Source organism: Labeo rohita, chromosome 23 (assembly GCF_022985175.1).
Source record: "Labeo rohita strain BAU-BD-2019 chromosome 23, IGBB_LRoh.1.0, whole genome shotgun sequence".
Classification (NCBI taxonomy): domain Eukaryota; kingdom Metazoa; phylum Chordata; class Actinopteri; order Cypriniformes; family Cyprinidae; genus Labeo; species Labeo rohita.
In genome coordinates, this window is record NC_066891.1 from 19,017,219 (window position 1) to 19,159,424 (window position 142,206).

At 36.1% G+C, this 142,206-nt stretch overlaps 11 protein-coding genes and 2 non-coding genes across 18 annotated transcripts; 6 read left to right on the forward strand and 7 right to left on the reverse strand.

Moving 5' to 3' along the window:
* The first annotated feature begins 8,229 nt into the window (after positions 1-8,229).
* rpl10 (ribosomal protein L10) lies at positions 8,230-10,744 on the forward strand. Its single transcript, XM_051096696.1, has 6 exons — positions 8,230-8,383; positions 8,800-8,858; positions 9,680-9,787; positions 9,880-10,018; positions 10,264-10,426; positions 10,517-10,744. The coding sequence occupies exons 1-6, from the start codon at positions 8,361-8,363 to the stop codon at positions 10,670-10,672; spliced, it is 648 nt and encodes a 215-aa protein (XP_050952653.1). The 5' UTR covers positions 8,230-8,360; the 3' UTR covers positions 10,673-10,744.
* LOC127155334 (small nucleolar RNA SNORA70) lies at positions 9,213-9,347 on the forward strand. Its single transcript, XR_007825581.1, has one exon. It is a non-coding gene; the product is annotated as a small nucleolar RNA SNORA70 (small nucleolar RNA).
* LOC127155341 (small nucleolar RNA SNORA70) lies at positions 10,051-10,185 on the forward strand. Its single transcript, XR_007825587.1, has one exon. It is a non-coding gene; the product is annotated as a small nucleolar RNA SNORA70 (small nucleolar RNA).
* A 944-nt stretch (positions 10,745-11,688) lies between the features above and the next one.
* Positions 11,689-17,959, reverse strand: dnase1l1 (deoxyribonuclease I-like 1). Its single transcript, XM_051096693.1, has 9 exons — positions 17,611-17,959; positions 16,612-16,756; positions 16,427-16,515; positions 13,969-14,055; positions 13,550-13,662; positions 13,341-13,453; positions 13,104-13,261; positions 12,886-12,982; positions 11,689-12,810 (listed from the first exon to the last, which is right to left on the reverse strand). The coding sequence occupies exons 2-9, from the start codon at positions 16,753-16,755 to the stop codon at positions 12,664-12,666; spliced, it is 948 nt and encodes a 315-aa protein (XP_050952650.1). The 5' UTR covers position 16,756; positions 17,611-17,959; the 3' UTR covers positions 11,689-12,663.
* Positions 17,960-19,560: 1,601 nt separating this feature from the next.
* Positions 19,561-20,925, forward strand: LOC127154846 (protein BTG1). Its single transcript, XM_051096698.1, has 3 exons — positions 19,561-19,786; positions 19,866-20,044; positions 20,307-20,925. The coding sequence occupies exons 2-3, from the start codon at positions 19,909-19,911 to the stop codon at positions 20,660-20,662; spliced, it is 492 nt and encodes a 163-aa protein (XP_050952655.1). The 5' UTR covers positions 19,561-19,786; positions 19,866-19,908; the 3' UTR covers positions 20,663-20,925.
* A 2,414-nt stretch (positions 20,926-23,339) lies between these two features.
* ognb (osteoglycin, paralog b) lies at positions 23,340-27,663 on the forward strand. Its single transcript, XM_051096694.1, has 6 exons — positions 23,340-23,853; positions 24,146-24,230; positions 24,312-24,476; positions 26,670-26,872; positions 26,950-27,042; positions 27,120-27,663. The coding sequence occupies exons 1-6, from the start codon at positions 23,686-23,688 to the stop codon at positions 27,288-27,290; spliced, it is 885 nt and encodes a 294-aa protein (XP_050952651.1). The 5' UTR covers positions 23,340-23,685; the 3' UTR covers positions 27,291-27,663.
* A 650-nt stretch (positions 27,664-28,313) lies between these two features.
* Positions 28,314-29,334, reverse strand: LOC127154847 (small integral membrane protein 4). Its single transcript, XM_051096699.1, has 2 exons — positions 29,024-29,334; positions 28,314-28,669 (listed from the first exon to the last, which is right to left on the reverse strand). The coding sequence occupies exons 1-2, from the start codon at positions 29,175-29,177 to the stop codon at positions 28,578-28,580; spliced, it is 246 nt and encodes an 81-aa protein (XP_050952656.1). The 5' UTR covers positions 29,178-29,334; the 3' UTR covers positions 28,314-28,577.
* Positions 29,335-30,310: 976 nt separating this feature from the next.
* kctd6b (potassium channel tetramerization domain containing 6b) lies at positions 30,311-35,276 on the reverse strand. The gene is made up of 4 exons (XM_051096695.1): positions 35,142-35,276; positions 34,915-34,965; positions 34,633-34,723; positions 30,311-31,420 (listed from the first exon to the last, which is right to left on the reverse strand). The coding sequence occupies exons 3-4, from the start codon at positions 34,657-34,659 to the stop codon at positions 30,734-30,736; spliced, it is 714 nt and encodes a 237-aa protein (XP_050952652.1). The 5' UTR covers positions 34,660-34,723; positions 34,915-34,965; positions 35,142-35,276; the 3' UTR covers positions 30,311-30,733.
* Positions 35,277-35,423: 147 nt separating this feature from the next.
* abhd6b (abhydrolase domain containing 6, acylglycerol lipase b) lies at positions 35,424-42,504 on the reverse strand. 2 transcript variants are annotated; one of them, XM_051096692.1, is made up of 9 exons: positions 42,223-42,504; positions 41,596-41,743; positions 41,211-41,367; positions 40,993-41,106; positions 38,419-38,551; positions 37,669-37,826; positions 37,533-37,587; positions 37,323-37,423; positions 35,424-37,212 (listed from the first exon to the last, which is right to left on the reverse strand). In XM_051096692.1, exons 2-9 carry the CDS (start codon positions 41,712-41,714, stop codon positions 37,030-37,032), a joined length of 1,020 nt encoding a protein of 339 aa, XP_050952649.1. In that variant the 5' UTR covers positions 41,715-41,743; positions 42,223-42,504; the 3' UTR covers positions 35,424-37,029. The 2 variants fall into 2 exon arrangements, with proteins under 2 accessions (XP_050952649.1, XP_050952648.1); XM_051096691.1 differs by having other exon boundaries at positions 41,596-42,504.
* Positions 42,505-43,632: 1,128 nt separating this feature from the next.
* flnb (filamin B, beta (actin binding protein 278)) lies at positions 43,633-66,940 on the reverse strand. 4 transcript variants are annotated; one of them, XM_051096689.1, is made up of 43 exons: positions 66,460-66,940; positions 64,037-64,285; positions 63,828-63,925; positions 63,597-63,714; positions 60,538-60,675; positions 60,317-60,443; positions 60,092-60,228; positions 58,736-58,929; positions 58,473-58,586; positions 58,248-58,391; positions 57,657-57,735; positions 56,343-56,455; positions 55,689-56,265; positions 55,489-55,597; positions 55,242-55,402; positions 54,685-54,786; positions 54,492-54,609; positions 54,199-54,392; positions 53,987-54,110; positions 53,676-53,839; positions 53,458-53,581; positions 53,169-53,365; positions 52,970-53,093; positions 52,727-52,890; positions 52,536-52,647; positions 52,287-52,420; positions 52,082-52,205; positions 51,078-51,244; positions 50,867-50,987; positions 50,695-50,740; positions 50,476-50,578; positions 50,263-50,403; positions 49,574-49,702; positions 47,046-47,219; positions 46,791-46,949; positions 46,405-46,608; positions 46,113-46,265; positions 45,744-45,866; positions 45,379-45,645; positions 45,117-45,254; positions 44,525-44,638; positions 44,240-44,434; positions 43,633-44,162 (listed from the first exon to the last, which is right to left on the reverse strand). In XM_051096689.1, exons 1-43 carry the CDS (start codon positions 66,770-66,772, stop codon positions 43,975-43,977), a joined length of 6,774 nt encoding a protein of 2,257 aa, XP_050952646.1. In that variant the 5' UTR covers positions 66,773-66,940; the 3' UTR covers positions 43,633-43,974. The 4 variants fall into 4 exon arrangements, with proteins under 4 accessions (XP_050952646.1, XP_050952645.1, XP_050952644.1 ...); XM_051096688.1 differs by having other exon boundaries at positions 52,727-52,899; positions 55,242-55,399; positions 66,460-66,939; XM_051096687.1 differs by having other exon boundaries at positions 52,727-52,899; positions 66,460-66,939.
* Positions 66,941-70,874: 3,934 nt separating this feature from the next.
* On the reverse strand, positions 70,875-82,913 carry slmapb (sarcolemma associated protein b). 2 transcript variants are annotated; one of them, XM_051097083.1, is made up of 10 exons: positions 82,686-82,913; positions 82,247-82,309; positions 80,649-80,774; positions 79,420-79,494; positions 79,026-79,331; positions 77,238-77,433; positions 74,029-74,188; positions 73,681-73,815; positions 72,109-72,196; positions 70,875-71,672 (listed from the first exon to the last, which is right to left on the reverse strand). In XM_051097083.1, exons 2-9 carry the CDS (start codon positions 82,296-82,298, stop codon positions 72,113-72,115), a joined length of 1,134 nt encoding a protein of 377 aa, XP_050953040.1. In that variant the 5' UTR covers positions 82,299-82,309; positions 82,686-82,913; the 3' UTR covers positions 70,875-71,672; positions 72,109-72,112. The 2 variants fall into 2 exon arrangements, with proteins under 2 accessions (XP_050953040.1, XP_050953039.1); XM_051097082.1 differs by lacking the exons at positions 72,109-72,196; positions 82,686-82,913 and adding an exon at positions 82,571-82,604.
* Positions 82,914-88,338: 5,425 nt separating this feature from the next.
* atp6ap1lb (ATPase H+ transporting accessory protein 1 like b) lies at positions 88,339-99,570 on the reverse strand. The gene is made up of 7 exons (XM_051097476.1): positions 99,387-99,570; positions 95,279-95,319; positions 93,622-93,707; positions 93,094-93,335; positions 91,431-91,481; positions 91,065-91,308; positions 88,339-90,492 (listed from the first exon to the last, which is right to left on the reverse strand). Exons 1-7 carry the CDS (start codon positions 99,485-99,487, stop codon positions 90,256-90,258), a joined length of 1,002 nt encoding a protein of 333 aa, XP_050953433.1. The 5' UTR covers positions 99,488-99,570; the 3' UTR covers positions 88,339-90,255.
* A 4,222-nt stretch (positions 99,571-103,792) lies between these two features.
* dnah12 (dynein, axonemal, heavy chain 12) lies at positions 103,793-140,874 on the forward strand. Its single transcript, XM_051096933.1, is given in 75 exon segments — positions 103,793-103,887; positions 104,052-104,253; positions 105,530-105,617; positions 105,708-105,734; positions 105,840-106,029; positions 106,164-106,230; positions 106,342-106,500; positions 107,872-108,067; positions 108,205-108,393; positions 108,539-108,692; positions 108,838-108,929; positions 109,416-109,594; positions 110,531-110,666; positions 110,756-110,881; positions 110,959-111,093; positions 111,474-111,563; positions 111,566-111,669; positions 112,484-112,721; positions 112,802-112,987; positions 113,080-113,280; positions 113,450-113,644; positions 113,782-113,903; positions 114,661-114,943; positions 115,026-115,145; positions 115,229-115,385; positions 116,031-116,203; positions 116,383-116,535; positions 117,134-117,373; positions 117,469-117,714; positions 117,798-117,917; positions 118,015-118,124; positions 119,388-119,571; positions 119,645-119,785; positions 119,867-119,950; positions 120,056-120,244; positions 120,349-120,468; positions 120,543-120,731; positions 120,815-120,966; positions 121,988-122,126; positions 122,231-122,397; positions 122,524-122,779; positions 123,113-123,412; positions 123,679-123,857; positions 125,155-125,347; positions 126,191-126,352; positions 126,462-126,656; positions 126,811-126,944; positions 127,122-127,284; positions 128,221-128,301; positions 128,517-128,693; positions 128,827-128,958; positions 129,044-129,133; positions 129,220-129,360; positions 129,871-130,112; positions 130,200-130,347; positions 131,306-131,451; positions 131,562-131,776; positions 132,149-132,341; positions 132,419-132,611; positions 132,703-132,875; positions 134,026-134,166; positions 134,317-134,475; positions 134,584-134,728; positions 134,857-135,007; positions 135,288-135,541; positions 135,616-135,756; positions 135,846-135,983; positions 136,651-136,884; positions 136,982-137,170; positions 137,258-137,361; positions 137,459-137,663; positions 138,870-139,007; positions 139,104-139,195; positions 140,096-140,163; positions 140,268-140,874. Coding segments are annotated over 74 exon segments (11,901 nt in total). The 5' UTR covers positions 103,793-103,887; positions 104,052-104,059; the 3' UTR covers positions 140,462-140,874.
* The last annotated feature ends 1,332 nt before the right edge of the window (positions 140,875-142,206 follow it).

The following is a 142,206-nucleotide window of genomic DNA, read 5'->3' on the forward strand; positions in this document are numbered from 1 at the left end:
CAACAATTGTAAGAAATATAATTAAAATTAAAAATGAATAACTAATAGGCTATATGCATATCTGTGCATATCACTATTATGATATAATACTTACAGAACACATATGTGCACACATTGCATGAAACAGGGACACCCTTTTTATACCTGCATCTGGATTCGATAACCAAAGCAGATGTTTGAGGCAGATAAATAATGATGTCATTTTTGAGTGGAAGATGGCAGTGCTGGCAGTGTTTGTTTATCTGGTTCCCCACATGTGGAGCTCAGGCCGTCTACCCCCCATCGGCAAGCTCTACTCATGTGTGTATGAAAGCCTACGAGGCTGAGAAACTGCAATTTAGAAATTAGACTGCAAGTTAAACTGTCTGAACATGCATCCAGACAGTTCATCTTCCAAGGCTGCAAATTATCCAAAACAGGAGGATGACGTGTTTAAAAATTCATATGCGCATCATGAAGAATTCAGCTGTGTCCTCACTAAACAGTAAAGCTGCTTCACAAAGGGAATCTTGATTGCGAGACAGCGCAGAATAGACATGCCTGTTACGTGTCAAATCATTGTGCAATGAGCAGTAACACTTGGCACAGCTGTCTAAATTTCACAATGTCAATTCCAAACACCATGAACCAGGTTACAAAGGAAAGCAATGGCTGTTCGTATTGCACTTTTTAGGCGCTTACATTCTTTCTTTTACTCACGATAAACCACCCGTGACACATTTACACACCTCTTTACACACATACATACGCACATCTGCAAATCACAATGTACATTTGTGTGTACTTTCTATATACATTTGATCAGTTTAATTCATCTTTGATGAATAAAGGTATTCATTTATAAAAGATAAAATTTATACAAAATAATTTATCGAAATAAAAGGAATTTGAAAACAGAAAATGACCAGACGGGGGCAAAATTGAAGTAACTCCCACCATTTATGTTTATTTCCCTGCTATTAACAGCATGGTAACTTACTGATATTTTTCACTGCCATCCCTGTTGAACTAAAAGCATAAAACCTGAAGACAGGGCCCCTTCATACACCCCGTTATGACATGTGCTTTTAAGTGACCCGGGATGACATCACATGATCTCATGACTATGGTAGTTGACATGTCAGCACAGGTTTGAGCTGAGCAGCTCTCCACACATCAGTATACTAGAGATGGTGAGTGAGAGGGGAATGTAGGGAATTCTTCTGTCTTTGCTGATTTCTGCAGAACTGCTGACAGGAAAGTTATGATGTGTCATACTGTAACTGTGGGCTTTTCTGGCTTTTGTTACTTATAAACTAGTGGTCATCCCCATAGTAACGGTTATATTTTTACTTCCTGTTTAAGGTGAAGCCATGGTGCAGTATGCCAGCTCATCAAGTTTCTCAATGGCATCACGAAATCTATTTTGTCTTTCTAAGGAAATAGAAACAGTCTTGAAGGATGTGTAGATATATATTCACTCGATATATATATATATATATATATATATATGTATGTATATATATATATATATGTATATCTCGAATGAATGAATGACTTCAAAAACCCGCCACCTACTGTCAGTTTTAGAATTTTATTTAGAGTATCATTTCATTTGAAAAAAAAAATAATAATAAAAAATATAGCAATTACTGGGTTTCAAGTGCTTAAGGCATTTAAGCATATATGGAAAAAGACATGACATATTATTTAGCAAGGCTGTACCCACCTACAGTGGCATGCAAAAGTTTGGGAACCCCTTGCAGAATCTGTGAAAATGTGAATAATTTTAACAAAAGAAGAGAGATCACACAAAATGCATGTTATTCTTTATGTAGTACTGTTTAGTAAGTAAACACAATGCATTAAGAGCCAGGGTGAAAACTTTTTGAATTTGAAGATCAAGGTAAATTGTACTGTAATTTGTCCTCCCTCCGGTAAACATGCAAGTGGCTTCTGTTGCTTCTGAAGGGCAGTTTTAAATGGAAAAAAAATCAATTTCAACAAAATAAGATCAATTTGGACATCCTTATCTAAACAAGGGACTAATGAACAACTGTCACAAAAAAAAAAAAAAAAAAAAAACAGTCGGAGATCATCCAGGTAACCACACACATTAAAGGGGTCATCTGATGCAAAGTTCACTTTTTCATGTTGTTTGAACATTAATGTGTGTTGGCAGTGTATGTACAAATGTACCCATTAATGATAAAAATCTATGCAGTGGTTTTTAATTAATCTGTAAAAATAATATCCCCTTTTTTAAATTGAGCCATTCTCAGATGCCTGTCGTTGTGGTGTCACACCCACAGAGGCCACTCCCACGACAGTTAATTGACATGAGCCTCTTTCCTCAGATCAGCTGTCACAGTCCAAAAACTATAAACTGTTTTTTAAAATCTGATTGGTTAATCACAATGTTGTTCCAGGGTCAACAAAGATGTTGATCCAGGAACATGTCGTACTTGGTAAAATCAGGTTCTGCGTTGTTTTACACAACCATTGAGAATTTTTAACCAATATATTATATACATTATAGACTTTTCATTAAGACCCTAAAGAATCATACCAACTTGTGGAAAATGGGCATCCGATGACCCCTTTAAGAACCAAGGGTTCCCAAACTTTTGAAGAGGTTATTTTAATAATTTCAGCTTTTTTTTTTTTTTTGTCTTGTGGACTACATGTAAACATCTTATATGTGAAATATCTTACTCAGGACAATAAAAAGTAACATGCATTTTGTGTGATCTCTCTTCTTTTGTTAAAATTATTCACATTTTCACAGATTCTGCAAGGGGTTCCCAAACCTTCGCATGCCACTGTAAATCAATGATTAAAAAGCATTTTTGGCAAATCCAGGTAGTATACCATAGAATAGCGTGACCAGATGTGCCCCTTTCCGGGGACACGTTCAGCAAAGGATTTCTAAATTGCCTAAAATAACCAGGTGTTGGTTGTTTGTGCTGCACCAATCGATCATTTTACGACATCAAAATACTGCAAGAGCTATAGAGAGCAGAGCAGACAGCTCCATGATATTGAATCCCTCTCGCGGTACTTTGATGTCATACAGTGATCGATCGGTGCAGCACAAACAGCCAACACCTGGTTATTTTAGGCAATTTAGAAACCCTGTGCTGAATGTGTCCCCAGGAAGTAGCACGTCTGTTTCACCCTACCATTTTTTAATGTTCATGACTGCTATTGCTCCAACTGCGGTCTGATCCCCTTAAAACTTTGAATGCTTGTTTAGGATCACCTGTTGCATGTACTTAGCAGGTTTCATGAAGTTTTGAGTTTTCCTTTAGGCTTTATAGGATTTTGGGTAAATTTGGACAGGCCCCTTTTCTAAACGACCCTGTTACAGCTTCCCAAATGTTAAATTTCAACTTTTTTTTTTTTTTTTTTTGTTTGATAATTATTGACCTAGAGAGTCCAGAGAATTGTACTGCAAAATCTAGGACTAGTTCACAAAAGTAGGTATTTTACATATTCTCAATAATTTAACAAACAAATTGACAGCAGTGATTGTAGAGTTGTCCGGAATAAGGAGTTCTACTGTATGACACGAATATTGTGCGTAAAAAATGCAAGACATACAATCATTTTAATAAATGAACAGTACATAGTGTGTCTTCTTTCCAATAAATAGCAATAGGCTTTGTGGTACTTTGTGGTACTTTTAGGAAATTCAAGCAATAAATACTGTTTTGGCGCTCTTTAATGTGGCGTGATAGTTCGTTGTAGCTTCTGTGTACTACTCGTCTGTGCATAATCAAACTCATAGGAAAACATTCGTGACAGTTTCATTTTTGTTCTGGATCCGAGTTTTGCTGCTACGCTGAAGCGCACTCGCCACCAACTGGACAGGGGTGGGAATTGTAGCTACAATTTTACAACCGATTACCCTCAGTGTAATCTGTCAAAATGACTGATGGCCTTCAGATTTTTCGGTCAGTTATAAAACAAAAATCCATCAATGATGGACAATTTTCAGTTAACGCAACCTCTGGTTGAAACTGATGCATCAACTAAAAATGACTTATCACAGTAACTCCACTATTAACAGGTTGAATAAAATATTTAAAAAAACAGTCAGCGAATAGGTAACTATATCAGCCAGCACAACATTAACAAAATGACATGTATTTCTTCAAACTTAATTTTTTTGGAATATAAATGGATAAATATAAAACTAGCCTATGTAACTTTTCCACACAGCCGAATGGAAAATTATCCAAGAGATCATCAAATGATTAATTATCTTCAAAAGAAAAACAAGCAATGATATTTTAAGAATCCTTCTGGGAAAAAAAGCTCACTTGGTTCATTTCAGTGCTGCTTTGCAGCTGGCCGATCAGTTAAACCAGCTAAACACCAGCACGGTCAGGCTGAGAGACCAGTTTAAACCATCTAAGACTAGTAAACCATAAATACCTGTTGTTTTAAAGAGGGATGTAATGAGTAACACCCAACCCAGCCATTTTTTATACCATTTAGTTCCCCTTTCCTCAAGTTTTTAATTCCTCTTAAACTACATGAATCATGATTCACACTCTTCTTCATTTTCTTTTTCTTCATACATTTTTCTCTCCTGAAATTACACCATGTACCCCACCACACACATACATGTACACATGAAACACTGTTGCACAACAGCCTGCATATGCAAACTGCGCAGGACCTGTGCAAAGCCAAGACACGATGGCATGTGAAAACTCATTCTACTTGTGAGCAAAAGCTGATGCTGTGCATTATGTGAGTCCGTGCAACTCTTCTAAACTGATGTGTGAAGGCTTCGGGTGTGGTAACTGAAGCCCCACACCTAGTTGTGGTTCGATAAAAGGAAACAAGACCCGTTATAATGTGTGAGTTCACCATCACTAAAAACCATCACTATAACACATTCTTGACATCTCTTACTGTCATATGTATCATATGCAAATAAAGAGAATCACAAGAGCAACAAAAAACATTCCAAACAATTGTCATGTTTTGTGTAACTATAAACCAAATTTGGTTTAAACAATGAACGAAATTATTACAATAGATAATAAGGAAATACTGTGGCGGTTCTGTTGCATATTTGCATCATGAGTCCATAAAAGAGCTGTTTAGTCATGGCCTCAGTTTGGAAGCCAATGTGGATTACTTGGGAATTTCAGATAGATTTTTAGAATAGCAGTTTATGATTTATGAACAAAAACATATCTGTGGTTAATTCCGATTCATTTAATAAACTAATATAAAATAATACAAAATCTTACAAAAATTTGTTTGTGACATATTAATTTCGAAATCAGTCAATCAGTCACTCTGTATGTCAAGAGAAAATCAATGGAAATGGCTCAATCTTTTTCATTTCTTATATGCCAAAGCCTTAGACCTAAATTCTTTGCGTATCTCCAGGCTTTGTTGCTGTGGGAGTTGACCAGTCTAGACTGACTCTGGAACAGTTGTGAGATCAAATGAATGAGGAGGCAAATTTGACTTGGCCTGACCTGTGCACAGCCCCATCTAAGGTAAGAATGTGTGCTTGCCCCAGTTAGTTGAAGAACACAAGAGGAATATTTCAGATTGTTTACAGAGCTTTGGCCTCCGCTTCGGATAGAGTGGATGTTTCCTTATTATAAATTATCGTTGTCAAGGCCTGAATTAAATCGCTCTCTCGGACATTCTTACATGATGGCTGCTTTAGCTATCTACATCTGAACTGTTGTCCTACATTTTTATCAGATGTTAGGGGCATGGCGGATTTTTGTAATGTCAAGTCATTTTTACACTGAATATGAGCAAACATTTGTGATTTCCAATGACCACCCGAGCATTTGGTCCTCATTATCCACAGTTCAGAGATATGAGGTCATTCCCCTCTAAAAATTAAGAGTGTGCAGGAGGGATTTCATTACCACATCCGAGCTGGAGGACAAAGCAACAGCGCTCCCTCGAGACAATGTGGAACGAGCAACCAGTTGATCCATTTGAAGGCCTTTGTCTCCATCTTGTGTTTTCAAATAGACTGCTTTGTCGTGATTTGTGTCGATTCCAGGATTGACTAAAAGTGAGAACAATCATACAAATGATTTTCACAGCTTGCTAAAACGGTGATTACATGTCTGCATAACGTAAACTTATCTTTACGAGCACCCTAACGGAACGATAACTTAGTTTCCAGTTTCTACACGATACCTACCTTTCAAAAGTAGCCTGCCGTGACGGTACCATGGTACAATGACGTTACCATATGTGACCTTGGACCACAAAACCAGTCATAAGGTTATACATCATCTGAAAGCTGAATAATTGCTTTCAATTGATGGTTGCCCTGGTGAAAAAAACAGCATATGCTGGTAGGTATGTTTTGATGCTGGAATGCTGGTTAGGTAGGTTTTGATGCTGGTTTAAGCTGGTCCTTTGCTGGTTTATGCTGGTCCTTTGCTGGTTCATGCTGGTCCTTGACCAGCAACATGACCAGCAAAAACCAGAAAAGGACCAGCTTAAACCAGCATCAAAACCTACCTAACCAGCATTCCAGCATCAAAACATACCTACCAGCATATGCTGGTTTTTTCACCAGGGTGGTTTGTTAGGATAGGACAATATTTGGCCAAGATACAACTATTTGAATATGGAATCTGAGGGTGCAAAAAATCAAAATATTGAGAAAATCACCTTTAAAGTTGTACAAATAAAGTTTTTAGCAATGCATATTAGTAAACAAAAATTAAAACTTGCAAAATTTTGCTCAGTTGTTTTCAACATAATAATAATAATAATAATAAATATTTTTTGAGCAGTAAATCATAATATTAGAGTGGTTTCTGAAGGATCATGTGACTGGAGTAATGATGCTAAAAATTCAGCTTTGAAATCACAGGAATAAATTACATTTTAAAATATATTCAGATAGAAAACATATATATTTCAAACAAAATATTTCTACATTTTACTGTTTTTGCTGTACTTTGGATCAAATAAATGCAGGCTTGGTGAGCAGAAGAGACTTCTTTTTAAAAAATCTAAAAATCTTACTGTTCAAAAACTTTTGACTGGTAGTGTATATTTTAAAATATACAAAAATGTTTGGAAAATGTATTTAAATTTTGCAAATTTTAATATATATATATATGAAGAGTTCAGAGGCAAAATCAGCTAAAAGCCATCTCGGTCAAAAATGAGATAATGATACTGAGCGAATGCTCTTGACACATATTATATGTCCATCAAATACTTTTTCTTCAAACTCGCAAAAATACCAACCTCAGCCCAATCAGAAGTACCGGTACTTACATAGAAACCTATACATCTGAGCCTGATAAAAATGCATTTTTTAAAGAAAGACGTCAGATGGATTTAGCTGGTTCTGCATCTGAACTCTTCATATATATATATGTATACATTTAAAAGCATTTAAATGTATATTTTGATCTCTATATATTTCAGTCCAATGCATTCACATATGTCACATTTGAGTAACAACTTGTTGTCTATAACGTGTGAACATAACACATTTGAATAAACTTCAGCAAGGAGCATAATTTAAAATGCACCAAAAACTGTAATATTGCATTTCATAAAAAATATTATTAAATCATTATAAATCGACTTTTGATCTCTAGAAGGACATCCACATTTGTATTTAGCCTAAATGTAGGCTACTGATATGTCAACATTTACATATTTTGGCCTCTCTCTCTCTCTCTCTCTCTCTCTCTCTCTCTCTCTCTCTCTCTCTCTCTATTTCTTAGAGCGCCGATAAAAACAGTAAATCGACGCCCCTCCAACCGGAAACTAACAATGAAATGAATTGTTTTACCTACTGGATTGTGTTTTTGAACGTCTACACCTACCCCAACCCTAGCCCTTACTATAATACAAAAACAGTATTATTGTTGTACAGTGTGACAAAAATAACGTTAGATTGATGTACACATGCCCAGTAGCTAGAGCTGTATCCCTTCTAGCCTTAACCCTGGTACAACCCTAGTTCCCTCTCATGGACTACAAATACCAGCAGCATGTGGAGCGCAGAACTACACAGTCCACTTTGGAATCAGAGCGCAGAAAATTAATAAATATAATTGTCTGCTACACGCGTTTATTAATATGAATTACTCGACTGAATTACTCGATTATTCGATCTGTTTAATAACAGCATAAATGTAGCACGAAAATGTAACCGGAAGTAGTTTCACTCGGAGCATTATGACGCAGCGGAAATTCAGTGTTCTTCCTTTCCTCCATTAGGTGAGTGCGTGGTAAGAGCGCGCTTCGTCGTTCTCTTCGGTTTTGTCGAAAAAATACTTTATTTACTTACTTACGAATACACATTTTCTTCTTTAAAACAATTGTTATTGTCTACGTTACAGATTGCAACCATGGGCCGCCGTCCAGCCCGTTGGTAAGTTGTGAATTTGGTGTTTTAAAAACCTGCCGTAGTGAAAATGGCAGGGCCCGCTAACCATGTGCGGCACACCGGCCTCATTCAGCAGTGACAGACAGTATACTAACGTACGCTGCGCTCTACTGCAAACGCAGACAAATTTGGCTTCTAATAAAGTGCATTATTTTTAGCCCTTTGTTGTTTAGTTATTTAAAGCCCTTTGTTGTTAAATGTTAAAGTCTGAAATTAGCGCCCAGTTAGACACTGGACGTAGTCTGACGTTTAGCAATTTGTAATAATTGTAGTTGCTGGGCAATTTAAGTATTTTAAAAAGTAACATCTTATATTGAGGGTCAAGCATTGTGTGCCTCACGTTTTTTACGTACATTGACTAGTTGTTTTCAGTTTTGCTAACTGTCAGTCGTCTTTTGCAGCTACAGATACTGTAAGAACAAGCCTTACCCGAAGTCCCGTTTCTGTCGAGGTGTTCCTGGTAAGTTATGGAAAATGTTCAATACTTTTGTTATGGAAGTGTAGACATAAATATCCAATGGTTATGGACATATCCCAACCTGGAAATATCCTAATTTTCAAAATGCCATATACAGGGCTTTAAAAAGTCATTAAATCATTGAAATTGAGAATTTCTAAAGTATACTTTATTAGAACTTGTTGAATCAGTTTTTTACTTTTTATGGAAAGTTAAACTCACAAGACAGTGATCATTTAATGAGATTCATCAATTGATTTTGTCCAATAGGGAATTTGAAATATTTTTAAGTGCTTGTAGTGTAATCACAAACTAGAAAATTCGTTGGTCAAAATGTGTGGGCACCTTGAGTCTTATTTGCAGCTTATTAAGCCGACTAGACAGGTTGTATGTACTTGTGTAGTGTGCCAAGGCTGCAGACAGTAAGTCTTTGGTTTGTGTATGAGCCTAGCTGTACAGTGCTGGGCTGTTAAAGGGACCTTTGAGACATAACATTGCCTATTTAAGTAGAGTTTCAATTTGACCACTTTTGAGTGAGTTTATCATCTTTCCAGGCTTTAAAAAGTCATTAAATAATTGAAGTTATTAGAACTTCTAAAGTATACTAGAGCTTGTTGAATCAGCTTATTGCTTTTTATGTAAAGTTAACCTCACAACATATAGCGATCATTTAAAGTGATTCATAAATTAATTTTGATGTCCAATAGGGAATCAAAATATGTTGGTACATTGACTGCATGGATCATAATGGTTAAAATTATCCATTAGTGAGTCAAATAATTCAAGAATTGTTCTGATTGAGCACATCCTTCTCCCAAACTCAGATCCCAAGATCAGGATCTTCGACTTGGGCAGGAAGAAGGCCAAGGTGGATGAGTTCCCCCTGTGTGCTCACATGGTATCTGATGAATATGAGCAGCTGTCCAGTGAAGGTGAGTTGTCTTCATACAGTACTGTTCTTAATTGTGTAATGCATGAAATGTATATATTTGTTTTCCCTTCTAATCTGTCAATTGTTTTCTAGCTCTTGAGGCCGCCCGTATTTGCGCCAACAAGTACATGGTGAAGACCTGCGGTAAAGATGGTTTCCACATCCGCGTGCGCCTGCACCCCTTCCACGTTATCCGTATCAACAAAATGTTATCCTGTGCCGGAGCTGATAGGTGAGCGTGTGTGTGTGGTCTGTAACTCTTACCTGCAGCTTATTAAGCCGACTAGACAGGTTGTATGTACTTGTGTGGTGTGCAAAGGCTGCAGACAGTAAATCTTTGGTTTGTGTATGAGCCTAGCTGTGCAGTGTTGGGCTGTTAAAGGGACCTTTGAGACATAACATTGCTAATTTTTCTTCAAATAGAATTTCCATTTGATCCCTTTTGCGTGAGTTCATCTTTATCTCCTTTATCTTCAGGCTCCAGACTGGTATGCGTGGTGCTTTCGGTAAGCCTCAGGGCACAGTGGCCCGTGTGCACATCGGACAGGTGATCATGTCCGTGCGCACAAAGGCCCAGAACAAGGAGCATGTGATCGAGGCTCTGAGGAGAGCCAAGTTCAAGTTCCCTGGCCGTCAGAAGGTACGTAACACTACGTTGAAACTAAAGGTGATAATTGTGTGAAGATGTGTTGACTGTTGGCTATTATTTATTTATTTATTTTTTTCTTAGATCCACATCTCCAAGAAGTATGGATTCACAAAGTTCAACGCCACCGACTTTGATAGCATGCTGGCAGAGAAGCGTCTGATTCCTGACGGCTGTGGGGTGAAATACATCCCCAGCCATGGACCCCTGAGCCGCTGGAAGGCCCTGCACGCCAACTAAGCACTCACACTTATTCATCTGTGTGAGCCAAGGCTCTAATGACCACAAATAAAGTCCATTCTTTGATTTACAGTCTTGGTGTTTTTTTTATAATCGCATTTTATAAATCTTTGCAACGTTGTAAATTATGACTCAAACGCTTGGGAGCGTTGTTAAAAGACAGTCACATTAACATTATCATTAAAGGAAGAATGAGAAGGTTTTTTTGGGGGGGGGCAGTCTAAAGAAATCCAGTTTATCACATTGAATTTAAGCTCTTTCATATTCAAGTTTTTTTTGTTTGTTTTGTTTTTAGTTCCTCCTGATGGCTTTGGTTGGGCTTTTTGTCATTTTGCCTTCAGTGCAAAGCTCGACTTCATTCTTATCAGACCATACATTCTGCTGGATCCTTTCCTGTTTTGCACACGGCTTTGAGCATGACTTTGCTAAATTGAGCAGTGGTGTACATTCTTGAAGTAAATGTTCCATATTAAAATATAATGGTAATTCTGAATATATTTTTTGGTAATGAAAATCTAAATATATAGAATGCAATTCTACAGAATTGGTCAAAAGTCAGAGCTGGGGGGAACGCCCATACCCCCCCCCCCATTATAGTTTGTATGCAAACTATAATATTCAAGGTACACATTTCTAGTAATTATATAGTTAATTCTCATATTGTGTTTTCAGAAAGTTTTGGAATATTTGTCTATTCAAATTTGTCACTGCTGAAACACAGTAATATATAATTTAATAAGAAGGGCTATACTGACCTATTAAGATTCTTTAAATAATATATATATATATATATGTATATATTCTAATATAATATATGTAGATTTTTTTCTTTTTTTATTATTTTCAGAGGTAAATCAATAATTTCAGTTTTAACAATATTTTAAGTGTAATTTCTGAGATTTGTTCTATTTTAAATCCAAACTTTATTTGTAAAAGGCACAAAGTTGATCATAATACTTTCAAACAAAGAATTCAACTGAATATACATTGAACCAAACACTATCATAACATCTACCTGATAATTTAATATACTTTATTTTTATATATTATTACTGCACATTTTCGGTAGTGACAGTGACATCACATTACAGCATTGTAACTCACCTACAAAAACACTACTAAAACATAAAAAGAATTTAAATAACTGTACTAAACTTTTGATTATTTCCCCCAAATAAAGGATTTTGTGTTCCCTTTTGTCACTACCGAAACGATGACAAGTTTCGGTCGTGATGGGTGTAGTTAAAAATCAGTCTCAGCCAATAGACTAAAACATACACTGTTTCAGAAGTGACATGAAAATACACAACACATTTTTTGTACAAAGTAAATATAAAATAAATATTTTTTGAACTTCACTTTAAAAAAAAAAATCAAAAATCAAAAAGATATTTTCAAAAACAACAATGGAATAAAATGTACAAGTTGAAATTTAGGGGTTAGCATTTGGGACAGCCACCTCCCAATTGAAAGTACCAAATAAATGATGATTTTTATATATTTTAAGATTACTAATATTTTAAATATTTTTGTGGGTTTCAAAAGATAATGGAAAGATCTTAGCAAACATCTAAGATTTGAATACTTAAATGCTTTTTAAATGTTTTTTTGTTTTTTTTGGCACAGTGGTTTGCACCAATTCTGTAGAATGGTCCATATATAAAACATTTCATGAATGTTTCCACAGTAAAAAGGATGAGAATTTATTACAATGATAAAATATATAGTTCTCCAAAAAGCTCCAAAAGGTATCAACATAATCACAAAAGTCAAAATCATACAGTAATTAATTATCAAAAAGAAATTCTCAATAATTATCAATTTTTAAAAGCTATTAAACATAATATTCAGTCACATCCACTATTCAGCACATTCTGTAGATGTGGTTGTGGATCTGTATGAGCTCGAGTACGTAGCAGCTGTGTAACAGCGAAGTAAAGTCTTCACTTCATCTAGTTGAGATGAATAATCCACTTCTAGTTCATTTGTGTTCATACGATCACCTGCAGTAGCAGTAAGATGTTCAGGACAAACGCTGTAGGCAGAACACACAAAGCTTTGCTGCTTCCTGCGAAGGACCTTGACTTCTGAGTTTTGAAGACCACCTCGATGGGATAATGATCACTCACTTCTAAAGCCTATAACAGACAACCTAAAGTTAAATAACATGAAAATGTGCAAAATAAAAACATTGAATACCTATTTTGTCTTACCTCAGTCTCTGTAAGACGGAATTCCTTAGGAAAATTGAATGGCTGTGCTGAAAGCGGTTCGATTGTTCGAAGAAATTGCTCTCCATGTACAACAATTCTGTAGATTAACCATAAAAATGACAGTTAAACATAGAGCAAGCATATGAGTTTGGCCTTACGTAATATGTATATTTATGTATATATGCAAATCATAAGGTTTTAGTACTTTAATAGCGTACCTGTCATATGCACAGTCAGTCGACTGTTTCACCGTGGTGTCAACGTTATCCTGAATCAGCCAGATGAAAGACGGGTCAGAGAAGAGCCTGATGTTCTTACGGTTCTTTTTTGCCACATAACCACAAGCTGCATTGAAGTCCCCAAGGAACATCACATTCTGGCAAGACCACAAAGAAGCTGTTTACAATTTAATCTCAAGATATATTCTATATAACATAAGAAATCTGTCATCACACCTCAATTTTCCACCGTTCTTTAATGTCCACAAACACATCATAGAGTTCGTCGATCTCTTTGGTGGCGTTTGAAGGAGTGGTGTGCTGCGGGATCAAGACAAACTCCTTGGCCACTTTTAACAGGAACATTATGAGATCAAATCATTAAGCTTATAATGACTTATTTTGGAATGAATTCAGCACATAAGGTTTCCTTGCTTTATTTGTACCTGTTTTAGGGGCTTGAAAGCGTACCACAAAGGGTTCTCTGGAAAAAGCATCTACATCCCCTTTCTGTGTATCTGGATACTGATACTGGTTTATCAGCTTTGCTGTGCTTTTCCTGTGTGAGGGAAAAAAACATATCTTCTATTATCTTTTTGAAAACCAATTATGGTGATCAAGAATATTTTAAAGACTCATTTTAAATGCAACGAATGAACTTAGTCATCACAACATTATAATATACGCTATACATATCCATTTTGTGATTTAAAGAACTTTACATGAGTGCTAAATGACAGAAAATTAAATCTAAATACTGATGAATTAAAATGTCTCTAATATCAGACAATAATACAGTCCCAATATCTTGTGCATCCCTAGTCTTTACATATTGTCCTAATGTACAGAAGTGCTGAACACATACCTGTAAACAAAAACGTATTGCTCCTGATAGATCTGTGTTCTCCCAAGACGTTGACTTGCCACATAGTCATAATCATTATCATTAAGCCTGAAACCAAAATATAACATAACAGCATTTACAGCACTGCACATTTGTTTATCACTTAAAGGGATAGTTTAGCAACCATAGTTTAACCATGGTATTTGTAGAAAAACTATGGTTATACAAATGGTCATCAATGCGCCACAAAACATGGTTACTACACTTTTACTATAATAAAACCATGGTTCATTTTCGTAAGGGTTAATATGGTTTTCTTGTATTTAACCCTCAGGTATTGCTTACTTATAATGTGACCATACAGTTTAGCTATTTTAAATAAATGTTCTATATTTTAGTTCAGTAATATTCATTTAATATTTTAAGGAGATCATTTAGTACTAAATACTATTTGTCCAATAATTATGGTCCATTAATGGCTTAATATATGTTACTTATATTAAAATTAGTGTAGTAGTTAAGGTCAAATAGACGGTTATAAATTCCAATGCAAAGAGGCAAATTAGTCATTTTGTGGTTGGAAAAAAAATAATTTTAATTTGTAATGCCATGGTTTACCCACTAGGCACCTGTATGGCTCTTTACTAAATATACATGTATCTAGAATATTGTATCTATTACCTGCTTGCTTATTTTTAAATGTGAAATTTAAAAAGTTAATAACTTACATCCTTTTTTTAATGATACTTGTATAAGTACACTAATAGTTAATTTTGTATAAGTACAATGAATGCAAGCAAATACTGAATTTAAACCAAGTTTAAAATGGTGCTAAAAAGGCATTCATCTGCATTTTTATCCCCTTATATGTACAGTATATACATATAAATAAATATGGAATCGAGAACCCCCCCCCTTTTTTTTTTAATATATGTGATGCAGGTTTATATGTGCTTTTATTATTATTTACATGCATGAAGGTTACGCACGTTCATGTCAAAGCGGCTCCGTTCACAGTAAATAAAAGCTCAAACCCTCACTCTTTAGTTACGTGTTTTGATGACCACATATTAATTAAATTACAGTGGCTATAGCATTTCTGTCGTACGGAAATGGCCAAATATTAAAGATTAGTTGGACATTTGAATTAAATAATGCCTGGTCAATATTAAACAAGGATTAGATTGTGCTGTAAAATGTGAAAACAATCGTCAGGCTGTTGGCGCCCTCTGCAGGCATTTGTTGTGCTGCATAATGTACATTAGCTCTGTTGTTGATAATAATTATGTATTTTAACAGTTTTGTTAAATAAATCCATATGATTTACCATATGATATACTTGCTTTTGATACTTTATTTGAATTAATTATTATTGCCGCATTGCTATTAGATATGTATTTTAAGTCATTTAAAGGCTATTGTTTATTTACATGTATTTTTATTACCACAAAACCTTAATTATAATTATAGGGTCTTATGAAATCCGTTTAATATCCAAATTCATTTTTTTCTGTTTACATTTTTCTATACTCTGTTTTAAATTTTATGAATCAAAAAGCCTGTGTAAACTGTGTAAAGCCTGAGTTTTACAGTTTTATTTATTTATTTATTTATTTATTTATTTTTTACCAAATTCTGTTTTCCATTTCTTTTCTGGATTCTATTTTAATAGTTTCATTAAATTGTAATGATCAAAAGCATCTCCAAGTAATTGATTTTATTTAAAAAATACTGTTTATTAAATTTTTTCTGCTAAATAAATTTTGGTAAATAACATTTCTGGTCATTTTTTCCTTTGTAGTTGCACTCACAGCTGTAATATACTGACATTTAGAACATGCTGACTTTCTCAGACTTTGTTACTATTTTTATTTTATTTCATTTCATTTTTATTAGGTTTGTTTACATTTTTACTCTTTTAGTTTTACATTTCATCAATGGCTTGTTTACATTTATACTTTTTTATTATTTTATTTTACTACTGAATGGAAATGTTGCAAGTTCAATAAAATGTTCTTGAGTAAAATTGTTGATTTTTTTTGTGGGCATTCAGACCCTGCATAGACAGCAATGCAACTAACATGTTCAAGACCCAGAAAGGTAGTAAGGACACTGTGAAAATTGTCCATGTGACATCAGTGGTTCAACCTCAGTTTTATGAAGCTATGAGAATACTTTTTGTATGCAAAGAAAACAAAAAAAAGAACTTCCTTCAACAATTTCTTCTTTTCCGTGTCAGTCTTCGACTATACCTATCTGGGCCTTGAACGTGGTAGTTGTGTTGCTGTCTGTTTCATCAAAAATATCTTATTTATCAAAAATTTCTGTACCGAAGATAAACAAATGTCTTACAGGTTTGGAACGACGTGAGGGTGAGTAATTAATGACAGAATGTTCATTTTGAGGTGAACTATCCCTTCTGGTCTGACTGGTTACAGTGATTTAAGAATTGGTTGTTTAATATTTGCATATTGTCTACCTATTGACTGCAGCAAGCAGGCGTGGGATGGCTTTGTTTTTCTGATCTCTGACCTCCTGGAGCAAACATATGTCACAGCGAGATACAATCTGCAAAACAGAACATCACAGAATTACCACATGTTGAGACATGTTTTTAAATATTACAAAAATAAATAAAAAGCATGGCACTGTTAATCATCTTACCTTTGATACAGAATTCATGATTTTGGCATCAGCTGATTTTGAATCACCAAAACTCTTAACATTAAAAGCACAAATTCTGAAGCCATAGCAGCTCAACAGGCCAGAGAGAATAGAGAGAGTGAGGAGAAACAGTCTGACGGACATCCTGCATGTGAACAGTCAGAAAAAAACACTTCTGTAGTTTAAACTTTACAATTCAATGGGAAAGAACAGCTTCAAATGTTATATTAATGAGAATGTGTGATTTGCATGCTGGCAGACACTCAGAAGTCGTAAAATCATCTAAAAAATGACCAGAATTAAATCATATAACAGTCAAATAAACTAATTTGACTGTATCCAGTTATTGCAAAAATATGATCCTGAAACTGATAAGTAACACTAAAACATGTGATTGTGGTTTGTGGCATGAAATGTTCTCGTTTTTAGAACTTCTAGAAGACCTTTAGAGGATTTTGTTTTGTCAGTCATTAACTAATTTCCCCATTCTTATCCTCAAAAAGGTAACTTATCTGAACTGTAACAAGTAAAAACAAAACACACACTCAAGAGCAATTCATCAGAACACATTTTGAAGACCTAAAATCCTTTCAATTTACCATTGAATAATGGTAATAAACTTAATCATGTTCTGATCAAAGCTTTTACTACTTTTCATGTGAGACCTGTGATCAGAAAGTGACAGATAACACCTAATGACAGATTCTGTCAAGGATCAGGATGTGTTTGCTATAAGTCTAGTGACCTATTGTTAAGTTAATAGCCTGTGCTGTTGTTGGCAGTAATCCAGTCAGCAGATAACATGTTGAAACATGGTCTTTAACACAGCCTGCAACAGGTTAGTTTCCACACATTTTTCTTAAGAACTTCTCTATATAAAAATTGTTTGCCTAGTAGCAACAACATATGGAACTCAAAACTGAGAAAGCACAAAAGGCACACAAGCTGTGGCAGAACTGCATATAAAGATTAATACACTGAAAGGGGGAACCTTCTTACCTCTTTTGAAATGTGAGAATTTCACTTCAACAACGCTGTTCTCTCTTTGTTTCCCTTCCGCAGTGAAGAGTTTCCCCTGGTGTTATACTCAGAAAGCTGGAGGACACACCTTCTGCTTTGCTATTTGTGGATAAGAGGAGGAGCGTGTCTTTCAAATGTTTGGAGTGCGGGGCTTTCCACACCCTGCACTAGAATTACAATACATACAGTACGTATGTATTCCGTAAAATTAACGGAATTATGTAGTATAATCCCTTTAGTCTTCCCTCATCTTTCAGGTTTTTCTAGTTTAGGGCGCTTCTTTAACTCAGCCCCATATGACAACATCATACAGTGGCTTAAGGATGGTTGCATAACTGTCTGCGGCTACTTAGACAACAAAAATGGTTTTAAATCAGTACGTTTAAAGGTCAATACTATTGAGTAATCGAGAAGACTAACGAGAAGACTAATATTGTTTTTCCCTATGAAATATGTAGTTCCCCATCAGGACCTTACCAATTGTGAAAGACAGCTATATCCACAGTATTTATTGATGCTTAATATTCAGTTAACTCCTTAATAAAAAGGTACGAGTCCGTGTAAAGACAATTTGAACTGTTTTTTAGAAATGTATTGCTACATAAAAAAGACGCTACATATAGACTGTGAACTATCATATGTAGTACTGAATTGTGGAGTTATACAGTTTATACAGTTTTTTCCACAATTTTTGTGTTCAAGATTTTTTTGGGCGGGGCTGAAATGATGTCTCGATGACGCACAGAGCATGGCCCCTCCCCAAACACTATAATAACAGAGGTTCGGCCGCTCAGTCGCGAGTGTTACTGTTAGTTATTACAGCCGATAGTTTGCTAACTAGCTATGCCTTCGTCACGTAGGTTGTGATAATTTACAAAACAGCTGAATGTCTTTATTTAAATGTATTTGTATTTAACAGTTCAGAGAGGCGGCAGGTTTCCCGCGAGTGGGCGTGGTTTCAGCGCCGACAGCGGACACGCCCCCAGCGTTTGAGAGCAGAAAACACTAATGTTTTTAAGATTTTGGTAACATATTTTATTTATTTGGCAGTTCATTTAAATTTGGCTGGGTGCTAACTCATTTTTCTGTGGTGTGACAAACTCTATGTTAATACATAGACGAACAATACATATTTAATATTGCTTTACACAAAGCAATAACGAAATTAACAAATCCATTAGCTGAAATCATATGATTGTCACTAGATCCACACTCAGAATCTGCACGCTCAGAATCACTCTGAAAACCACAGATTTCCACAGAAATGAGTGCTTGTTCTTCACAGTATCACACCTACAACCTTTGCGAGTTTGTTGAAAAATATTTTGTCATCAGACCATGCACCAGTAACCATGAATATTTACTTTGGGGGGCTTGATGGTACACATCCATTATGGCGGCTGAATACTCGTATGCTATTAGACCAAAGCTTTGTGGAGTTTGTCTCTAATAAAATAGATTTTTTCATATCTACAAATAGCAGTCCAGAGATATCTGCATCTCTCTTTTTTTTTGGGAGGCTTTGGAGGCATTCCTTAGGGGGGAAATCATTTCATATATTAGTCACAAGACAAAGTTAAAAATATTTTGTCTAATTTGACTATGCGCTCAATAATTACTAAATGCCCTACCCTGGTGAAAAAAAACAGCATATGCTGGTAGGTATGTTTTGATGCTGGTTTATGCTGTTCTTAGCTGGTCATGATGCTGGTCAAAGACCAGGGCAGTTCCATGTAATATGTTTTAAATAAATTCTACAGATTTCCACTCAAAATCATCCTAAAAACTCAAAACAGTGCTGATCTAGGGGAAAAAAAAATCTTTAAAATCTCTTCATTTTACCATAAATAAGCGTAGTTTTAGAAAGAAAAAAAAATCTGTATCACACATTAAAATTATTAGGCCTACTACTAAAATTAAAACCTCTGCTTGTCTGCACACGTGACTGCTGATTCGTCAGGCGATGGCGCTAGAGAAGCGCGCTGCTTCTCCTCTATGACGTACTTGTTTTAGAACTTCTGTTTCATTCTCTGTTCTTCAAAGAGTTCATGCAGCTAATTTTCCAGTTGCAGTGAGTGTAATATTTGTTGTAGCCAGTTGGTTTGTTATTAAAATAAGGGAGTTTTTAGCTGTGTCTTTGAGAAACAAATTACAGGTAGGTTATACACCATCTTTAGAATAAATTACTGTCTTCACTTGTGGAATTTCATGTAATTTTCCTTCATTTGGTTCAGCGTTATCAGGGTCTTTTCAGCACATGTCTTTTTGATTAACAACATGGCTGCTGGAAACATGATGAAAACTGAGGTGTCAGTCGCTGCTTCTTTCATCAGTGGTTTACTGAGTAGCAACTACTCTCTGACTGAAGAACAGCTACAGATCTTCACTCACACACTCACTGATGCTCTGCTAGGTGAGATGAGATGATGCTCTGGGCTGGCCTGCTCTTCTTTTCTAACTGAGTAGCAATTCATATCATTAAAATGACACCTAATGTTTTGTTTCATATTAGTTTCTCCTAGAAAAGCTGATTTTCTTGACATCATCTTTTGTATTATTATTATTAGTAGTATTAAAGATACTATTTTTATCAGTGACATTCTTCTTTCATTTTTGTATGATAAAAATGCTTTAAAATTTAGTATGCAAGCTACTCTATGCGTTTTTCTCTTCAGAGCACTATCAGCACCATTGGTTTCCTCATGCTCCCTGCAGAGGCTCTGGCTACAGATGTCTACGGATCAACCATAAAATGGACCCGCTTATAGGAAAAGCAGCAGCTGCCGTTGGATTTACACAAGAGCAGCTTTTCTCATCACTTCCAGTAGAGCTGACACTGTGGGTGGACCCTTATGAGGTGTCCTATCGGATCGGTGAGGATGGGTCCACTTGTGTTCTCTACAAGTCCTCACAGCCACGACCTAAAAGTGCCACCTCAGCAGATACATCGGCCCACAGGAAGGAGAAACTAAAAACCAGACGGTCGAATCGATCAAAACGGTTCGACGCAATGGGAAGGACTCTGTCATGAGAGATTTTGAAACCCTCACTCTGTGCAAATTTTGCACTTGTTTAAAACATTAAAGCAGAAACTGAATGCATCTTACATATGTCCACAAGGACAAAAAAGCATCATGATTTCACATCGGATTATGATGTGTAATATTTCATCTGAAACTATTGATGCTTACTGATGAAAATATGTATAAACATTTGGACATTTTCCCCCCAGCTATGACAAATGTAAAAATTTGTTTAATAGTGGTGTGGCAAAATTTGCCACCAAAACCAAACACTGCGAAACTCTTTTTGTTTGTTTGTTTGAGTAACAGTTACATATATATTATGTTTAACCACTTTAGCATTTAAAAAAACGTTTTATTTAATACAAAAAAATAATAAATGAAAAAAATTTTAAACAAAAAAATTTTAAATAATTTTTGTAGCTCCATTTCAGAGAGCTACAAAAATTAGCAATATTTTACAAATTACCTTAGAATCAAATTAAATGTGTTAAATACTGAATATTAATAAAAAAGCACAATTTACGTAAAAATAAATTTAGGAATATTCTTTTATTAGGCCCCCAAGGGCCCCAGGTGTAAAGTGGCAAAATTGATCACATTTTTAAGTAATAATTACATATATATTATTTTTAACCACTTTAGCAAATGATGTAACAATTTGTTTATTTAATAAAAAATAGTGAAGGGGAAAAAAATTTAAACAAAAAAGTCCAATAAAAAAGTATCAAAATATATGTGACCATTTCAGAGATTCTCATAGCTATAAAAATATGCAATATTTTACAAATAACCTTAGGATCAAATGAAATATGTTAAATACTGAATATTAATGAAAAAAAGCACAGTTTGTGTAAAAATAAATGGAGGAATATTTTTTATTTGTAGGCCCCCAAGGGCCACAATTGTGATGTGGCAAAAATTTGTCACCAAATCTTAATACTTCTAATTTTTTTTTTTTTTTTTTACATATATATTCTATTTAACCACTTTAATAAATGATGTAACAATTTGTTTAATAAAAAAAATATCGTAACTACAAAAATTAGCAATCTTTTACAAATTACCTTAGAATCAAATGAAATATGTTAAATACTGAATATTAATGAAAAAGCACAATTTGCTTAAAAATAAATGGAGGAATATTTTTTTATTATATTTAACCACTTTAGCAAATGATATAACAATTTATTTAATAAAAAACAGTAAATGAAAAAAATCTATATATTTGATATAATATATATACATATATATATTCTATTTAACCACTTTAATAAATTATATAACAATTTGTTTCATAAAAAAATGGGAATTTTTTTTTTTTACAAAAATGTCTAATACAAAAGTATCAAAATATATGTGACCATTTCAGAGATTCTCATATCTACAAAAATGAGCAGCATTTTACAAATTACCTCAGAATCAAATAACAAAAGAACTATTATTAGAAATTTTGTCAAATATTAATATTATGAAAAACTTAAAAAAAGAGAAAAATTTGTACACTTGAAGTACAAAAAATAATAGAAATAATTTAGAAATAAATTACAAAAGCACTCAATAAAATTACTTAATTTACTGAAATTAAAATGATAACTATATACAGAATTCAAAAATAGTATATTAATAATACTAAAATCACACTGCTGCATAATAACAATCAGGTGATCAGCAAATTATACTTAAACAATACGCAATATAATGTGGTGGTTTTGTTGCTATTTAGTGAAGAAAACTTCAGTTATCTGCACTGTTGGACCTTGTGCAGATGTTACTCAACTAATATATTCTGCCTGAAACAAGCCAAAATGCTAAAGCCCCTCATTGACTCTCGCATCTGTTGAGATGTTCACACTCTCTCCATTATGCATCAGTTGGTGCAGCTGCAGGCAAACAGTGCAGAATAATATCCGGACTTTCACACAGTGACGCTTTGCCTACAGTAATAATTTTGCCCATCTTTTTCTTTATCTGCATGTTAAACTGTCTAGTCTGTCTGGCTCTTTCTGTCTCTTTCCCTTTTATTTCATCCTGCGTCCCATAAGGTTAAGTAACGGCACCCAGGGGGAGTTCGAGGAAGTGCCCTTTAAAAGTCTTGGCATGCGTTTGTTTGAACACCTGCTAATTCTGTTCCCAGGTTATCAAATGCCTCAGATAAAATAAGATGTAATAACAAGTAGTGGTCTACTAGTGCCCAATAACCTGCAGATCTCTGTTAAAACCATCAGGTCTTTATCGCTTCTTAGAAGCGATAGACGTTGTTGCAGCTTGTCAGCTGAATCATGTTTGAAATCTATTTCACAGCACATTCTCGTGCATTTCCGGTTTACAGATCATATTATTTCTTGCCCAAATGTGAAAAATTCACTCTGGCCTAATGAAAAACAGGGGGACAGACGTTTTTCTCCCTGTTCTCGCAATCCATCCCCTGATACCAAACAAACCCAGCTGCATTTCGAACAATAAAGCTATTGAACATCGCATATCGATGGATGAAACACATAGAGTTTTAAAAGCTTGCCATATTCAAACATGCTGTCCAAGATTCCTGAACTAATAATAATTTCCTGTCTCTCCATGGCCAGCACAGTTCATTCCCCCCTATATTTTCCCTCACTTTTTCCGAATCACAGTGTTCCCTGAAAATGTCTCATTATATCACAAAAGGGAGGAACACACGTCTTATTATTGTTGTAAGATTATGCTTATTCAGAAGAAGACAGCAAAATATATCAATTTCAAAGGTTTATCCACGTCACTCCACAATTTCAAAACATGCTTTTGGACAAAACACATGCATGTAGTGAATCACAGTCATTTATTTTGGCGGGAATGGGGCAAGTGAGCCATTAAATAACCTTAGGACAGCACAGAGTGGGTTAAGGCCAGTTTCACGAATTGTTTTTTAATGGTTCGCAGGCAGTGACTGGAGAGAAACTCTTTAAAGGTCTCATTCTACTCGGAGGCTGTGACACACTTCGCTGCTCCTCTCTCCTCGTCACACACCACAGCAACTGTTTCTCCTCACAACATGACGGATCTGAGGATTTTACTCTTTTTCGTGACCGTGCCGTGGATATTTTGTGACGCGGCAAGAACCAGCAAAGTGGTGCCTAAACAAAAAGGGTCACTGAAAGTAATAGGTGATGAAGAAATAATCCCAGAAAGTACAATTGTCATGGAAGCCAAGAAACCGAAGGTATGACAATTTAATGCTGATAATGCTAATTTGTATACATTGTGATATTAGAATATAGCTAAGGACTTTAATGTTTTTGATGGTTGAAACGAATATGTGTATTTGTATAATCAGAATGCCAGATATCATAAATCTGTTCTAAGAAAGGTATGCAATGGAAAACCTGTTAAATCCATAATTGGATTACATCCAATTGAAAATATCAGCATCGGCAACTTATCTGGGCTTGTGAACTGGTTGAACTTGTTGGTTTTAAGAGAAATAACAGTTTTCTTTTCATCTACTCTACTAGAAAAAAGTCATTCTTACCACAGACTATGAAAGCCCAGCTGAAACCGATGATGAAGGTCCGGGAGTAGACCATAAAGATGACAAGGGTAATTGTTTATGACTTCAATTTTGCATTCATTTGATTACAAATCGCATTTAAGCCTCTATATTGTTATTTTATTTTTCAGAACTTCCCACATGCCTGATGTGTGTGTGTCTAACTGGATCGGTGTACTGTGAGGAGGTTTCTCCTGACATGACAACAGTTCCACCACTGCCAAAAGAAACGGCTTACCTCTATGCGCGCTTCAACAAAATCACTAAAATTACCAACAAAGATTTTGGCAATATTGGTGAGGGAAAAGCTTTTTAGGTGTGGCAACCAAAAACACAATGTGTTGAAACCAGGTCAATGCAATCAAACAACTGAGTGAATTTTCCTTTTTTATGGCTCAAAAACAGAACTGAGAAAGTGTGCTTAGGTCCCTTAGAGTCACTGGAATAGAAAGGGAGATGAACCTAGAAGGTTCATTGTGCATTTAAAGGGATAGTTCATCCAAAAATGACAATTCTGTCATCATTTACTTACCCTCATGTCATTTCGAAGTTCCGGGTCCAAACCCCAACTAATGGTACGTTTAAGTTGTGTCGTATTTACGAGCACAAAGTCTTTTTACGAGCACAAAGTCGTTATTACGAATTTTCTTTAAGCCCAGAGTTTCCGAGTTGGGGGCATGTCAGTGAAAAAATGTGTCGGATGCATTGGACGCAGCCAAAAACAATAGATATGCAGCATCTGTATTTGTTGAAGTGAATAAAATGATTTTTTTTTGTAATGTACAATGAGACTATATAAGTTACATATACAAAATATTATTGTATTGTATAATTACCATAGAATATATAATGACGCAGTTTATATCACCCTCATAAACTGATTTAAAAAAAAGCAAAAACACAATGATGCACACTCTTTATTCGTAATTTCGTAATGCAGTTTAAAAAAACGTTAGGTTAGGATTATGTAGAAAAGGTAAATTGCCATCTTGTTCCGAACAAAGTGACTTACCCACCTGACGTCGTAATGACGACTTGTCAACTCGTAAGTACGAGCGTCCCAAGAGGACTTGAACATAGCATGATTTCACTTTCACAGCCGTTTACAAGCACTGTTTATTTATATTAAACATTTAAGCTAAACATTTTTAATTTTACGGTGTACACTACAGTCTCCGTGCTCACAGCGTCCCAAAAACAAATAATTTGTAGATTTATATATATATATATATATTTATATTTATATTTTCATTGTCTGGGAATTCTGTATGGATGTTTGGACCCGGAAGTCACGGAAGAGGTGACGCTTGATGTCAGACTTGACAACCCTGATAGCACACATATGTCACATGCAAGATGTCTGTTAAAGATCACTTGATCTGGAAAACATCTGCTGTGTACAAACATCTGACAGACATCTGTAAGATGTCAGTTTTACATACATTCTAAATCATAAATATCTTAAAGACATCTAATAGACGCCTGTTTGACATCTGATAGGAAACGTCCTATAGACGTATTGCAGATGAACAAACACTCTAAAAAATACATCTTCCAGATGTAAATGCAGATGTCAGATAGACATCTCTGTGATGTATGTGTGCTATCAGGGAAGCGAATAGGACCAGCAACTAGTCGACATCAGAGAATTAAAGTTGTCTACAATGTAAAAAACAATTTGTTGAGTCAACTTAAAATAATTTGTAACCTGGCTGCCTTAAAATTTTAAGTTCAGTCAACTCAAAAAAAGTTTATTCAACTTGAAATGTTAAATTATACTAAGTGACAACTTAGTATAATTTATATTTGAGTTGAATCAACTTCATATTTTAAGGCAGCTGGGTTACTTAACCATCTGTTAAGTTTAGCAAACACACGTATCTAAGTTGTTACTTAGTACAACATAACACTTCAAGTTGACTAAACTTATTTTAGTTGACTGAACTTAAAATTTTAGGGCAGCAGGGTAACAAATTATTTTAAGCTGACTCAACAAATTGTGTTTTTTATTTTTTACAGTGTAGTTGACTAATCGACCAGTCTGTGGAAGCCCTAATTTGGACCCTATTGATTTTCATTGTACACTCTTAAAAATAAAAGTTTTTTACTGGCATCTATGGTTCCATGAAGAATCTTTAACATTCATGGAATCTTTCTAATACATAAAAAGGTTCTTGATATTGGAACAATGTTCATCAAATTTGAAAAATGTTCTTTAAACCCAAAAAGTGGTTCTTTTTAAGAACTGTTGGTTCTTCTATGGCATTGATGTGAAAACCACCTTTCGGAACATTTATTTTTATGAGTGCATGGACAAAAAAACACTGAGGTATATTTTAATGTTCCATAGTAGAAATTAAGTCAAACAGGTTTGGAACGACATGAGAATGACTAAATGATGGCAGAAAGTTATTAAAAAAACATATTCAGTTGCAGCCCAGTGAGAATGTCCAAATGTGTAAATACATGCATATTGTGTTGTTTTACAGCCACACTGAGAAGAATTGACCTGAGTGGCAATCTGATCATTGAAATTGAAGATGGAGCCTTTTCAAAACTTGACCAACTTGAGGAACTAACGCTAGCTGACAACAAGCTGGTCAAACTGCCAATGCTGCCAACTAAACTTGTGTCTCTCAATGTCAACCACAATCTGCTTAAAACAAAGGGAATAAAAGCAAACATTTTCAAGGTAAAATTCATAAAAGAAAGAATCTGAAATAATATGATGTTATGGTACTCATGAGTGCCTTCCATCTTTTGCATTAGAAACTCACCAAGCTGGCATACCTGTACCTTGGAGACAACGCGCTGGAGGCCATCCCGCAGCTGCCGGAAAGCCTGCGTGTGGTTCATCTGCATGTATGCTCAATGCTATATTGTAATGTCAATATATTTATATACAGTATATGTATCAACTCTTTTGAAATCATTTTCAGAACAACAACATAACGTCACTGACGGACGACACGTTCTGCAAAGGAAATAACACGCACTACATCAGGTACAACATGCAGGAGGTTCGGCTGGACGGAAACCCAATAACGTTGGCCCAACATCCCAACAGCTTCATCTGTCTGAGAGCCCTACCGATCGGACACTACAAGTGATCCACTGAGAAGAAGAAAATGTTCCTTAAGCCGCCGTCCAACTGGCAACTGCCGTTAAGACGTTGGAAAGCACATTCACAGAGATTTAACAGCTTAACAAAGAATTTTGACTTTGAGTGCATCAAGCTTTTAGACATTTAAGATCATTTAGATCATTTGTTAGAAGCATATACAGACAATAACAACTTTTTCTTGACTTTTTTGACAATGTAATCATTTTGTTATATTTCGTTCATGTTTTTGCAAGTAATAATTGCAAAAAAGACTGCAGTAAATCAAGAGGCAGAGAATGTCTATAAAAACATGGGAAAACGATATTCAGTGGGACTGTTACTGATATCCAATGCTGGTAAATAAATTCATTTAGGACTGACGTATTTGACGTATTTATCTTCATGAACGTGTATAAAGGGCATAAAGTATCACTACAATTAAAAAAATGAGTAAAGAATAAATATAATCTCATAATTATGTCTTAGTGTATATTGATGAAGTTTATTGACTTAGGAACAAAATCAACACATGAAAGTTTCTCATTATCCACCTTATTCATCAACGCATAAGTAAGCTTATGGGTGAGACTTCCGGTTCATTAGCCACTATATGGAAATGATGCGAATAACAACATAAAGTAAACGGTAAAACTGTTTTCATTACAAATCAGTGTGTTCATAAGTAAGATAATACTTCAAAATTATATGGTAAGGTGTTTTGCACAGCTAAAAATAGATGGATGTGGATGAGACCAGAAGCCAGACTCATTAAATTTACAAATGGCGCACCTGCTCTTACAGGAAAAATAAAGTGGATTCTAAGTCCATATTACAAGATTTTTCCCCCAATTGTAATTACATTAACACATGAGAAAGTTTTTTTTTTTAATAAATGAAACTTCCTCAATATAATAAGATGCTAAATCACCTTATTTTCATTATTGAGAACGACGTTAATCTTGTCATACAGAATCATATATATATTTTTTACTTTGTATAAGCTTTCAAAGTGCATTTTTTTAGAACCACAGAACAGACAGATCATTTTTATTGCAGAAATAATCTTTATCTTTTAGACAATACAAAAAGTGACACCTTCCTTACAGTCTTCTGCACCTCATTTGTCCTCATAATCATGCAGTCCATGTCACAGCTGCCCTACAGTTGATGTATAATAATATGTATTATTTTTAAATGATATTAAAAGTCTGTTAGTGTGCAAAAGTCTCAAAACGGTTCTGGTTTCAGTCTCTTCATCATAACGACCATTTATTTCCAGTGTATTACGATGAGCTCATTTGGCTTCAGACTCTGTAAGCACAATCAAGCCCTCCTCAATCTTGTGCTGGTATTCCCTCTCCGATTGTTTTCTTCTGTAGACATCATCTGAGAAGCCAGAAAATAATGTTATTACTTGTCCATAACCATATCCAACACATAATTAAAAGCGAATTCTTATAGACCTTCATAAATGTATTCAAGTACAATGCGTTTATCTTAATTAAAAAATGATTAAGCAACATTACCTAAGCATAAAGTGAATTAAGCAGTACGACTACGTTATTAAGATTAATGACACACTGAAAGTATTATGTTTTTAAAGATTTTAGTAAATACATCATTATTCACGACAGCGCGGTGGAAAAAAGCACAGCTCTGCGCAAGTAGGACGCAGAGTGATGCACAGAAATGCTTTAAAGAGAGCGTGTGTATGCACAAGATTTGACTTTGGATACTTACAAAACGTTTCTTGTCCTATTCTCACGTTAATCATGATCCACTCCATGACGCCCCCGATACAGAAAAACACAGGCAGAAATCTGTACGTCCCAAAACGTCTTTTTCCAGGTACAAGACTTAGTATATATTTTAGGTTCTGACTTTTTCTAAACATTTTTTTCTTTCAAAACACAGTCTACGGTAAGACACTTCTAAAGCATAGCACAATAATATGCGCTTATGAAGAATCCGTTTTAATTGCTAGAATACAATATACAAACAGTTGTCCTTCAACACTGATCTTGCACTGTCTTACGCATGCTACCGCTGAATTGACAGCAGAGGAAAACATGGCGGCGTAAGCGTCATGGGTGGTGTGTTCCAATCAGGGTTGCCAGGTTTTCACAACAAAACCCGCGCAGTTGATACTCAAGAAAATACGCGTTCCTTTGCGGGATTTCCCTGTTAAAATTCGCATTCCTATTGGTAAATATAATGTTATCCACCTTATTTAAATTTAATGTGTCTGGCTTCCGGACTTAATCATTTCCAGATGTTTTTAGCTGTACAAAACTGCTCGTTTTCCTTGATATTGCAAATGGGTGTGTCTTATTATAGTTTAACGTATTATCTTAATTATGAACACCATGGTTTGTAGTGCAAACAGTTTTACCATTTACTGCTCTTCATTATTATTCTCGTTATTTCCATACAGTGGCTTATGGACCAGAAGTCTAACACATTACCAGAAAATACTCCCGCATTGAAAAATAAGGTGGATTGGGATCGCTTAAACCTGCAGACATGAAAAACAACCTGTGGCAACAGTGTTAAAGTAGCCCAATTCTGTGGGAAAACCACAGATTTGGCAACACTGGTTCTAATAGGTCTGCTGGCAGGACTCTACCAAGTCCCTTACATACAGGGACTACTCATCATTGCTTGGGGTTCTTGCTCACTGCTAAAAGTATATATAATTTAAGTTAGTTTAAGTATATATTTACAGAGAGAGAGACATAGACAGATAGACAGATAGATAGATAATACAATGAAAGTAAGTGGTTACCAGAAACTGTTTGGTTACCAACTTTCTTCAGAATCTTATATTGTGTTGTGTTCAACAGAAGACAGAAACTCAAACAAAGTTTGGAGAAACCTGAGGGTAACATTATGTCAGAAATGTCAATTTTGAGTAAACTATCCCTTTAAGATTTACAAAATTTACCTTTGAAATGAGCCTCTATTGTTTAGCAGTGGATCATTTACAGTGAATAATAAAATAAGACAACTGGCTCATATTGACGCTTTTCTAAAATGAAACTGACGGACAAATCAGTCAAATTTATTTCCATTTACAGCATGTAGACATTTAATACTTAAAGAATGTGTTAGAAATACATGCACGCCAACATCTTGATGCTGCACATAGTGCACAATGACAGATTTCAGATCCGATGGAATGAATGAATACCTGAAACGTTTTCTTGTGAATCTGTTTTGTGGTCAAGGTGTTCATAGATTACTGAAAGATGCTTGAGTATTATCTGAATATGTATTGCAAATGCGTTTGTACCATATATTATTTGAATGCTTTTGCAAAATTTTCTGCATTGCATGGTGTGATCCTTTACATTTCATTCCCTTTTTCCTCCGCTTGGTCTCAACTGACAATGGAATTTCTACAGATTGAAAACAGCAGCAACCACATTTGGTAGCACATTCGTAAATTTGTCAATCTTCTACTTTATACGCTAGCCGGCAGAAAGTCCAGTGGTGCTCCACTGTGTTCTCATTGGCACGCTCGCTCATGTGGTGCACCCGTGTGTTTCGGATTGTGAATCCCTGTTTGGTGATGTAGTCCATGAGGTGGACCCTTAGAGACACCTCTTGATGGTGGTCACATGGTCCAAAGGTGAAGGACACCTGACAGTCTCTGGTGTCCATCATGTGTTTGTTCCACTTAGTGAAGTTGTTGGATATTCCTTCCAGCAGCGAGTGGACCTTGGTGGTTATGGTTAGTTGCGTGATAATAACCGCTACTGGGTTTGAGTATTTAGACAGCTTGCGGGTGCTGGACAATTCTACCACCTGCTCAAAGGTGTCCAGCGGGTACAGAGGCTTTGGGTCATTGAGGCATTGGATTAAAGGTTCGATCTGATAGAAGTCTGCTTCTTTACGCAGAAGGTCCATTTCCATGAAGTCAACAGGAAGCGTGAGCTCCGATGTGCGCAGGAAGTTTAATATGTAGCGGAAAAGCGTCCCGTCCCGATCAATGAAGTAGTTTCCCTGAGCGTCCCGCGTGGTGGGGAAGTCACCGCGGAACATGGCGCCCAGCATGGAGTCTGGGTAACGTTGAAGAGTGGAGATGGAGGTTGTGTAGAGGTGACCTCCAACATTTAAGGTGACTGGGTGAGTCAACTACAAGAGATGGACAAAGGCAGAGAATCATTAAAGGGTTAGTTCACTTCCAGAATGAAAATTTCCTGATCATTTACTCACCATATGTGTCATCCAAAATGTTCATGTCTGTCTTTCTTCAGTCAAAAAGAAATGAAGGTTTTTGAGGAAAACATTTTTCTTTTCACCATATAGTGGACTTCAATGGTGATCAATGGGTTGGAGGTCCAAATTGCAGTTTTAATGCAGCTTCAAAAGACTTTACACGATCCCAGCCAAGGAAAAAGGGTCTTATCTAGCGAAACTAACAGTCATAATTTTTTTTAACCACAAATGCACTAGCTCCACGTCACGTATTAAGTAATCACGCATATGTGATGCAGGCGGAAGTACCGTCCCAGTGTTTAGTGAAGTGAAGTGGGAGAGTGATAGGGGCGGGATCAGCAAAGGTCCTTGAGTCGGGATTCAAACTCGGGACATCTGTAGCGCAACAGTGCTGTATGTCGGCGCACTGCCCACAAGGCTATCGGCGCTGACATAGTTTCGCTAGTTAAGACCCTTATTCCTCAGCTGGGATCATGTAGAGCCCTTTGAAGCTGCAATGAAACCGCAATTTGGACCTTCAACCTGTTGATCCCCCTTGAAGTCCACTATATGGAGAAAAATCCTGGAATGTTTTCCTCAAAAACCTTACTTTCTTTTTGACTGAAGAAAGAAAGACATGAACATCTTGGATGACATGGGAGTAAGTAAATGATCAGGATTTTTTATTTATTTATTGAAGTTCATCACACACAATAGGTTAATTGGGAAGTTTAATGTGGATAATCTTTCACCGGAAAAGCACTAATTAAATGTCACTGTTTGGCCGAAACTGAAATGTTGGAAAAATTCTAATTTTTGCTGTTGGGAGCTAAAATTTCTGGGAAAATTTTTCAGGAAATATTCAAATTCTTTTAGGGTGTGTTCACACTTGTAGTTCAGTTTGTTTGGTTTATTTGGTCTGGACCGAAAAGGAAAATGAAATAGTTGATCCTGATCTGTTTAGCGTTCACAGTGGCATTTTTGACAGCGAACCTAAAGATACAGAACCTAAAGGCATAGTGAAACGTTCACAACCTCATTGGTCAGGTTGAATGACGTATATTTTGTACCGGAACTCGCCTAATGCCATCTACTGGACTAAGCGTGCTCATTGTTGCATGTATATGATTCTATTTTGACCACTTGTGAACTCACAAAGAGCTCATAAAAGGCACTTTACCTCCTTATTTGTCCTCTGCTCATTTTGTTTTGGATACACCGCTTGTTCCCTTTGTGAAATTATGTCGAGTAGTGTCGCATCTTGTCAATACTTTGTGCTTTTGGTTCATTTTATAAGTATTTGGTCCATATTGCATTCATATTTCATTCAAACCGCACCAAAGTTCATTTGGAAGCGGACTGAGTCCCATCCTTTTAGCGGTCTTGGTCTGTTTGTTAATGAGCACCAGGGTTTGGATGGCAGCGTTCACACTTACTCAAATGAAACACACTAACAGAAGAGTTCATTTTAATCGAACCAAACATGACAAGTGTGAACACACTCTTAATTCATATGTTGGAATCTGAATCAAACTGCCTACAGGATTCTGAACTGATATTAAAAAAAGAAAGGTTTGTTAAGCATGTTGGCTTGACATTTTGCATTAATGTTTAAAACACTCTTTAAAGATTATAATAAGGTTACACAGACATTACAGTTAGACAAACCAAGACAGACAGACAAATAGCCCACCTATCTATGAAAATTTGAACCCATTTGAATGTCAGTTATGGAGAAACCTTTGATCCCACCAGTTGATCAGATTCTGTGTCGAGTTTGAAATGTGTGGATGTGGATGTAGTTTGAAAGATTTACATTTGGAAGTTCTCACTGACAATCAATGGGATTTTTCATCATCAAGTACAAGAAAACTGCAAAGGCCCACTCACACCAAGAACGATAGCTATAACTATGCAGATTTAATAATCTGAGTGTCTATTTACACTACGTGCAAATAGTCCACCTTGTTGGCAGAGACTGTTTACACTAACGACGCCCACCAACTTGTGGTTGGGCTAGTCAACATTACAAATGATGCCTGCTAAATAACAGCTCCAGTGGTGTAGGCGATAAAGTGCGTAAAAGAGACTTTTTCTCTTGTCAAACTCATTCTTCTCACATCGCATATCAGACCAGAAAGGCTTTTATGGTCAATAAAATAATGGAAATATTCGAGAAGTGGAAAATAAAGTGCCTCACAGGTGTTTAGGTGTACAGAGGGCTTTATTGTCCCAATAAGGCAGCATTCATTTAATAATTTTAATAAAAATTATAATTTACACTCAATACATTATTATTGCACACTGTTTTATAATGTACTACAATACCGATTTCCAAAACCGATTTGAAAATGAAAACCGATAAAATAATTTAAAAGCATTTAAAGCAAGTTTTTCCTCAGAGCCCTTATTATTCTTAATTTTGACATGATTTTTTATTTTTACACAGACATATTGGTTCAAAATATCGGTTTTCAGTCTACTTGATCTGTAACACTTGGTTTCGGTCCTGAAAAACACACAACGATCGACTGTTAGTGTAAATAGCATCTATTGCTAAGAAAATATGCTATTTTTATTCATTGTAAATATCACTCTTTGCACTTAGTGTACATAGACGCTGCCTTTAATAATCATAAGCGTATGAGAATAGGAAAATCCACACCATAGCTATAAACACAGAGGAACAATATAATTGGAATCACTTTCAGAACTATTTTTTCTAACTGATGAACAATACAAAAAAAAACCTGACAGTGAGAATCCAGATCAGAATCCACTGACATTAAAATGCATGACGGACAACAATGTTCACAGTTATTATTCTTGGTGTAAATGGGCTTTAAGTCTGATCAGTTAAGAAAAACAGCAGCTGTATGAAAAATTGTATTTTAAGTGTTCTTCACCTTGGTCCAAAAAATTGAAGTTTATTTATTAAACATAATGAATTATATAGATACTTTTTCAAGCCAAAATCTGTCTTAATTATTTTGTTCTAGTTAAAAACTAGAAACTTAACTTTTACAATTGTATGTCTGTTACTTTTAATTCTACTTCAAATTCAAATGGCAGTTCTGCACAGCACACAACTGCGGCTAATAAACATTTTGTTACAGTAACTTGTGTTAAATATTTCTCCACATACATACCCTATTCCCCCAGTCCCCATTATCCATTTGATAAGGATAGGTAGACCGGTCTGCCCCACAGAAGAAGCTCGGATATTATACTTGAGTAGACCTGCAAAAAAGACACGTAAACACATAGATTTTACTTGAGAATCTTTGAATACTTTAACACATCCGAAACGACAATCAATGAGATAAACACAGGATGCATTACTGTGTAAGGAAGCTCAATGAATTGGATGCTCAATAGCATGCTAGCTGTTGTGGTAAGGCATGTAAACAGGTTTTCCGAAAAATACTTACAGTTTCCCTCGAAAGAATTTAAGAACGTCCAGCGATTGAGCCCGATGACATCTAACATTTAAAACATAAACATGTTTTAATAAAATTAGGCGTTTTTAGTAACCTTTGCTAACCAGCTATCATTATACACAGCTAGCTGCCTGCTAACTACTAATGTAAGAGTGACAAATTAATAAAATAAACGTTTTTCCTTAAAGCCATACGGTATGGGATAACCCCATCCTTACCTGTCTCCAGGCCTGAGGGGTTTAATCGTCGGTTTTGATTGAGGCTGTACAGGACGCGGAGTGTTAGCTGCTCAAAGACGAGAATACAGCAGCCGCACTGTCACGTGACCTACACTAGCGTACATTAATGGCAGTGACAGGATCACAGCACATCTGGGCAGAAAGAACAACACCCCTTTGTGCTGCTAAATTAATACTGATTAAATGCAATGCTCGAATGCTTTTAGTTAGATGCTTTTAAAAATGTTGCTTTATGCAAATCTCACATCAATACAAAAAAAAAGTGTTATTTATTGATAGAATTTCACCAACAAGAAAGAACCAGAACATTTTTGGACATAGGAAATCATAGTTTATTGGACATGTACCATAGCTGTAACTACTGTACTGACAGGCGGGAATGATGCTAGAAGCACACAGTAACTCCATCAAGATTAATCTAGGATTAACTTATATATAATTAATAAACGTTATATACAACGTAGCCTATGTCTAATAACTCCACACACTGTGCTTAGCATAGTGCAAGCAATATTAATGTTTTAATCCTTATTTTAATATTTAAATCCATCATCACCTCCACCTGAAACAAATAGTTTGTTATATTTTATTGGCAAAAATATTTAAATAACATAAACTGGACTTACGGTTCTCAGTGCTATATAAAATTATAGGACTCAGAATTACTAAGACCTATAGAATGAAGTGCATTGGTAAATTATAATCAGTACCATGGTATATATGAAAGTATTACCATTTGATGCCATATCTCTACCATCTGTATACTTTACAACAAGATCTTATTGGTAAATATTAGTTAATCCATTAACATTAATGTGCAATATTATTTTTTACACCATTTATTAATCTTTGTTAATGTTAGTTGATAAAAATACAGTTGTTCAGGTTAGTTCACACACAGTCAATTAACTAATGTCAGCATATACAACGTTTGATTTTAAAAATGTATTATGTTGAAATGAACATTAAGGTTATTAAATGTTGCATAAGTATTGTTTATTGTTAGCTCAAGTTAACTAACGTTATTAAATTAAACCTTATTGTAAAGTGTTACCATATACTTTTTTTTTTATAAGCGTGATCTTTTTCTTTAATTGATCAAAAGGCTGTTTGCATATGAACATACATACTGCAAAGTTATTGCTGTTTATATTATTTCTCCATAAATTTGTTATATACTTTGGAGTCTGTCATTAATTACTCACCCTCATGTTGTTTCGAACCCGTAAGACCTTTGTTCATCTTCAGAACACACAAATGAAGATATTTTTGATGAAATCTGAAAGCTTTCTGCATAGACAGCAATGCAACTGACACGTTCAAGGCCCAGAAAGTTAGTAAAGACATCATTAAAACAGTCCACGTGACATCAGTGGTTCAACCTTAAATTTATGAAGCTATGAGATTGGTTATTTTAATAAAAATAATACAATTTATATACTTTTTAATGCCAAACGATGAGCGTTTGAGATAAAGTATTTAAATTGTATTTTTTAAATGAAAATAAGCGATCGTTTCGCTAGATAAGACGCTTCTTCCTTGGCTGGGATCGTTTACAACTGCATTTGGGATTGTTTGAAGCTGCATTTAAACTGCCTTTTGAAAGTTCCATATCGGGGCACCATATCAGTCCATTATATGGAGAAAAATGCCAGAAATGTTTTCCAACTGAAGAAAGAAAGACATGAACATCTGGGATGACAAGGGGGTGAGTACATTATATGTGAATCTTTGTTTTGGAAGTGGACTTCTCCTTTAATTTGTGTTAAAATGACATGAGGGTGAGTGATTAATGAGAGAATTTTCATTTTTGGGTGAACTATCCCTTTAAGCATTTAGTAATACATGGCTAATGTCCTGACATGTCTCAGGATTTCTTCTTAGTGCTGGCACTCTCTGTGCTCTGCTGGGAAATGATGAAATCTAAAATGAGTTTGGCTGTTTGTCGTGGTCGCTCCATCACAACAGAATGACCGCAGTTTTCCAGCAAATCAACACGACAGCCCGGAAGAGCCTCCGCAAGCACCGCTGCCCCAGACGCATCCACCACCTGAAAATAAACACAGGAATATCAAGGCTATTACAGTTAACGAAAACCACAAAATAAATTAAACATACTAATGCTTTCTATTTATAGTTACAGTCTGCATGCTTACATACCTGGTCCTGTTTGCCCCAGATGACTTGTAAAGGAGTAGTTATTTGCTGTATGTGCTCATGCAAGGCATATTTTGAATTTTCACTCATAATTTCCATGAAAACTGTGGCAGTTTGGAAAAATATACTTTAGGCAAAGAAATGATTACAACAACACTTTTAGCAGCATATTGTAACATTAAATAGCAAATAACAGCCTATGTTTGTACTGACCTTCATAATAGAAGTCATTGTGTGGTATCCGTACATCCACCAGGCCTTGAAGAATCTATAATGGAAAGTAGATGCCACACAGAGTGTATGAAGGTGTGTTTTGAAACTAGAGTAACTCTACATTTGTTTGACTAACCTGTTGAGGCACTCTGAACCGCACATGAGAACACAGCTTCAGCATCTCCTCCATCTCCTCCGGTGTGGACGGGATAAGAGGAATATTCAACGTGTACTGGCTGTGCTCCACTTCACACATCTGACTGTCAAACTTGCTCTCGTTTTGGTTCTTCAGACCTTCAGTGAAAAACGTGAGCATGCAGGACTGATATTCAAGGAATAGTTCACCCAAAAATTACCGTAATTATGGATTTGATTTTTTCACTTCACAAGACATTAACTGATTGACTGGAGTTGTGTGGATTAATTGTGGAGTATTGTAATGTTTTTATCAGCTGTTTGGACTCTCCTATGAAGGCACCCATTCAGAGGCAGAGGATCCATCAGTGAGCAAGAGATGTAATGCTAAATTTCTCTAAATCTGTTCTGATGAAGAAGCAAACTCATCTACATCTTAGATGGCTTGAGGGTGAGTAAATTTAAATTGAAATCTGAACAACATTTTTTCAGCTGATGAGTGACGAAAACATCGGCAGTCAATCAGAATCCATCCTGATTTTTGGAGCTTCAGCATTTAATGCTGCAGACAAACTTGCAGTGTGAGCTTCCAATAAACAGAACTTTGTGTGTTGGTGTGGATTCTATAATCTTCACTAATCTACTAATCTTTATAGTTATTATTCTTGGTGTGAACGGGCATTAGTTTGTATTTATATTATGTATGTATCAATCCATGCATTTGTGTCAAAGACCAAATATATCAACTAACCGGCTGGGCAAATGAGGGTCAAACCGCAGAGATCTGAGGGATGACAGGCTGCATATACTCCGGCCACAGTCCCACCCATTGAAGTGCCCACCAGATGGAATGGCTTTCTGTTTAGCCGAATGGCCTCTACAAACTGAGAGGTGTAAAAGTAGGGAATATTCACAAATGCTGCCAATACAAACATTTGTGATCATAAAGCAGACTTTACGGCAAAAAGGTTTTCAATAAAGATAAAATGTCATTCCAAGTCGAAGTAGGATGCATGAAAAGCAATATTTAGCTGTTTACATGAACAGGACACAAAACAGGGCTTGAGTCTTTTTTTTTTGTAAAGAAATGGAAAGTTAAAAACAGAAAGGTGCTTAACCTTTTGGAAAAGTTGACTAACAACCACGGGAGGAGTTTTTTTTTGGTTATATTTTAGGTACGCTATAAAAATTTCCTATTCGTTTTACACTACTCTTTAGAGGTTTGTAGGTATAATTTTAAAAAAAATGTTTCTTATGCTCACTTTTGATCAATTAAATATGGAAGCCCATTTCTGCCACTGATTAAAAAATTTAAAAAGGTTATTGCAACTTTTTGTTCCTCACAATTCTGCCTTTTTTTCCTCAAAAACGACTAATATAAACACAGAACTGAGAGAAAGTCAGAATTGTGATATAAAAACTTTTCCGACAATGTAAATTTATATCTCGCAATTCTGACTTTTTTTCTCAGAATTGTGTGATATAAACTCACAATTACGAGAGATAAAATCAGAATTGCAAAATAAAAACTCACAGTTGTGGAAAAAGTCATCATTTTGAGATAAAAACTCACAATTTGACACTTTTCTCACAAGTGCGAATTTATATCTCACAATTCTGACTTTTTTTCTCAGAATTGTGTGATATAAACTCGCAATTGCAAGAGATAAAGTCAGAATTGCAAGATAAAAACTCACAATTCTGAATCTTTTCTCAGAATTGCATGATATAACTCATAGTTGCAAGAAAAAGACATCATTTTGAGATAACCTCACAATTTGACTTTCTCATGAATGTGAATTTATATCTCGCAATTCTGACATTTTTTTCTCAGAATTGTGAGATATAAACTTGCAATTGCAAGTTAAGTCCAATTTTAAAGGGGAAAAGTGATATTTTCTCAGAATTTCAAGTTTATATCTAAATTCTGACTTAATTTAATTGTGTGTTATAAAGTCAGAATTCTGAGATATAAACTCAATTCTAAGAAAAAAAGTCAGAATTGCAAGTTTATGTCTCGACTTTATAACTGTAAATTGCAAATTTATCTAACGCAATTCTGGCTTTTTAACTTGCAATTTCAAGTTTATATCACGTAATTCTGTGAGGCCTTAAAATCCACTATGGCCTTATATACATAAAATATATATAAAATGTATTTTTTATAGCTGTATATGCAAAAATATTACATAATTTGACATCATTTACATAACTATTCAATTGTTGTAATAACTATTTTTAACTATTAAGAAATTTTAATACCAAATCCTTTGTCCGAGTCCATATACTTAACTTAATTTAAAGAGGTCATCGGATGCCCATTTTCCACAAGTTGATATGATTCTTTAGGGTCTTAATGAAAAGTCTATAATATACTTTTGTTAAAAATTCTCAATGGTTGTGTAAAACAACACCCTTTTTACCTTGCCAAAATCAGCTTTGCAAAAATCATCTCATTCTGGTCGAGGCTGCTTTAAATGCAAATGAGCTCTGCTCACCCCGCCCCTCTCTTCTCTCTGTGAAGTGACGAGCCTGTTTACTTTAGCCGCATTTAGCTGCGTTTAGCTGCTAAACTTGCTAACTAGCACTTTATTAGGAAAGACAATCGCAAAGATTCATAAAAAAACCCTAATACTCACTTCTGCTGTAAGTGAAGCTGGATCATGAATTATTCACGTGAACATAGATGCATTTATGTAGATCGGGAGGTGCATTCCCTTCACAAACAAACGTAATCCACTGCATCTTCAGCGGTTTAGATGTCAGGAGTAAACAACGACCACTACGTTCATTATTACATCCAGCAACACAATACCTCAATCGCTTAATCAGAGATATTCTTGTCTAACTAACATCCCTGCTCCGGCATTAAAACAAAAGAGGTCGAACTGTTACAGCTGATCTGAGGTAAAACGCTCGTGTCAATCAAATATCGTGGGAGCGGCCTCTGTCTGTGTGATGCCACACCAACAGGCATCTGAGAATGGCTCGATTTTAAAAAGGGAATATTATTTTTACAGATTAATTGAAAACCACTGCATGGATTTTTATCATTACAGGGTAGATTTGTACATACACTGCCAACACACATTAATGTTCAAACAACATGAAAAAGTGAACTTAGCATCCGATGACCCCTTTCTGCTACTCTGTTACCAATCTAGCAGTTTATTATTTTTAAAATCTTGTGTATTATGGTTATGTCATGTTTATTGCTAGATAATAATATAAGGGTTTAAACTGTATGTTCAAAAGTTTAATAATTAAATAATTAAACACCTATTTGTACCCCATACATAGAAAACCATGCCCATCCAGCCATTACCTGCCGTATTCTCTTGACCTGGCCCTGGATTGAATAGTCATCTGTGTTGGTGCGTGTTGTACCCTCATGCCCCGGCATGTCGACACACAGCAAGTGGAGATGTTTGGGAAGGTACTGTTTAAGATGAAGACACAAACTGCTTATCGCTGTTATACAGAACAACATACATGGCATTTTCATTTTGTACCTCACAGACAGGCCATGTAAACATACTGCACCTTCACCATAGGGAGCCAAGTGTCCTTGTGAGCAGAGAAGTCGTGCAGCATGAGTACAGACGGCCTGAGGCCTGGTTTCCCCCTGTATGAGTAACAGAAGCGATAACCCCCACAGTCTGCATAATGTACCTGCAGACCCAGAGTTCTCCTCCAGTACCTCCACAAACAAATGACATCCGTTAAAAATCTATATAGACAAAATGAACAAATGTATAACTACAAAAGATGCATGTACTGTAAACACATGCATGTACATTTTCCATCCATTTGTATTCTAACAATTTAATAAACTTAATGTCTCACAACTGTGGGCTTCAGTTTTGAAGGACATTTACATTTTAACTTTGTAATGTGCATGTATATAGTGTTTATGAGTGGTATTTACCAGTAATAGACTTTGATGAGTGATGATGGCCACAGCATAAAAGAGGCCATGAAAAGGAGGAGAGGGATGGCAAGAGTCCCTGCAGCAATGGCAAACATATTCACCATATCCTGATCCATGGCAACTTTGTTTTTATCTACTAAACACCCTGCAGAACAAAACGGCACACCATTACAAGCAGAAATGCTGAAATGACTGGCAAATATTATACATGCTTGGGAATGATACCTTTGTTGTCCTGCTATAAGCCACCATATGTACAGATGAGACTGAATGAGGGTGAGGGATGGGGGAGGGTCTGGCAGCATCTGTTTGTGTCTAATCAATACATGTAACCTAGATATCTCACCATGCGCTTTAAATATTTACATGACCATCCTTTTATCCCTTTAATTTTAGTATCACTGCCTAAAAATGTATATTCAGACACATTTCAATTCCAAACATATCTACAAATACAATATTTAATAATAATAAATAGAGCAATTCTAAGAGGGTCCGTCACACCGTGATGCTTGTGCCCTAACTATTTAATAAGACAACTAAACCTTTGAGTTTAAAAGTATAAATCATTCAAATAATGACTCAACAAACAGATCTGGAACAATTTGAGAGGAATGAACTTACTTCATAAGGTTAATCCTACATTGACATCAGTCAGTGAAGTCAGGTCTAATCAAGCAGTTTCAAATGACAGATACTAAATGTCCCATTTAGACAACATACTGTAGGCTGGTTAGTGTGCCGTCTGTCCTTATAACTTAATAAAAGCCCATGTCAGCTGTCTGCTTTCCCCAGTGAACACTGAGATGGCATCCAGAGAAAACTCTATGTGGTGATCCCGTGATCTCAAGAAATCAATGAGTTCAGATGGAAAATGCAATATTCCTCTTACTCAAAAAAAAAAAAAAAAAAAAAAAAAAGAAAAAGTAAATAAAATAATAAATAAATAAAATACATATGAAGATACAGAGCTGTTTTTTAATAACAGACTAATACGAATTTCATATCACATGTACATTTTCCCAGATATATTCCATTTGACATTTAAAGCCATTTGGTTGCATTTATGTTAATAGCACATTTATGTCAACATCTTTCAGAAATTTGTAAACATTGACAAGATTTGAGCAGTTATGGAAGCAAACATTTGTTTGGAGTTGAAATTAAAATGTGTGATTTCAACCAGCCATTTAGTTTTGCATTAAATATAGTGAACGTTAAATCTATTGGGAGAATATAATTTTTAAAATATAATATTATAAAATAATAATAATAATAATAATAATAATAATTCATACTAAGTGTACACTACTCTTTTACTGTTCTGACTGGGGTAAGTAAGTTTTTTAATACTTAACACTTTATCAAGATTAATACTTTAATACTTTCATCAAGCAGGGATGCATTAAATTGATTTTACGTTATTAAAAAATGAAAACTAAAATGTAAATGCTTTTCTTTTGGACTTTCTATTTATCAAAGGATCCTGAAAGAATGCACAAAAACATGAAGCAGCACAGCTGTTTTTAATATCGATGATAAGAATAGTTTCTTGAGCAGCAAATCAGCATATCAGAATTATTTCTGAAGTATCATTGACACTGAAGACTGGAGTAATTCAGCTTTAGCATCAAAGGAATAAATTAGATGTTAAATGAAAGCTGCAAGCAGCGTTTAAAGGGCCCTCACACCCGGGCTCACCACCACCCGGTGGCTTTAGGAAAACAGTGAATGGTGAGCAATATACATTTAAAGTAGTAAATATTGCAGAAATATGTCAAAGTCATTTATATGTGTGAAACTTCCTGCAGCCAGCTGATGGCGCTATGACTATAACTGGATATTGGCATGTAGATGTCTTCAGACCAGCACTTTTATTAAACATATAAAGTTTGATGCAGATTAAACATGGCATGTTTGAGTTAGTACAAAGCATGATGTATCCTGTTGGCGCCCGTTGACCTATCCAGGTGACGCTGTGATTTGATCTGAATTTTGACCTTTAGATGTCTGAAGTGATTTTGCCACACTCACTTCTGACACCCATATCAGATGTAAATTTTCAATACTTTTAGCATGTGCAGTTTCATGAGTTTTTGAGATGTTTAGGCCCTCAAAAATGTGATTCATTTTGGAGAAGACAGTACAGAGATGACAGGAAAGGACTGGGCAGAGAGAGGGGAGTGGTATCGGCAAAGGACCTCAAGACGGGAATCGAACTCGGGTCGCGCTTTATGACAGTTGCGCTTTATGTCAGTTTTCACAATATTGCAGTTTTACTGTATTTTTGATAAATAAGAAACTTCTTTCAAAAACACAAAACCCTACCAACCTTACACAGTAGTGTATACACACACATACAAAGATGAAGGGATTTCACAGAACAGTAATATGGAAAGGAGATCCTGGAATGTGTTCATCTCCCCACTTCACTGCTAATATGTATTTTCCTCTTTCTTTCGCAGCATAATTGATCCTGTACTGATGTCCGCCCATGTGAATGATCGACACCCGCTCGCAGGGGATGGTGGGGCCATGCATGCCGACAAAGAGCAGGTTTCGTCCTACAACACAAAATGCAGACATTTCACTTAGTGAAATGCGTTACTTAAAATTCTTGCTAATGTCAAGCTGCACTCACCAGCTTTACTGCAGTCCACATAAAAAGTGTTTTTGTGTCCCAGAAAGCCCTTACTCAGGCCTGGGCCATGGCAGATGACTTTACTAGCGTCAGACAGGAAAACTGGCTCAGCACTGCTGTCAGATGTTGTGTTTATCTCCGTGTCTGACAGAGAGGGTTCCTCATAACTGTTACACATCTGATTATGATCTATGGCTGGAAAAGAACAAAGTACCATCAGACCTACACACTCATATATCTCCAATGCAAAATAGAAATAGTCTCCAAAACATTACTAATTCATACCAGAGCTGTTTTGTCCTTGTGTGAGACTCTTATCTGTGGCGGCACTGACAGACACATAGAAAGGGCTTTGAGAAACATGCTCCTCATCGAACATGACTGAAACCTCATAGTCACCTGCAGGAGAACAAATTACGTAAATATATCTATAAAAATATGCTTATCTCTTCCTCAGAAAATCAGTAATTTATCAGTAAAGTATCTTACTGGTGTCATTATTACTATGCAGTACATTTTTATTTTTGTTTTCTTTTGTGCACAAAAATTCTTGAGGTTCATAACATTAAGGTTGAACCACTGATGTCACATGGACTATTTTATCGATGTCCTTACTACCTTTCTAGGCCTTGAACGTGGTAGTTGCGTTGCTGTTTATGCAGGGTCAGAAAGCTCTCGGATTTAATCAAAAATATCTTAATTTGTGTTCTTAATTTGCGGTCTTATGGGTTTGGAACAACATTAATGACAGAATTTTCATTTTTGGATGAACTGACTGGATATTTCTGGAAGTGGTGTGTACTGTTTTAGTGAACACATCCATAAAACAAACATTTTTTAAACATTATATATACACTGTATTACAGTAAAATCCCACCAGGCTCTTGAGCCGTGTAGGACACAATGCAAGATCCATCCAGCTGATCGTTAATGTGGAGCACAATCTTTCCAGGACCCTCTACTGAGACAGACAGAGTTCCTGCTCCGGCTTCACGGGACCAAATATTAAAGTCAGCTGCAAAATGAAATCAATACATACTTGTAAAATGACGCACAATTGACTTAGCCAGCTGTCACAGTACATAACAAAACATCTCACACTGACAAATAGCATAAAGACAGAAATATTAGTAGGATACCTGGAACACTTGCTAGAGCTTTTTGAAGGCCTTGCCCCCACACCTGGACCTTTTCATATCCTCCCTCTCCAAGTGGGCCGACGGTGTACTGAAGTGGCCAGCCAGGGACTGTCTGTCCTTGCTGATTCACAGTCACATTATAAACTCCCAGCTCTTTTGCTAGAAAGCTCACTGCATAGGTGTCACTGCCTGTAGCAACAATCACAGCCTCTACTGGACTTCCTGATGGCTCATGCACATAAGCAGACAGAGTCTCAGCATCAGTACCTGTAATAGAAGGGAATGTGTTTTTGTTAACAGCACTGCAAACTCCTTGAGAAGTCAGATATAGTGCCTGGATTAGTGTGATGGGCTATTCATCTAACCTGGGATTTTAAAGGCTAAGCTGCATTCACTTCCAATGCTGGCAATTGGAGCCGCTTTCTGGTTGTACGTGATGTTCTCTCTCAAAAGCCCACAGTCTGTCACCACAGCTGTAAAAGGACTCCCTGGTAAAGAAGAATTTAATATTTATTCATTTATTACTAGGGCTGTCAGTTTAACACATTAACTTCATTAATTAGTTAAGAAAAATGACGCAATTCAAATATTTGGAAAAAAAAAGTTAATTAAGGACTGCTACCAAAGTCAGTACTTTTGACAACACTAGTAACTTTTAATCTATTTAATGTGTCCTTGTAGAATACATTAATAAAAAAAAATTACATGTCGGTGCATAAGGCAGCTCTAATAACCTGGAATGTGCTCATCTGAGAATTTAATGGAAATTTTGTAATTCCCAGCCTTGATTGGGCGGTACGATATATTGCAGGTTCCATGCTCCAGCTCTGCAGTGTGAACGTCTACTTTACTGGGACCCTCAATTGCAACCGTTAGCCCACCATATCCTATAGTTTGCAAGTTTAGGAAATAAAATAGTAAATAGTTTTAGTTTTAGACTACATGTACAATTTGCAGCATCATAACACACAATCCATATCTTAACACAAGCCATAAATAAATGAATTTGATTACATAGCATCATACCTGCATCCCAAGTGTCCACCACAAATTCAGACATGCAGAAGGTGTGCCCTGTATGTAAACCTGGGCCGAAGGCCTTCACCTTGCTGGTATCTCCTATCTCCGCCTGACTGATGGAAAGAGAGATGGGACTGTTGCTCACATGCTCACCGTCCTTGATGATGCTGACCAGATGCTCACCAGCCTCTCTAGGGATGAATGATACACCTGCATAACAAACAAAGTGCACCTCTAATGAAGTCTGACAATGACACTAAGGATGTAGGTGTGCTTAGACTCATTTGAGGTGGTCAAATGCTAAACCTTATTTGTTTAGGCTCATTAATGTTTGTCATTTCATTGCACTTGTCTCCCAACTGCAGCTGTGTGTACATTAATAGACGGCTCACCGAGATGGCTGTCAGGTTGTGTTTTCAGCAAACAGGGTACATCATTGCCCGTGGGTGACATGATGCTGGCGGAGAGCTGGCTAATATCTTCTTCAGTGATGTCCAGGGTAAAGTCAACTGCACTGCCCAGTTTTACCTGTGACCTTCTCACATTTCCATCTGTGATGGGTTTATACAAACCATGCATGTAGTAATTTAAGGTTTTATCACTATAACATTATGAATACTGGTTTGAGTTTGTTGGGGTTGCCTTACCAGCGATTTTGGCCTTGAAAGGACTACCTCGGATAGGCACGTCATCATGTTGAATTTGGATCTCATAATCTCCAGGCTCAGTTGGGAAGTAGCTGACAGTACAAGTGCCATCTTCATTGTCCAAGCAGTGCACATCTGCCTCAGATGGGCCCTCAATTGTGATGTCCAGTTCACCTGAACAAATCATACATGACTATTATCCATAGAGTGCAACAGATCATTTATATATATATATTTTGGAATATGGGGGGCGCCATTATTTCGATGATGTAAAATGGTTGCACTCAGTGAGCTACTGGTCCTACCTCTGATGCTATTTTAACCGCAACACAACTCGGAAAATAAAATACTGATACGATGCCACATTGTGCAGCTTTTGATTATAATTTTAAGTCGGAGGGCAAATGGAGAAGCGATGTAAGTCTTCACTGCTTTCCTAGCGATAAGAAGAGGAGAAAAGAATGGGAAGATGCCTGTGGATGAATAAAATTTCCTAAAGACCTGCGTCTTTGTTCTTTCTACTTTAGCCCTGATGCCTTTGAGGCTTTTGGTAGACCACAGCTACTGAAAGAGCTTACAAAGGGCAGAGACAAGAAATGCTAGATGCCATCGTGGCAGGATGTAAACATGCCGATGGCTTGTCATGACGCCGCAGCCACTGAAGGAGTTTCTGGGGAAAAATCGATGGTACGGCATTTGGTTTAAGCCTACGCTTATATCCACCGCCACCTGTAAGCTCTTTCAGTAGAGTGCAACAGATCATTTATATATATATATTTTGGAATATGGGGGGCGCCATTATTTCGATGATGTAAAATGGTTGCACTCAGTGAGCTACTGGTCCTACCTCTGATGCTATTTTAACCGCAACACAACTCGGAAAATAAAATACTGATACGATGCCACATTGTGCAGCTTTTGATTATAATTTTAAGTCGGAGGGCAAATGGAGAAGCGATGTAAGTCTTCACTGCTTTCCTAGCGATAAGAAGAGGAGAAAAGAATGGGAAGATGCCTGTGGATGAATAAAATTTCCTAAAGACCTGCGTCTTTGTTCTTTCTACTTTAGCCCTGATGCCTTTGAGGCTTTTGGTAGACCACAGCTACTGAAAGAGCTTACAAAGGGCAGAGACAAGAAATGCTAGATGCCATCGTGGCAGGATGTAAACATGCCGATGGCTTGTCATGACGCCGCAGCCACTGAAGGAGTTTCTGGGGAAAAATCGATGGTACGGCATTTGGTTTAAGCCTACGCTTATATCCACCGCCACCTGTAAGCTCTTTCAGTAGCTGTGGTCATCGTATCAGCAATTTATTTTCAGAGTTGTATTGTGGTAGAAATAAACAACCGGTAGCACCAGTAGCTCACCAAGTGCAACCATTTCACGTCATCGAAATAATGGCCGCCCCCCATAGTCCAATATATGTACAAAATGATGTGGAATTTTTAAATAATACAAATCTTTCATGGGTTTCTACTACATATTACAGTACATTTACGTTATATTAAGCTATACAATTCTTAAAGGAGAAGTTCACTTCCAGAACAAAAATTTACAGATAATTTACTCAACCCCTTGTCATTCAAAATGTTCATGTCTTTCTTTCTTCATTTGTAAAGTAAACATGAAAACATTTTGGGAATATATAGTGTTAATATAAAATGGGCTTCTTTGGTGCCTGCAAGAAATATGTTGTTTTAATGCAGCTTTAAAGGGCTCTAAACGATCCCAGCCGAGGAAGAAGGGTCTTATCTAGCGAAATGATCAGTTATTTTCTAAAAAAAAAAAAAATTTACAATTTATATACTTTTTAACCTCAAATGCTCTGCAATGCACATGCATACTCTCTGCACCTCTGGTTCAAGACAGTTAGAGTATGTCGAAAAACTCCCATCTCATTTTCTCCTCCAGCTTCAAAATCGTCCTACATCGTAAACGTGCAAAGAAGGTCAAACACCCTTTACAAAAAAAGGTAAAAGAGCGATGTAGGACGATTTTGAAGTTGGAGGAGCAAATGAGATGGGAGTTTACGACATACCCTAACTGTATTGACCTGGAGGTGCATAGAGTACGCGTGCACATCGCAGAGCTAGACAAGATAAGCATTCCAGGTTAAAAAGTATATAAATTGTAAAAAAAACGGATCATTTCACCAGATAAGACTTCAGCTGGGATCGTTAAGAACCCTTTGAATCTGCATTTGAACTACATTTTGGAAGTTTAAACTTGGGGGCAGATAATTCCTGAAATGTTTTCCTCAAAAAACAATTTCTTTACGAATTTCTTTACTAATACACTCTAGTATAATGGCAACTGAATGATAACAGCAATGTTATTTATTATTATTTTTTCTCATAAAGAGGGTGTATTTCAGCACACTTTCAGCTTGCCTTTTGTTATAGTTCTTAGTTCTATTGACACAGAGTAAAGAGTCAACTAATAATGGATGTACAAACAATACACAATACAACTGGACAAAAATGTGCACAGTTCGTTATTATGAAAAAACATAAAACAAATGCTCACTCGAGGCTGAATCTTCCTGACAGATGGTGAATGCTGCCGTCTCATTTGCAATTCCATACACAAGGCCATGTCCATAGGCCACTGTGCTACGATTAGCAAGACTATTTACATAATACTGCAGTGGAAGTTCTGCAGAAGAGAGAAAGAGTCATATTTAAACTGTTCTGATGGAATAAATACCACAAATGTTGATTGTTGGATGAATTAAGTCAAACTTAAGAAGAGCAAATATTTTCAATAAACTGGTAAAGCTGATATTTAGTGAAATCTAGGCCAAATATATGAATATAAACAACAATAGTGGTTCTAAACCAATGGGCCTTGGAAAACTATGATTTAAAATGATTAAAAATAAGACAAAATAAGCATTAAAAAATGCAAGATAACTAAAAATCAAGACATACTATTTTAATTTACCCCCCAAACAACCAAAATAAGGAAGTGTGATTTCTATATCAGATAATGTAAAAAAAAAAAAAAAAAAAAAAAAAACTTTATTATCATCTTTTTAAATAATGAATTTACCTGTGTCTAGTTATGCCAAGTTCTAAACATTTTTTATCAGGTAGAAATTGTAAAAAAAAAAAATAATAATAATAAATAAAAATCTTTGTTTTACTAAAATATCTAATTTGGTTTGTTGAAAATCAAAAGAAGAGGGCCAGTCAATGTTTTTTATACAGTCTAACCTGGTAGATCATTTCTGGATGATTTAATTAGTAGCTGGTGAAGACCCTCTTCTGATGGTTCAAACTTTAGACTGATGGTACCGTCTTTGTTATCAATCATGTCGGGTTGTGCTGTCTTTCCAGACGGCGTGATCACCTCACCTGTGAATACCATTAAAATGATGTGAGGCCGTGATTATTAAAACGAACAAGTGATTTCAGACAACAGCTCACCTGTAATTTCATCTTCACTCAAGTCTGATGGCAGGACTATATCACAGGACATAAACCCTGCTTGATTAATGGCACCAAGAGGAATTACATTCCTGCCCTCAACCTGATGAGAAATAATGAAGATGTTAAAGACATCTTCAGGGTATGAAATGTCTCAAGGACACAAGACATTATTAAACAGATTGAAATTAACCTTGAAGAAACTTCACACATTCATACCTTGTTTTGAATACCTTGAGGTTTGTGTGAAAATGAAGGCTGGTGACTATAATTCATGTCGCAGTTAATTAAGGGATAAACAGAGCACAAATGAGAGAATAATGAATCAGGATATTGAGAGAGACTGATTGCATATGGTTTAGACAGAGACTGCACTGTAATGGCATCTTACCTTTGAAAATCCTCCTCACTAAGATTTCTCACAGCTGAGGAGTGAGGGCCTTCAAGGGAGGGCTTGTGCTTTGTGGCATTGATCTTGTTCTCATTATTTAACACTTCAAGATTTGCAGTGCCTACAAAATCAATACCACAACAAACAATGTTTCTTAGAATATCTGATGACTTCTACACAGATAGATTCAGGACGTATAATCAGGTCTCACCGTTGGCCTTCAGAAGGTCAATCTCTGGGGCTTCACTAGTGTTGCAGCAAGTTGGGGAAGTTTGAGCACAAACATCTTCCTCTAATTGTCCACTACAAACCTCATTTGTATTGGTTACATGTTGATCCTTCCTACCAGAGTGAGGCAGCACATTAAACCTCAGAGGACTGAAAAACAAGTAGTATGAATAGGTGAATAGGTTAGATGAATAGGTTTTTAATAAAATTTGTTAACAGTTTTTTAAATACATACTATTAATCTACAACAATAAGCTATTAATATAATAATCATACTTAAATAAATAATAATAATAATAATAATAATGTTATTAATATTACAAAATTTTACTATAACAGTATTCCTATAATAATGCAATATTAAGAATACAATATTAAGTGTGTGTGCATATATATATATATATATATATATATATATACACACACACACGTATATATAATAGATGCCTGAAATTTGAAAAAAAAAAAAATAATAATAATAATTAAAAATAATAGTGTATATATTATACACACACACACAGTGTATATATATACACTATTATAAATACCATTATTTTTAATTTTTTTAATTTCAGGCATCTATTGCTATTCATTTACAACTAGATATTTCACTTTCTATATATATATTTTTCATGTCTGTAATGCAATTATACAGGGAGTTTTGAAGTTTTGTGCTCAAGTTCACAGAGACTGAGACGGCAGAGAGCGCATTCTGTTTGCTTTCATTATTTTACAAAAGCACAACATTTTGTTGTTATTCTGAGTACACACAGGTAAATTTAGAGTCTTTACAGATTCAAAAGATGTATTACTTTTATCTGTATGACCAAAAATGAAAAAAAGTATTTTAAGAGCAAGTGACCGCACTGGCGCCTCCATCTGTCACGCAGTGAGCGTGCTACTAATCAGCTTCAATAGGACACATTTTTTTAGGTTAACGTTCGATTGAGCTACTACATGCATCTTTCAGATAAAAAGCCATCTTACTTGCAATATGAATCATCATCAGCATATTTGACCATTAAGGAATGAAGACCTTCTATGCTGGGAGAGTATTTCACAGAGTAAGTCCCATCTGCGTTTTTTTGAACCTCCGGCAGTTCAGCCTTTCCTGTAGGTATGAAGCTTTGACAATTACACAAGATACAGCAACAGAAATTTGATTTGTCTTTCAAGAGAAGCTGGTCCTCACCATTGGGGGTGATCATCAGCGCACACTCAGGAGGCTTTCCGGATTTACTACAGTTAATTTTGAACGACTGAGGTACTTGAGCACAAATCTGTTCTGTATTTTCAACTGTCAAGTCTGCCTGAAACGCAGAGAAGCTGAGACACAAAACACTAAATGTTTACAGCAGCTCTCTAGAAATGACAAAATGTCTTACAAGCAATCGTACATGACAATTCCACCTAAAATAGACTCATTAAATCACCGTTTTACCTTGTCATAGTCTCTTCACTGCTGTATTCATCTATTACAGAATTAGAGCCCTCCATATTTGGTGCGCAAGTTTCATCTTCGTTGTCCATCACATTTGTAAGTTTGATTGCACCTACATGCAAAAACCCTATTTAATTGATTACCCTATCAAAGATACTGGCATGCAATTGTGAGCAATATTTCAAACTCACAGTTCTGAGCGTTAGCTCTCACTGTGGTTACAGTCTCTGGTGCCACACCACAACCATTAGCAACTGTCTGAGGAGTGTGGACACTTCTCTCCTGACTCAAAAGTTCCTCTTTATTTAAGACATCTTTATGACTTCTACCAGAGTTAGAAGGTATGGCATGAAACCTGAGAAGGCTTAAAGATAGCATGAAATAAGAAACTGTGGACATAATGCATGTATTGGGTGGCTTCACAATAAAATTACCTTCTAAAGGAATCATCACTGGCATATTTGACCATAATTGAGTGAGATCCTTTAACAGAAGAGGAGCATGACACCAAGTATGTTCCATCTCCATTGTCTGATGCATTTAATAGCTTGATTTTTCCTGCAAAGGAAAATGAGTCAAACTCTTTTCTTTAGAATTAGACCAAACAATACATCCTCTTCATTACATTCTCACCGTCAGGCGTAACAACAGCTACAGTCTCTGGCGGCTCTCCAGTGCTACTGGCATCAATTGTGAAGGTCTGCGGAGTGTTTACACACACTTGTGCCTCTAAGTCTAATCCAAAAACTGGAGTACCATTCCTCGAGCCTTGGCGATGTTTATCATCAGAATGACGATCAGGCACAGGCAACACATGAAACTTGAAAGGACTGTAAATTAACAATAACATGTATCAATTTTCTCTATAGGACACAACATATGCATTTAATCAATTTTTGTGCCCACGAATGCAAAATCATACCTGCAAAAGGAATCATCTTCAGCATATTTGACCATCAAAGAATGAAGTCCTTCCACTGAAGGAGTGTAGTTCACAGTGTATGTCCAATCGCCATTGTCTTCAACCTCTATGGTCTCAGTCAAGCCTATTTAATGATGAATAAAAGGTGCAAGATTAACACTTTTTGCTGAAATATGGAATTAGTAGCCGTATATAATGTAATATATATGGTGTAATACCATTTGGTGTCATTATGGCAATAAACTGTGGAACTTTTCTTGTGGAGGTGCAGTCGACAATAAATGTTTGAGGAGCCCGGACACACATTCCTGATGTCAGACCTGGACCTGATACATTAACTTCAGTAGTGTCATCTATTGGCAACACTTTAAACTTAAATTGTCTGTTAAAAAAAAAAAAAAAAAAAAAAAAAAAAAAAAAATCACAACATAAAATATTTAGTAATTACATTTTAATTATTTAATTTAGGTTTTTTAAATTTATTTAAATTTTATTAAGTTATTAAGTTTATTATGCAATCATGTCTCACCTATTAAAACTGTCCTCATTAGTGAATTTTACTGTTAATAAATGACAGCCGTCCATGGTGGGCAAATAGACGACACTATAACTGCCATCTCCATTGTTTTTCAGCTCCAGAAGCTCCATGGAACCTAGAGTACAAACATTCAAAGCTTCTAGGAAATGATTTCTCCAGTGGTTGCAAATGTGATTGTTCAAATCATTTTACTTCGTGCTCACCATCAGGTCTCACCACAGCAACAGTCTCTGGTGTTTCTCCACTGCTACTGCAGTCAATAATAAAAATTTGGGGGGTTCTACCACAAATTCCACCTTTAACTCCAGGAACAATTATCTCTGCCATATTCACACCATAAGCTAAGGGAAGCTCTGTATTCTGGTCACAGCTAGACATCACTTGGAACTGGATGGGACTAGAATAAAAGCAGTAGAGAATACGGTTACAGCTGTTGGGAAAGTATTCTGCTAGGTGTTTAAACAATTATATGATATTATGGTTTAATTGGTCTAACCTGCTGCTTCCAGAAGGACTCTGAGGATCTATGAAGAATTCTCTGTCCCCCACTGATGGATGTGGACTTGATCTGTAAATCCCATCTCCATTGTATTTGGTCTCTGGCACTTCAGTACCTACGACAAACGTGTAGACATGACTTTTTGTCTTGGACACATTTAATATCAAAAAATAAAAAATAAAATACTTACCATGAGTATCAGTATTTGCAGACACACAAATCCCTGACTGCAGACAGATTCCAGAGTCTGCAGTACTTGAAGCATCATTCACTGATGCAATAAATGGACTTCCTATTGAATGTATGAGGGTGTATACATACAGTATATATGGCATTTAGAATTAACGAAATATAAAATTCTAAAATACACTAAGGTGATACATTTTGAAATTCATCAATTAAACAAATATCTGAATTAAAATGGTCATTATTAAAAACTGAAATATAAATTATCTAATGACCCAAACAGCACCTAGTAAAAACAACTTGATTATACCTAGTAGGTCTATATATATATATATATATATATATATATACACATATATACACACTGATATACTTCCAAAATAATCAATAATCAGATCGATTAATCAAATTGAATCGCAAGCCTGTGAATCAGAATCAAATCAAATAATCATGAAATTTGTGTCAAAACCCAACCCTAAAACCTAGAACTAGGAATTTCATATAATTGAAGCAAAGAAAATAAAGAAAATTAGCAACTGATTCTCATAATGTAGTGCTGACCTGGAATGTTGTTTTCTCCACAGGTAATGGTGATCTTATAGTCACCAGGCACTGAAGGAGTATATTCCACATTATACATGCCTTCACCGCTGTCTCTGCATGTCACCTGACACTCGGACGGACCCTCTACTGTTATGTCCAGATCATCAACTGAAGATCTGCTGAGAAAGAGAAACATTATAGATCAAATGGGGTTGTCAGTCATTTTTAGCTCTGAATGCGTAGCTGAAATTAACTTTTACCTTACCTGGCGTTTACACAAAACACATTAGGATGTCCAGTGAGGCCCTTTTGGAGACCCAAACCATTTGCAACAACTTCGCACATGTCAGCTTTCCGCTCACCAATCACAACGCCTGAAACAACAGAATGAATGAGAAGACAAACTCAAGACTAACACAATCTGAATTCAAACTGACGGTGACAAATATTAAAGGTCTTTTTTACCTTTTCTGCTCACTTTTACATGGCTTTTGTAGACCTTTGGATCCACCATAACTTTACGAAAGGGCACCACCTTTCCTCCACATTTCAGAAGCAGCGTATATACGCCTCCAGTTAAAGGCACATAAACAGCTGTGTAGGTGCCGTCCTCATTCTCCTTTACTTCGGTTTGGACAATGACTCCTGAGTCAGAGACAGCCTGCACAGATGGAGCTCCGTATCCTGCCATTTCACAGTCTATATTTACAATGCAAGGTTCACCAACTTTCCCCTGTAGCAGATCAGTGCCGCCTACCAGAACTTTAGCGGGGTCAGTGGGCTTTTGTATAACAGCCTGAAATGGAGAGCCAGTTATGTGAGAGTTGTCAAAAAGAACATTTATTGTGTACACCCCATGCTCTGTGGGGAGGTAAAACACTGTACAAGTGCCATCTTGATTGTCCAGACATTGTAGTGTAACATCACAGGGTCCAACTACTTGTATGGCAAGTCTTCCACTGCCTGCTCCGCTTGTGTCAATGATAAACTCTGCCTGTTCTCCAAGAAAACCTTCTTTTAGGCCTGGACCATGAGCCCTGACCTGAAGAAACAAACAACATCTGACTACACTGTTCAAGTGTGCTTTGAATGAATTCACAGAATGTGTAAACTCAATACCTTCGTGGCATCTGTTGGGATGTTTGACGGGCTATCTATGTTTATAACAAGTTCTCCACGGCCACCAGGCCGTACGTTCTCTGGAAAGTCTTCATCAAGATCCATCTCATCATCTTCACCCAATCAGATAACATAAAATCAAAAAAAAATCCAAGATAGGGTATCACTATATTGACAATTAAGAGGTGATAGTACTTTTTTAATATTTTAATAATTTAAAATAATTAAACATAATAATAACAATTATTATAAATAACTGGAATTATAATATTTTTTTTTGTTGTTTGAATCCACATGTATGGAAGCCCATTTTTGCCAATTGCGACTTTTTATCTCACAACAACTTTTTTTCTCAGGATTGTGTGATACAGTTGTGAGTTATTTTGTGAATTATAAAGTCAGAATTGAGCTATAAACTTGCAATTGAGAGATTAAGTCAGAATGCATGATATAAACCTGCAATCGTGAGTTATAAAAGTCAAAATGGAGATATAAACTCGCAATTCTAAGAAATGAAGTCAGAACTGCGTGATATAAACTCATAATTAGTAAAAAGTTATAAAGTCTGAATTGTGAGACAAACTTGCAATTCTGAGAAATGAACTCACAATACTGAGAAATAAACTAGCAATTCTGAGTTTTTGTCTTGGAATTGAAATATAAACTGAGTTGTGAGTTATAAAGTCTGAATTGTGAGACAAACTCGCAATTCTGAATTTTTTTTTTTCAAAATTGAGACAAACTCACAATTCTTACTTTTTTCTCAAAATTGCGAGTATATATCTTGCAATTCTAACTTTATAACATGCAATTGCAAGTTATTAAGTCAGAACTGATATATAAATGCAATTCTGAGAAATGAAGTCAGAACTGTGTGATATAAAGTCACAAACGCAAGTTATAAAACTCGCAATTCTGAGTTTTTTTCTCAAAATTGAGACAAACTCGCAATTCTGAGAAATAAAGTTAGAATTGCAAGATAGAAACTCACAATTCTTACTTTTTTCTCAGAATTGCGAGTTTATATCTTGCAATTCTGACTTTATAACATGCAATTGCGAGTTAAGTCAGAATTGTGAGATATAAACTCGCATTTGTGAGAAAAAAGTTGAGTTTATATTGTGAGTTTACATCTCGCAATTGCGAGTTTAACTCACGCAATTCTGAGAAAAAAGTCAGAATTGTGAGATAAAAAGTCACAAGAGCTTTATTTTTTTAATCTTTTACTGAGTGGTGGAAATGGGCTTTCATACATATGACATCATCGTCATCATAAAATTTTCATTTTTAGAAAAACTGTTCCTTTAAACTCACCAGAAAAATACATTTCCGATCCATCTGGTTTAAACCAGACTGGGCTACATGGTGTAATCTTAATCCTGCAAGGTGTCACCTGAAACAGCAGTGATGCAGACATCTCACAAAATCTTACAGCACAGCAATCACACGCTTCCAAAAAACTCAAGATTACAGCTATATATTTCAGTGCTCACTGGTTCATTTCTTAATGCATATTTTTTCACATGTGATTTCAATAAGCATAGTTTCATTCCCTCTTGACAGAGGGAATGCCAGTACAAATAGAGTAATAAACATCCTATTACATTCCTGTGAGGTCTGGCTGCAGCATTAAGCAGCAGTACATCATCAGCAGACAGGTTTAAAGCCACTGCGAGATGAAATGGAATTTCAATAGGGCAACAGATGCTGGAACATTAATGCAACATGATGCAAACCAAATTGGGGAAAATGAGTTTTCTTTAACTTCATTAGACCATGTAAATGAAATGCATCAGAAAGAGCATTAGTTGTTGTTGTATATCACATTCTCATAGATTTATATAATCCCTACATGTTGTACGATCACATTTACCACTATTTTTCAAGATCAATATATGCACTCACAATAAAAGGACTGCCGGGAACCATGACTCCTCCCCAAGCCACAGCAATGGTGTGTTTGGAGAGAAATGAAGGGATATAGGAGCAGACAAAGACACCAGTTTGTTCAGAAGCAACAGTAACATCCACACACTCTCCATCTGCTCTCTGTGAAGGAGTCAAATCACTAAGAAAATTAAAATTGCTTTTAATTTAAATGTAAAGAAACTATTTTACGATATTTAATACCTGAACATAAACTTTAAGCTCTCCTTCGCCAGCTTGCCTGGTATCTACAATGAATGCAGTTCGAAGATTCACTATGCAGCCAGTTTGGGAAACACCCGATCCTTCAACTTTCACCTGAAATCCAACATGCATAACTATTGATATTTCACATCTAATGAAAACGTGCCATGCATATAAAACAGATATGTCTGAGAAGAACAAGGCCTCTCACACTGTACACATGTCTGCAATACAGATTAATAGGAGAGGATGCAGAAGTTTACCTTGTCAGGGTGGAAGTCTTTTCTCTTAGGTCTGATGGAGGTCATGAACGGACTATCCTGGATTTCCTCGTCATCACACGTCACGTGTACAGCATACTCACCGGCTTCAGTCGGCCAGAACCGCATGAGGCAGGAGCCATCATTATGGTCATCACACTCAATCTTTGCCTGAGAAGGACCTTCAATGGCAAAACCTGTGATATAATTATAAAATCAAAAATAAAGTGTAAATATGCAGTCATGGCCAAAAATATTGGCACCCTTGCAATTCTGTCAGAAAATGCAACCCTTCTCTCAGAAAATTGTTGCAGCTGCAAATGTTTTGGTACTCACATGTTTTGTTTTGTTTTTGTTTGCATTGGAACAACATAAAAAAAAAACGAAAAAAAGAGAAAAAAAGTCAAATCTGATACATTTCCACACAGAACCAAAAAATGCACTGGGCAAAATTATTGGTACCCTTAACTTAATTTTCGGTACCACCCCCTTTGGAAAAAATAACTGAAATCAATTGCTTCCTGTAACCCTGAATGAGTTTCTTACACTTCTCTACTGGAATTTTGGACCACTCTTCTTTTGCAAACTGTTCCAGGTCATTCAGATTTGAAGGCTGCCTTCTCCCTGCTGCTGTTTTGAGACCTCTCCACAGGTGTTCTATGAGATTCAGATCTGGCTATTTCAGAACTCTCCAGTGCATTGTTTGTAACCATTTCTGAGTGCCTTTTGAAGTGTGTTTCGGGTCATTGTCCTGCTGGAAGACCCATGACCACTGGTGGAGATGCAGCTTTCTGACACTGGCTACTACGTTGCGCCCCAAAATTCTTTGGTAATCATCAGATTTCATGATACCGTTCACACAGTCAAGGCGTCCAGTGCCAGAAGCAGCAAAGCAACCCCAAAACATCTTTGAACCTCCACCATGTTTGACTGTAGGGACTGTGTTCTTTTCAGTGAAGGCCTCATTTCTTTTTCTGTAAACAGTGCCATGATGTCCTTGACCAAAAAGCTCTACTTTTGTCTCATCTGTCCACAGTACGTTCTCCCAGAAGAATTGTGGTTTTGTCACATAAGTTTTGGCAAACGTTCTTGCTTTTCTATGCCTTTGTGTCCTCCTGGGTCTCCTACAATAGCGTCCCTTTTCATTCAGATGGCAATGGATAGTGCGAGCTGATAGCTCTCAGCCAATCAGATTTGAGGAGCAGAAAGAACTGTTGTATAAATACGTATATATACACAGTACATAATGATATAATATAATAATATAACAAAATATATAGAGTTTAATATATGGTATGTTTAATTTGCTTAGCTATACAGTTTTGTTAGTATACATTATTTACATAAGCATCCACTCACCTAGCATGCCAGAATCTGCACCAACAGATTCCACTAAGAAATCAGCTGACAAGCCCACTGTCCCTTCCTCCAGTCCTGGTCCCCATGCCCGGATCTTCTGTGGTCCAGCCTTTGAACCAACATGGACTTTAAATGGGCTGTAATAGAAGAATAAGAAACGTATTGTTTCAGTTAAATTGAAATGTTAACATTTCTCTGCTATTATCATGTTGAATGAGAGCTAACCTTTTGGCAATGTGTTGACCAACCCAAGTGATGTCCACTGTGTGATCTCCTGCAGCTGTGGGTGTGTATTCAAAGGTATACACACCCTCATGTGCGTCCTTCTGTGTGACAGACACCTTCTTGCCACCTGACAGAAAGGATAACATTTTAGTCATACCTCAGATGGTTTACAGAATTATGTGTATATACAGATTATGGAGAGATCATGGGTTATTACTCACTGGGGTCTCTAATATTAACTTCCAGATTTCCAGGACCAGCTTTGTGGGTGTCCACCTTGAACTGGGCCAGCTGACCTACTCTAATGCCTTTGGACTGTAGTCCCCGACCTGTGGCACGACAGGCTTTGGGTTTAGGAACTGAAAAGAAAGAAAATGAGATTTTAAATTGCAAGAGACGGTAATACAAAAATTGAAAGGGGACATCGGATGTTAAATTCACTTTTACATGGAGTTTGCATTTAAATGTGTCTTAGCAGTGTGTGGACACAACCACCCAAAAAAACCTAAACAGTCTCAATTATGAAGCCGTTTTGATTTTTTCCACAATGCACTAACAAATACACAAAAAAAACAGACAAAAGGGGTGGAGTGAACAGTAGCTCAATATCATTTAAAGAGCCATGCACCGAAACGGCTCGCTGTAAACAGACTATGTTTTACACAATCATTAAAGAATTTTAACCAAATTATGATGCAGACATTTCTTGAAGACCCTAAAAAAAAAATCTTACCAACTTGTAGAAAATGGACATCTGATGTCCCCTTTAATTCAAATTATACTCAAGGTTCTCAAGGTTGTACACATAATGAAAGCAACTGGATTTGGGTAACTGACACATAACATATTAATTACAGTCAATTACATGTCATAAAAGGATCAAGGTGTTGACTGCAGCAAAGAGGTCACAGGTGTTGCTGATATTGGGACAAACAACAGCACCGCAGGTGTGATAAATAGACCAATTTGGAGTAGACGTCACAGTTATGTCACTTGCAGCTGCACGCGCACACAATGTGGTGACAAAAAAAAAACTGGTAACAAGTGGAGTGAAACAGGTAAAATCAACAGAATAAGAGATAAAATGTATTGTTGTGCCTTTGGGTGTCAGAATGTGAGTGCAAATTAATTTGATAGAATACTGTTGTCAAAGACATTTGAAGCTAAATGCAGACATTTAAACAGACAGACTAACTGATGAAACCTGCTATGATTACACTACTTTTAAAGGAGTCATCGGATGCCCATTTTCCACAAGTTGATATGATTCTTTAGGGTCTTAATGAAAAGTCTCTAATATACTTTGATTAAAAATTCTCAATGGTTTTGTAAAACAACACCCTTTTTACCTTGTCAAAATGAGCTCTGCAAAAATCATCTCATTCTAAGGGGTTGTTCCTTTAAATGCAAATGAGCTCTGCTCACCCCGCCCCTCTCTTCTCTCTGTGGAGTGACGAGCTTGTTTACATTAGCCGCATTACCATGGAGAACGCAAAGATTCATTAAAAAAAAAAAAATTATACACACTTCTGCTGTGTATATTCACACTTCGCGCATGATTTGCGCGAACATAGACGGATATATGTAGATCGGGAGGCGCATTCCATTCACAAACAAACGTAATCTACTGCATCTTCAGCGGCTCAGATGTCGGGAGTAAATGACGACCACTATGTTCATTATTACATCCAGCAACACAACACCTCAATTGCTCAATCAGAGATATTCTTGTCTAACTTACATGCCTGCTTCGGCATTGAAACAAGGAAAGTTACTGGACTGTGACAGCTGGTCTGAGGTAAGAGCTCATGTCAATCAACTATCGTGGGAGCGGCCTCTGTGGGTGTGACGGCATCTGAGAACGGCTCGATTTGAAAAAGGGGATATTATTTTTACAGATTAATTAAAAACCACTGCATGGATTTTTATCATTATAGGGTAGATTTGTACATACACTGCCAACACACATTAATGTTCAAACAACATGAAAAAGTGAACTTAGCATCCGATGACCCCTTTAAAGCATTAATTTGATTTAAACAATAGATCTACATAATATTCACGTATGCAGTTCATAGGGAACATTTTATATTAGCCCTACAGTTACAGCATGAAATACTAAACCCATAACATTTTACATTTACCTACTTTATCTCACAGGTCTGAGATTTTCACGCAAATGCAAATTTATCTCTCACATTTCAGACTTTATAACTCGACTTAACTATGATTATAACTACTTTATTTACAATGAGTTTGTCAATTCTGAGGGGAAAAGAGCCAGAAGTGTGGGATATAAACAAGATTCGGAGCCGAGGGGAAAAGATGAGTTGATTGTTCTTGAGAGAATTGTGACACATAATCTCGGAATTGCACGAATAAAGTCAGAATTTTGAAATATAAACTCAAATTTACCCTTTTTTAACATTTTATTCTATGGCTTCCATAGACCACTACATGAAAACTGTCATTTTCTGCCACCAGATAGGCTCCGTCCACAAAAACATGTCATCACTGTTTGCAAACTCTGAATTGGTGTGCTTATTAGTGTCCTTTTGCATTATCGACACACTGTTTTTCTATTTAATACTGTAACGCTGCATGACACAATCTGTATTGTTAAACACTACATAAATGAAGGTGATTTTGACTTAATACTGGTTTTACACAACCATTTAATTAACAAGCAGTTCATATTGAGTAACTTACATTTTAGACATGTCCTAAATTTTTGCTCCACCTACAGAATTTATTCCCATTCACACCAAGAAGATAACTATTGCAATTAGTGTTGCAAAGGGGCAGACAATTTTCAGTAATATTCAGGAAAATTTCTGAAATTTACTGGAAAAATTTCTCCCCTTTGCAACCCTAATTCTACTATGTTAGCAGGTGGATTTTTTATTGATCAACTGGGAAAAATCTAACAACAAAATTCTAATAGAGTTAGAAAGGTTATCAAAATGTTTCAGTTATAGTTTTTATTATCCTTGGCCTGCATCCGTTTAAACACTATAGGTCAAAACAAATTAGTGTTGGTTTGTTCTTTAATGAATCAGGGTTTTAAAAATAATCCATTAAACGAATAATTTAATCATTTATTCATAACAACACAGTCAATTTTTATCACTTACTGGAATATTGATGTATCCTGCATAAAGTGTTCTCATCAACAAATGTTTGATTATCATCATGATGGATCTATTCCCTCTTGCCTTTTCATTATTAGTGATCAAATTAAAAAAATACTAAACAGCAGGGGGTTTATAATGGGTCCAACCTTTCTTTGGCTTGAGTGGAGCTCCAGGTTTGAGTCTGGCTTTGGGGAAAAGTGAGAGGTACGTCATCACCGACTGCTCATCCACAGCTGGATCAAGAATCTCCTCTGGGGCTATGAGCTTGATTAAGTTAATCATAAAAAATAATTACAACTTGACAGATGAGGAAAACAATCACTGAGGGTGCTATCAAAATGCAAGATAACTAGCCAGTATATTCTGGTTGAACTCACTTGTGGAATTCCAAGCCAGTCGTCTGCCTGTTGCATGGCTTCTTTAGTGTTGTTCACCCGATGCACCGTGTCCCAGCTCTCCCAGTCAGGACATAACCCTGCATAAACCAGAACAATCATTTCGTAAGATTAAAAACCTTTGCCAAAAGGCATTTTGTTCTTTTAACACATCAAAAAAGAAAGAAATCACATGATCATGGGAGGTTTACCTGGTGCCAGTCCATCCACTAATGCACCAAGGGCTTTGCCATCCTGCCAGTCCTGGCTGAAGTTAGTGATCGGCAGCTTAGGGACTTTGTTTTGGATCCATCCCAGAAGCCGCATCTCTGGAGTCAGTTTGGAGACAGAATCGTTTGCCTCATCCTCCCACACTGGGGTGGAGATGGAGTAATGCTGTATCAGGGTCCACACTAGACCAAGGATCAGCTTCAAGTTCCCGTCCACTATGGCCTTACTGTCTGTATGGAGACAATGAAGGTGTGTCTGTTTATTCTTTCAGTTTGGAGACCTTTGCTTGGTAACACAATTATTTATAATACACCAAATGCTTTTTTGTCATTTAACTATTAGAGAACTATTAGAGAACATTGTTCTGGTCTAGGATACAGCTCATGGACTGCCGTCATCAATTTGACACTAGAAAACTTTGACCCAAAGCCTACCCTCCCTAATTAGGAAAGTGGCCACAGGAATTTATATGAAAAACATGTGGAACCAGCAATTCAGTTCATAATCTATGAAGACTGAGCTCAACACCTGATCATGTCTTTTTGAAGAAACGCTAAAGCTTTTCAGACAACAGGCGCAGTTTACGTATTGACTTCGCGGCTGACAAATGATTAATTAATATATAATGGTTTGAATTAGCTTTTTTTTTATATATATTATCACTTTTCAATTTAATTTTAATTTATCTTAGTAATTTTGTCACTTAATTAAATTTTATATTTTGCTTTATTTTTATTTCAGCTTTATTTTCAGTCATTTTGGTACTTTAACTTAAACTTATTCTATTTTAGTCAGTTGCCAAGCAAACATTTATGATTTTTGAGTTTTTCTATTGAATATTTATATTTTATTTCAGCTTTATTTCAATTAACAGAAACATTTTTAATTGGTTTAGTTAACAATAACAGCCTTGCCAATAACATCATAACTGTCAATGCAAATTAAAAAATTTTAAGTGAATGTTTTAAGCAAAACATTACTGTAACCAAACCTGATGTTCACCTATTTGCCGTAATAGCCACCGTTGCTGTCAGCCAGAAACATTTTTAACACCCTACAGACAATTATACTTACCATTTTGTCTAATCAGTATAATTAGAGGTGAATTATGGCTTGTTCATTCTAATTACATGCTGTTATTTTAAGGGGAGTATGAACATAGATTAATTTTAATGTTAGTCCTGTTTATTTGTGCAGTAAGCACTCTGATAATTCTTTTTTTTTTTTTTTTTTTTTTTTTTTAAAGAAGAAGAAGAATGGCACAGTGTCTACTATGGTGTTACTGTGGAAGCCCATTTCTGCCACTGAATAAAAAAATAAAATAAAAAAAAGATAATTTGCAACTTTTTATCTCACACAGCTCTGACATTTCTTCTTGCAATTGTGAGTTTACATATCACAATTCTGACTTTTATTCTCAGAATTGCATGATATAATCTTGCAATTCTGACTCTCTCAGAATTGTGAAACTCGCAATTCTGAGAAATAAAGTCAGAATTGTATGATATAAACTTGCAATTGTGACCTTTTCTTCTCAGAATTGTGAGTTTATATCTTGCAATTCTGACTGTATAACACGTAATTCTGAGTTAAGTCAAAATTGTGAGACATAAACTCGCAATTCTGAGAACATTTCAGTCTTTTTTTCCCCATCAAAATTGGAATTTATAACTTGCAACCGCAAAGTCAGAACAAAAAAGTCAGAATTACGACCATTTAATCTCACAATTCTGACTTTATTTCTTGCAATGGTGAGTTTATATTACAATTCTGAGAAAAAAGTCAGAATAGCATGTTTGTATCACGCAATTGTGAGAAAAAAGTCTGAATTGCACATTTGTATAAACATTCTAAGAAAAAAAAAAATCCAAATTTTGAGAACAAAAACTCCCAATTGTGAGAAAAAAAATCAGAATTCCAAGATACAAACTCGAATGCGTGAGAAAAACAGTCAGAATTGGGAGTTTTTATCTCACAATTCTGACTTGATTTCTCGCAATTGCGAGTTTGTATCAGGCATTAATGTGAAAAAGTCAGAATTGTGAGATACATATTTGCAATTGTGAAAAGTCAGAATTGAGAAATACAAGCTCATATATTTGTTAGAAAAAAAAAGTCAGAATTACAAGTTTTCATCTCACAATTCAGACTTTTCACAAGTCAGAACTGTAAAATAAAACCTCAGAATAACCTTTTTAAAAAAATGTTATTCAGTGGAGAAAATGGGTTCCTATAGGTTTCACTTATTTAGAACTCTGAAAACGTACATATTTTTGTACACCTAACTTTAAAACATTAGACTGCTTCCTGGTGAACTGTAAAAACACTCAGAAACATGATCTTTAAAATGCTGGTTTAAAATGCTGAACTCCTCTTGAAAGAGTTCAGGCAGGTTGCAACTCACCTATAGACACCAGCTTGACTTTTTCATGATCCAAAAACTCCAGAGCCACCGAAACATTGTCTAGCTTGAGCTGTCTAAAGGTGGGTCGCGTGTGGTACTTTCTAAACATCCTCTTATGGCTCAGGACCTCCAGTAGTGAGATAAGGATGAGGCCATCACTCAAATCGACCTTAAGATCGCTGATCTGCATCTCTACAGACTTCAGGTGTTCGTTGCACCAGCGCGTGAAGGTGTTCTTCTGTATCTTTTTCCACGGTGCATCATCTGCCAGGTTGATTGCAGCTGCGGTAACACTATCTTTAAAGTCACCCATCGTTCTCTCTGATCAGTGTGGAGTCCAAAACCTTTTATACCGAACTGAGAACTGCAATCTGAGAGCTGAGAAGCATGAAGCTTTCATGTAGCTTAGCTGGTGGTGGGAGTGCCCTACAACCCCCAATTCTGGCCCATAATTATGATCATACAGTGCATCTGAGGGCTGTTTTTACTCTGACATGAACTGTGTCATCACACCGCAACCCCACATCGTGCAAAGGAATAATAAAAACAGATTGTAGTTACATCAGTGCTTGAAGAATGTATTTACTAGGAAGACGGGGTCAGAAACAGGATCCTCAGGCCTGGGGAATTCGGCTAATTCCCACCTGCAGCCAGATGAAGGTCTGACATCACTGTTGCTGATAACCTTATCGCTGGTGACGTTACTCTTTATTTACTGCAGAATAAACTGAGTGTATTATAGCCAGAGCTCTTTTGGTCTGGGCACGTCCTCGTATTTCCCATGCGGTGTCGAGGAGGGATGACTCATCGGGGTGGATGTGAAAGCATGGGCCTTTGGCTGCAGGTTTATGACAAACTTAGTTATGGGGCCATCGATTCGCAGGGGTGCATTTATGTGCCCAGAATATGTTTTTGTTTTAATTAATGCATACTGGCAGTCTTAATACTTTACAAGGTTATTAGGCCTTGATATTGATTTCCCAAATTGATTTGACTCACAAGCTCTTGATTTGATTTATTTCAGTTATACATGTGCACTTTGCTTATACAGTCTCACAGAAAGAAATATAAGGCTGCATTGTACTAAAAGCTTATTGAAACTTATTGAGAGATTCATTTCTGGAATCAGACTACATTGGTCACTTGTATGTATTGATTCTGGAACCGGAACTGGTTCATAAGAGTCATTTGTTGTAAGAATCAAGGCTAACCACTAGTCACTCAATGCTGCCAAGTTTGCAGTTTTCCTCCGAGTTGTTGGAGTTTTGTTTAGTCAATAGCCCACTGTTCTGCACATTTTGTGTGTCTCCCTCATTTAACTCACCTGATTCAGATCATCAGCTCTTTGGAAGAAAGATCCATGAACTGAACTGAGTGTGTCAGATTCAGAAACATACAAAATGTGCAAAGCAGTGGATCCCGATGTCTGGAGTTGAGAACCACTGGTTTAAAGCGATCTCTCTATCTCACTATTTCAACAGAGGGGACCCCCAACAGAGGGGAAAACCACAGGGGGGGAAAAACAAAAAACAAACAAACAAAAAAACCACACACAATTTTGTTTCGCAGAGCTGGCAACCCTGGTCACATTGTACATTTCTGATTCACTGGACCTAACCCTCCACTGAAAATCTGTGATTTTCCTGGAGGTTTTTTTTTTAGTTCATGGTTTAAAGCGATCTCACCATCTCAAAATTTTAAAGGAGGGGACCCCAAACAGAGGTGAAAACCACAGAAAAAAAAACTTGATTTGGCAAGTTTTTAATAGCAATTGGACTAGTTTTGTTTCACAGACCTGGCAACCCTACACTGTATGTTATTGATGCACTAAAAAGAACCAGTTCACTTTTGTCACAAGACTCAGACTAATATTTGATGAGCTCTTTGTTTTTTGATTCACAAAAAAAAGAACCGGTTCATAAGAGTTATTTGTTGTGAGAATCAAGGCTTACAATAGTCACACTCAGTGTTACCAAGTCTGCAGTTTTCCGCCGAGTTGTTGGGGTTTGTTTAGTCAATGGTTTAAAGCAGTGGTTCTCAACTCCAGTCCTCGAGGCCCACTGCTCTGTGCATTTTATGTGTCTCCCTCATTTCACTAACCTGATTCAGAAACATACAAAATGTGCAGAGCAGTGGGCCCCATGGTTTGGAGTTGAGAACCACTGGTCTAAAGGAATCTCTCTAGCTCACCATTTCAACAGAGGTGACCCCCAACAGAGGGAAAAACCACAGGGAAAAAAAAACAAAAAAAAAAAACAATTGGACTAGTTTTGTTTCACAGATCTGGCAACCCTGCATTGTATGTTATTGATGCACTAAAAAGAACCAGCTCACTTTTGTCACAAGACTCAGACTAACATTTGCTGAGCTCTCTGTTTTTTGATTCACAAAAAAGAACTGGATCATAAGAGTCATTTGTTGTAAGAATCAAGACTAACATTTGTCACACTCAGTGTTGCCAAGTCCGCAGTTGTTGGGGTTTAAGTCTATGGTTTAAAGCAATCTCTCTCTCTCTAGAGGGGAAAACCACAAAGAGACAAAAAATAAACACACAATTTGGCAAATTTTCAACAGCAATTGGGCTGGTTTTGTTTCACAAACCTGGCAACCCTGGTCACATTGTATATTTTTGATTCTCTAAAAAGAACAAGTTCACTTTTGTCTCAAGACTAACAATTGCTCTGCTTTGTTTTTTGATTCACTAAAAAGATCCGGTTCATAAGAGTCATTTGTTGTAAGACAACTCAAGATCAACACTAGTCACACTCAGTGCTGCCAAGTCTGCAGTTCTCCTGCAGGTTGTTTTTTTTTTTTTTTTTTGGTCCGCAATTGAAAGCGATCTCTCCATCTCGCTATTTCAAAGGAGGGACCCGCAACAGAGGAGTAATCCACAGAGAAAAAAAAAAAAAAAACCTGGTGACCCTGTAAATTTTTGATTCACTAAAAAGAACCAGCTCACTTTAGTCTCAAGACTTAAACTAACATTTGCTGTGCTCTGCTTTTTAATTCGCTACATTCATAAGAGTCATTTGTTAGAAAAATCAAGACTAACACTAGTCACACTTAGGGCTGCCAAGTCTGCAGTTGTGGTGCGTTTTTTTTTTTTTTTTTTTTTTTTTTTTTTTTTTTTTAAGTCCGCGGTATAAAGCGATCTCTCTATCTCTCTATTTCAAAGCAGGGGACTCCCGACTTAGGGGAAAACCATGGAAAAAAAAACAGATTGGGCTAGTTTTCAATAACACTTTGGCAGTTGTTGTTTAGCAAACCTGGCAACCCTGGTTACACTGCATGTTAATGATTCACTAAAAAGAACCCATTCATAAGAGTCTAAAGAATCGGACTAACAAGAATTAGTTATAATTTACGTTCTGTACATGTGAATTAAACTGTAGTGGTCAAATTGTATACTGCAAGGACAACTGAAGAAAAACATATTAGTTCACTCCTGAATTAATTTCCTGATAATTTACTTACCCTCATGTCACCCAAAATGTTCATATCTTTCTTACTTCAGTCGAAAAGAAATGGTTTTTGAGGAAAACCTTTCAGGTTTTTTCTTCATATAGTGGACTTCAATGGTGTACAACGGGTTGAAGGTCCAAACTGCAGTTTCATAGCAACTTTAAAGAGCTCTACACAATCCCAGTCGAGGAATAAGGGTCTTATCTAGCAAAATGATCATTTTTTAAAAAAGTTAAACATTTAATATACTTTTTAACCACAAATGTTCATCTTGCACTAGCTTGAACTCACACATTACAGTCACGTAGGAAAGGTCACACGTGGTTAGTTGGTTAATTTTCTCCTCCAACTTCAAAATCATCCGACATTGTTGTTTTACCTTTTTTTGTAAAGGGCGTTTGACTTTCTTTCCACGTTTTGTAAACACTGTGTGGTACTTCCACCTACGTCACGCATGACCTTTCCAACGTGACTATGTAATGTGTGAAGTTGTGGATGCAGAGCTAGTGCAAGACGTGCATTTGTGGTTAAAAAGTACGTAAAATGTCTTTTTTTTTTTTTTTTTTTTAAGAAAACCGATTATTTCACTAGAATCTTTTCACTAGACTTTTATTCCTCAGCTGGGATTGTTTAAGAGCCTTTTAAAGCTGCACTGAAACTGCAATTTGGACCTACATCCCATTGGGCACCACTGAAGTCCACTATATGGAGAAAAATCCTGGAATATTTTCTTCAAAAACTTTTGAGCTGAAGAAAGACATGAACATCTTGGGTGGATAGGGGTGAGTAAATTATAAGAAAATTGTAATTCTGGAGTGAAATAATTCTATAAACAACATGTTATTTAATCGCACCGAATGTTTACAAATTGACCCTACTGCAAAGTGATCGAAATACAATTCTGCTGATATGCATAAATAAGTGTATAAAAATTAAACAGGGACTTAATAGGGTTGAACTCCACTTTTGCTGATTTATTGTAATTATGATATTTGTTAGATCAGGTAGTTTTTCCTCTGTACAAGTAATAAACATAATAATCATAAACACTCTATTATAGGTCTTTTTAGGACACATTAACGCTCTAATGTCCCAAGTGAACAGTGCTTATTATCATCATCATCATCATCATCATTAATATGTCAAATCCTTATCACAATAAAGTACAGTGCATAGACTAATCACTAATGGCTTTGTATAAGGTGCAAGGACACAAACACGTTATATGGCAGATTTAGCCACAGAAAACTTAATGGACCGCAATGGTCTTGAATGTGTTATTGCAGTGGGCTTCGCAATTCTGAATCAGTTCTCATGAACGTGTCCATTCAGGGAGGTATAAAGGTTTATCTAAGGTTAAGTTATATAAGGCAATTCACTAAGTGTTTGTTTGGCAAAGCAACGGTGTTCGATAAAATATCTGTTATTAGTCAGATACTTCAAAATGCTATGCATACAGAATCTCTACTTTAAAAAATGATATATGGTGCAAATGAAAAAGTTGTGACAGTATTATTCTAAGTCCTTCAATACTCGAGTAAGAAGTTGCATTTAACACTCGTTACTCAAACTACACAGACTAAAAGGACACAAATGTCAACACGTTTGAGAAACATTTACTAGGTATGCATGTCACGGTGCGTGTGTTTGTTACTGGTTCATCACGTTGTTCATTTTGAGGTCTTTGTAAGCAAATACCCCGTCACGGCGATGGTTACAGCAGCGACGGGCATCCACCGGATCCATTTCCCCTGCAAGAACAAACACACAGATGACATCATCTGTAGTACCGCATCACCTATCAGAACACGTTTACAATCAAAGGATGCACATGAGCCGAGACGGAGACATGAAAGCCACAAGGACAGGACGCGGAGAAGCTGAGGTCAGGACACACAAGACGAGGACGGCGGAGGATGTACGGTGGAGGACAAAGAGAGCCGGGATGCCTCAGAGCTACGCTGGAAAACTACAACCTACAAAATGGAGTTGACTGGTTAGAGACACTTGTTAGTGTGCGTCTTAGAATACAAAAGCGGACCTGTAGTAGGGAAACAGAGGCATTTTGCAGACGACCGGACAGTATTTGGTAGCTTAAGCTGAGAGAATTGTTTAGTGGTCATGCATAGCCCTGAGGATGATGGATGCTTAAGCAGAGGAATGAGACGGGACAGGAGCACTGTGTACCTTTCTACCACAATGGGCCCAAGCACCAATACAGCAAAGCCAGGACAAGGCCGATGGCTACGGCTAGGATGGGCTGCAATAAAGACAGCTAAAGGAGGGAAGGGAGGGATATTACTGAATGAGTGGCTTGTGTTTATGTTCGCTATTATTGGATTGGTGAATTTAACTGTCATCAAGATAAGGAAATAAAAAGGTGAAGTGTATAATTGTTTTATTGTTAAAACTCTTCCCCTTTTCCAGGTTAATGTGCAGAGACAACACAGATGTTTGTTTAAATGTGATGTTCAACGTTTCCTTGGATAATTTATTTTTTAAATAAAATAACATAAAATAAAAAATAAATAGAAAATAAAAAATAAAATAAAATAACACTAGCTATAAATTTAGGATGTTACCCTTGGATAATTTATTTTTAAAATAAAATAAAATAATAAAATAAAACAAAATAAAATAAAATAAAATAAAATAAATCCAGGGTGTTTCCCTTGGATAATTATTTTTTAACACAACACAACACAACACAACACAACACAACACAACACAACACAACACAACACAACACAACACAACACAACACAACACAACACAACAAACACATAAATTTAGGATGTTTCCCTTGGATAATTTAAAATTAAATAAAATAAAATAAAATAAATCCAGAGTGTTTCCCTTGGATAATTAATTTTTAAAATAACATAACATAACATAACATAACATAACATAACATAACATAACATAACATTTAGGATGTTTCCCTTGGATAATGTTTTTTTTTTAAATAAAACAAAATAAAATAAAATAAAATAAAAAAATAATCCAGGTTGTTTCCCTTGGATAATTTATTTTTAAAATAAAATAAAAAAAATAAAATAAAATAAAATAATACAAAAATATATATAAATAAAAAAAATAAAAAATAATAAAAAATACAAAACTGCTATAGATCTAGGGTGTTTCCATTAAACAATTTATTTGTAAAATAAAATAAAATAAAAGATAAAATAAATACTAGTTATAAATCCAGGGTGTTTCCCTTGAATAATTTATTTATAAAAAAATAAAATAAAATAAAAAAATACTAGCTATAAATCTAGGATGTTTCCCTTGGATAATTTAGTTTTTAAAAAAAAAATAATAAAAAAAAGTAAGAGTATAAATATTTATACATATATACAATATATATATTTATATACATGAAACTGCTAGAAAAATATTAAATGAAATATTAAAAACTGTGGTTTTCTTCCTGGTTTTTGTATTTTGTATGTATTTTCTGTTGTCACATGGAATTGTGGGGAGGATTTATTGTATTTGGGGAAACCTGTTTGGAAACAGTCTGCAATTCAGTTTGGTGTCGTTGTTGGCCACAGAAATTACACACTTCACCTTCAGGCTATACAAAATGTTTAAACAAACTGTCAGAAGTGCATTGTCAAACAAATGATGCTATGTTTTTCAGCGTTGATTTCAAGGGCAAAACAACAACGCAATATGTGCACTTTCCTCTTGAACTGTCCCTATTGTCAGTGCCCCTGTTGTTGAACATCAGCATTACGTGGATTGAACACTCACATGGTTTTCTTTGTCCTGCAGAAGCCTCAGGCGCTCTTGGCTCTGCTGCAGCTCCAAAGTGAAGGAGCGTTTCTCCTCCTCTGCATTCTCATACTTCTCCCTGAGGCCTGACAGCTCTGCCTGGATCTCCTCATACTAAGAGCAAAAAAGAGAAAGAGAGTTAGGAATCTTTCACAAGGAGCAATGAGCCTAGTCAATAACACACACACACACATACATACATACATACACACACACTCTCTGTATCCAGGGGCCAGGTCTTTTTTTAGGAGCAGAGCTCTTTTGTGACATGCCTGCTAATGAGTCTAAGCTCTACTTTCTTTCTTTCTCAACTACGATGGGAATAACCTCTTTCTGCAGTTCTTTGATCCTGCTATTGCTTTGCTCCAGCTGGCTGGTGGCTTTCTGGTGTTCCTCTTGCAGGACGCTCAGCCGTTTCTCCAGGTCCACCTGCGTCTTCTCCAGTGTCTTGACCGTGTTGCTCAGGCCTGTGTTCTGTTTCTTGGAACTGTTGGCAAATTCCAGAGAGACTGCATCATCATTACATGCACTCTTCTCTTATTTAACTCTTTCCCCACCAAACACAGAATTTTCCAGGTTTTTATGTTTTCACTGTTATGTGCTAGGGGGCGATATATTACGCATCTCCTCTTAATGAGTCCAGAATCTCCCGAGCAAAAACACAGGTGAGGAAGATGCAGAAACAAACAATCTCATATGTAAACGGATGCATTTGAAAAGTAATGCGATCATCAACAATTAACAGCATCTAAATGAAAGCTGCCTAATGTTACCGAGTGAAATGCCAATCCAGGAAGTGGTAAAGGACTGTGAAGCTTTGGGAGCGATGATGGAAGCTATCTACTGTATCTATGCTTTGATCAACACACTGAATATGATCCAGATTTAGTATTTGATAAAAATGTTTTTTTTTTGTTTTGTTTTCAGCTTTTTGTTCAAAATGTTGCTTTTTAATGAACATTATGTTTTGTTATCATCAATATTATTATCAAATTTTAGTGAAAATTACCAAAAATGCAAGGCTGGCAACTTTTTTTTTCAAAAACGCCAGCAGGGAAAGAGTTAAAGGTGAAGTGTAGGGCTGTGTATTGGTTCAGATTTCACGATTCGATTCAACTCCAATCCTGATGTGGTTCAATTTGATATTGATTCATTTGCATAGATATCCAAAGCAGAAGCATATACCAATTTTGTAAAAGGAAAAAAAATTCTTTTAAAAGAAAGAGATACAGGGAACCCTGCAGGTTTGTGCACTACTGTAATATTAAAGGTTATATTTAGCCTAAATTCAATTGCTGTTTATTTTTAGATATAATAATCAACACTGAATTTCGTACAAACATTTAAATTGCACATAAGGTTGTTTTATAAATCAAGTATTAAAAACATGAGTGTGTTTTTACTCCATTAAAATACAAAAATTTTGTTTTAATGACCGAATTATTCAACACAAGTCTCTAAAGTGATCTATCACAACACATTAAAGAGCATCAAAACAACATTTGTTTGACTTTCATGGTACAATTGACAGAATTTGAGAGCTGAGAGTTTGTTTCACATTAAAAGTAGCATACAATGCTTAATGAGATTACTGGCGACCTATTATGCCCCTTTTTACAAGATGTAATATAAGTCTCAGGTGTCCCCAGATTGTGTCTGTGAAGTTTCAGCTCCAAATACCCCACAGATCATTTCTGTGAAGCAGAAGCAGAAACACACTGTTTTCGCGCATGGCTCTTTAAATGCAAATGAGCTGCTGCTCCCCGCCCCCTTTTCCAGAATAGGACTGTGCCTTTACAGCTCGTACCTAAGATACTGTTTGGTGGGGAAAGAGTTAAATAAGAGAAGAGTGCATGTAATGATGATGCAGATAAAAAACATCTGTTTGGTTTTAATTATGTCTATCGTGTTGAAATCATGCGTTTTATAGCCATACTAGTTTAAAATTCTGATATACAGTTTTCTAAGACGAGAAAGAAAGGTCTTATCTAGCGAACGTTCCGTAATTTTTTCCTCAAAAAAAAAAAAAAAAAAAAAAGTATACTTTTTAAGCCCAAACGCTCATGTAGCACAGGCTCTGGGATGCGCGCTCACGATGCTACGAATTAGTGATGGGTTGTTCTTGAAGGATTCATTCATTTTGAATGAATCTTTAATGTGACTCAGGAAGAACGAGTCGTCTCGGGGAGTGATTCGTTCAGTCAACGTCCTATTAGGTTCTGTACTGGAATTAGTTCACCTGTTGTAGTGTGATCAGTGTTTGTGTAAGCAGTAGATGTGTTAGAGAAGTAACACGTAATATTTTAATTATATTTTGAAAAAAAAAAAATGAAATTACTATTATTAAAAAAGATTTTTTTGGTGACTCTAATTGGTGTTCTGAGCTTTTCTGTGTAGCCCACAGAATAGTTAGCATGCTTTGCTTGAACTTTCACCATGGAGTTAGAACTGGTACATCATTGTCGCTTGCGAAAACACAATGGTGGCGCCATGGGTGAAAACGTGCAGATTAAGAGGCGGTAATATTATAATAAGATCCCTTTACCACGTCATGGGGAAAGCGAAATCTGAGTAGCTCATTATTTTTTCACATGCTTGCAAAAAAAGCTTTACCAAAATAAAGTTACTGGGTTGTCCTTTTTATGTTTTCTGGGTTGGTAAATGCACCGGGGACCCAGTTATAGCACTTAAACACGGAAAAAGTCAGATTTTCATGACATGTACCCTATAAATATTTTTTTCTATCCCATTTTAACATCTAATGATAAGTGAACCTATATGAATAATTCACCCAGAAATAAATATTCCAACGTTCCTCACTCATCCTCATGTTGTTCCTTACCTGTATGTTTTTTCCTCATGCCAAAAAAATTATAATGTTTTCTCAAACTCCCCAATAAACCAAAAAGAACCATCAAAGCACTAAAGTAGTAGTTCATATGAACTCCAAAAATCATGGGGTTAATGACATGCTGTTAACCCGAAGACATGTCACACAACAATCTGAGGGTATATAAAGACAGTAAATAAAGACAGAATTATAATTTTTGGGTGAACTATCCCTATAATTTCCCTAAGAAATTTTAAACATTGTGGTTAAACATTAAAAATTGGTGTCTTTGAACATGTCTGACATGACAACACTGACTCAACTAATAGCAAGAGTTTAGAGTGGGAATCTGTTTGAACAGTCCATTTTAAAACAGTTTGCAATTACATTTGGTGCTTTTAGCGGCACGGAAATGACACACTTCACCTTCAAAGTACACTCTTACAATAAAATGCTTCACGATGCCATAGAAGAACCTTTTTTGTCTAAATGGTTCCATAAAGAGCCTTTAACATCTGAAGAACCTTTGTTTCACAAAAGGTTCTTTGTGGTGAAAGAAGGTTTTACAGATTATAAAAAGGTAAAAAAGAGATGGTTCTTTAAAGAACCTTTGACTTTGTGGAAGCAAAAATGGTTCTTCTATGGCATGTGAAGAACCTTTTAAAGCACCTTTATTTTTAAGAGTGTAACTGCATATTATACAGACCTGTCCAGCTCTTTCTCCAGCTGCTGTTGTTTCTTCAGTAGCTGTTCTTTCTCTGAGCGCAGGGTGCTGCTCTCACTCTGCAGGCTGATCTTCTCTTTCTGCTGTTTATCAGCCAGCTGCTCTCTCTCTGACCTCAGAGACGCAACCTCCCTCCTCAGGCTCTCACAGTCCTTCTGCAGCCGCTCCAGCTCACTCGCTGCACCACACACACACACACACACACACACACGTCTGGTTTATTATCCTTGTGGGGACTCTCCATAGGTGCAATGGTTTTTATACTCTCCACACTGTATTTTCTATCCCCTTACCCTAACCCTACCCCTAAACCTAACCCTTACAGAAAACTTTCTGCATTTTTACTTTCTCAAAAAAACTCATTCTGTATGATTTATAAGCTTTTGTACCCATGGGGACCTCAAGCCAGTCCCCACAATGTCAAAAATTTCAGGTTTTACTATCCTTGTGGGGACATTTGGTCCCCACAATGTAGCAAAAACAAGTACACACACACACACACACACACAATTAAAAAAATACCCAAAGACAAGCACACAAATGCACAGAGCTAGCACATGTGCGCGCACACACACAAAAACACTGACTCACGACGCTACTCTGTTACATAACGATGGAAGTGATGTGAGAAATGTGAGTCATCTTCTGAATATCTGTCGGATTACTGCAAACACTGCTCTGACTGTTGTTAGATGAACCTAGGGCTTGATTTGTAACCTCCACAAACACATTATATCATTTGTCAGTTTCTGAGAAGGGAGGACAAATTCCCCGAAGAGATCATGAATATGGGAAAGACATAAAAAGAGCCTTAATTTAACTGAGACAAAAGATCAAATTTTTGCCTGATGAGATTATAGTTATGTTTTTTTATTTTTATTTTTTTTTATTTTTATTAATTTGTTTCAGTAAAATCTTAAAATCCTAATCCTTTTTTTTTTTTTCAAAGGAAATAGGATTTTCTTAATTTGTATCTTGATAAAATGAACACTTTCAATATTGCACATCAATGTTTACATTATTATTATTATTATTATTACTCACAATTAATCGCATCCAAAATAGGTTTTTGTTTACATAATATACAATGTGTGTACATTTATTATGTATATAATATTTAATATAATATAAATTATAATAATATAAATATATACATATGTAAATACATGCAAATATTTTAAAATATATACTGTTTGTCTGTGTATTTATATATACATATTAAATATACACAGTACACACACATATTACACAAAAACTTAATTTGGATGCAATTACTCGTGATTAATCATTCAATAGCAGTATTATTATTATTATTATTATTATTATTATTTATATGCTCAGAAAATCTGATGTGTTAATGCCAATTAGATTTTTTTTTATTTAGTATTTTTAATAGAGGTATTGTTTTTAATTTGTAACATAGCTGTTGTTGTTGTTGTGGTTGTTATTATTATAAGATTATTATAAAATTCTTATTTGTTAATGCTAGTTTTGATTACTCATATTTAGTATTTTTATCGTATAGTTATTATTATTACTACCACGAATCCTACTACTAATAATAAATATGACGATGATGATGATGATGGTTATTATTATTATTATTATTATTATTATCATCATCCTCATCAAATCCAATACACATATTAATGTGGAAGTATAAACACACATGAATTTGCATTTAGGTTTAGCACAATATATGAATGAGAAACGTTGATGTCCTCACATAATTTTATGATTTTTTTTAGTGATCTGTGGGGTTGTGGATACCTTGTTGTTTGGCAGCTCTGTCTCTCTGCTGGTTCTGCTGCTGGTGACTGGCCTGTACACTGTCAAGCTCACGCTCGTACTTGTTTGCAGCCAACTGCCATTTTTCCAGCTCTGAAGTTAGCGTTGCTAGGTTCCCCTTCAGCGCACTGACCTCATGCTCTCGCTCAGCTGCTGTTTTCTCCATAGTACGGCGCAACACCTGCACTTCCTCCTGAGCCGTGTGCGCTTCCTGTCGCAAGCTGAAGACTGCGCTGTCCTTCTGATCCCTGAGATTCTCCATGTCATCCTGCAGCTTCTGGAGCTGAGCTGAATGCATACAGACACATAAAGACCATATGGTATATCACATTGTTTAGCAATATAACTTAGGACATACACACCCTCCTTGACTTACTCTGTAAGACCTTTATCTGTTTTGCAGACTCCTCCGCTTGCTGCTTATTGGCCCTTTTCTCCTCCTCCAATAGACCTGTAATACACAGCAAAGGACATTAGGGGGACCTGTTGAGCATGACAGCCATTTCAAAATAATATCACAAGCTTATCCAGCATATGTACAGTTGAGGTCAAACGTTTACATCCCCCTTTCAGATTCATTAAAAATGTTAATTATTTTACCAAAATAAGAGGGATCATACAAAATGCAAGTTATTGTTTATTTAGTACTGACCTGAATAAGATATTTCACATAAAAGATGTTTACATTTAGTCCACAAGAGAAAATAATAGTTAAATTTATAAAAATGACCCAGTTCAAAAGTTTACATACACTTGATACAGCATTTTTTTGTATTTGAACCCTTTTCCACAATGACTGTATAATTTTGAGATCCTTCTTTTCACACTGAGGACAACTGAGCGACTCGTATGCAATCATTTCAGAAGATTCGAATGCTCACTGATTTTTCAGAAGGACAAACAATGCATTAAGAGCCAGGCAGTAAACACATTTTTGAATTTGAAGATCAGGGAACTTATTTTGTCTTCTGGGAAACATGTAAGCATCTTCTGTAGCCTCTGAAGGGCAGTACTAAATGAAAAAAAAAATTATATTTAGGCAAAATAAGAAAAATGTACACATCTCCATTCTGTTCAAAAGTTTTCACCCCCTGGCTCTTAATGCATGTTTTTTCCTTCTAAAGCATCAGTGAGTGTTTGAACCTTCTGTAATAGTTGCGTATGAGTCCCTCAGTTGTCCTCAGTGTGAAAAGATGGATCTCAAAATCACACAGTCATTGTTGGAAAGGGTTCAAATACACAAAAATCCTGGAAAACCAAAGAATTTGTGGGACCTGAAGAATAGCGGGCAGTTCAACTGGTCAGGACAAACAAATCACTAAACAAAAAAACACAGCTGTGGATCATTCAGGTAACAGCACAGTACTAAGAATCAAGCGTATGTAAACTTTTGAACTGGGTCATTTTTATAAATTCAACTATTATTTTCTCAACACCCATTCACTGCCAATATAAAGCCTGGCAGAGACAGGACAGTTTTTAACATAACTCTGATCGTATTCGTCTGAGAGCAGAAAGTCATATACACCTAGGATGGCTTAAGGGTGTGTAAGTCATGGTGTAATTTTCATTGGGTGAGCCATCCCTTTACGGTTTTTCTTTTACCTTGGAGTTCAATACACTTGTGTTTGCCCGAGTTGGCCTGTTCATTGGCCTCCTGCAGTTCCTGGTTCAGCCGCTGGATGACCTTCTCAGACTCACTGGCCTCCACAGTGCTCCTGCTCAGCTCATCTGGAGAAATGATTACACATCCACCGCTGATGACATCTAATGGGAACTATTACATGCATAATTAGACACTATTATGGCGCTCTGCTGTCAGAAAATCACTCTTTCACCAACAGTTAATGGGTGATCTGTGTCTATCTCTGTATCAGCATCAATGAGTTGCATTTCAACTTCGCCGGACTGTTCTGCCCTCTGACGAAGTGCAAACCCTGTCTCCAAAGGTTAATTAAATCAGAATGAATCGCATGGTAATTTCCCTGGAGGTCAGAAAATGGGCCTATTCCATGAATTAATAACTTGACTCAGAATAGATCTATCCTAAAAACATAATGTCATCAGTAGGGTTTAAACTGGGATCTGGGGATGGCTGGGGTTTTTATAAATCTGCCATTTGATTAAAAGTTTTAAAAGTTCTAATGTAACACAGTGCCATTTCATAATGAATCTGAAAAGTTTTAAACTCCTACAAAAACATTAACAAAGATTTTCAACTGATCTATTACTCTGCAAAAGTTACATTTACTGGCTGTAATTTAGTTTGCCTAAACTTAGAAACAAACCCGCTTCCTCTAAATATGGGTTGCCGAAAACCAGGCCATCTTATCAAATGCTCCAGAAAGATATGACCTCATCTTACAACTCAAGGGTGTATACCATAAATGGCCCTATGAAGGACATATCATTGCAATCAGAGACACGTAATTCCACAAAATTGAACTTCACATGCCTCACTAGCATGACTAAGCTAAAATACCGAAGCCTTTGCAGGCCAAGCACAACTTCCAGAGCAGAGAGGCATTAACGTTTCATGAGGTATTGCGGTGGATAATGTTTATTGATGCCATTCTGCATCAAGAACTCAAGCAGCAGGGTACGAGGACACATAGGAACGCTCTGGCCTAATTTATTTTTGAGTGTGTGGAGAAAGATAGACATACAGACAGGAAGACAAAGTCAGACGGACATTTCCATCATGATTAAAGTATTAGCACAGACAGGAAAACCGTTCTAGCCAAAATCATTCCATTGCAACTAATGATAACAAAACACTGCCATGCATGATTAAATTGGGCATAATAAAATTATTTTTGCAAAACAAAAGGTTTTATTCATTGAACTACTGAAAAGCACTGCAAAATATAGGTATAGCCAAATAAAACACATATTTTACAGAAATGTCACATAATAAATATGAATCCATGTTAAAAATAATTAAAATGCACTATAAAAATAATTAATGTAGTATTAAAAAAAAAAAACATAACAGAGGCTTAATCCAATTCTACTCAAAAATAACTTACATTGTCAATCTATATTTTAGACCACAGTACTGTAAACAAAATAAAAAATACTTAAAAAAAAAAACAAGGTTTACTAGCCTATAAATGAATGCCTAAGGGGACATTAAAGCACTATAGTTTGCTTCAAAACACTTAAGCAACTATAGAAACTCAAGTGCAGTAATGTGATTTTACCTTTGATCAGAGACACTTTATTAATAGGATCTTTCAGCTTCTGCTCCTCCATTGTTTTCCGCACTGTAATAGAGCATGGAGCAATTATGTTAATATTACTGTAAAATATTAACTTTAGCTATTTTTTAAGATATCAAAGTAATCGGCATGAACAATAAAGAAATTAATCACAAATATCCAGGTGATGCCAATTATGGCTTAGCTAGTTAATGAGGCGGAAAACGAAAAAAAATAATCACACTTTTCCAAACACAGCAACAGATTTGTGAGGAAACAAACAAAGTCTTTATCTTCTCCAGTTTAAAACGTCAAATTATAGCTTACATTCAAAGCATAACGTCATGCCAGTTATATAATACAGCTTAGCCTCATTGTATCAATTAAGACGACTACTGATCACCTTCACCCAAGTCTGAGCACTATAAACAGATGCCGTTACCTGAAGACTCGTGATGTCACTTCAGCCGGTGCCGAAACAGAGCTGCAATATTCAAGCTTCTTTAACTATCGATTCGCTCCCGTGATGAGAACTGGACGAGTCTATTCTGAGGCGCAGGGGGGCACTGACGCATCTAAATATCTTGTCTGGGGGTTCACCTGACAAACACAGACAGTAAAACGGTTGCCTGGAAAAGACTATCGTGTAGAAGCGCTGCACTAGTATATTGCAATCTAAGGGGTCGCTTTCTTTGTGAAAATTATTTGTATGCGTCGTCATCTGACGCCCCCCTGGAGGTGGTGGTCTGGAGGTCTCGCTCACATGGGCATACAAGCGTCCTGAGGCATCTAAAAAGAGGCTGCAGCTGCATGGTAGAATACACTCAGGCCCATTGTTTCACTCATTAGGGCGTCTCTTATGTAAAAACGGTTAACAATAGTGGTCATTCGTGCTTGTATCAGTGCCAACTGCCAACCAAAGCACTGTGGTTTGAGAAATTATAATATTAGTGGCATGTTAAGATGTCAATCACGTGACAAGTGCTCCGATCATTTGAAGGTGACTAGTCGATACATAATATACAGTAGCATGTAGTAACCAATACATGCATTTCTTGCTAGCAATGGTTTATAGTCACATTTATTAATATTTTAGAGGGTATTCAGATATAAACAACGCTGATTTTAAGTGCTAGGACGATAAGTATGGGTTTATTACCCTTACACTACCAGTCAAAAGTTTTTGAACAGTAAGATTTAAAAAAAATAAATAAATAAAAATAAAGTCTTTTCTGCTCACCAAGCCTGCATTTATTCAAAATACAGCAAAATAGTACATTTTTGAAATATTTTTACTATTTAGAATAACAGTTTTCTATTTGAATATATTTTAAAATGTAATTCATTTCTGTGATTAAAGCTGAATTTTCAGCATTATTACTCTTCAGTGTCATATGAACCTAAAGAAATCATTATAATATTATCTGAAATAAAAAGCTTTTTTAACATTATACACTATACTATTCAAAAACTTGGAGTCAGTATATTTTATTTAGGGAAGAAATTACATAAATTAATACTTTTATTTAGCAAGGATGCTTTAAATTGATCAAAAGTGATGAAAAAAGACTTTTATAATGTTACAAAAGATTTCTATTTCTGATAAATGCTGTTCTTCTGAACTTTCTTTTCATCAAAGAACCTTAAAAAATATACTCAGCTGTTTTCAGCATAATAATAAAAAATATATCTTTTGAGCAGCAAATCAGAATCATGTGACTGGAGTAATGATGCTAAAAATTCAGCTTTGAAATCACAGGAATAAATTACGTTTTTAAATATTATAATATATATATATATATATATAAATTTCAAATAGAAAACAGTTATTTTAAATAGTAAAAATATTTCAAAATTGTACTGTTTTTGCTGTATTTTGGATCAAATAAATGCAGCAGAAAAGACATTAAATTAAAAAAACAATAAAGCAAAAACATTAAAAACAAATCTTACTGTTCAAAATCTTGACTGGTAGTGTTTGTTTGGATAGATAGATAGATAGATAGATAGACAGATAGACAGACAGACAGACAGATAGATAGATAGATAGACAGACAGACAGACAGATAGATAGATAGATAGATAGACAGACAGACAGATAGATAGATAGACAGACAGACAGACAGACAGACAGATAGATAGATAGATAGATAGATAGATAGATAGATAGATACATAGATCGATCGATAGACAGATAGATAGACAGACAGACAGATAGATAGATAGATAGATAGACAGACAGACAGATAGATAGATAGACAGACAGACAGACAGACAGATAGATAGATAGATAGATAGATACATAGATACATAGATCGATCGATAGACAGATAGATAGACAGACAGACAGACAGACAGACAGACCGATCGATCGATCGATCGACCGACAGACAGACAGACAGACAGACAGACAGACAGACAGACAGATAGATGGATAGATAGATAGATTAGACATAAACATTGAATTTCCAGTGCCATCCCTTTAAATCTCTTTATGAAATAATTATGTTTTCTCCTTCAGGCTGACTTATGGTGGCTACATTTTCTAAATTTGTCCAACCAAGGCAACTGAGGTGGAACTAAGAGAGTTTGCCATGCTCAGAGGAAGACTGAAAGGGTTTGTATAGATCTTTCCTTTGTTGTCATGGTGACAGAGCAAACCTGTCTCATTCATAGTTCTTGTCCACGTAAGTGCTGACTCCACAAGATAGACTGAGAAAAATCAGACCCGATCACCAGCAGAGAATATCACCCGGCTTGAAGTGACCTTGTCCGGTGCCATCACTATAACCTTGAATCCTTGAAAGGGATGAGTCATGATCATAAATCTCTGCGATATAAGCATCTAGAGGCTTTAATGACAACAAAACGAAGCTGAGTTTGTCCAAGAATTGAGTCTAAAAATGATGTCTCAGGTGCCTGAATAATTCAGTGTTTTGTAGGGTAGATTACGAAGATTACACTATTTCTCTATCACTTCCGTTCTCTTTTATCCTCTCTAATATTTAAACTAAATATTTTTATATTCACTATTAAATACGCAAAGGTTTTTTTAGCATGTAATAAGGTTGTGTGTTTACAGTACATACATGCCCAGTCAATACATAACCGACCTTAAAGGGATAGTTCACCCAAAAATGAAAATCCTGTCATTAATTATTCACCCTCATGTTGTTCCAAACCTGTAAGACCTTTGTTTATCTTCGGAACAAAAATTAATATATTTTTGATGAAATCTGAGAGCTTTCTGACCCTGCATAGACAGCACCGCAACTACAACATTCAAGGCCCAGAAAGGTACTAAGGACACTGCGCATCAAAGAGTGATTACGGTGGAACCACTGATGTCACATGGACTATTTTATCAATGTCCTTACTACCTTTCTGGGTCTTGAGTGTGTCAATTGCATTGCTGTGTATGCAGGGTTAGAAAGCTCTAGGATTTGTTCAAAAATATCTTAAATTGTGTTCTGAAGATGAACGAAGGTCTTTCGGGTTTGGAACGACATGAGGGTGAGTAATTAATGACAGAATTTTCATTTTTGGGTGAACTATCCCTTTAAACCCTGATGAATGTTAGTTGTTTCAGTGTTAAAAAACAATGTTTACTGTTTTTTTTAAATGGTTAACAAAATACTTATAAATCAATGTTAAAATTTGAACAAGATTTATATGTTGAATCAACATACAAAAGAAATATCAACCTTTTTAATTATTATAATGATAATTATTATTATCTTACTATATTTTGATCATTAGTCCTCTTCAAATCAAATTTTCAATCATCATTAAAGGAGAAGTTCACTTCCAGAACAAAAATTTACAGATAATGTACTCACCCCCTTGTCATCCAAGATGTTCATGTCTTTCTTTCTTCAGTCGTAAAGAAATTATGTTTTTGAGGAAAACATTTCAGGAATTATCTCCATATAGTGGACTTCTATGGTGCCCCCGAGTTTGAACTTCAGAAATGCAGTTTAAAAGAAGAGCTCCACTTCCAGATCAACAATTTACAAATAATTTACTCACCTCCTTGTCATCCACGATGTTCATGTCTTTCTTCAGTCGTGAAGAAATTATGTTTTTTGAGGAAAACATTTCAGCATTTTTCCCCATATAATTGACTGATATGGTGCCCCGATTTTGAACTTACAAAAGGCAGTTAAAATGCGGCTTCAAACGATCCCAAATGCGGTTGTAAATGATCCTAGCCGAGGAAGAAGGGTCTTATCTAGCGAAATGATTGGTTATTTACATGAAAAAATGCTATTTAAATACTTTTTATTCTCAAATGCTTGTCTTGCCTTGCAGTCCTTGAACTCTGTGTACTCTGGCTCAAGACAGGGTATGTCGAAAAACCGTACAGCTGACTGTATTTTCTCCCTCAACTTCAAAAATAATTTTAAAATCATCCTACATCGCTGCAGAAGTTCCGACCCAGTCTTTGCAAAGTGAACATGCAAAGAAGATCAAACACCCTTAACAAAAAGGTAAAACAGCGATATAGGGTGATTTGATTTGAGGGAGAACATGAGATGGGAGTTTTTCAACATACCCTAAGTGTCATGAACTGGAAAATAAACTTTTTATCATTAAAAAGATATGTAAATTGTATTACTTTTATTAAAATAACAGATCGGTATGCTAGATAAGACCCTTCTTTCTCGGCTGGCATCATTTACAACCGCATTTGGGATCGTTTGAAGCCGCATTTAAACTGCATTTTGGAAGTTAAAACTCTGGGCACCATAGCAGTCCATTATATGGGGGAAAATGCTGAAATGTTTTCCTCACAAAACATAATTTCTTTACAACTGAAGAAAGAAAGACATGAACATCGTGGATGACAAGGGGGTGAGTAAATTATTTGTAAATTGTTGTTCTGGAAGTGAACTTCTCCTTTAAATGCAGCTTCAAAGGGCTCTAAACGATCCCAGCCGAGGAATAAGGGTCTTATCTAGCAAAATAATCGGTTATTTTAAAAAAATGACAATTTATATACTTTTTTAAACCTCAAATCTTGTCTAGGTCTGCCTGAACTCCAGTTCGAGACAGTTAGGGTATATCAAAAAACTCCCAACTCATTTTCTCCCTCAACTTCAAAATCGTCCTACATCGCTGCAGAAGTACTGATCCAATGTTTACAAAGTAAACATGCAAAAAAAGATCAAACACCCTTTATAAAAAAAGGTAAAACTGTGATGTAGGAGAGTTCATGCAGAGCTAGAAAAGATGAGCATTTAAGATTAAAAAGTATATACATTGTAATTAAAAAAAAAAAAAAAAACCTTCTTCCTCGGCTGGGACTGTTTAGAGCCCTTTAAGCCCTTTAAAACTGCATTGAAACTGCATTTTGGAAGTTCAAACTCAAGGCACCATTGAAGTCCACATTATGGAGAAAAATCCTGAAATGTTTTCCTCAAAAAAACTATTTCTTTACGACTGAAGAAAGACACAAACATCTTGGATTTTGCATTATCTGTACATTTTTGTTCTGGAAGTGAACTACTCCTTTAATAGGGATCTACAGTCTTTGCCTAAATGCAGACAAACATTTAGCATTGGGGTTTATTTTGTGATAATGACCAGCTGATTGTACAAATACTGTATTTGTATTGTATGAAATACTGATTTATGTACAAACTAATCAACCTAGCAAAAAGACAAACACTGCAATAGTAATATTAATACTGACATGGTCTGAGGTAAATTTCACTACAGCTGATAACTGAATAGTTCATACATAACAAGAGTTTGCTGAGTAACACGAGAAATATAAAGTAGCCATGGACGACGGTATAGCAGAGCACCGTAGAATAGAGTGTTTTCACAAAGTGTCATCATTCGGCCATATTGGCGGCACAGAACGTAAACAATGCCACTAAACCACACGAAACTTGCATATTTTACTGATTATTGTTTCTGAAAATGGTCATTTGTTATCATGTTTTGAGCTGTACTAATCAGTCAGACCGGGAAAAACATTTGGAGTACTATACACTGGCAAAAGTTATAACAAATCAAAAAGAAGAGTGCAAAAAACTATTTGAGGAACAAAAGGCGTTCCTGTCTACAGAGTCCTTCTCTAAATGATTTAGCAGCTTCCACACATTGTTTCTGTGGTTTAAATAGCATAAATTAGCTGAATGTACAATGTACAATGTATTGTACATTAACCATGCAATCCATGATGTTGTTTACATCCGAGTATCGCCAATATGGCAGCGCATCCAGGTAACTGACCAAATCGTGATGCAAGTGTAAACCCTCTATAAAATGAAATAATAATCAAACAATTAGTAAGTAGCACTCAAACATGACTAAACCTACATGATATTGTTTGTATACGTATCATGAAGCCAGACTAAAGCCAGCTGTGAGGCTGTTAGGCCCTGCAGGAAAACACACGCGGTGCTGTGAGAGTCAGTGACGCAGAAAGTAGTGCATGTGTGAGTAAAGTTCGTTTCGAAAGCAGACAGGTAAACTGTCCCGGTAAGAGGGCAGCGCCGCAGGCTCCTGCTGAGAAGTGTGAGAGGAGAGCAGATGGCAGAAAGGGCAGGAAAAAAAATCAGACAGAAGGGGGTTGCTGCTTTTTCACCACAAAAAACGGGGCCGTAGCAGACAGCCAGCATGAGGTGGGTTAGAAAGACAGCGGTGATCCCTATTGCGTGGCCACGGCCACTGTTTACCATAATAGAGAACAATACAGAAAGGGCATGCAGCGTTTTGCTACGGTGGAAGATATAAAAATATGACGCACCGTTTTGATCTGATCACTGTTTATTGTTCAGACTGAATTGACTTATGTTCAGGAAACTTCTTGTGCACTTCAGTGTGTACGACCATCATTCAAATGAACACATTACACATTACTACCTCCAGTATCAGACGTGCCATGGTAGAGGTTTATCTCTAGTCATTGTCATGCTGCAGGTTATTGTGATAATGAGTTACTGATGTTATAATTGTAGATATAGAGGTATACTGATTATGATACTGAGGGTATTAAACACTTACATGAATAATTGTACAGCATTCTTTCAGCATTACCTCACTATGGTTATACTGTCTGTACTATAAATTTTCAAGGGGTGCTAAATTCAACTAGTAGTCCTAACATATTCCACCTGAAAAGGGACGGCATATAGATCTAGCAATTATGAGATCATATAAAAATGTTCTGTGCAATATATCAGTTTCCGAAGCTTAAAAAAGTCTTTTTCTTGCTATACGCTTCACGCACTTAATATTTATAGAGTTGAAGGTGCTTAATACTGGAAGTTTGTTAATTACTAAAACAGCAGTTGAATCTAGATCTATATGAATACCTAGCTGATCATTTAAAGCCAATGAGTATATTTATGGAGTTCCTGAATCTACACTGTATAGTCCTGGAATACATAAATAGTATTAAGCACTGTACATTTATGGTTTGTTTTGTATGTTGTTTCGTATTCACATTATTACTGTCAGTTACCCATCAAGGCTGATGAACAGTTTTGCACCGCTTTGGCAGTCATAAAACAGTTCTTGTAATTGGCAGATCAGTCTACGGACTCCATTTCAGATGAATGAGACGGTGATGAAGTACTGTAAATAAAAAACCCAGAAGTCATTTCTGTTTCACTGTCTTTTCTCATACGCCGCAGCCGCCGCATTGTCAATTTGTATATTTCTAACCACAGTACACTTGTATCCACTCAGTGAAGTGCTTTGAAAAGTCCGCCAGATTGGTGGTCTATTAAAAGGCAATCTCACATGTTTCGTCCCCATTTCCTAGGCTTCCCAGTCCTGGTCCTGGAAAGCCGTGATCTGTCCAGGTTTTGGCTCCAGCCTGGGTTTTAACACCTCAGGTAATCTCATCCTCTGACTGTAAGAAGTTAGGTTGAGACAGTGGTAAGGAGAGGATTTACTGCCAGGCAGGAGGAAGACCAAAGAGGACAATGCAGCCATCCAGAATCAGAACTAGCAATCCTTTCCACGCTGGTCTTTACAGCACCGTCCCTCGCTCCTCACACGCTGTTCTTGTCTGGGAGCTCGGCCTCGGGAGTGCGGGGGAAGTAGACGGTGGTCTTGTGCTCTTCGTAACGGTCAATGTGCTTGAGGTGGACGACCATGTGCAGGGCGTAGGCCAACACCAGCAGAAGAATCAGAGAGGTGATCAGGCCCATCAAGATGGCTGGAGTGAAGAAGGTTGCGCAGTCGCTTGCCGAAGCAAACTTGTTGGACTGGACATTAAAGGCCTGGATCTGGGGAGGGGAGGAAAGTATAAAATAAAGGATTTCATTCTGAGATGGTTTAAAATAACAAATACATTTCTTTAAATAAATCCTGTAGCTAAAGCAGTAAAGCATGGCACTGATGGAACTGAAACAGTGTTTACCTTAAATGCATTGTAAGTCACTTTAGATAAAAGAATCTGTTAAATGCATAATGCGTTTCAGGACAAATACAGCTGGCAAATATCAATGACAGTTATAAATCTGAACTGAACCAACACTGAACTGACTTGATCTGAATAATAACACTGAATAATACTGTTTTTTAGAGCTGCTTTACAGCAAAATCTGAACTGCCTCTATAGTTCAGTTATCGTAATTGGTTCTGCTATTTTCCTGTTTCCTTAAAAATAAAGATTCCAAAAGGAAGTTTTCACAGTAGAACCATTTTTGCTTCCATTCATGGTTTTTCATGGAACCACAGACTTTTTTTGAGCATGTAATTCAAAATCTTTTTTTCAATATGTTAGTAAAAACTCTCAGTAATACTGAACTTTACTAAACTTCTGACAGCAATCAAGCACACATTTTGTGGCAGCTACCTGAAAATCTGTGAAAGTGATGTGCCAGTTTGCCGAGCTGTCAGTGTGGGAGCTGGGCACCAGTAGGGTGTCATATTTCTGTAAGCTGCTGACATGCTGGCAGTGGTAAGAATAGGTGGCAGGGGCATAGACCTCCGTGGCATTAAATGTGGCCTCATGAGTCCAGTTGTAGTGGATGTGAACGCTGTCCAGAGTGAACCAGTTTTGCCCTACTGATTCATAATATGTGTTGGACATCTGAAGCCTTCAGAAAACAGACAAGAGGAAGTCATTAACGACTGAATGTAATTATCAGCCCGTGAGGTTTTGCGCAAACATCTGACGGATACGTCGAGATGAATATAGGACAAGATAAAGAGTGTTTACCTGATGACAAGTCCCCTGATGTCTTCCACATCACCTAAACGCAAAGATAGCCTATAAAATGTAAGAAAATGTCATCAGTACAACTACAAAACAAAACTGTATCTGTAAATATATATATACATATAGTACATATAACACCAAATTCAAATGTTTGGGGTCTTTTTTTATTGAAAGAAGTTTTTTATGCTCACCAAGGCTGCATTTATTTGATCAAAATCACAGTATAACTGTAGTATTATGAATATTGCTACAATTTAAAACAACTTTTAAATATTAAAATGTAATTTTAACATTGAAAACACGTACTATATTAATATTGTGACATAATATTTTATGAAAAAATGTGTTAACATCTTGCAAGAATTGTTTGATAAATAGAAAGTTCAAAAGAACAGCATTTATTTAAAAAGTAGTATTTTAAAACATTATAAATTTCTTTATTTTGATCAATTTAAAAAGTATTCATTTCTTAAAAAATGAATTTCTGCAAATATAAAAAAAAAACGTAAACAATAAAGCTGTTTTATTATTTTAAGATTTTCAGAAATCAAAATTATTTTTTATTTGAGGTCACTGTATAAAATGCAAAATCTACAAATACAGCTGAGGTCAAAAGTTTACATACACCTTGCGGAATCTGCGAAATAGTTATTATTTTACCAAAATAAGAGGGACCTTACAAAATGCATATTATTTTTTATTTAGTACTAACCTCAATAAGATATTTCACATAAAGATGTTTACATATAGTCCATATTTTCACACTGAGGACAACTGAGGGACTCATATGCAACTATTACAGAAGATTCAAACCCTCACTGATGCATTAAGCCAGGGGGTGAAAACTTTTTGAATTTGAAGATTAGGGTAAATTTGCTTATTTTGTCTTCTGGAAAACATATAAGTATCTTCTGTAGCTTCTGAAGGGAAGTACTAAATGAAAAAAATACATGATATTTAAATTAAGAAAAATTCTTCAATCTGTTCAAAAGTTTACACCCCTGGCTCTTAATGCATATTTTTCCCTTCTAGAGAATCAGTGAGTGTTTGAACCTTCTGTAATAGTTGCATATGAGTCCCTCAGTTGTCCTCAGTGTGAAAAGATGGATCTCAAAATCATACAGTCATTGCAGGAAAGGGTACAAATACACAAAAATGCGGAAAAACCAAAGAATTTGTGGGACCTGAAGGATTTTTGTGATGAACAGGCAGGCAGTTTAACTGTTTAGGTCAAACAAGGGACTCAAGAATAACTGTCACAAAACAAAAAACACAGCTGTGGATCATTCAGGTAACAACACAGTATTAAGAATTAAGTGTATGTAAACTTTTGAACAGGGTCATATTTATAAATTCAACTATTATTTTATCTTGTAGACTATATGTAAATGTCTTTTATGTACTTCAGGTCAGTACTAAATAAAAAAGAACATGCATTTTGTATGATCCCTCTTATTTGGGTAAAATAAGTAACATTTTGCAGATTCTGCAAGGTGTATGTAAACTTTTGACCTCAACTGTAGTCAAAAATATAAAACTAATATTCTAACTAGTAAATAAATAAAGCTAAATTCAACAAAACACTTGCTTTTTAAGTTTAAAGCACCAGACACAACTGCAGTATATGAGAATGAACTATATAGCAAGAAGAATTTTTACATACGTGGCCTTCTCCTTTGTACAAACAGAGCCTTTGGTGTCTACTTGTGCATTGGGTCCAAATACCCTCTCTGTGAGGTCCAGGAAAGTGTTGTTTCTGTATCGAATAGCCAGTCTCTTAGCTTTGAAAAGGATGCATATCTTGCCGTTGTAAGCTACAGTCAGTGGGGAGTAGGGTCCCGAGCTGGTAGACTGTAGTAACTTCCGTTTGGTTCTGGGCTGGGCATGCAGATGCCATCCAAAAGGCTGTTTGAAAATGATAATAGAACAAACTGAGCAACGATGTATGGAGCATGTGCATTATTGATGGGTTTTTCTGATCTCAAGTGTTTTCTTACAGAAGAAAACAGACAGCAGACAGCAGATATGACAGATATTTTCCTGGCCCACAAATGCTTTTTTCCCCCTCATGATACATTAGTTTTTAAAACCATCACTGTGTTGTGAGTCTTGTAGGATGCTGGGTGAATTAAGGCAGAGATGTTGCTTATGGAAGCCAAGGTCACATTGACTATCAGGGAAAATGCAATACCTGCAGTATTCTTCTGAGTGGATTTTCAGCTGCAGGCGAATAACTCTCTTCGTGTGAGGCACTTGGACTCTCAACATGTTCTCCATCTGCATCACAAAATGTTGAAATAGGACAATGGGGGAGATGCCTTGGTGAGTTCTTTCAGCACAGTATATCGCTGCTTTACTTTGAAGCACGCAAAGTGAATATACTAAAAAAAAATAGCTTTTGTTTCTGGGGTAAGACAAATAAAAAATAAAAAGATTTTACAATCAGCATAATATACAATATAACCACAATAGTATATTGTTTAATTCAGTCTGAGAATTAAATAATATTCCATTTGCATTAGCTTTTAAATAAAACCTAATGCCTAATCTGTAGTGATACAACACTTAGTATCAGTTTGATTGGTGGTTGGGAGTTTTCAGTGACTCTTTATGCAGGTTACAGGGGTAGTTCACCCAAAAATGACAATTCTGTCATTAATTACTCACCCTATACCCATAAGACCTTTGTTCATCTTCGTAAAAAAACAAATTAATTAGGGCTGTCAGTGTCAACTATTAATTGCATACAAAATAAAAGTTTGAGTTTGCGTAACATATGTTTGTGTACTGTGTGTAATTATTATGTATATGTAAATACAAACACATTCATGTATATATTTAAGAAATATTGACAAGTATATGCATTTATTAGAATTTTTAACATTTCCTTAAATAAATGCATTAATTTGTGTGTATTTATATATATAATTACACACAGTACACACACATATATTTGGCAAACTCAAACTTTTATTTTGTATGCGATTAATCACGATTAATCGTTTGACAGCCCTAAAATTAAGGGTTTTTTTGCGTCAGCAGCCCCACACACGTTGGTTCTCTTGTAAACGCGCGTCAAAGACTGACACGGAAGAGAATAAGTTGTTGAATAAAGTCGTTATTTTTGTCTTCTTTGCACACAAAAAATATTCTCGTAGTATCATAACATTATGGTTGAACCACTGATGTGACATGGACTATTTTAACGATGTCCTTACTACATTTCTGGGCCTTGAACATGTCAGTTGCGTTGCTGTCTATGCAGGGTCAAGAAAGCGCTCATATTTTTAAAAAACTTATCTTATATCTTTGTGTTTCGAAGATGAACGAAGGTCTTATGAGTTTGTAACGATATGAGGGAGTTAATTAATGACAGAATTTAAATTTTTGGGTGAACTATCCCTTTAAATCATTACACCAGTAGGTGGCGATATAAATGATTTGTTTATTTTCGTCATTTTTAGGCAACTGATTTGTTAAAAAATACTCTAATTTATACAGGAATGTTTTTTGTGAGTGAGTCATTGAATTGTTCACTCAACCAATTTGTTAAAAACACATTTATGAACAAACTCCACTGCTGTAGTTATAGTTCACTTAAATTATAGTATCTAAACTGTAAGTTCCTTTATTGAAAAGTCTTGTTTATTGAAATGCAGCACAAAACTGTTGTCTCACACAATGATCAGTGTAATGCAAATAAACAGATAAACACAATATGACCTTATGTTGTACTGTTATGTACAAAGTTAACAAAAACGAGCCAGCAGAAAATAATAAAGAAGCTGAAAAAGTTAAACAAATAATGAAAGCAAACCTAAAAAAGTATTAAAGTAATAGATACTGACCTGTTCTAATTCTCACAGCTTGATATGGTGGGACCTCCGAGCTGTAATGGAAAAACAAGCAAAACAAAAAGGGGGGTTGATCTCTTTGTGTCAGGCTGTGGCCTACTTATCAACATCTAAGACAGATTTCCCATAGATCCACTCAGCTTGATGCAGCAGTGATGCATGACCACAAGTCTGACATCTTCATTCCAGATTAGCGTCTCAGGAGAAGACAAGACATTTAGTCGAATGTCATGATTCTCACGTGCTTAGCACCTTGAGTGCATCAACAAAGTGGGGGCTGAAAAAGTCTTAACAGCACCTTGTGTGTGTGTACGCACATGTATATTTATCTCGTGACACCCCGTCCCTCGCGCTTGAACTTGCTGGATTATCCTAAGATGAACCGTTTATACGTCTAATCACAGAGATAATGAGCTTGGCGGACGATCTCCTAAAACCTTATTAAGAATCTGCCAGCCTATCTGGGAGAAGGTTTCCTGCTGTGCAAATGTGTTGACGTCCAGAACTGGGCCTAGATTAAGGCCTGTTCACCCGAAGTAAAGTCAGTAGGGTGTGTGAGTGCGAATGAGAGCATCAGATGACCCTGGTTCACTCTCTTTAGGTTCATCTGTTACGTACTACACCAGTTCGTCCACCCCACCCGCCTCTACTAGACTAGAATGTAGTGCTTGGAGCTTTGTGGTCATGTAAGAGATTAAAATATACAGCAAAACATCAGACTTGTGGGGAAAATAAACAGATTACCGCATGGAGCATTTAAGTTCATTCAGTTCCTAAGCACAATATGAGCACTGAATCAACAGTGATGTAGCATATTGAGTCGTAAAACCACTATAATCCAATCAAGGTGACAATATGGCGCAAATGCAGGTGTGAAAATCTAAAAAAATGACATATGAACAGTTTTTTCTTCTTTCTGGCTAGTTTTGCTGAGAAAATAAAATCCAATAACAGTGTAAGAACAACGTGTAAGAACAATGTTTTCACAACATGTCATCAATCGGCAATATTGGCGGCAATTAAAGTAAACTGTGCCAATGAACTGAACGAAACTTACATCTTTTGCTGATTATTGCTGCTGAAAATGCTCAGTTATTGTCATGTTTTGGGCTGTACTAATCGGTCAGACCTGGAAAAACATTTGGAGTACTGCCAAAAGTTATAACAAATCAAGGAGAAGAGTGCAAAAAACTGACGTTTGTGGTTGTTCAAAATGAACCGGGATTTCCAGGGCAAGAATCTTGACAACATTCGTGTTTGTTCTTATCATTTCCAGTCAGGCAGGTGAAATATTAGGCTAATTCCTTAATTAATACTGCTTGTATGTTTCCTTGCCACCTGTTAACTTTAGTTTGTCTATATTGCGCCCTTTCCAGCTTACTAAGTCCTTCTCTATATGATTTAACAGCTTCCACATGTTTTTACATGGTTTAGACAGCATAAATTAGCAGAACAACATATTCAGTAGTACATTAACTGTGCAATCCATGCTGTTGTTTACATCCGAGTATCTCCAATATGGCCGCGCATCCTGGCAACTGACTGTGACAAAAGTGCAAAACTCTCTTTACATTAATAGCTCTACAACTACATTTGCACATTCTTTCTGGGTAGTCCTGCGAAAAAAATAAAGAACCAAAACATTGTAAGCACCAAAATGACATAAAAAGCTTTAGAATTACATTTGTACAGTTTTTTTCTTTTTTTCAGGTAGTTCTGTTAGAACCAAAAACAATGTAAGCACATAAACGACGTATAAAAATGACAAATAAAGTGTTTTAGAACTACAGTAATTTCTTCTTTCTAAGTAGTTCTTCTAAAACGAAAAGCCAAAAACAATCTAAGCACAGAAATGACATAAAAACCGAGATGAAATTGAGATTTATACATCATTTGAAAGCTGAATAATAAGCTTTCCATTGATGTATGGTTTGTTAGGATAGGACAATATTTGGCTGAGATACAACTATTTGAAAATCGAAAATCGAGGGCAAAAAAATCCAAATATTGAGAAAATCGCCTTTAAAGTTGTCCAAATGAAGTTCTTAGTAATGCATATTACTAATCAAAAATTAAGTTTTGATATATTTATAGTAGGAAATTTACAAAATATCTTCATGGAACATGATCTTTACTTAATATCCTAATGATTTTTGGCATGAAAGAACTGACTTTACTATAAAATATAACTTTACTATATAATAATTGCATTTTTATTCAATATTCATTTTTTATTTCTAAATCTAATAATATTGTCACACTTTATTATTTTATTAAAAAAAATAAAAAAAAATAAAGTGCATTAATACTATTGTTATTTTATTTTTTGTAGTTATATTTATAGTTTTATATTTTATATTTGTGAGCACCAAACCAAATCGCCAGGTGTTTTCCTGAGAACCTAAAAAAAAACTTATATGCACCCCTGTCTATAACTACATCTGTGCAGTTTATTCTTCGTTCCGGTTAGTTCTGCTAAAAATTCCGAACTAAAAACAGTGTAAGCACAGCAAATATGGTCTTCAGAGCCTTGCTGAGGAGTGTGTGTGCACGAGGAGTGACTCTCGCCTTTGTTCTAATGCCAGTTTACCGAGGTCAGCAGCTGAGGACTGCGCTGCTGTCATTGGTTATGGCTGGACACAGTAGCCTAAGTGCTGAATTGAGCATTTATGTAATGAAAAGCAGCACTCACACTATGTCTTCACCCCACTGCCGCTGTCAGAGCTCAATATCATCTTTTGCATATATAGATTATAGGTTTAGCATACAGATACACTAGCACAGTAATCTACAAACACCACAATGTTTTAAAATAGATTTGTCTGTTTGAAGGTAATAAGATTATAGCCTTGGTTTAATTCCGCCCGCTGCCATTTGTGTCTGTTTTGGTCTGCCGTATACATTGACCCTGAGAAACTCGAGGAGGGTTGTAAACCACTCAACACTTTTTACTCCTAAGACACATTTCTGGACTAACAAGATCCCTGATGTTTCAACAGCCTGCATTGCTGTTCTTATCCCTATAAATCCTAAGCTTTAGATCTACCTAGGGAGAGATGGGCAAGTTGGTAGGTTGTTTACCATAGTTGCAGAACTAAAGAAAGCCATCCTGATTCTATCATATAATATAATCACATATATTATTCATATATTCACATATAAAAGCATGAGAAATTCTAGCAGGTAACAGATATCAGAAAAACAACCACAATTAAACTGAACTTAAATAGTCATTTCAAACAATAACAAAAATCTAAAAAATTAATAATATATCATTTTTAAATATTAATTAAAATAGTATTGTTAGATCATTTTTAATGGTTTGCGAAGTGTCTACTGTATATGGTATAATATTTTTTTTAATAAGTTTGCTTATCTAAAACTTACCATATACAGTAGACATTTTGCAAACCTTATTAAAAATGTACAGAATGTAGCTATTCGATTAATATCACAAACACAGCTGTAAAACAACATGAAATTTCGCATTTGTATTTTTGGTGAAACTTTACAAAATTTGAACATTTATCAATTTAATAATTCTATTCTAGTATTATATATAAATAGCTAATTTTATTACTCATTTTGCTCATTTTATTTGTTACCACTGAGTTGGTAAATAAACATAAATTCAACTAAATTGCCATATTGATGCTATTCCAGCTCTGATATGAGTAAAGGAATTCAGCAGCTGTAAAAGTGAAGCATAAACTGATTATTTAGTGAATTCAGAGATGCTCTCAAAGCTAACGCCATCATAATCTCACTTCTTTCTTCTGTTTCTTGGAGTAGCATCTGTAAACTGACTCCTAGAGACACTGGATGGGGTCTGCCTGCTGTCCCATTGTCATAGCCATGTTTGCATGTCTTGTAGTTACAGAGAAGAAAAACTGCAGCAGAACCACAACACGGTCTGAATCTAGAGCCCACGCGCGTCAAACGAATTGATGAGTTCCACGAACGCTCTTTAAACAATTTCCTAACAAAGCGCATTTTCTTGGTGTCTCTTGGCCACTGTAAAAGACTAAGACAGTGCATCAGCTGCACAGCATCACTGCCCCATTCCCCCTCCCCAAGCTAGAGCTGAAAGCGCAGCTCTTACCTCCTGTCCAGGATCGCAGGCACTTGATCGAAGGGCAAAGACAAAGAGATAAACACACACAGTAACAGGGAAAAAAACAGGAAAAGCTTGTGTTTAGCCATTGAGACAATCTGACGAGACTGCCAGAGATGAGGTCTGCTTCATAATCTGCTCTGAACGCACATCCCTAAACCTGGGCTCTGTGACGGGCGGCCCGCGCAGCCAATCAGCGGGCAGGGGGGAGATAATCGTGCGTCATTCGCCTCACAGCCTTCATTCTTGCAGCCTTTCTCTCCCCCCACACCCTCACACACACACTCCTCCACCCCTCCCCTATCGCTTTTCTCTCTCTTCTGCACCCTCTCTCTCATACAAACATACAGTAGCTGCTGGCTGACCTCAAGCAAAGGGTTTATGCGTTTCAACTCCAGTCCCGGGAGCCTAGTTTCATAAGCACTGCATATCTGGCATGGCTAAAAATTAGTGGAGAGTGTGAATTTGTGTTGAAGCACAATTAAAGGCTGTGACAACTGACCTAGATTCACACTGAGAGCTTTGATAACCAAAGTGAATTAAATACTAAAAACAACTAAACCTGTTCAGCCTACATTGTGCATAGCCAGGGGTATTAACTAAAACTAAAAACATAAAAATAAATGTCATTATTTGTAATAAAAATAAACATTACATAAAATAAACTGCACTGTTAAAAAAGAGTTTGTACATAAATCAGGTAATTGGAGTACATTACCTGTCAAAAGTAAGATTTTTTTGTTTTTTTGAAAAAGAACTTTTTTTCTGCTCACCAAGCCTGCATTTATTTGATCCAAAGTACAGCAAAAACAGTAAAATGTAGAAATATTTTTACAATTTTAAAATAACTGATTTCTATTTGAATATATTTTAAAATGTAATTTATTCCTGTGATTTCAAAGCTGTATTTTAGCATCATTATTCCAGTCACATGATCCTTCAGAAATCATTCTAATATTCTGATTTGCTGTTCAGAAACATTTATTATGTTGAAAACAGCTGAGTAGAATTATTTCAGGTTTCTTTGATGAATAGAAAGTTCAGAAGAACAGCATTTATCTGAAATAGAAATATTTTGTAACATTATAAATGTCTTTATCATCACTTTTGATCAATTTAATGCATCCTTGCTAAATAAAAGTAATAATTTCTATAATTTCTTTTCCTAAAATGTATGTTTAAACTGACTCCAAACTTTTGAATGATATAGATAAATGCATTTTGAATTTCAGATAAATGCTCATCTTTTGATCTTTCTATTAATCAAAGAATCCTGATAAAATGTACTCAACTGTTTTAAATATTAATAATAATAATAAAAAATGTTAAACAACAAATCATTGTATTAGAGTGATTTCTGAAGGATCATGTGACACTGAAGACTGGAGTAATGATTTAGCTTTGATCAAAGGAATAAATTACATTTTAAAATATATTCAAATTATAGTTATTTTAAATTGTAAAAATATTTCACAATTGTACTGCTTTTGCTGTATTTTGGAATAAATTAATGCAGGCTTGGTGAGCAGAAGAGACTTCTTTAAAAAACATTTAAAATCTTACTGTTCAAAAACTTTTGACTGGTACATTTGACAGAAAAATACAGTTTCAGTTATTTCTACTTCAAAATTTCATATTTAATTCAATGTGTTACTTGCCATTTCTTTGTAATTGTTTGTGATATTTTAAAAGTATTTGTTTCTAAACCATTTCATAAAAATCTCATTCATATGAACAAAAATTCTAATAGTATATCAATGATACTAAAGCAACACTGGTGCTTTACATAATCTTAAAGGGATAGTTCACTCTAAAAGTATTATTTTTACTCACCCTCATGTCATTTCCAAACCTGTATGGTTTTGTTTCCTTGTGAAACACAAAAGATATTTTTAAGCATGTCAGACGTTTTTGTCCATAAAATTAAAGTCAGTGGGGTCCAAAACAACATTGCACCTTATTGGCTTTCAACTGTGCATATTAAAAAAACCAACTAGGCCTACAGGAAAATTTTTTATGTTTATGTGCAACATGGGGTTATCAAAATTTAGATTGTGTAAATGAGTACCAGCAGAGTGGTTTTAGTGAGCCAAGTGGGTCATTTGCCCCTTGTCTCAAATGTGCTTACACTGTGATTGATGAGCAGAGTGACATCTGTCAGTCATCTTCATCGGGTAAGACAGACCTATTTTAATGTCGCCTTCACAATAGCCTTAATGTAGCAAAATGCTGTGTAGACACATGTTCACAATGTGCTGGTAACATAATGGTAGAATTAAAATGAAGTTGACCGTTTTAATAGCTTCCTTTGTCACTCAGACCAATAAAGCAGAAAATGCAGAACTACAACAGATAAACTACTAACACTTGTGTGGCTGTTGGAAACTATGTTGAGGCCTGAATGTAGTTTGTAGTCAGGACACCTACTATAAATGTTATTGCAAACTGACACCTCTGGTTTGGAACCACCCAGACAGTCTTGTCCCCTCAAACACGCTTTATTATGGTTTTGCTTACACGAGGAGTCATTTTCAGGGGAAGGACGTTTACTGGACCAATGTGGCTGCAAATGAATCACACCCAGACTGTTCACGCCCAGACAGACTAAGTAGGATCTCTCTGAAGGTAATTTAACTACGGGGCTTCTAGCAGTACTACATTAATCACACCATGTGCATTGGATTGTGAACACCCTGTTGTAATGATGTTGGGGAAATGTTGCCCTCTTGTGGTGTGTGGTGTTCATACAATCAATACATTGCTTTTTATTTTACATTTCGTGATTTTGGTCATGAATGCATGCATACTTTTTGTTCTTCATCCTTGCTAATTCTTGATATCTACATTAGCATGAGCATGCACATTAATTTACTATTTCAGTACCAAGGTAGCCTATAACAAAAAGAATTTTAGAAATTTCTCCCACCACATTTAAAGCTACAGAGCGTTAGATTATAGAGTGACATCTGATATTTAAATGCATTTTAAGTAGTCTGCTATACTGTTATAAAGATCTTGGTGATTTACATTACAAGCTATCAAAATTTTATATTACTTTATGGCCATATAAAATATCAACACCTGCACCTTTTTTATCCATTTGAGCCTCTGAAAAAAAATATTTATTAAATAATTAAGAAATTAATTAATTAATTTATTTTAGCTGTCCCTCTCAAATATGATAAATAAATATAAATTTATTTATATTATAAATATTTATCCTTAGTATTTTGTCGAAATTATTTTTTTAATGTATTTATTTCATTTTATAATATATGTATATATATATATATATATATATATTTGTTATATATTTACATTTATTATATATGTAAATTTATTTATTTATTTTAGCTGTCCCTCTCAAATATGCTAAATAAATATCAATTTATTTATTTTATAAATATTTATCCTTAGTATTTTGTCGAAATTATTTTTTTAAAATGTATATTTAATTTTATTTTTTATAAAATATTTTTATTTTTATTTATTAAATAATTAAGAAATTAATTAATTTATTTATTTTAGCTGTCCCTCTCAAATTTGATAAATAAATATAAATTTATCTATATTATAAATATTTATCCTTAGTATTTTGTCGAAATTATTTATTTATTTTTTAAATGTATTTATTTAATTTTATATATATATATATATATATATATATATATTTACATTTATTATATATGTAAATTTATTTATTTATTTATGTTAGCTGTCCCTCTCAAACATGCTAAATAAATATAAATTTATTTATTTTATAAATATTTATCCTTAGTATTTTGTCGAAATTATTTTTTTAAATGTATTTATTTAATTTTATTTTTTATAAAATATTTTTATTTAAAAAAATAAAGATATATATATATATATATATATATATATATAATATAAATATTAAAAATAGAAAATCTATTAAAATAAAAAGCACTAATTATATATTAAAAAAAATTGAAAATATAAATCAAATATCTCGACAAAATATTAAGGGGTTAAGGCATTTGGAGTTCTCTGAAGATGAAATAACTTGGTTTGATCGTTATTCAATCGTTAAACCCTTTATGACATCTTAAAATATTTTTTAAAAAACGTAATCGTTACTCACCCTCATGACTTGTTCCAAACTCGCATGACTTTCTTGTTTCTGTGAAACACAAAAGGTTAAATAAATAAAAGTCTAAAAAAAATTTTGTTTAACATGTCAGTGCTCTGAACTGACAGGCCTACACGTTAGCAACACAATCATACCTATTTTCTTCTTCTATTTATTTATTTAAGAATAAATATCCGTTTAAGAGAAATTCCACTTGACTGTCCTCAAATGCGCTCCTTGCGTTCTCTGATAGCAAAGCACTTCCGATTGTGCATCCATGGCAACTAATGTGTTTACGGAAATTCCGCAGATGCAACAAACTTGTATTAGTTTGGAACACGGAGCAAACAAAATACCGTTAGGAGTACGAATGACGTGTCAAAGCTGCTATACACGGTAAAATGACTATCACTTCTACAATTAACTGTAATTAATTTAGGTATGAATACAAGACTTTGTTTTGCAGTTTGTTGCCCGCATAGTTCTAGCGAATGGTGCGTCAGAATTCTTTAAACACAGTAATATATGCTAAACGGAATAAATGTCGTATTTTCTTTTAGACGCTGAAATGCCGACCTCAGCAGGCGGATTGAAGACCCAGGCGGCGGGTGGTTCGAAGAGGTACAATGTCCTGCCTCCCATCCCAAGCCCACCGGTCCAGGAGGGAGCGTCAGGCCTCCCAGAGAGCAGACTAGCCGTGAGGAGAAAACTTCTACGACACAGGAGGAGCAAACAGCAGCAGCAAGAACTCCAGAAAATGATGTAAGAGACGGAACACTACCAGTCAAAGTCTCTTCTGCTCACCAAGCCTGCATTTATTTGATCCAAAATACAGTAAAGGCAGTAATATTGTGAAATATTTTTATTATTTAAAACAACTGCTTTCTATTTGAATATATTTTAAAATATAATTTATTCCTGTGATCAAAGCTACATTTTCAGCATAATGTTATAAAAGATTTCTGTTTCAGATAAATGCTGTTCCTCTGAACTTTCTATTCATCAAAGAAAGCTAAAAAAAATTCTACTCTATCTAAAAATTCTACTGCTGTTTTTAACACAATAATAATACATGTTTTTTTTTTTTTTTTTTAACAAGCAGAAAATCAGAATATTAGAATGATTTCTGAAGGATCATGTGACTGGAGTAATGATGCAGGAATAAATTACATATTAAAACATATTCAAATAGAAAACAGTAATTTTGGACAGTAAAAATATTTTAGAATTTTACTGGTTTTGCGGTACTTTGGAGGCTTGGTGAGCAGAAGAGATTTCTTTAAAAAATATTAAAAATCCTACTTTTGACTGGTAGTGTACATACAATAAAATACACACTATCATTCAAAAGTAAAAATAAAATTGTACTTCTAATAAATTAATTGAAAAAAAGTGCTTTTGTTCAGCAATGAAGCATTAAAGTGATCAAAAGTCACAGTAAAGACATTGTGTTACAAAAGATTTCTGTTTCAAATAAATGTTTTTTGTTGTTGTTGTTTTGAACTTTCATTCATTAAATAATAATTAAAAATGGATCACAGTTTCAACAAAAATATTAAGCAGCACAACTGTTTTCAACCCTGATAATAATAAGAAATGTTTCTTAAGCAGCAATCAGCATGTTAGAATGATTTCTGATGTGACACTGAAGATTGGAGTAATGGCTGCTGATTTCAATTGCTAAATTAATTAATAATTAAATATTGAAATAAATTATATTTTAAAATATATTAAAATATAAAATATTCTAAATTTCACAATATTAATGTTTTTACTGTATTTTATAATAAGTGCAGCCTTGCTGAGGATAAGAGACATCTTTCTAAAATGTTTAAAAATTAATACGTTAATAAATTAATATCTATGTAATAAATATCCAAAAATTAGAAAAATGTTTACTGTAGTTTTAGATCAAATTTATCAGGATACTGTTGATGTTTATACTTCAAGTGACATGTCAACTATCCAAATATATGTCACGGAGTCTTGTGTATTATAATAGAGTCATATTGTAATGTGATATCTGCGATTGTGTTAGAGTTGACAGGGCAATGCAAGCTTACATGCGGGCCAAGGAAGCAGGACTGGCATCTCCTCTGTCTCCTGAACCAGAGCTTCCTTCAACAGTATGATCACACATCTCATACACCACACAATTAAAAAAAAAATCTAATGTAGATGTGTTGTATTTGTAATAATGTCCTTTTTATTTTCAGATGATCAGTGAAGAGAGGAAACAATATGTATGCTATGTTTTTCACCTCATAATAAACCTCATTATTATTATTTTATTTAGTGGATCTTTTCATTTCATTGTGTTTTATACTTGTCCCTCCACATTTTTGTAGATGAACTACTTGTTCCTGAAAGAGTGTGTTGAGCAAAGCCCTGTCGCGCCTTTTCAGCAGCAGTGGCTGGATGCCATGCTGGCCCGTGTGCCCCATCGTCTCCGACAGGGGCCCGGCAGGCAAGAGCTGCTTGAAGACATATGCAAAGAGGTCAGTGAGACCTACCACAGAGTCATGACCAAGCACAGAGGTGAGTCCAATTGATTCACAGAATATAATATAAATTCTATATCTGTTTTTTGTGAGTTTTAAAGTTTTTGGTTTAATAGCAACTTGATCAGACCTTTGGGTTTTCAGTAGGTTGTTATTAATGTTTTTGATTAGTAAGCACTGTACTGAAAGATCCACAGTCAACTGACACAAGATCTCAAGAGGGCAATGGATCTGCTGAGTAAGTGTGCAGATTTTAAATTAATATTAGTACATAAAAATGTAAATATTCTAGCAAAAAAGCGTACTTGACGAAAGGACAATACTTATGATTTTGGTTTTGCTTCACCAGAATTTTAGATTTCTCCTGTCCATGGCATGACAGCTTTGTGCAGAGTCGAAAAGAGATTAAGAAGAATCTACACATATTACATCCGGCCATGAAGAGTGTCCTTGATATTTGCTACAGCACATTCTCCCAGCTGCTCCTTATTGATCTCTCAGACTGCAGGTACTGCTGTTATGTTTGAGAATGATGTTTGTTATCTAGAATCATTCATTTTTGGATTACATGCTGATTACATTCTGATACAGATTTGCTGCTTGGCTCGATGGCAAATTTCCACTATGATGAAAGTGATCAGTCTTTTGATAATCAAATTTAAACCAGTGGCAAGGTTGCACAAATATGTAATCTTTGTATTCACGGTGGTTTCATATATCATTAAAAACATTTACACCATTTTCAAAAGAAAAAAAATAACAATGTTTTTTTCATTCAACTATCAAATAGACACTAAATACACTTTTCACGAGAGAATTTCCTGTTTTCCTGTGACAGTAACATTAATTTTTACATTTTGATTTGGTTAAAGAAGAAGTCCACTTCCAAAACAAAGATTTACAGATATACTTACCTCCTTGTTATCCAAGATGTTCATATCTTTCTTTCTTCAGTCGTAAAGAAATTATGTTTTTTGAGGAAAACATTTCAGCATTTTTCTCCATATAATGGACTGATATGGTGCCCCAATTTTGAACTTTCAAAATGCAGTTTAAATGGGGCTTCAAACGATCCCAAATGCGGTTGTAAACAATCCCAGCCGATGAAGAAGGGTCTTATTTAGCGAAATGATCGGTTATTTAAAGTACAATTTAAATACTTTTTTATTCTCAAACACTCATCTTGCCTTGCACTCATTGAACTCTGTGTACTCTGGCTCAAGACAGTTAGGGTGTGTCGAAAAACTCCAATCGTATTTTCTCCCTCAACTTCAAAAATCATTTCAAAATCATCCTACATTGCTGCAGAAGTACCGACCCAGTCTTTGCAAAGTGAGACTTTTCCTTTTTTGCAGCCTTTGGACAGTCACAACAATTAAACTTTTTGACTATAAGGCTGAAAAAAATACAAAAATGTTTTTTTTGTCCATTTTAGAAGTATATTTACGTAAGTAACCATATGTGACGCTGAAACACAAAACCAGCCATAAGGGTCAATTTTTTAAAATAGAGATTTATATGTCATCTGAAAGCTGAATAACCAAGCTTTCCATTGATGTGTATGCTTTGTTAAGATAGGACAATATTTGGTCAAGATACAACTATTTGAAAAGCCTTTAAAGTTGTCCAAATGAAGTTCTTAGCAATGCATAATACTAATCAAAAATTAAGTGTTGATATATTTACGGTAGGAAAATTTACAAAATATCTTAATGGAACATGATCTTTACTTAATATCCTAATGATTTTTGGCATAAAAGAAAAATCTATAATTTTGACCCATACAATGTATTGTTGGCTATTGCTACAAATATACCCGTGCGCTTAAGATTCATTGAAATGTGAATGGCTAATTTACATCTCGAAACCTGCTACAAAGGACCACAGGACCTGTGGACTGTGAGAGTCTGAAGAACAAAGTGGCTGTGGAGTGTGAGAGAGTCGAGGACAGGCTCATGAAATCCTGGTTCCCCAAAGTCATTCATCTGCTCACCAGCAAAGACACTGTGCAGAAAGTCAAACCCAGAAAACTTGACTCTTTTTACAACTGTGCCTCAACTCTTTTATCCAATCAGGTGAGCTGAGTATTATTTTTCACACAGTTATATATTTGCTAGCAGCTATGAGATTTATTGCCAGCTATTGGTAATTTTGGCTAAGAATAATTAAACCATTGGTTTTATTAACCCTATGTATTTCTTTTTTTTTTTAGCTAAAGGCACTAGTTGAGAGGAGTGTGATGGCATTTGTCAGCTTGTTTGATCCCCTTAACATCAGCAAGCTTCCCCTATTCAAGATGGACCTAATATTTGATGACGAAAAGATGGATTTTTACCCTAATTTTCATGATCTAGAGGAGGCTGTACTTGAAATTGCAAACCTGATCAGCCATACCATGCAGGTTAGGAAATATATTTATATAAATGTCATGCAATCTAGGAAAACCCGTCGGATGTTAAATGTCAATTTATGTCAAAATTAAGTTTTCATTAAATTATTATTCTATAACATCTTGAATTGAATATTAAACCCTGTTTGTCCCACAGAGAGTGCAAACGGTCCAGTCATGGCTAGCGGAGGGCAACATTTCTGTAGTGGATGCCAAGCTTCCAGATCATGTTCAGATGTGGGCACAGACCACTCTTAGGAATGCTGTAAGGAAAAACCTGGATGGACCCGCCAAACACTTCCAGAGCTATGGTGAGTATGCAAAACCCAAAACACCCTTGCAACACCCTTGCAACACCTTAGCAACCACATATCATTGTGGTAAAACCACACATCAATGCTAGCAATATGTTTTGTGACTCTCTATTGTTCTGCTTAATTACATGAATATTTTTAGTTGACAGCTTTGACTGGTTAGTCAATGGGACTGCACAGACTAAAGTGGAAAAATTAATGGAAGAAGAGCATTCTTTTGATGAGTATACTAAGGTCAGCTTCTATTTGATTAAATATATTATCTATACTACTGTTCAAAAGTTGGAGGTTGGTACGATTGTACTTTTTAATGTTTATAAAAGAAGTTTCTTATCTCTCACCAAGGATGCATCTATTTAATCAGAGTTAGAGTATAAACAGTATTATTGTGAAATATTAAAATGTTATCAAATAAAAGTAATACAGGCTTTTTTATTTTAATAAATTCTAAAATGTTTTTTTTAAATTAAATTATATTCTAGAAATTTCAGAAGATGTATTTTAAATATATTCTTTGTAACAATACAAAAGTCTTTACTTTGTAAAAGTTCTAATTAATTAAAAAAATAATTCATTTGTTAAAAAGATATAAAACCTTACTTAACTCAAACTTTTGAACAGAAATTATATTTTCTTAAATACTAAGGTGTGTGTTTTAATTGTTTTGTGTTTAATCTGTTTTACACTATATGTCTTTGTGTTAATGTGTCTGTGTGTCAGCAAGTAGAACGGTTTCGGGTATTGTCACAAGAGATATCTGGTCTTCCCTCTCTGATCCATTTTGATATGGTACGACTGGACTGTGAGGAGCTCAAGCAAGGACTTGCTAAAAAAGTGAACACCCTTTCCGAAATCATTGTGGGGAAGCTTGTTAGCTCACACAATCAGTGCAGTCTTCAGTAAGTTCCATGCTCAAGTTGCTTTGCCAGTGGGATAGTTCACCCCAAAATGAAAATTACCACTTGATATACTCACCCTCAAACCATCCTAAATGTATATGACTTCCTTCTTTTAGATGGATCCAGGCTCTTCCAAGCTTTATAATAGCAATGGGTGGGTGTTTCTTTTCAGCAGTCCAAAACAAGCCCATGATGTAGGATCTCGCCGTTGCGCATGCGCCTCTGAGTCTTGCAACAACCAACTTTTGTTCACAGAAGCAAAGGAAGCAAAGTTTTCTTACTTTAGCAGAGGAAAACCAGTCTCCTCTTGGCTTGTATTGAAATCCTCTGACATTTTTATTTACAAATCCTCATTTTGTTCTTTTAATCTGTGACCGTTGTTTTGTTTTGCTCTCTCCACTGTGCATCCGCATTCGTCACTTCTGAACAGCGCATGCGCAACACTGACGTCATTCGCCCGGAACGGCTTCCGTGTACGACAGTTAGCGCAAGCTAGAGAAAAGCGATCAGTTTTAAATATGGATATTTTCTTACAAAAATGCATCGATTCGCTACAAGAGGCCTTATTCACCCTCCGGAGCCAGGTGGATGGATGGATGCACTTTATTGGACTTGTTTTGGACTGTTGAAAAGAAACACTCACCCATTACCATTATAAAGCTTGGAAAAGCCAGGATAATTTTTAATGTAACTCTGATTGTATTTGTCTGAAAGAAGGAAGTCTTACACACCTAGGATGCCTTGAGGATAAGTAAATAATGAAAAAAAAAATGTTTTTGGTGAACTAACCCTTTAAGAACAGTTTACCCCAAAATGAACATTCTATCATCATTTATTCACCTTTATGTCTTCTACAGTGTCTGACATTTTTAGATGAGCTATCCCTTTGTCTAATTTCTCTTTAGATTTGTGATGTATATATCTGATTTTTTTCAGGATTTGTAAAGAGTTTGAGGCTATTCGGGACAGGGCTTTGAAAGTGCCTGAAACAACAGAGGACATGATGGAAATGCTTACTTACATTGATCAGGTGAAAACCAAGGGAATAGAGGAGCTCAACAATAGGATAATGGTGGGTGCCTCAGAACTATTTAATTTTAAATATTGTAATTGTGAATAACAATTAAAATGGTAACTTTTTATAATACATGTTTTTTTTAGGAAACACAACACAGGATGAATTATTTGATGGATGTACATATTTTTGATGCAGAGCATCTTGAACTGAATGCCACAGTACTGCTCTGGCCACAAAACATTTACCCGATCTTCGATCAAAGTGATGAGGTGATATTTTGAAAGGACATAAATCAACAATATAAACTTGTTTCTGTTAGAAGGACTTACACACTCTTTTGTTGTAGTTGATGGAAGAAGCCAAGCAAAAGGGTCAGCAAGAACTTCAAGGTCGAAGAGAGAAGCTGCTTCTAGAGCTAGAGAAAGTAGGCCGCAGGATGGAGGAATTTGCACAATGCTCTGAACTCAATATGATGCAACAGGTACATTACAAATTGAAATCTACCGTTTATTTGTCCAGTTAAAGGGATAGTTCACCCAAATAATTGCTGACCCTCATGTCGTTCCAAACCCGTAAGACCGTCCTTCATCTTCAGAACACAAATTAAGATATTTTTGATTAAATCAGAGAGCTTTCTCCTGCATGGCAATGCAAGTGACACGTTCAAAGCCCAGAAAAGTAGTAAAGACATCATTAAATGAATCCATGTGACATCAGTGGTTCAACCTTAATGTTATGAAGCTACGAGAATACTTTTTGTGGGCAAAGGAAACCAAATAACTGTAAAAATAATCACTCATGAGTATTTGACTTCTGAAAGAAATCAGTAATTTATATTGTGATACTTCCTATCTTTTCCAGTATGCTTCTGATGTGAGAACAGTGCAGAAAAGAATTCAGGACATTGAAGAATCAATTGTCTTTATCAACAAAGAAGAAGCCCTTTACAAATATGGGACCAAACCTCATACCCAGATGTGGAAGTGATCAAGGAATCTATTGAGCCCTATCAGAAGCTCTTCAACTTGGTTCTGAAATGGCAACGCACAAGAAAGAAGTTTGTGGAATCATATTCCTCTTATGCATTATTATAATGAATCACTTAGGGCGGCCGTACACGGTGCGAATTCGGACAGTCGGAAGACCGTATGGCCACGCACACGTCACGAGTGACTTTGTTTACGGACGCAGTGGTACACGGCACGATTTTAAAACCTGCCGATTTCCGAGGCAATCACATTCACGAAGTTCCGCGCCAAAAACATGGACTCTGAGGAAGAGATCCTTTTCTTTGTGGCAGCAATGGCTTGCGAAAAAACAAAAAAGAAAAGAAAACGAAGGGCATGGCACAGAGTTTGGCTGAAGGGCAGAGAACAACATGGACTTTCTTTTCTTAATCGTCGTCGTGGAAGATATTGTAAATTACACAATCATTAACACAAACAGTAATGCAGCAGAATCATAAAACTGCCTTCAGGACTTTTGCTATATGGTTTTCTGATTGGTCATTTCCAGTTTGCTCAACAAATCGGCTCGTTCAACAGCACACACGTCACGCTTTCAATCCGACAGCTCCCGAAGTTTTTTGACATGTTTAAAAATGTTCGTAAGGTCGGGAAGTGCTCGTAAGGCACTCTGCTCGTCTCGTAATTTCTCACACACCATACGAGCCCCGACCATACGAGAAGAGACGATTTCCTCCGATAACCAAAAAAAATCGCATGCGAGCTCGTACGACCTCAAAAATCGCACCGTGTACGCCCGCCTTTAGTTTTGACTATTTTCAGAATGTCTTTTAGAGTGTCTTTGTCTCTCTAAGAACTTAATTTATGTTATAAAGACTGATATCTTATCCTGTCATCTGAGTGTAGATGGATGGACGGGTCTTTCCTGGATTTGAATGGTGAGAGTATAGAGCTGGAGGTTGAGGAGTACCTGAGAGAAATATACAAGATGCAGAAGTTCTTCCAACAGAAACAGAAGAAGGCAGAGCAAGAGAAGGAGAAAATTGCAGGACTAAAGAGGAAGCCCAAAGAGGAGGAGGACAAACAGGAGAATGCGACTATTCTCATTTGCACCAGTGTTGTGGAACAAGTCAAAGAGTTCAAGGTAGTGTTTTCATCTTATAGATTGAAGGGTTAGTTCATACAAATATGAACAATTAACAGTGTTCCTGGAATTATTCATAGGAGTACATTCCACTGGTGTCCATCCTGTGTAACCCCGGCATCAGACCTCGACACTGGGAGCAAATGTCAGAAATTGCAGGCAATGACTTGACCCCTGACTCTGGAAGCACGCTGCGCAAAATCCTTAAACAGAACCTCACCCCATACCTGGAACTGTTTGAGAACATTAGTGCAGGAGCCAGCAAAGTAATAAAACTTTAAATCAACACCCGTATGCAATTATATGTGATTAAAAAGGCAAAACACCTCACGTCTTTTTGGAAACTGTTCACTTTCAGGAATTCGCTCTGGAGAGGGCCATGCAGAATATGGTGGAGGTTTGGGATACGGTGTCATTTCATTATCATCCATACAGGGACACCGGTGTGTCCATCCTGTCCTCCGTGGATGAGATTCAAACCATGCTGGATGATCAGATAGTGAAAACCCAAACTATGAGAGGCTCTCCTTTCATCAAGCCTTTTGAGACAGAAATTAAGGTGAGATTGAGGAAGAGGGATGGGCATTTCAAGAAACGAGTAATCGGTTACTTAAGAGTTAAAATGTATATTTAGTTTTATTCACCAAAAAAAAAAAAAAGCTTGAAAGTTGTACATTTTCTTGATCATGGGCAAGAAATAGTGAGCTAATTTTGTTGATTCAAACCAGGCTTGGGAGGAACGTTTGATCCGTATTCAAGACACTATTGATGAGTGGCTGAAGGTACAACATCAGTGGCTATACCTCGAGCCCATCTTCAGTTCTGAGGATATAATGAAGCAGATGCCAGAGGAGGGTCGTCTCTTCCAGATTGTGAACAAACACTGGAAGGAGGTTATGATTCACTGTGTGAAGGACTCAAAGGTGATGACACATGCTAAATACAAACAATAAAAGAACTGGAGGTTTAGAAATCATTTTGCTTATGTTGTAGCATGAAGCTCATTTATTGGTTTTATGTTTGAAAGAAACTAATGCCAATAATCCTCCCATTTGCACAGGTTTTAGCTGCTACTTCTCTGCCTGGATTGTTTGAAAAACTGCAAGAGTCCTACATCCTCCTTGAGAACATTATGAAAGGCTTGAATGCATACCTTGAAAAGAAAAGATTGTTTTTTCCGCGGTAATACATTTAAAATTTTGCATGTTTTTTAAACTAAAGAATATAATTTGTTTAGTTAATAAGTAGTAATAAATTAGGTTTTTAGTTAATAAGTTAATCGGTTTGATATTGTATAATACAAACTCGCAAATCTGAGAAATGAACTTGCAATTACAAGAAAGTCCAATTTTTTTTCTCAGAATTGCATGTTTATATCTTGCAATTAAGACCATTTTTCTCAGAATTATGAGTTTATATCTCATAATTCTGACTTTATAACATTATATATTTATATAATTATATACTTTATAAAGTCAGAATTGTAAAAATATAAACATTTCAGTCTTTTTTTCACTGTCAGAGCTAGACTTCATAACTCGTGAGTTTATATCTCACACTTCTGATGAAAAAAGTCAGAATTGCGAAATATAAACTCGCAATTGTGAGGAAAAAAGTCAGAATTGATAGATATAAAATCATTTGTGAGAAAAAGGCAGAATTGTGCATTTCTAACTCCCAAATGTGAGTTTATATCACGAGCTTCTGAGAAAAAAAGTCTGCGTTGTGAGTCTGTGTTATGCAATTGTGAGAAAAAAGTCTGAATTGTGAGATAAAAACTTAAAATGACCTTTTTAAGTTTTTTATTCAGTGGCAGAAACATGCTTCCATACAACAAAACACACTTCATTTCAAGTTATTACATTAGGCCATACTTTCAAACTGCCATGGCATGTATCCTCAGTATTGTTTATTAGTATTTCCTTTTCACACTCTGTAGATTCTTTTTCCTGTCAAATGATGAGATGCTGGAGATTCTCTCAGAAACCAAAGATCCCATGCGAGTGCAGCCTCACTTAAAGAAATGTTTTGAGGGCATCGCCAAACTGGACTTCCTGCCTAACCTGGACATCCAGGCCATGTATAGCAGTGAAGGAGAGCGTGTGGAGCTCATCCAGAAGATCTCTACATCTGAGGCACGAGGAGCTGTGGAAAAGTGGCTGGTGCAGGTGGAGGACATAATGCTAAGAAGCGTGAGGGATGTGATCAATCGCTCCAGACTGGTAAGATTTAAGTTCCCATTTGGGTCACATTTGGGTCTTAATTACATTTTATGCACCAGGTGACTGTCTTGAATATGTTCAGGCTTATCCAGAAACTAAAAGAAGCCAGTGGGTACGTGACTGGCCTGGACAGGTGGTCCTGTGTACTTCACAGATGTACTGGACGCTGGAGGTGCACGGGGCCATCAGGAGTGGTGCTAATGTAAGGAAACCATTCGGAATATCAATGTACCCTTGGATTCTGTTATCTGTGTTCCTAAGATATTGATCTGAATGATTTCATAGGGTCTGAAGCACTACTATGAGCAGCTGCAGAATCAGCTGAATGATATTGTGGAGCTGGTGAGGGGGAAGCTGTCCAAGCAGACTCGCACCACTCTGGGGGCCCTAGTCACCATAGATGTGCATGCCAGAGATGTTGTCATGGAGATGATAGAAAAAGGTTCTCTTGTTTTGATTAATCTGCATGGTAGCTTTTATATTATGAATTTTAAAAAGTATTCTTCAAGGGATAGTTCACTCAAAAATGAAAGTTCTGTCATTAATTACTCACCCTCATGTTGCTCCAAACCTATAAGAGCTTTGTTCATCTAACACAAATAAAAATACTTTTAATGAAATCTGAAAGCTTTCTGACCCTGCAAAAACAGCAATGCAACTACCACATTTAAGGCCCAGAAAGGTAGTAAGGACATTGTTAAAATACATGATGTGACATCAGTGGTTCAACCATACATTTATGAAGCTTCAAGAATACTTTTTGTGCACAGAGAAAGCAAAAATAACATCTATTTTAGCAATGTTCTTACTACCTTTCTGCCCCTTGAACATGGTAGTTGTGTTGATGTCTACGCAGGGTCAGAAAGCTCTCAGATTTCATCAAAAATATTTAATTTGTGTTCTAAAGACGAACAAAGATCTTACGAGTTTGGAACAACATGAGGGTGAGTAATTAATGACACAACTAACTAACCCTTTCAGTCTTGTGAAGAAATGATGTGGAAAAATTATCTTTATTGTATGACATCATTATTTGAATTTGTGTTTACTGTACTGTACTGTTTTTTACTTTCAATATCCATTTCAGGAGTTTCTAGCGAGACAGATTTCCAGTGGCTTGCCCAGCTACGTTACTACTGGGCTAACGACAATGTCCGTGTCCGCATTATAAACTGTGATGTCAAGTATGCTTATGAATACCTTGGAAACTCTCCTCGCTTGGTCATCACACCATTAACGGACAGATGCTACCGAACTTTGGTATATTAAATCGCTGATTTATTTTACGCTTTTATTATGCTATGACAATACAGAAAATACTGAGTTGTGATAATTTATTAATTCAATGTGGAACACTAAACTTGCCAGCTACATATTTATTATTTTTGAGGCATAATTATTTCCTTTTCTGATAACTGGTTTATTGTCCTCTTTTAAAGATTGGTGCGTTTTACTTGAATTTGGGTGGAGCTCCTGAAGGCCCTGCAGGCACAGGCAAAACTGAGACCACCAAAGATCTGGCCAAAGCCCTTGCTGTGCAGTGTGTGGTGTTTAACTGCTCAGATGGCCTTGACTACCTAGCCATGGGGAAGGTAAGAGGGTCACGTTTCAAACAAAAAGCTTGAATTATGTTCTACATCAAGGACTTGTTAAAGAATTTCTTAAGCTCACAGTTTCATTAGGCTACAATCATCAGTACATTTATAATTTACTGAATGAGCTCTGTAAATAACATGACATCTGTTATTAAAGGGTTAGTTCACACAAAAATGAAAATTAGCCAATTATTTACTCACCCTCAAGGCATCCTAGGTGTATATGACTTCCTTCGTTCAGACGAATGCAATCAGAGTTATATTAAAAATTGTTCTGGCTCCTTCAAGCTTTATAATGCAATGAGTGGGTGTTTCTTTTCATCAGTCCAAAACTAGTCTAATAAAGTGCATCCATCCATAATAAAAAGTGGGGGGTGAATGTATTATTTAAAACATAATAATCATACAATCTAGCTTGCGCTAACAGTTGTACATGAAAGCAGCTTTGCGCTGATATAACTTCGATTGCATTCGTCTGAAAGAGGAAAGTCATATTTACCTAGGATGCCTTGAGGGTGAGTAAATAATGAGCTGATTTTCATTTTTGAGTGAACTAACCCTTTAAATCAACATTTACCTGAATCTCCTCTTCTAGTTCTTCAAGGGATTGGCATCTTCTGGCGCCTGGGCATGCTTTGATGAATTCAACCGAATTGAGTTGGAGGTGCTGTCTGTGGTGGCTCAGCAGATCCTGTGCATTCAGAGGGCCATCGAAATGAGACTTGAGTATTTCGACTTTGAGGGCACAGAGTTACGCCTCAACCCCAACTGTTTTGTGGCCATCACCATGAACCCTGGATACGCTGGCAGATCTGAACTCCCTGATAACCTCAAGGTGTTTTTTGTGTATTATACGGTTAACCTGTTTCATTAACAGTAGGTTGTCTGGCGTAGCTTTAATTGTGCTGTTCTGTTTTTATGTTATGTCAGGTCTTGTTTAGAACAGTGGCCATGATGGTGCCCAACTATGCACTGATCGCTGAAATCTCCTTGTACTCGTATGGCTTCCTCAATGCTAAGCCTCTCTCAGTGAAGATTGTGATGACCTACAGGCTGTGCTCTGAACAGCTGTCTTCTCAATTCCACTATGACTATGGGATGAGAGCTGTAAAAGCAGTGCTGGTGGCTGCTGGGAACCTCAAACTCAAATTTCCAGATGAAAATGAGGATATACTTGTAAGTAAATGAAATGGAAGTCTAGTTAACCTCGTACCACAAGCTGGTTAAAACCTGATACATTACTCTCATTCCCTTTTTAGCTTCTACGGTCTATCAAGGATGTAAATGAGCCCAAGTTTCTCTCCCATGATATCCCTCTTTTCAATGGAATTACTAGTGACCTGTTCCCAGGAATTTCACTGCCTGTGGCAGACTATAAGGTATATTAATACCTTTGCATTAATGCTGCTTGTTTAATTTTTCATTTAGATTTCTAGTAATAAAATATTTTAATTACATCTTGTTCATATGCACTAGTTATTCCTGGAATGTGCTGAAGAGTGCTGTAAAAATCACAATGTGCAACCTGTAAAGGTTTTCCTGGACAAAATGATTCAAACTTATGAGATGATGATAGTTCGTCATGGGTAGGTGGATATTTCCTCATCAATAATACTTAAACTGGTGATGTAAAATATGTAAATCTTTTTTTATTTTAAGTTGTATGTCACACAAAATGCAAATGTAATATTAATAATAAATGCAATCTACTGGCTGTAAAGATAAAAAATATATTATACTATATTATATAAGAATATGAAGCAAGACGCACTTTGTATCCAATGTCATTTGCTTTTATTGCTCTACAGTTGAGGTCAAAAGTTTACATCCCCCTTTCAGAATCTGCAAAATGTTAATTATTTTACCAAAATTATAAGGATCATTCAAAATGCATGTTACTATTTATTTAGATATTTCACATAAAAGATGTTTACATATAGTCCACAAGAGAAAATATTAGTTGAATTTATAAAAATTACACCATTCAAAAGTTTACATACACTTGATTCTTAACTCTGTGTTCTTTCCTGAATGATCCACAGCTGTGTTTTTTTCTTTAGTAATAGTTGTTTATGAGTCGCTTGTTTGTCCTGATTTGAAGATCAGGGTAAATTTAACTTATTTTGTCTTCTGAGAAACATGTAAGTATCTTCTGTAGCCTCTGAATGGCAGTACTAAGTGAAAATATGATATTTAGGCAAAACAAGAAAAATGTACACATCTCCATTCTGTTCAAAAGTTTTCACCCCGGCTCTTAATGCGTGGCTTTTCCTTCTGGAGCATCAGTGAGCATTTGAACCTTCTGTATTAGTTGCATATGAGTCCCTCAGTTGTCCCCAGTGTGAAAAAATGGATCTCAAAATCATAAAGTCTTTGTTGGAAAGGGTTCAAATACACAAAAATGCTGGAAAACCAAAGAATTTGTGGAACCTGAAGGATTTTTCTGAAGAACAGCAGGCAGTTTATCAGTTCAGGAAAACAAGGGACTCATGAACAACTATCACTAAACAAAAAAACACAGCTGTGGATCATTCAGAAAAGAACACAGTATTAAGAATCAAGTGTATGTAAACTTTTGAAAGATGTAATTTTTATAAATTCAACTTATATTTTCTCTTGTGGACTATTTGTAAATTATTTTGTATGTAAAATATGTTATTGAGGTCAGTACTAAATATACAATAACATGCATTTTGTATGATTCCTCTTATTTTGGTAAAATAATTAAAATTTTACAGATTCTGAAAGGTTTATGTAAACTTCTGACTTCAACTGTATCAGAAAAAGGATTTTTATCCATTAGAAACATTGGAACAAATAATAAAATATTCTGTTAAAATATTCCATAGGTTCATGCTTGTTGGAGAACCATTTGCTGGAAAAACCAAAGTACTTCATGTTCTTGCTGATACTTTGACCCTTATGAATGAGAGGGGCTATAATGAAGAAGAAAAAGTTGTGTATCAAACTGTCAATCCTAAATCTATAACGATGGGCCAGGTGTTTGGTCAGTTTGATCCTGTGTCCCATGAGGTAAGAGATTATTTTCTACATCAGAATATAAAAAAGCAACAGTTTGTTTATTTGTGCATTTCTGTTTTATCAGTGGACAGATGGGATTGTGGCAAACACCTTTAGGGAATTTGCCTCAAGTGACACCCCAGACAGGAAATGGGTGGTGTTCGATGGCCCCATAGACACACTTTGGATTGAGAGCATGAACACTGTGCTGGATGACAACAAAAAGGCAAGTTAACATTATTTCATGAGCATTTTTTCCTATTATTTAAATAACTTGTATATTAACTGAAATCTTCTTTCATTTCAGCTATGTCTCATGAGTGGGGAGATTATCCAGATGTCAAATCAGATGAGTCTGATTTTTGAGGCCATGGATTTGTCACAAGCCTCTGTGAGTCAGCCCGTCTCAGTATTTAATACTAAACCTAAGCGCTATCCATATATGCAGCATATTCGAAACCTATTTCATACAAATAATTTCTAACTCTTGAAATAGCCAGCCACAGTGAGTCGTTGTGGAATGATCTACATGGAGCCATCTCAGCTGGGATGGACACCTCTGGTGCTATCATGGATGAGAACACTTCCTGACCCACTGCAGTCACAAGACAATTCCACACTACTGCAACAGCTCTTTGAGTGGTTGCTTCCTCCTGCGCTTGTTTTGTTACGTAAACAGTGCCGGGTAATTGTTTTGCATTATTAATTGCATAAAGCATAGCAATGTTAGATTATTTTTAATCTTAGATGTTCAGTCAGAGCTCAGTTACATTGAGTTTAATATTCCAGGAGGTTATTCCCACCAGCAACAGTAATACTGTTGTGTCTCTCACACGACTCTTCGAGATGCTGCTGACTGGACCTTTAAATGAAGATCCAGGGAACAAAAACATACGCGCATGGATCATGGTAATTATTAATTTAAAAGGTACAACATACAACTCAGTTAAAGTTGTGAACATGAATTATTTTGGCCTATGCAGGCAGCTTTTGCCTTTGCCCTGGTGTGGTCTGTCGGTGGTTGCTGTGATACTGACAGCCGCAGTCGATTTGATCAGTTTCTGAGGGAAATTATCTCAGGAAAGGCAGAAAACTACCCCATACCTGCTGCTGTGTCAAGATGGGAGTGTCCACTTGAAGAGAAGGGTCTCGTCTATGACTACAGTTATGAGGTTGGTATATACCTGTAGTAGTACAGTAGTATGAGAATTTGAGAGATACTACTCTGCAAATGACTCTTTTGTCTTCCAATTAGTTTAAAGGAAAAGGTCGTTGGGTCCACTGGAATGAGTCGATCAGAAATGCACCATTAGGCGACAAGAATACCAAAGTACAGGACATCATTGTTCCCACAATTGATACTGTGCGGTATACTTACCTAATGGATCTCTGCATTCAGTATGGGATGTAAGTATTGTTTTTTTAATATCTTGACAAACATTAGACCTGTGGTTTGAATAGTGTTTTAATTATTAATTTGAATACTCTTAAGTCATCCTGCAACTCCTTTGGAAGATTGCTAAAGCCCCCTGTTTTAGAACCCCTGTCATCCAAGATGGTTATGTATTTCATTCTTCAGTCGAAAATAAATTAAGTTTTTTGAGGAAAACATTCCAGGATTTTTCTCCTTTTAGTGGACTTTAATGGTCCCTAATGGGTTGAAGGCCCAAACTGCAGTTTCATTGCAGCTTCAACAGGCTTTACACGATCCTAGGAGAGGAATAAGGGTCTTATACAGCAAAACAATCGACCATTTTCATAAAAACATACAAATTTATATACTTTTTAACCACAAATGCTTGTCTTCCACTAACTCTACCTCACGCATTATGTAATCACGCATGTGTGACGTAGGCGGAAGTATCGACCCAGTGTTTACAAAGCAAACGTGCAAAGAAAGTCAAACGCCCTTTACAAAAAAAGGTAGAACAACAATGTCGGATGATTTTAAAGTTTAAAGATTTTAGTTTTTCACCCTACCTTACCTTTTTGAACCAAAGTACACAGACAAATAACTAATATGCATCACAAAGCTAGTGCAAGATGAGCATTTGTGGTTAAAAAGTATATAAATTTTTATTTTTTTTGGAAAATGGCCAATCGTTTTGCTTTTTTTGACCCTTATTCATTGGCTGGGATCGTGTAGAGCCCTTTGAAGCTGCACTGAAACTGCAGTTTGAACCTTCAGCCCATTGGCTCCCATTGAAGTCCACTATATGGAGAAAAATCCTGGAATGTTTTCCTCAAAAACCTTAATTTCTTTCTGACTGAAGAAGGAAAGACATGAACATCTTGGATGACATAGGGGTGAGTAAATTATCAGTAAATATTTAGTAGTGAATTAATCCTTTAAACTATAATTTTAATTTGCATTACCGCATTCACCCAAAATCGTTACTAAAAGTTCTTGTTTTTCACTTCGTTTTAGGCCTCTTTTGCTCGTCAGCCCTACAGGCACAGGAAAGTCTGTTTATGTGAAAGAAAAACTAATGAACAATCTCGACAAAGACCTCTTCCTTCCCTTCTTCATCAACTTCTCAGCTCGCACCAGTGCCAATCAGACTCAGGTAACTGCCAGGATGCTTTCCATTCAGCATATTATCAATACATTAATCCACTGAAATTTTCAGTTGTATTTTTTCATAACACAAGCTCTCTGTCTATCCTCCAGAACATTATTATGTCCAGACTTGACAAGAGGCGAAAGGGAGTGTACGGACCTCCCATGGGAAAGAAATGCGTAATTTTTGTGGATGACATGAACATGCCAGCAAAAGAGGTGTTTGGTGCACAACCTCCAATCGAGCTGCTTCGTCAGTATTTTGACCATGGGAACTGGTAAATGATACTTCAGTACACTATGAGTCAATGTTATCTGTCCTAGTCTTTTTACTCTTTGCTCTTATGTATTATAGAGATGAGTTTATAGAACTTGCATGCTATAATAGAAACCGTATGTTGTAGGTATGATCTTAAGGACACCTCAAAAATCACCCTTACGGACCTGCAACTCATCTCTGCCATGGGTCCCCCTGGTGGTGGGAGGAATGCAGTGACTCCTCGTTTTCTACGCCATTTTAACATCTGCAGCATCAATTCATTCAGTGATGAGAGCATGGTGCGCATTTTCTCTAATGTTGTGACCTTTTACCTCCGGACCAATGACTTCCCACCTGACTGCTTCACAGTTGGCAATCAGATAGTCACCGCAACACTTGAGGTAAGTCATGTAATACAGTATATATTCACAACTGTTAAAAAGTTTGGAGTTGGAATGGACTTATTATGGTTTTAAAAGAAGTCTTTTATTCTCACAAAGAAAACAGTAAATTTGTGATATTCTATGATTTAACTGTTTTCTATTTGAATGTATTTTAAAATGTAATTTATTCCTGTGCTTAAATATACTTGCTGAATAAAAATATTAATTTCTTTCTTTTAAAAAAGCAAACGCTTACTCAGCCTAAACTTTAGAATGGTATATATGTAATTATATTGTTTATTTTTTGTCTGTCTTATTTTATATTGTCTAATTCTGTTTTGTGTGAAATAGGTTTATAAAAAGGCTATAGAAAATCTCCTTCCCACCCCAGCAAAGTCTCATTACACTTTCAACCTAAGAGATTTCTCGCGAGTGGTGCAGGGCTGCTTGCTACTGAAGAAGGAATCACTTGCAAACAAGCGAACAATGATCCGACTTTTCGTACACGAATTGTACCGCGTTTTTTATGATCGCCTTGTGGATGACCAGGACCGAGCCTGGCTCTTCTCACTCATAAGCAATATTGTGAAGGAGCACTTCAAGGAGAACTTTGACACAGTCTTTGAACATCTTAAGGAGGGTAAAAAACCTGTACGTATAAAAGAAAACAGCCATGGCTTCTTTAGAATTTCTCATTCATTAGCTTATGTACTAAAATTACTCTAATTTAGAGTATATAATCTTACATAATTTCTTCTAAAAGAAATGTATCTTGTGTAAACAAAATGTGTGTATTTTTAATGAAAAAGACTAATTTAATAGGACAAAAATACTGCCTTGCTTTACATTGATGAATATGAAGTAATTTATGATAATGTGAAACCAAAATGGTTTGTTTTTTAATTCTTTTCCCTCAGCTTTGTGATGAGAATATGCGAAACTTGTTATTTGGTGATTATATGACCCCTGACGTGGATGAAAGTGAGAGGCTGTATGCTGAAGTTCCCTCCATGGAGCGCTTCGGTGAGGTGGTAGAAGCCTGTCTGGAGGAGTACAACCAAACCCACAAGAACCACATGAACTTGGTCATATTCCGGTAACTGTTTGCACTGTTTACACTACTGTGATTCTCCAACAGGAATCATCTTAAAGGAGAAGTTCACCTCCAGAACAAAAATTTACAGATAATGTACTCCCTTGTCATCTAGGATATTTGTGTTTGTCTTTATTCAGTCGTAAAGAAATTATGTTTTTTGAGGAATACAGTTTCTCCATATAGTGGACTTCAATGGTGCCCTTGAGTTTAAACTTCCAAAATGCAGTTTAAATGCAGCTTCAAAGAACTCTACACAATCACAGCCAAGAAAGATAGGTCTTATCTAGCGAAACGATCGGTTATTTTCTAAAAAAACAAAAAACAAAACTGTTTCTATACTTTTTAACCTCAAACACTCGTCTTGTCTAGCTCTGCCTGAGCTCTGTTTTTTCCAGATCAAGACAGTTCTGATTTTCTCCCTCAACTTCAAAATCGTCCTACATCGCTGCAGAAGTACCGACCCAGTGTTTGCAAAGTGAACATGCAAAGAAGATCAAACACCCTTTACAAAAAAAGGTAAAACAGTGATGTGAGACGATTTTGAAGTTGGAGGAGAAAATGAGATGGGAGTTTTTCGACATACCCCAACTGTTTTGAACTGGAAAAATCAGGACCTAGACAAGACGAGCGTTTAAGGTTAAAAAGCATATAAATTGAATTTTTTTGTTAGAAAATAACCAATCGTTTTCCTAGATAAGACCCTTCTTCTTTGGCTGGGATTGTTTCAGAGCCCTTTGAAGCGACATTTAAATTGCATTTTGGAAGTTCGAACTCGGGGGCACCATCGAAGTCCACATTATGGAGAAAAATCCTGAAATGTTTTCCTCAAAAAACAATTTGTTTTGACTGAAGTAAGAAAGACATGAACATCTTGGATGACAAAGGGGTGAGTACATTATCTGTAAATTTTTGTTTTGGAAGTGAACTTCTCCTTTAAATGAATAGTCTACCTAAAAACGAATATTCTGCCATCATTTGCTCACCCTCATGTCATTCCAAAACTGTTGGAACCCAAAAGAAGATATTTTGATGAATTTTGATAACCAGTTGGTTTTGGTTCTCCCTGACTTACGTTGTATTTTTTTGTCCATACAATAAAAGTCAGTAGGAACCAAAACTTTTTTGACTACCAAGATTCTTCAAAGTATCTTTTTTTTCTTTACACAGAAGAAGGAAATTCATACAGATTTGGAATGACATGAGGATGAGTAAATGGTGACCGAATTTTTATTTTTGGGTGAACAATACAGAAGTATGATATTTTTTAATTGATTGTCTAACTTGTTCATTTGTGTAGTTATGTCCTGGAGCACCTGTCCAGGATCAGCCGTGTGTTAAAACAGCCTGGAGGGAATGCTTTGTTGGTTGGAGTTGGAGGCAGTGGCCGTCAGTCCATCACCAGGCTTGCCACTTTTATGGCTAATATGACTTTGTTCCAGCCTGAGATCTCCAAAAGCTATGGCATGAATGAATGGAGAGATGATCTGAAGGTACTGCATAATTAAACAAAATGAACATTGTTTCATTATTTATTCATTCCAAACCTGTATGCTGCCACTGCTTCAACAGAGCATGGAAATATTTTTTTTTTTACTGAATCTTCATGTAGCTCTTTGTTGTGACGATTTGTTGTGATTAGGAACTGTCTAGCTACAAAAAACACCATTTAAAGGATTAGTTCACTTCCAGAATAAATCATTTACTCGACCTCATGTCATCCAAGATGTTCATGTCTTTCTTTCTTCAGGTTAAAAGAAATTACGATTTTGAGGGAAACATTCCATGATTTTTATTCTTATAGCAGACTTCAGTGGAAGCCAATTGCAGTTTCAATGCAGTGTCATATCTAGTGAACCATTCAGTCATTTTCTAAAAAAAAAAAAATTAAAATTCATATACTTTTTAACCACAAATGTTCATCCCACTCTAGTTCTACGATGCACGTCTGTGACTTCACACATTACGTAATCACGTTGGAAAGGTCACATTAATTCTTTGTCTATGTGGTCTGGTTCAAAAAGGTAGGGAAGAGTGAAAAACCAGGAATGTTTTCCTCAAAAAAAACTCATTTTTTCACTTTTTGACTGAAGAAAGAAAGACATCTTGGATAACATGGAGGTGTATGAATTATCAGGACATTTTTATTCTGGAAGTGAACTAATCCTTTAAGCACCATAAAAGTGATGAATACTACTTGTATGCAATATTGCAAGTATACATCACAATGTTTTTGAAGCTTGACAGCCCCTGGTCACTTTGATCTGGATGGAAAAGAGCTGCGTGAAGATTATATTAGAAGGCAAATGTGCCCACTAATGGATTTTGTTGTTTAGCGCCTGATGAAGAATGCCGGAGTAAAGGGCCAGAAAATGGTGTTCCTGCTCACTGATGCTCAGATAAAGGATGAAGCCTTTTTAGAAGACGTGGACAGCATTTTAAACACAGGAGAGGTACCAAACATCTTTGCTGTGGATGAAAAGCAAGAAATCATGGAGGTAAGATACAGAAAACATAAATGCAAGTATCATATTTAATACTCTTTATTAATGTGTAGAGACCTGTATTGTAAGAATATGTGTGTGTTTTTCTCTGTATCCTCTTCAGGCTGTACGCCCCATTGCTCAAGCTGGAAATAAAAATGTGGATTTCAGCCCTCTGGCTCTGTTTGCTTATTTCGTGACACGTTGCCGAGAAAACCTACATATAGTAGTAGCCTTCAGCCCAATAGGAGACGCCTTCCGAAACCGCCTCAGACAGTTCCCTTCCCTCATTAACTGCTGCACCATAGATTGGTTTCAGGTGAGGTTGGAAGGGCCAGGGATGAGAAACTATACAAGCTAAGAAACTATTATTTAAAATTAACTACTTTTATTTACAAATAAAAAATGTAACCAATTTTGAATATAAACCTTCTCTGAATGTGAAGTTATAGTTTAATTTCTGATCTCTCCAGCCATGGCCTGAAGAGGCTTTGGAACGAGTGGCTAATAAGTTCTTGGAGACACTGGAGCTGAGTGATCTTGAGCGACAGGAAATCGTGCCAATCTGCAAGACCTTCCACACTTCTGCTATTGATCTGTCTCACAGGTATGATGTGTATATTCAAGCTAATATGATCTGTTAAATAGGTAGTTAGTAAAAATTACCTGAAAATAGCTTAATAAATGATCATTTTATTTTACTTGCAACTTGTAGAACAAAGGCACTTTGCAATGTCAAACAGTAACGTTATCACAATTATAAAAAATTATGTAATCTTTGCAGGTTTTTGTCAGAGCTGGGTCGCCATAACTATGTGACTCCTACTTCCTACTTGGAGCTCATAGCTGCCTTCAGACTTCTTCTCACTCAAAAACGAGACACTGTTATGAGTGCTAAAAACAGATATACGAATGGACTGGACAAACTGGCTTTTGCAGAGTCTCAGGTAAAGTAGCAGATAAACATAGCTTTTAAATCCATATACAATGCCCTCCACTAATATTGGCACCATTGAGCAAAGTAAATAAATCTGCATTGTTTGTCGTTTTGATCTTTCATTAAAAAAATTCACAAAATTCAATGTTTCATTGAAATAAAACAATTGAAAGTAGGGGAAAACATTTTTCTCAAGTTCACATTGGCCAAAATGATTGGCACCCTATTAATGCAACGTCCTTTTCCCAAGATATGAGCTCTGAGATTTCTTCTATAATGCCTGATGAGTTTGGAAAACACCTGAAAAGGGATCAGAAACCATTCCTTCATCCAGAATCTCTTCAGATCCATCAAATTCCTAGCTCCATGTTGATGCATCTTCTCTTCAGCTGAGCCCACTCATTTTCTATAGGATGCAGGTCAGGGAACTGAGACGGCCATGGCAGAAGCTTCATTTTGTGCTCAGATACACATTTTCGTGTTGATTTTGAGGTTTGTTTTGGATAATTGTCCTGATGGAAGATCCAACCACAGCCCATTATAAGATTTCTAACAGAGGCAGTCACGTTTAGTCAGGAAGTCATGGCTGGACAATTTCATGCTCCTAGTCACCAGTGTGTAATATAAATGGGAATATATTTCAGAGAAATTTTACTCATAAGAATTTCTAGGGGTGTCAATAATTGTGGCCAACATGGATTGGAGAAAAACATTTCATAATGTGAGTTTCCCCCCACTTTCAAATGTTTTACTTCAATGAAAGGTCAGAATTTGTGAAAATTTTGAATGAAAGATAAAAAAGATAAACAATGCAGATTTATTTTCAGCCAATATTAGTGGAGGGCACTGTTATAGTGCATATAATACTAAAATGGATCTTTTTTTATAACCTCATAGCCTTTTTAATCATGGTAGAAATATATTTAATGCATTAATGCTGGTTTAGGTGAGTGAAATGAAGAAGGAGCTGGTGGACCTGCAGCCTAAACTAGAACAGGCCAAGATTGACAACAACAAAATAATGAAAGTAAGAAACATTAGCATTCTATCTTACAGTACCTGTGTTGAAAGCAAATGTTTTTGTATTACCAGTGAATAGATTCACAGTATTTATTATCTTATTTTTGATGCTACATATTTGTGTACAGTGTGTAATTATTATGTATATTTAAATAAAGTGTATAAAATGTATAAATACATAAAATTTGGCTGCATATTTTAGCTACTTGTTTCTCATCTCAGGTGATAGAGGTTGAATCAGTGGAGGTGGAGGCCAAAAGCAAACTTGTCCGTGTGGATGAAGAAACTGCTACTCTGAAAGCAAATGAAGCCCAGGCTTTGAAGAATGAGTGTGAGAGTGACTTGGCCGAGGCCATTCCTGCACTGGAGGCTGCGCTGTCTGCCCTGGACACACTTAAGGTCAACTACGTATTTTACATACTGCTTTTTACACACTATATCGTAAGAAAATAAATCATGTATAAAAACAAAATATTCAAAATTTAGAAAATGGTAGATTATTATAAATGTGTTGGTTGATTTGTGATTTCAGCCAGCTGATGTGTCCATTGTAAAAACTATGAAGAACCCTCCATCAGGAGTGAAGCTGGTGATGGCAGCGGTGTGTGTAATGAAGGACATCAAACCAGAGAAGATCAATGATCCTGCTGGAAGCGTACAGAAGGTCAAAAGCGAGTCTAGACAGGTCACATGACAAGAGCTTTCTTTGTTTTTATTTTTTTATGACAGCATGATATATATTCCAATAGATTCTTGACTACTGGGGTCCAAGCAAGAAGCTGCTAGGGGACTTGAATTTCCTCAGAGACCTGAAGGAGTATGACAAAGACAACATCCCGGTAAGTCTTTTTTGTAATGTAGGGTGTGCAGTAGGCTGTTTCATAAGACTGTGGTTGATGTATTTAATTGGTGTTTTTTGTGACAGCCTCAAGTGATGCATAAAATCCGTAGTGAGTACATGACCAACCCTGACTTTGACCCCACCAAAGTGGCCAAGGCCTCATCTGCAGCTGAGGGGCTTTGCAGATGGATCACTGCGATGGAGGTTTATGACAGAGTGGCAAAGGTAGGCAGACCCTCATCTGTATCTCACACAAAGTATTATAATATATATATATATATGTATATATGTGACCCTGGACCACAAAACCAGTCTTAAGTCACTGGGGTATATTTGTAGCAATATCCAAAAATACATTGTATGGGTCAAAATTATTGATTTTTCTTTTATGCCAAAAATCATTAGGATATTAAGTAAAGATCAGATGAAGATATTTTGTAAAATTCTGTACTGTAAATATATGAAAACATAATTTCTGTCTAGTAATATACATTGTTAAGAACTTTATTAGGACAACTTTAAAGGCTATTTTCTCAATATTTTGATTTTTTTGCACCCTCAGGTTCCAGGTTTTCAAATAGTTGTATCTCAACCAAATATTGTCTTATCCTAACAAACTATACATCACATATTATTATATATTATAAAATGTTTTTTGGACAATTTTTGGAAATATATGTACACTTTTTATTGTTTCATACCACTTGATGAGATTCAAATTATTTTCTCTTTCAGGTGGTGGCACCTAAGAAAGCCAACCTTATTGTAGCCCAGGAATCCCTGGCCACCACCATGGCCCTGCTGAACCAGAAGAGGGCGGAGCTAAAGGAGGTGGAGGATCGTCTGGCCTCACTGCAGAAGACTTTGGAGGAAAAGACTGAAGAGAAAGCTCAGCTGGAGTTCCAGGTGGACCTCTGTGCTCGCAAGCTGGAGAGAGCCGAGAAGCTAATTGGAGGTTTAGGAGGAGAAAAATCCAGGTTTTAATCAACTCCAACCAAATCTTAGAAATCTACGCCGTCATTTAGTTCCTATATTGGAGCCAACATTCCTGTTTTTCTTCGCAGGTGGTCGAAAGCAGCCAGTGATCTTCAGTGCACATATGATAACTTGACAGGTGATGTGCTAATATCTGCTGGTGTTATTGCTTACCTGGGAGCTTTCACTGCCAGCTTCCGCCATGACTGTACTAAAATGTGGGCCAAGCTCTGCAAGGTACTGTAGTGCTCCTCTCAGTAAAGACTGTTCTTGTTTGTAAATGAAAGGATCAGTTTCATTCCAGAATAAAATTTTTCTGATAATTTGCTTTTTCTTATTTTCTGTGTCTTTTTTTCTTCAGTCGAAAAGAAATGAATGTTTTTGAGGAAAACATTCCAGGATTTTTCTCCATATAGTAGACTTCAGTGGTGGCCAACAGGTTGAAGGTCCAAATTGCAGTTTCAATGCAGCTTCAAAGGGATCTACATGATCCCAGCCGAGGAATAAGGGTCTTACCTAGTGAAACGATCGGACATTTTCTAAAAAAAATTACAACTATATACTTTTTAACCACAAATGCTTGTCTTGCACTAGCTCTCTGTATCTTCACGCATTATGTAATCTCATTGGAAAGGTCATGCACATTTAGTTCTTCATCTGTGTACTCCGGTTCAAAACAATAGGGCAGGGCGAAAAACTCCTTGTCATTTTCTCCTTCAACTTCAAAATGGTCTGACATTGTTGTTTTACCTTTTTTTTATAAAGTGTGTTTAACTTTCTTTGGACGTTTTTTTTTGTAAACACGGTTGGTACTTCCACCTAAGTCACACGTGGCTTTTCCAATGTGACTGCGTAATGCGTAATGAGGTCGAGCTAGTGAAGATAAGCATTTGTGATTAAAAAGTGTATACATTTTTTTTTTTTTTTTTAAATGACCAATCGTTTCGCTAGATAAGACCCTTATTCCTTGGCTGGGATCATGTAGAGCCCTTTGAAACTGCATTGAAGCAATTTGGACCTTCAGAAAAATCCTGGAATGTTTTCCGCAAAAACCTTTATTTCTTTTCGACTAAATAAAGAAAGACATGAACATTTTGGATGACATGGGGCGAGTAAATTATCAGGAAATTTTTATTCTGGAAGTGAACTAATCCTTTAATATTTTGTGTAATTTATTCAAATTTTCCATTCTCAGTCCAAGAAGATCCCATCCTCTGATGACTTCTCTCTAAGTAAAACACTTGGAGATCCAATCAAGATCAGGGCCTGGAATATCGCTGGCCTTCCCACCGACAGCTTCTCCATTGATAATGGTGTTATAGTGAGCAACTCCAGAAGATGGTATGACTCAACAAAGCCAAACATTTTCATAATTTTGTGCTTACAAGTGATGACAAATATTTTCAGAAAATTTGATTTTACGTTTTACAACCCATTTTTCTCTTTGCAAGGCCATTAATGATAGATCCACAGGGCCAGGCAAACAAATGGGTGAAAAACTCAGAACGGGAGCATAACCTGAATGTGATCAAGCTAACTGATGCCGACTACATGAGAACACTTGAGAACTGCATCCAGTTTGGCACTCCACTGCTGCTGGAGAACGTAGGAGAGGAGCTCGACCCCTCCTTAGAGCCTCTTCTGCTCAAACAAGTTTTCAAACAAGGTGTTTTGCTTTAACAACTCTTTTCAACTTACCTCATGTCGTTCCAAACCCGTAAGACCTTCAATCATCTTCGAAACACAAATTAAGATATTTTTGATGAAATCCAAGAGCTTTCTGACCCTGCATAGACAGCAACACAACTGACACAATCAAGGCGCAAGAAAGGTAATACAGACATCATTAAGATCCATGTGACACAAGTGGCCTGAAAATGAACAAAGGTCTTACGGGTTTGCAAAGACATGAGGGTGTGTGATTAATGACAGAATTTTCATTTCTGGGTCAACTATAATAAGATTATTTTTAACACAATTATTTTGATTCTTAAAGAGGAGTTGAAAATTGAAGTGATTTCCTGCTTTCTTTTTGTAGGGGGTGTGGACTGTATCAGATTGGGTGAGAGTGTGATTGAATATTCGAGCGACTTCCGCTTTTACATCACTACAAAGCTGAGGAACCCTCATTACTTACCTGAGCTAGCTACCAAAGTTTGTCTGCTTAACTTCATGATTACACCAGAGGGCCTTGAAGACCAGCTACTTGGCATTGTGGTAGCAAAAGAGAGGTGATTATGATTTTAATCCTTTCAGAATTTGTGTCTTTGCCTGTATGATGGAATATTTCTCTTCTGTTTTCTCTCAGGCCTGAATTGGAAGAGGAGAGAAATGCCCTGATTCTTCAGTCTGCAGCCAATAAGAAGCAGCTTAAAGAGATTGAGGACCAAATCCTGGAAACTCTGCAGTCCTCCGAGGGTAACATCTTGGAAGACGAGAGTGCCATCCAGATCCTGGACGCTGCCAAGATCATGTCTAATGAGATTACTAAGAAACAGCAGGTGTAGTGCTTTTAAAAAGGTGGTTTAGATGAAATCCCTTCATTAATGATAGTTTCTGGTTTGACCTTTGTGCCTTGCTGTGAACTTTCAGATCGCAGAGAAGACTGAGATTGAAATAGCTGAGTCGAGGGAGGGCTACAGAGCCATCGCTAAGCACTCCTCCATCCTCTTCTTTAGTATCGCAGACCTGGCCAACATCGACCCTATGTATCAATACTCTCTCAACTGGTTTGTCAACCTCTACGTCAACTCCATACATGACAGGTGGGGAATAACTGCATTAATTATTAGGGGTTGAAGTGTATAGCGCTGAAACCCTATGGTAATTGTTTGAATGGCCAAGGATCAGCGATCTCCATGTAAAACTGATCGTGCAGACCAAACCGTAAGTCGTAGAGACTTGAAACTTGGAGGGATGGTAGTACTCCCACCATCTACAATGTCACCAAGGCTCACCCCAGTCGGCCTGATGGGAGCGCTACAGCGATTTAAAAAGTGCAATATCGCTCATAACTCCTAAACCGTCAGTTGCAGGCTCAAGTGTCTTATGTCGTTGGAATCCTTGGCTCACGCCAGACATAAAAATGGCTATACTTACGCAACCATTTGTCCTCTCAACATGAAATTCACCATGCACGGTCTTGGTCCAAAGTGCCACAATGTCTATAAGGACATTTGCGTATACAAAAAAACACCTATTAGACAAGGTTAACGGATGCTGATCGGAATGAAACTCAGTGGGCCTGTTTGACTCATGGCCCCAAAGGTCTGTGAGAAATTTGGAAGAAATCAGCCACTGGGGGGCTGATATCTGCATTTTTCAAGGGTGTAAAACAGTTTTTCGCACATACATGTGATATTCATATCATATGATAGAACTCCTCATTCCGGACAACTTTGCCTGTAGAACCACTGTTGTAAATCAAATCGTTTGTTAAATTATGCAAACTAGTCCTAGGTACAATTCTCTGGACTCTCTAGGTCAATAATTGTCAAAAAATGTTGAAATGTACCCTTTGGGAAGTTATAACGGGGGTCATTTAGAAAAGGGGCCTGCCCAAATTTACCCAAAATCCTATAAAGCCTAAAGGAAAACTCAAAACTTCATGAAACCTGGTGAGCACATGCGACAGGTGATTCTAAACAAGCATGCATAGTGTCAAGGAGATTGGACCACATCTGGCGCTGTAACAGTCATAAAAGTTCAAAAACATCATATTTCTATGGCAAATTACCTGTATTCGCCAAAAATTCTGTTTTTCAATCATTGATTTAGGTGGTTACAGGCTTGCTAAACAATATGTAATGTCCTTTTCCATATTTTCTTAAATGCCTTAAAGCGCTTGAACCCCGGTAATCACTGCTTGCAGCTATATTTTTTAATTTGCATTTATTGTGCATATGTATTCTGCAGCAATAAATCAAAGAATCTAGAGAAGAGACTCAGATACCTGATTGATCATTTCACCTATAACCTGTACTGCAACGTGTGCCGTTCGCTCTTTGAGAAGGACAAACTCCTCTTCTCGTTCCTGCTCTGTTCTAACCTACTGCTGTAAGTTCAATTTTAATACAGTCCTGAATATTGGTAGATAAAGCAACACATTACTGTCAGATTTCATAGTAACATGATGAAATGAATGTCCAAGTACTGTGTATATATATGGTCTTGACTGATTCTGTGTAATAAACTTGATCTTTCTAGGGCTAAAAAGGAGATTGAGTACTCTGAATTTATGTTCCTGCTCACTGGAGGTGTGGGTCTGCAGAACAACATCGCAAACCCTGATCCAAACTGGCTGCCTGACAAGAGCTGGGATGAGATCTGCCGGGCCAGTGATCTTCCTGCCCTTCAGGGCCTCAAGTATGAAGTCTCTGCTATGCCATTTGAAATGACTGAAATGTTACATTTGCATGTTATATATCAACACTTCCGCAGCTGATACTGACACATTCTTTTGACTAAATGCAGGGAGAGCTTCATTAAGAGTCCTGAGAGTTTCCTGCCAATTTATGACAGCAAAGAGCCATACAACACCGCTTTGCCCAAGCCCTGGTGTGATAAACTCAATGAACTTCAAAAGATGATCATTTACCGATGCCTTCGACCTGATAAAGTGAGTTCTCATTGAGTTTGAAATTGACATGTTCTTATCATAGTCATTAAAAAGTAATAAAAGCAGCATATGAGTCACAGGAACATTTTTTCCTAGTTGCTTAATTTCACTTAATCCTTTCTTCAAAGATTGAGCCAGCAATCAGCAAATTTGTGACTGACAAACTAGGAAAGAGATTTGTTGAACCACCTCCGTTTGACCTCAGTAAGAGCTACGGTGACTCCAACTGCACCATTCCGCTGGTGTTTGTACTCTCTCCTGGAGCAGATCCTATGGCTAGTGAGTGCTTTATTACTTAAGTTAAATATGAAGACATTTCTCTTATTTAGAGTGCACTTAATTGTTCACGAAATATGGAATACTAATGGAATAGAAAGCAGAAGTTACACAAATGTAATGGCATATGTAACAGACAGTTAGAAAATAGCATAGATAGGATCCAGAATATGCGTGAACATCTTACGTCAACTTATGTCAAGTAGGTTTGGCAACCTCTGGTGGGAGTGTATAATATCAGTTTCCTTAAACATTTAAGTCCAAAATTTTTCCCTCTTTTTAGGTCTGCTGAAATTTGCTAATGACAAGAACATGGGTGGCTCCCAGTTTAAATCCATCTCTCTGGGACAAGGCCAGGGTCCCATAGCGGTGAAGATGATCCGCTCGGCCATGAAGGAGGGCACCTGGGTGTGCTTGCAAAACTGCCACCTAGCCGTGTCCTGGATGTCCACTTTGGAGAAGATCTGTGAGGACCTCAGCCCTGACACATGCCATCCAAACTTTCGTCTTTGGCTCACAAGCTACCCATCACCAATGGTACCCATGGGGCACTTATACTGCATATTGTCTTTTTCCTTTTTCAGTTTGTGAGGTGTTTTTTGTTCTGTCAGTTTCCAGTGACCATCTTGCAGAATGGAGTGAAGATGACCAACGAGCCTCCCACTGGCTTGAGGTTAAACCTGTTGCAGTCATATCTGTCGGATCCCATCTCTGACCCTGAGTTCTTTGCAGCCTGTCCCAACAAAGAGCTAGTGAGTAGAGTGACTGTCTGCGGTCTTATGTTGACTCTTCCTCATGTTTCGGATATAAGGGTATTTTATTACTGACTACTGTTTTATAGGTCTGGGAGAAGCTCCTGTACGGGGTTTGCTTCTTCCATGCTCTTGTCCAGGAGAGAAAAAAGTTTGGGCCACTGGGATGGAACATTCCTTATGGATTTAACGAGTCAGATCTACGCATTAGTATCAGACAACTGCAGGTAAAGCGCTAGAATTTTCATCACAGTGTTAGTTTCACTACATGATGTGTTTAATTACAAATACATTTTTAAATTGTATAAAATTGCAGATCTATCTAAGACAAATTTTATAAGTAGCATCAATCTCTCTGGGATGTGACCCTTCAAGTATCCTAATATGTGACCATGGACCGCAAAACCAGTCATAAGTAGCACGGGTATATTTGTAGCAATAGCCAAAAATACATTGTGCGGGTCAAAATTGTCGATTTTTCTTTTATGCCAAAAATGAATTGGATAGTAAGTAAAGATCATGTTCCATGAAGATATTTTAAAATTTCCTACCGTAAATATATCAAAACCTAATTTATGGTTAGTAATATGCATTGCTAAGAACTTCATTTAGACAACTTTAAAGGCAGTTTTCTCCAGGGTCACATGTGGTTTTGCTGCTTTATATCATCAGTGATCAAAAAAGTTTGGGTCCGTTACAAGTGTTAAACAATAAAATAATTAATAAATAAATAATAAGTAATTTTAAAAATAGCAAAATTAAAAAATGAAGGCATGATAAAAGTATCCCAGACAGATTAAATGTGACTGTAATATAACTAAATAAATCTGTTAGGCCAAGATCAGAAAAGCAGCCAGATTTATTTCATTGTCTTTTTCCCTTTTTGTGCCTCAGCTCTTTGTGAACGAGTACGAGGAGGTTCCCTTTGAGGCCATCACGTATCTGACTGGAGAGTGTAACTATGGAGGACGTGTAACAGATGACTGGGACCGCCGCCTCCTCATGACAATCCTGGCTGACTTCTACAATACAGACATTATCGACCACCCACGCTACTCCTTCTCCCCTAGTGGCAATTATCACGCACCTCCAAAGTCCATCTATGAAGACTATGTGGAGTTTATCAGGGTATGAAATTATGCGATGACACAGTAGCTGCTAACCACAAACTAAATTCAAACTCTGATGAAACAACTCAATACAATACACTGCATATGCTCTGCAGAACCTACCTTCTACCCAGCATCCCGAGGTGTTTGGCATGCATGAGAACGTGGACATCTCCAAAGATCTTCAACAGACAAAACTACTCTTTGATTCCCTCATCCTGACCCAGGGTGGGGGCTCAAAAGGAGGGGGCGGCTCTGGCGGGGATACCACTCTACTGGACATTGCAAATGACATTCTGTCTAAAGTAAAATTATACATTTTTTAATGGGATAAAAAGGTATTTTGCATACGTGCCAGTGATTTATTGACATTCTGAATTTTGTCCATGCAGCTTCCAGCTAACTTTGACATTGAGTCTGCCCTTGTCAAGTTTCCCGTGTGTTATGAGGAGAGCATGAATACGGTGCTCGTGCAGGAGATGCAGCGGTACAACAAGTAAGTCCTCAGACCTCATTTTAGATCCAAAATATCTACAGAAACAATTACGTATATGATGTTTATTCTAGGATCTCTGTGTATTTTCCTCTTCTAGTTTGAGCAGTACTATACGTGTGAGTCTGCAGAACCTGATAAAGGCCATTAAGGGGCTGGTGGTGATGGATGCAGAGCTCGAGGCTATAGCTGGCAGTCTGCTAGTGGGGAAAGTGCCAGAAAAGTGGGCCAAATGCTCCTATCCTAGTCTCAAGCCATTGGGCAGCTATGTCAATGACTTCCTAGCCAGACTCAAATTTCTGCAGGTCAGTGATCACGCACAGACAATGGTGTCCAAAAGTATCAGACAACTTATTTAGCATTTTTAAAAAATGTTATACATATTTTAACGCATGATTAAAGGGATAGTTCATCCAAAAATGAAAATTCTGTCATTAATGACTTACCCTTATGTTGCTCCAAACCCTTACGACCGTTTATCCTCAGAACACAAATTAGGATATTTCTGATAAAATCTGAGAGCTTTCTGACCCTTTAGACACAGCAAAAGTACTGGCGTGTTCAAGGACCAGAAAGGTAGTGAGGACATCAGTAAAATAGTCCATGTGACATCAGTTGTTCAACCTTAATTTTATGAAACTATGAGAATACTTTTTGTGTGCAAAGAAAACAAATATAATGACATTCACTGTTCAACGCACTTTAACAAGAGTACGAGCCCGCGTTCTGACATAAAACGTCTATCTCTGTTAATTCATCGTCTGTATATTCTGTAATGCTGGGCAAAAAATTGCAACTCATCCTCTCTGTTAAAATCTTCATGTACAGCGTGTGTCGTCTTTTGCTGGTAAACAAGGCGCAGCACATCCGGGTTCTTCGTCGAAACCATGCGTCGTGGTACTTTCCTGAACATGTCGAAAACTGACACGGAAGAGAAGAAATTGTTAAATAAAGTTGTTTAATTTGTTTCCTTTGCACACAAAAAGTATTCTCGTAGCTTCATAAAATTATGGTTGAACCACTGATGTCACATGAACTAACTGAACAATTTTCCTACTACTTTTCTGTCCTTGAACTTGGTAGTTGCGTTTCTATCTATGCAAGGTCAGAAAGCTCTCAGATTTCATCAAAAATATCTTAATTTGTGTTCTGAAGTTGAATAGAGGTCTTACGGATTTGGAATAACATGAACGTGAGTAATGACAGAATTTTCATTTTTGGGTGAACTATCCTTTTAACATTTTTATAAAATATTTGAGAGAAATTTTAAATTTGGTGACAGAAACAATCAGTGTCACAAAATTGCTAACATTTGATAGTGCAGAATTTATTTTTTTAATACTGGGTCAGTAAGAAAAAATGTAATACTTTTATTTAACAAGGATGCATTAATCTAAGGTGACAGTAAAAACATTTATGAAATATTAATATTTCAAATAAATGCCGTTCTTATTAACTTTCTATTTATCAAAGAATGAATTAAAGTCTGTCTGTGTCATATTCTTTTCCAGGAGTGGTATGACACACAGAAGCCCCATGTATTCTGGTTGTCTGGATTTTTCTTCACTCAGGCTTTCATAACAGGTGCCTTACAGAATTACGCCAGGAAATACTCCATCCCCATTGACCTGCTTGGCTTTAATTATGAGGTATCCTCTGCTGCAGCTATTTCTAAGTCTGAGAGTGCTTTCATTGAATAAAAAAGAGATGATTTGAGAGCTACAAAATGTTCTTTATTAATTTAGGTTCTGCCATTTGACACCTCCGACTCGTCTCCTGAAGATGGAGTCTACATTCATGGCCTTTTCCTGGATGGAGCTCGGTGGGATAGAAAAAGGCAAGAGTACCTTCCACAGCAGGAAGACACTGGAAATAAAATAATCGTTTCTGAGCCAACATTTTTTTCATTAAAGGAGAAGTACACTTCCCAAACAAAAATTTACAAATAATGTACTCACCCCTTGTCATCCAAGATGTTCAAGTCTTTCTTTCTTCAGTTGTAATTATGTTTTTTAAGGGAAAACATTTCAGGATTTTTCTCCATATACTGGGCTTCAATGGTGCCCCCCGAATTTGAACGTCCAAAATGCAATTTAAATGCAGCTTCAAAGGACTCTCAATGATCCCAGCCAAGGAAGAAGAGTCTTATCTAGTGAAACAATCTTTTTTTTTTTTAATTACAATTTACATATTTTTTAACCTTAAATGTCTGTCCTGTCTTGTCTGCCGGAACTCAGTTTTTTTTCGGTTCATGACAGTTACTTTATGTCGAAAAACTCCCGTCTCATTTTCTTCTCCAACTTTAAAATTGTACTACATCACTGCAGAAGTACCGACCCAGTGTTTACAAAGTGAACATGCAAAGAAGAATAAGGTGGGACTTTTTTGATATGCCCTAACTGTCATGAACTGGAAAAAACAGAGTTCAGGTAGACGAGACAAGACGAGGGTTTAAGATTAAAAAGTATATACATTGAAATTTTTTGTTAGAAAATAACCGATTGTTTTGCTAGATAAGACCCTTCTTCCTTGGCTGGGATTGTTTAGAGCCGATTGAAGCTGCACTGAAACTGCATAATGGGGGCACTATTGAAGTCCAGTATATGGAGAAAAATGCTGAAATGTTTTCCTCAAAAAACATAATTTCTTTATGACTGAAGAAAGTCCTGTTATTGTACATTATCTGTACATTTTTGTTCTGGAAGTGAACTTCTTTAAATACATTTTTTTTTTGCAGTGGAGTGTTGGCTGAACAGTATCCAAAAGTTTTATTTGATGCAGTGCCTATCATCTGGATCAAACCGAGTAAGATTATAAATGTTATGTCATGATTATTCATTATGTCCATATTTATCATATCATGCATTTGTAGTTACTTTACTCAGCAACCTCTCCAAACCTGTCTTTAGCGGACAAGAGGAGCATGGAACAGCCCCACAGCATCTATGTGTGTCCCCTCTACAAGACCAGTGAGCGTAAAGGAACACTGTCCACCACTGGACACTCAACCAACTTTGTCATCAGCATGATGCTCCCTACCAGCAAGCGTCCTCAACACTGGATCAAGAGAGGCGTGGCTTTGCTCTGTCAGCTAGATGACTGACACCAAACCTCTTCGACTTCACCAGCACTTTATTTACTGTTTGTTTTTTCACTGTTTCCATTAAAAATAAGATCTCTGCAATTGATTTTTAATATCTTTTGACAAACCCTATCATAATTCTATATGATTGTTTTCCTTAACTGATGACAACTGATGATCAATTCAACATGTGTGATGATAGTGAAGTGCCTCTAGAATACAGGAGATTCAAACAGGTAATAGCTATTTTATAGAACAGCTATCAGTATAGAATTTGATCTACAGATCTACAGAACACTTTCAGTCAAGTATATTAATATACAGTTGAAGTCAAAAGTTTACATAAACCTTGCAGAATCTGCGAAATGTTAATTATTTTACCAAAATAAGAGGGATCATTCTAAATGCATGTTATTTTTTTATTTAGTACTGACCTGAATTAGATATTTCACATAAAAGACATTGACATATAGTCCATAAGAGAAAATTATAGTTGAATTTATAAATATGTAGTGATAGTTGTTCGTGAGTCCCTTGTTTGTCATGAACAGTTAAACTGCTTGCTGTTCTTCAGAAAAATCCTTTAGGTCCCACAATTTTTTTGTTTTTTCAGCATTTTTGTGCATTTGAACCCTTTCCACAATGACTGTATAATTCTGAGATCCAGCTTTTCACACTGAAGACAACTGAGAGACTCATTTGCAACTATTACAGAAGGTTCAAACGCTCACTGATGCTTTTTGAATTTGAAGATCAGGGTTAATTTAACATATTTTGTCTTCTGGAAAACTTTTAAGTATCTTCTGTAGCTTCTGAAGGGTAGTACTAAATGAAAAAAAAACTTGATATTTAAGCAAAATAAGAAAAATGTACACATCTTCATTCTGTTCAAAAGTTTACACCCCCTGGCTCTTAATGCATTGTGTTTCCTTCTGGAGCATCAGTGAGAGTTTGAACCTTCTGTAATATTTGCATATGAGTCCCTTGGTTGGGGCTGCCAGGTTTTCACAACAAAACCCTTAGAATTGCTACTCAAAACTAGCCCAAATGTGTTTTGGTGGGGTTCCCCCCGGTAACAATCGCATTCTAAGAGGTAAAATACACGTTTTTGGCGGGATTCCCCTGGTAAAATTTGAATTTGAGGGGATAAATATCACATTATAGGAGGTCGCTTAAACCTGCGAACATAAAAAACAACCCGTGGCAGCAGTGTTTAAGTAGCCAAATTTGGACCTGGCAACACTGCCCTCAGTTGTTCTCGGTGTGAAAGATGAATCTCAAAATCATAGTCATTGTTGGAAAGGGTTCAAATACACCAATATGCTAAAAAAGCTAAGAATTTGTGGGACCTGAACGATTTTTCTAAAGAACAGCGGGCAGTTTAACTGTTTAGGACAAACAGGGGACTCATTAACAACTATCACTGAACAACTATCAACTATTTTTTTCTCTTGTGGACTATATGTAAATGTCTTTTAAGTGAAATATCTTATTCAGGTCAGTACTAAATAAAAAATAACATGCATTTTGTATGATCCCTCTTATTTTGGTGTATGTAAACTTTTGACTTCAACTGTAATACATAATGCATATACATAAAAAAAAATCTTCATTTCTCTGGGAGGGATTGTTATATATTTTAATGCAATATTTTAGATTTTCTTAGCCATTTTTGTTGCTTAAAAGGGCATTTTTTTCTTATCTACAAATTTTGCTTACCTTCATTACTGTACATCACATCATTAGGTTGTAATAACGCTCCTGAA

Bases quoted from the DNA above. Each gene is read 5' to 3' on its own strand.
- atp6ap1lb (XM_051097476.1), bottom strand. From the start codon at position 99,487: ATGGCTAAACACAAGCTTTTCCTGTTTTTTTCCCTGTTACTGTGTGTG. The intron at 93,708-95,278 runs GTCAGTATCTAT...TTTGTGATGCAG, and splicing joins AGCTGTGAGAATTAGAACAG to ATGGAGAACATGTTGAGAGT. The intron at 91,482-93,093 runs GTATGTAAAAAT...TACATTTTATAG, and splicing joins TGTACAAAGGAGAAGGCCAC to GCTATCTTTGCGTTTAGGTG.
- slmapb (XM_051097082.1), bottom strand. The intron at 80,775-82,246 runs GTAAAATCACAT...TCATTTCTCCAG, and splicing joins TAAAGTGTCTCTGATCAAAG to ATGAGCTGAGCAGGAGCACT. The intron at 73,816-74,028 runs GTTATTCCCATC...TTTTGCTCTTAG, and splicing joins TCAAAGAACTGCAGAAAGAG to TATGAGGAGATCCAGGCAGA.
- dnase1l1 (XM_051096693.1), bottom strand. From the start codon at position 16,755: ATGTCCGTCAGACTGTTTCTCCTCACTCTCTCTATTCTCTCTGGCCTG. The intron at 13,454-13,549 runs GTACAAATAAAG...TCCTGTTAAAAG, and splicing joins CTTTCAAGCCCCTAAAACAG to TGGCCAAGGAGTTTGTCTTG. The intron at 12,811-12,885 runs GTAAGACAAAAT...TGTCTGTTATAG, and splicing joins TCCGTCTTACAGAGACTGAG to GCTTTAGAAGTGAGTGATCA.
- LOC127154847 (XM_051096699.1), bottom strand. From the start codon at position 29,177: ATGTTTAGAAAAAGTCAGAACCTAAAATATATACTAAGTCTTGTACCT. The intron at 28,670-29,023 runs GTAAGTATCCAA...CTGGCTTCTCAG, and splicing joins AATAGGACAAGAAACGTTTT to ATGATGTCTACAGAAGAAAA.
- abhd6b (XM_051096691.1), bottom strand. From the start codon at position 41,903: ATGCTGCCAGACCCTCCCCCATCCCTCACCCTCATTCAGTCTCATCTG. The intron at 37,827-38,418 runs GTTAGTTGATAT...TTTTCACTGAAG, and splicing joins GACCCTCATTTGCCCAGCCG to GTCTGAAGAACCAAAACGAG. The intron at 37,588-37,668 runs GTTAGTCAAACA...TTTCCATTATAG, and splicing joins GGTTCAGAGTGCCTCAACAG to ATTCTTCAAGGCCTGGTGGA.
- flnb (XM_051096687.1), bottom strand. From the start codon at position 66,772: ATGGGTGACTTTAAAGATAGTGTTACCGCAGCTGCAATCAACCTGGCA. The intron at 45,255-45,378 runs GTATCCTACTAA...TTCATTTTGCAG, and splicing joins AGCTCTAGCAAGTGTTCCAG to CTGACTTTAATATTTGGTCC. The intron at 44,639-45,116 runs GTGGGATTTTAC...GTTCTCCTGCAG, and splicing joins CTACACGGCTCAAGAGCCTG to GTGACTATGAGGTTTCAGTC.
- rpl10 (XM_051096696.1), top strand. From the start codon at position 8,361: ATGGGCCGCCGTCCAGCCCGTTG. The intron at 9,788-9,879 runs GTGAGTTGTCTT...ATTGTTTTCTAG, and splicing joins TGAGCAGCTGTCCAGTGAAG to CTCTTGAGGCCGCCCGTATT. The intron at 10,019-10,263 runs GTGAGCGTGTGT...CTTTATCTTCAG, and splicing joins TCCTGTGCCGGAGCTGATAG to GCTCCAGACTGGTATGCGTG.
- LOC127154846 (XM_051096698.1), top strand. From the start codon at position 19,909: ATGGCTGCTGGAAACATGATGAAAACTGAGGTGTCAGTCGCTGCTTCT. The intron at 20,045-20,306 runs GTGAGATGAGAT...TTTTCTCTTCAG, and splicing joins ACTCACTGATGCTCTGCTAG to AGCACTATCAGCACCATTGG.
- ognb (XM_051096694.1), top strand. From the start codon at position 23,686: ATGACGGATCTGAGGATTTTACTCTTTTTCGTGACCGTGCCGTGGATA. The intron at 24,231-24,311 runs GTAATTGTTTAT...TTTATTTTTCAG, and splicing joins AGACCATAAAGATGACAAGG to AACTTCCCACATGCCTGATG. The intron at 27,043-27,119 runs GTATGCTCAATG...AATCATTTTCAG, and splicing joins TGCGTGTGGTTCATCTGCAT to AACAACAACATAACGTCACT.
- kctd6b (XM_051096695.1), bottom strand. From the start codon at position 34,659: ATGGATAATGGGGACTGGGGGAATAGG. The intron at 31,421-34,632 runs GTATGTATGTGG...CATCTCTTGTAG, and splicing joins ATGGGGACTGGGGGAATAGG to TTGACTCACCCAGTCACCTT.